The 144179-nt window shown below is 36.4% G+C and overlaps 7 protein-coding genes, 2 long non-coding RNA genes and 3 other non-coding genes across 13 annotated transcripts; 7 read left to right on the top strand and 5 right to left on the bottom strand.

The window, feature by feature from the left end:
* The first annotated feature begins 3514 nt into the window (after positions 1-3514).
* Positions 3515-3622, top strand: LOC112793994 (small nucleolar RNA R71). Its single transcript, XR_003198677.1, has one exon. It is a non-coding gene; the product is annotated as a small nucleolar RNA R71 (small nucleolar RNA).
* A 16781-nt stretch (positions 3623-20403) lies between these two features.
* LOC112774178 (uncharacterized) lies at positions 20404-20799 on the top strand. The gene has a single exon (XM_025818455.1). The coding sequence runs from the start codon at positions 20404-20406 to the stop codon at positions 20797-20799; it is 396 nt and encodes a 131-aa protein (XP_025674240.1).
* A 6390-nt stretch (positions 20800-27189) lies between these two features.
* LOC112793007 (small nucleolar RNA R71) lies at positions 27190-27293 on the bottom strand. The gene has a single exon (XR_003197720.1). It is a non-coding gene; the product is annotated as a small nucleolar RNA R71 (small nucleolar RNA).
* A 10396-nt stretch (positions 27294-37689) lies between these two features.
* Positions 37690-49057, top strand: LOC112789781 (protein ACCELERATED CELL DEATH 6-like). 2 transcript variants are annotated; one of them, XM_072232522.1, is made up of 4 exons: positions 37690-37937; positions 45050-45844; positions 45912-46450; positions 48196-49057. In XM_072232522.1, the coding sequence occupies exons 2-4, from the start codon at positions 45286-45288 to the stop codon at positions 48871-48873; spliced, it is 1776 nt and encodes a 591-aa protein (XP_072088623.1). In that variant the 5' UTR covers positions 37690-37937; positions 45050-45285; the 3' UTR covers positions 48874-49057. The 2 variants fall into 2 exon arrangements, with proteins under 2 accessions (XP_072088623.1, XP_072088624.1); XM_072232523.1 differs by having other exon boundaries at positions 37715-37937; positions 45033-45844.
* A 6751-nt stretch (positions 49058-55808) lies between these two features.
* LOC112789780 (uncharacterized) lies at positions 55809-58852 on the bottom strand. The gene is made up of 4 exons (XR_003196399.3): positions 58678-58852; positions 58510-58582; positions 57949-58099; positions 55809-56211 (listed from the first exon to the last, which is right to left on the bottom strand). It is a non-coding gene; the product is annotated as an uncharacterized lncRNA (long non-coding RNA).
* A 118-nt stretch (positions 58853-58970) lies between these two features.
* Positions 58971-59043, bottom strand: TRNAV-UAC (transfer RNA valine (anticodon UAC)). The gene has a single exon. It is a non-coding gene; the product is annotated as a tRNA-Val (tRNA).
* A 65-nt stretch (positions 59044-59108) lies between these two features.
* On the top strand, positions 59109-62876 carry LOC112789779 (tetraspanin-19). The gene is made up of 6 exons (XM_025831821.3): positions 59109-59577; positions 60070-60169; positions 60867-60947; positions 61065-61169; positions 61596-61748; positions 62462-62876. Exons 1-6 carry the CDS (start codon positions 59408-59410, stop codon positions 62471-62473), a joined length of 621 nt encoding a protein of 206 aa, XP_025687606.1. The 5' UTR covers positions 59109-59407; the 3' UTR covers positions 62474-62876.
* A 21243-nt stretch (positions 62877-84119) lies between these two features.
* Positions 84120-86804, bottom strand: LOC114927510 (uncharacterized). Its single transcript, XR_003818002.2, has 4 exons — positions 86626-86804; positions 86183-86382; positions 85823-86011; positions 84120-84782 (listed from the first exon to the last, which is right to left on the bottom strand). It is a non-coding gene; the product is annotated as an uncharacterized lncRNA (long non-coding RNA).
* A 14221-nt stretch (positions 86805-101025) lies between these two features.
* On the top strand, positions 101026-105342 carry LOC112789778 (expansin-B3). The gene is made up of 4 exons (XM_025831820.3): positions 101026-101352; positions 101697-101997; positions 103037-103166; positions 104639-105342. The coding sequence occupies exons 1-4, from the start codon at positions 101172-101174 to the stop codon at positions 104831-104833; spliced, it is 807 nt and encodes a 268-aa protein (XP_025687605.1). The 5' UTR covers positions 101026-101171; the 3' UTR covers positions 104834-105342.
* An 18348-nt stretch (positions 105343-123690) lies between these two features.
* LOC112789777 (expansin-A20) lies at positions 123691-127466 on the top strand. The gene is made up of 4 exons (XM_025831819.3): positions 123691-124340; positions 124427-124566; positions 126181-126386; positions 126890-127466. The coding sequence occupies exons 1-4, from the start codon at positions 124205-124207 to the stop codon at positions 127197-127199; spliced, it is 792 nt and encodes a 263-aa protein (XP_025687604.1). The 5' UTR covers positions 123691-124204; the 3' UTR covers positions 127200-127466.
* A 3112-nt stretch (positions 127467-130578) lies between these two features.
* On the bottom strand, positions 130579-132943 carry LOC112789776 (pentatricopeptide repeat-containing protein At1g20300, mitochondrial). The gene is made up of 2 exons (XM_025831817.3): positions 132836-132943; positions 130579-132548 (listed from the first exon to the last, which is right to left on the bottom strand). The coding sequence occupies exon 2, from the start codon at positions 132352-132354 to the stop codon at positions 130762-130764; it is 1593 nt and encodes a 530-aa protein (XP_025687602.1). The 5' UTR covers positions 132355-132548; positions 132836-132943; the 3' UTR covers positions 130579-130761.
* Positions 132944-138425: 5482 nt separating this feature from the next.
* LOC140183319 (uncharacterized) lies at positions 138426-138857 on the top strand. The gene has a single exon (XM_072231594.1). The coding sequence runs from the start codon at positions 138426-138428 to the stop codon at positions 138855-138857; it is 432 nt and encodes a 143-aa protein (XP_072087695.1).
* Positions 138858-144179: the final 5322 nt, after the last annotated feature.

The raw sequence follows: 144179 nt of genomic DNA, 5'->3' as shown, positions 1-144179 counted from the left end.
GAACTCAACTCTCCTAGGGAGGTGTTTAATTGCTCCCAATAGTTTTGTGGAGGAAAGTGCATCCCTTGAGGAATCTCAGGGATCTCATGATGAGTGGGATCTCTTGTGTGCTCCATCCTTTTCTTAGTGATGGGCTTGTCCTCCTCAATGGGGGTGTCTCCCTCTATGTCAACTCCAACTGAATAACAGAGGTGACAAATGAGATGAGGAAAGGCTAACCTTGCCAAGGTAGAGGACTTGTCCGCCACCTTATAGAGTTCTTGGGCTATAACCTCATGAACCTCTATTTCTTCTCCAATCATGATGCTATGGATCATGATAGCCCGGTCTATGATAACTTCGGACCGGTTGCTAGTGGGAATGATTGAGCGTTGTATAAACTCTAACCATCCTCTAGCCACGGGCTTGAGGTCATGCCTTCTTAATTGAACCGGCTTTCCTCTTGAATCTCTCTTCCATTGGGCGCCCTCTTCACATATGACTGTGAGGACTTGGTCCAACCTTTGATCAAAGTTGACCCTTCTAGTGTAAGGATGTTCATCTCCTTGCATCATAGGCAAGTTGAACGCCACCCTCACACTCTCCGGACTAAAATCCAAGTATTTCCCCCGAACCATAGTAAGATAATTCTTTGGATTCGGGTTCACACTTTGGTCATGGTTCTTGGTGATCCATGCATTGGCATAGAACTCTTGAACCATCAAGATTCCGATTTGTTGAATGGGGTTGGTAAGAACTTCCCAACCTCTTCTTCGGATCTCATGTCGGATCTCCGGATATTCACCCTTTTTGAGTGAAAAAGGGACCTCGGGGATCACCTTCTTCAAGGCCACGACTTCATAGAAATGGTCTTGATGCACCCTTGAGATGAATCTCTCCATCTCCCATGACTCGGAGGTGGAAGCTTTTGCCTTCCCTTTCCTCTTTCTAGAGGTTTCTCCGGCCTTGGATGCCATAAATGGTTATGGAAAAACAAAAAGCAATGCTTTTACCACACCAAACTTAAAATGTTTGCTCGTCCTCGAGCAAAAGAAGAAAGAAGAGAGTAGAAGAAGAAGAAATGAGGAGAAAGGGAATGGCTTTGTATTCGGCCAAAGGGGAGGGAGATGGTGTTTAAGGTTTGTGAAAAAGAAGGAGTGAAGGAGGGTTTATATAGGAGAGGGGGAAAGGGATGTTCGGCCATTTGAGGGTGGGTTTGGGTGGGAAAGTGGTTTGAATTTGAATGGTGGGGTAGGTGGGGTTTTATGAAGGATGGATGTGAGTGTGGAAAAGAAAGAGGGGATTTGATAGGTGAGGGGTTTTTGGGGAAGAGGTGTTGAGGTGATTGGTGAAGAAGAGAGAGAGTGGTAGGGTAGGTGGGGATCCTGTGGGGTCCACAGATCCTGAGGTGTCAAGGAAAAGTCATCCCTGCACCAAATGGCATGCAAAATCACGTTTTGTGCCTTTTCTGGCGTTAAACGCCGGGCTGGTGCCCATTTCTGGCGTTTAACGCCAGCATCTTGCCCCTTTCTGGCGTTTAACGCCAGTCTGGTGCCCCTTTCTGGCGTTAAACGCCCAGAATGGTGCCAGACTGGGCGTTAAACGCCCACCAGCTAACCTCACTGGCGTTTAAACGCCAGTGGGTGCGTCCTCCAGGGTGTGCTGTTTTTCTTTCTGTTTTTCATTCTGTTTTTGCTTTTTTCATGGATTTTGTGACTTCTTATGATCATCAACCTACAAAAGACATAAAATAACAAAAGAAAATAGTTAATTATAAAACATTGGGTTGCCTCCCAACAAGCGCTTCTTTATTGTCATTAGCTTGACAGAGGACTCTCATGGAGCCTCACAGATTCTCAGAGCCATGTTGGAACCTCCCAACACCAAACTTAAAGTTTGAATGTGGGGGTTCAACACCAAACTTAGAGTTTGGTTGTGGCCTCCCAACACCAAACTTAGAGTTTGACTGTGGGGGCTCTGTTTGGCTCTGTTTTGAGAGATGCTCTTCATGCTTCCTCTCCATGATGACAGAGGGATATCCTTGGGCCTTAAACACCAAGGACTCTTCATTCACTTGAATGATCAACTCTCCTCTATCAACATCAATTACAGCCTTTGCTGTGGCTAGGAAGGGTCTGCCAAGGATGATGGATTCATCCATGCACTTCCCAGTCTCTAGGACTATGAAATCAGTAGGGATGTAATGGTCTTCAACTTTAACCAGAACATCCTCCACAAGTCCATAGGCTTGTTTTCTTGAGCTGTCTGCCATCTCTAGTGAGATTTTTGCAGCTTGCACCTCAAAGATCCCTAACTTCTCCATTACAGAGAGGGGCATGAGGTTTACACTTGACCCTAAGTCACACAAGGCCTTCTTGAAGGTCATGTTGCCTATGGTACAAGGTATTGAAAACTTCCCAGGGTCCTGTCTCTTTTGAGGCAGTTTCTGCCTAGGCAAGTCATCCAGTTCTTTGGTGAGCAAAGGGGTTTCATCCTCCCAAGTCTCATTTCCAAATAACTTGTCATTTAGCTTCATGATTGCTCCAAGGTATTTAGCAACTTGCTCTTCAGTGACATACTCATCCTCTTCAGAGGAAGAATACTCATCAGAACTCATGAATGGCAGAAGTAAGTCCAATGGAATCTCTATGGTCTCATTTTGAGCCGCAGATTCCCATGGTTCCTTATTGGGGAACTCATTGGAGGTCAGTGGACGCCCAGTGAGGTCTTCCTCAGTGGCGTTCACTGCCTCTTCTTCATCCCAGAATTCGGCCATGTTGATGGCCTTGCACTCTCCTTTTGGATTTTCTTCTGTATTGCTTGGGAGAGTACTAGGAGGGAGTTCAGTAATTTTCTTGCTCAGCTGACCCACTTGTCCTTCCAAATTTCTGATGGAGGACCTTGTTTCAGTCATGAAACTTTGAGTGGTTTTGATTAGATCAGAGACCATGGTTGCTAAGTCAGAAGTATTCTGCTTAGAGCTCTCTGTCTGTTGCTGAGAAGATGATGGAAAAAGCTTGCTATTGCTAAACCTGTTTCTTCCACCATTATTGTTATTGAAACCTTGTTGAGGTCTCTGTTGATCCTTCCATGAAAGATTTGGATGATTCCTCCATGAAGGATTGTAGGTGTTTCCATAGGGTTCTCCCATGTAATTCACCTCTTCCATTGAAGGGTTCTCAGGATCATAAGCTTCTTCCTCAGATGAAGCTTCCTTAGTACTGCTTGGTGCATTTTGCATTCTAGACAGACTTTGAGAAATCATATTGACTTGTTGAGTCAATATTTTGTTCTGAGCCAATATGGCATTCAGAGTGTCAATCTCAAGAACTCCTTTCTTCTGACTAGTCCCATTGTTCGCAGGATTTCTTTCAGAAGTGTACATGAATTGGTTATTTGCAACCATTTCAATCAGTTCTTGAGCCTCAGTAGGCGTCTTCTTCAGATGAAGAGATCCTCCAGAAGAGCTATCCAAAGACATCTTGGACAGTTCAGAGAGACCATCATAGAAAATACCTATGATGCTCCATTCAGAAAGCATATCAGTAGGACACTTTCTGATTAATTGTTTGTATCTTTCCCAAGCTTCATAGAGGGATTCTCCTTCCTTCTGTCTGAAGGTTTGGACTTCCACTCTAAGCTTACTCAATTTTTGAGGTGGAAAGAACTTTGCCAAGAAGGCATTGACTAGCTTTTCCCAAGAGTCCAGGCTTTCTTTAGGTTGAGAGTCCAACCATGTTCTAGCTCTGTCTCTTACAGCAAAAGGGAATAGCATTAGTCTGTAGACCTCAGGGTCAACCCCATTAGTCTTGACAGTGTCACAGATTTGCAAGAATTCAGCTAAAAACTGATGAGGATCTTCCAATGGAAGTCCATGGAACTTGCAATTCTGTTGCATTAGAGAAACTAATTGAGGCTTAAGCTCAAAGTTGTTTGCTCCAATGGCAGGGATAGAGATGCTTCTCCCATAGAAGTCGGGAGTAGGTGCAGTAAAGTCACCCAGCACCTTCCTTGCATTGTTGGCATTGTTGTTGTTTTCGGCTGCCATGTGTTCTTCTTCTTTGAAGAATTCGGTTAGGTGCTCTAAAGAGAGTTGTGCTTTGGCTTCTCTGAGCTTTCTCTTCAAGGTCCTTTCAGGTTCAGGATCAGCCTCAACAAGAATGCCTTTGTCTTTGCTCCTGCTCATAAGAAAGAGAAGAGAACAAGAAAATGTGGAATCCTCTATGTCACAGTATAGAGATTCCTTGAAGTGTCAGAGAAAAAGAAGAGTAGAAGACAGAAGTAGAAAATTCGAACTTATCAAAGGAGATGGAGTTCGAATTTTGCATTAAGGGATAGTGTTAGTCCATAAATAGAAGGATGTGAGAAGGAGGGAAGTGATTTTCGAAAATTAAGTAGAAAATTTGAAAACATTTTTTTGAAAAACATTACTTAATTTTCGAAAATGAAAATGGAAAAGAAATCAAGTGATTTTTGAAAAAGATTTTGAAATTAGAAATCAAAAAGATTTGATTGAAAACTATTTTTAAAAAAAATGTGGTTAAGAAGATATGATTAGTTTTAAAAAGATGTGATTGAGAAAATATGATTTGAAAACATTTTAAGAAGATTTGATTTGAAAATTAAAAACTTGACTAACAAGAAAAGATATGATTCAAACATTAAACCTTTCTCAACAGAAAAGGCAACATACTTGAAATGTTGAATCAAATCATTAATTGGTAGCAAGTATCTTTAAAAGTGGAAAGAAATTGGTTTTGAAAAAGATTTGATTGAAAAATTGATTTGAAAAAGATTTGATTTTGAAAAGATTTTGAAAACTTAGAAAAAATTTGATTTGAAAACAAAATCTTCCCTTCTAGCCATCCTGGCGTTAAACGCCCAGAATGGTGCACATTCTGGCGTTTAACGCCTAAAATGCTACCCTTTTGGGCGTTAAACGCCCAACCAGGTACCCTGGCTGGCGTTTAAACGCCAGTCTGTCCTTCTTCACTGGGCGTTTTGAACGCCCAGCTTTTTCTGTGCATTTCCTCTGCTGTATGTTCTGAATCTTCAATTCTCTTTATTATTGACTTGAAAAGACACAAATTAAAAATATTTTTGGATTTTTAATAATAAGGAAAAATCAAAATGCAACAAGAATCAAATAACAATGCATGCAAGACACCAAACTTAGCAGTTTGTATACTACTGACACTAACAAAATGAAAATGCAAATGAGACACACAAGACACTCAAGTCAATAGAATTCAAAGATTAGAGCAAGTAAATCGTCAAGAACATCTTGAAGATCACCAAGATACATGAATGAATGCATGCAATTGACACCAAACTTAAGATGAGACACTAGACTCAAACAAGAAATATTTTTGGATTTTATGATTTTTTTTAATTTTTTTTTGTGTTTTTCGAAAATTAAGTGGAAAAAAAAGATATCAAAATTCTTAATGAGAATTCCAGGAATCAGTGCAATGCTAGTCTAAGACTCCGGTCCAGGAATTAGACATGGCTTCACAGCCAGCCAAGCTTTCAAAGAAAGCTTCGGTCCAAAACACTAGACATGGCCAAAGGCCAGCCAAGCTTTAGCAGATCACTGCTCCAAAAGCAAGATTGATAAAAATCAACAAGCTCTTGTGATGATAAGTTGAAACCTCGGTCCAATGAGATTAGACATGGCTTCTCAGCCAGCCAGACTTCAACAAATCATCATGAAACGCTAGAATTCCTCTTCAAGATTTTCGAAAAAAAAAAAATACCTAATCTAAGCAACAAGATGAACCGTCAGTTGTCCAAACTAGAACAATCCCTGGCAATAACGCCAAAAACTTGGTGTTGTTGCTGGATCTTGGCACTGATGTTACCAAAAGCTTGCTCAAAACTAGAACAATCCCCGGCAACGGCGCCAAAAACTTGGTGTTGTTGCCGGATCTTGGCACTGATGTTACCAAAAGCTTGCTCAAAACTAGAACAATCCCCGGCAACGGCGCCAAAAACTTGGTGCGCGAAATTGTGAACAATACTTTTCACAACTCTCATAATCCCCGGTCATGAACCCCAAAAACTTGGTGTTCAATACCATGGCATTACACAACTTCGCACAACTAACCAGCAAGTGCACTGGGTCGTCCAAGTAATAAACCTTACGCGAGTAAGGGTCGATCCCACGGAGATTGTTAGTATTGAAGCAAGCTATGGTCATCTTGTAAATCTTAGTCAGGCAAACTCAAATAGTAATGGTGATGAACGAAAATAACAAAAAGGTAAAGATATAGATACTTATGTAATTCCTTGGTAGGAACTTCAGATAAGCGCATGAAGATGCCTTCCCTTCCGTCTCTCTGCTTTCCTACTGTCTTCATCCAATCCTTCTTATTCCTTTCCATGGCAAGCTTGTGTAGGGTTTCACCGTTGTCAATGGCTACCTCCCATCCTCTCAGTGAAAACGATTGCATATGCTCTGTCACAGCACGCGGAATTCAGCTGTCGGTTCTCGGTCAGGCCGGAATAGAATCCATCGATTCTTTTGCGTCTGTCACTAACGCCCCGCCTGCTAGGAGTTTGAAGCACGTCACAGTCATTCAATCATTGAATCCTACTCAGAATACCACAGACAAGGTTAGACCTTCCGGATTCTCTTGAATGCCACCATCAGTTCTTGCCTATACCACGAAGACTCTGATCTCACGGAATAATTGGCTCGTTTGTCAGACGAGCACTCGGTTGTCAGGCGATCAACCATGCATCGTGCAATCAGGAATCCAAGAGATATTCACCCAATCGAAGGTAGAACGGAGGTGGTTGTCAGTCACACGTTCATAGGTGAGAATGATGATGAGTGTCACGGATCATCACATTCATCAAGTTGAAGAACAAGTGATATCTTAGAACAAGAACAAGTGGAATTGAATGGAAGAACAATAGTAATTGCATTAATACTCGAGGTACAGCAGAGCTCCACACCTTAATCTATGGTGTGTAGAAACTCCACCGTTGAAAATACATAAGAACAAGGTCTAGGCATGGCCGAATGGCCAGCCTCCCAATAATCTAAGAACTAGATGTCCAAAGATGATCAAAGGATCTAAAATAATCCAAAGATTCGAAAATACAATAGTAAAAGGTCCTACTTATAGAAAACTAGTAGCCTAAGGTTTACAGAAATGAGTAAATGACATAAAAATCCACTTCCGGGCCCACTTGGTGTGTGCTTGGGCTGAGCAATGAAGCATTTTTCGTGCAGAGACTCTTCTTGGAGTTAAACGCCAGCTTTTATGCCAGTTTGGGCGTTTAACTCCTATTTGGGTGCCAGTTCCAGCGTTTAACGCTGGGATTTCTGAGGGTGACTTTGAACGCCGGTTTGGGCCATCAAATCTTGGACAAAGTATGGACTATCATATATTGCTGGAAAGCCCAGGATGTCTACTTTCCAACGCCGTTGAGAGCGCGCCAATTGGGCTTCTGTAGCTCCAGAAAATCTACTTCGAGTGCAGGGAGGTCAGAATCCAACAGCATCTGCAGTCCTTTTTAGTCTCTGAATCAGATTTTTGCTCAGGTCCCTCAATTTCAGCCAGAAAATACCTGAAATCACAGAAAAACACACAAACTCATAGTAAAGTCCAGAAAAGTGAATTTTAACTGAAAACTAATAAAAATATACTAAAAACTAACTAGATCATACTAAAAACATACTAAAAACAATGCCAAAAAGCATACAAATTATCCGCTCATCAGAGGGGGAAGAAGAAGGGTCTGGGGGCATCATGGGAAGACTTGGAAAATGACTCAGACAGTGATGAAGAATCCGAGACCAAGTCACAGCCTTATCTCATGGAAAATCATATAGATCATGTATTCTTTCAAAATCCTGACACTGAAGACCTTCATCTTATGATAGATCACCTTTCTATAAAAATAAGATGTTTTCTACTTGATAATCAAGATCTTGAACAACAAATTATCATTCTTAAAGCTGACAATAATTTTCTCAAAGAAAAGCTAAGGGAGGCCAAAACTGCTTGTGATCTTGTGGAAGAAAATAAGCAGTTGAAAGCTCAACTTAGAAGTTACGAAAGTGATCATTCGGTAGTTGCATATGTAAACTGTTTCAAGGAAAATGAAGAGTTGCTGAAAAAGGTTAAAAGTCTTGAAAATGACTTAGCCAAGTTTACTCAAAGTTCTGAAAATTTAAATCAAATATTGGCTAGTCAAAAACCACTCTTTGATAAAGCTGGTTTGAGATTTTATAAATCTGATAAGAAACCTTCTTTTAAAAATAGAGCTTCTTCCTCTAATGACACAAGGTTTCAAGATCCCACCTACTTTAACAAAACAGCAACTCTAAGGTTTTGTAGGCTATGCAACTGAAACGGTCATTTTCCCATTCAGTACTTTTTTGGTAAAAGAATGATTGGTGATAAAGTTTACAAAGTTGTTTTTTTATTACAATGATATGGGACATAAGAGATGGTTTAACGTGAAAGGATCCAAGAAGATTTGGATACCTAAGGTCACTTGAGCTCATTTTGTAGGTATGCCTAGCATCCAAGAGGAAAGAAAATATGTGGTACATGGACAACGGATGCTCTAGACACATGACCGGAAAGACAACCTTCTTCATAAAGCTTGATGAATATGATGGAGGACTTGTCACTTTCGGTGATGATGGTAAAGGAAAGATAGTGGCCGTTGAAAAAGTTGGTAAAAGCTTTTCATCTTGTATAAATGATGTTCTTCTTGTAAATGGTTTGAAACATAATTTACTTAGTGTAAGCCAATTGTGTGATTTAGGATTTGAAGTTATTTTTAGAAAGGTTATGTGTTTGGTTGTTTGTGAAAAAACTGGGGATATTCTTTTTGAAGCTAAAAGATGCAACAATGTGTATGGATTAACTCTTGAGGACTTGAAAGAACAAAATGTAACATGTTTTACATCTCTTGAATCTGAAAATTGGCTATGGCATAGAAAGTTGGGTCATGCTAGCATGTACCAAATTTCTAAGCTAGTAAAGAAAAATCTGGTTAGAGGAATTCCTAAAATCAAATTTGATAAGGATTTTACTTGTGATGCTTGTCAATTAGGCAAACAAGTTAAATCCTCTTTTAAACCAAAAGATAGAATTTCAACGAAAAGGCCATTAGAGATGTTACACATTGATCTTTTTGGTCCAACAAGAACTCAAAGTCTAGGAGGTAAACACTATAGTTTGGTAGTGGTAGATGATTACTATAGATTTGGTTGGGTACTTTTTCTTGCTCATAAAAATGATGCATTTCATGCCTTCTCAACTCTTTGTAAGAAAATTCAAAATGAAAAAGATTTAAAAGTGGCCCATTTGAGAAGTGATCACGGAAAAGAATTTGAAAACCAAGATTTTGAAAAATTCTGTGATGAATTTGGAATTACTCATAATTTTTCATGCCCTAGAACACCTCAACAAAATGGGGTTGTTGAAAGAAGGAATAGAAGCCTTTAAGAGATGACTAGGGTTATATTATGTGAGAATGAGGTTCCAAAGTTTCTATGGGCTGAAGCTGTAAATACATCATGTTATATTTTGAATAGGACCATTATTAGAAAAGGGTTAAAGAAAACTCCTTATGAGCTATGGAAAGGAACCCCTCCAAATCTTAAGTATTTTCATGTTTTTGGATGCAAGTGTTTTGTGCTTAATAACAAAGAATATCTTGGCAAATTTGATCCAAAATCATATGAGGGCATGTTTGTTGGATATTCCACTACTAGCAAAGCCTATAGAATTTACCTCAAAGATCATAGAACTATAGAGGAATCCATACACGTTACTTTTTGTGATTCTAACTTAATTCCCAGTATTGTGATAGATAATGATTCAGATTGTGAAAACGCTGGAACAAGTAAAGAAAATTCCAAATCTACCCAAAATGAAGAATCTGTCAGTCAAGTTTTGTCTCGTCAGAATGGAGGAGACATTTCCATTTTGTCTCCTGAGCCAGCAAGAGAAACTGAAACAGTGAAACCCACAGAAGATCATCAAACCTCAACACCAATCCAGAAGCCTAGAGAATGGAAGTCCATGAGGGGTTATCCTCATGACTTTATTATTGGAGATCCTTCTCAAGGTGTGACCACAAGATCCTCAACCAAAAGGTAATCTGAACCAAGCAATTTTGCACTCTTGTCATAATTAGAGCCCAACAACGTCAAACAAGCTCTTGAAGATCCATCATGGGTTAAAGCCATGCAAGAGGAGCTTGCTCAATTTGACAAGAATGAGGTTTGGACACTAGTACCTCATCCGGATGGTAAGAAAGTTACGGGTACTAAGTGGGTGTTTAAAAATAAACTTGGTGAGGATGGACAAGTTGTTCGTAACAAGGCTAGATTAGTGGCCCAAGGTTACGATCAAGAAGAGGGTATAGATTTTGATGAATCTTTTGCTCCGGTAGGAAGCGATTAGGTTGCTTCTTGCCTATGCTGCCCATAAGGGCTTTAAAATGTTTCAAATGGATGTTAAATGTGCTTTCCTTAATGGCTTTATTGATAGAGAAGTGTATGTGACTCAACCCCCCGGTTTTGAACATAAGGATTTTCCAAATCATGTTTTCAAACTCTCTAAGGCTCTTTATGGTCTTAGACAAGCCTTCCTATTAGAAAATCAATTTCAAACGGGTGCCACGGACACAACTTTATTCATTAAAGCATCTAATGATGATATCCTCCTAGTTCAAGTTTATGTGGATGACATTGTGTTTGGATCGGCCAATGAGTCCTTGTGTGAAGAGTTTGGAAAACTCATGACTAGTGAGTTTGAGATGAGTTTATTGGGAGAACTTACTTTCTTTCTTGGTCTCCAAATTAAACAAACTCCTAGTGGTACCTTTATTCACCAAGGAAAGTATGCAAAGGAACTTATCAAAAAGTTTGGTCTAGAAAACTCTAAACCAATGGGAATACCAATGCATCCAAACACTAAACTTGAAAAGGATGATGATGGCAAAGATGTAGATGAAACACGGTATAGAGGAATGATTGGTTCACTAATGTATCTTACCTCCTCTAGACTGGATATGGTTCAAAGTGTGGGTGTATGTTCAAGATTTCAATCTCACCCAAAAGAATCTCATCTTACAGCCGTTAAACGCATCATTAGATACATTAAGGGAACTAGTGATTATGGCTTATGGTATCCAAAATCTGATGATTTTTGTGCAGTAGGGTATTGTGATGCAGATTATGCGGGAGATAGAGTGGATAGAAAGAGCACCTCCAGCATGTGTTGCTTCCTTGGAAGCTCACTCAACATGTGGTCAAGCAAGAAACAAGCCACAATAGCTCTATCCACAGCTGAAGCTGAATACATATCCGCATCTGCATGTTGTTCACAATTAGTTTGGTTAAAAACGTAGTTGGAATATTACAAATTAAAGATCAATAGTATACCATTATTTTGTGATAACATGAGTGCTATAAATATTTCAAAAAATCCTGTTTTGCACTCAAGAACAAAGCACATTGAGATCAAATATCATTTTATTAGAGAACATGTGCAAAAGGGTACTATTGATATTCAATTTGTAAAATCTAAAGATCAACTTGCTGACATTTTTACAAAATCCCTCTGTAAAGACAGATTCTGTTCATTAAGAAAAAGCTTGGGAATGATTGATCTTGTTTCTATTTGATAATTTGTGAAATTTTGATTCTGCCCAGTTTTGTCTCGTAGGAATGGACGAGATAAAAATAAAGATGAAGGAAGGGATGTGATCTAGGGGAAGGCTGTGCAGAAATTAATTTTCATGGGCCATACTAAATCTCTTTGACCCCACCATGACCGTTTTGTTAGTTCATCACTTTTTGAAAATTAAAATCTTTTTGTGGTCTTATCAAATCTAGTTGAAAGAGGCATTGTATCAAATCAAATCTTTTCTTTCAACTAATCCCTTGATTTAAGGAAACCACTTTTTCAAATTCTTGGAAACCCCCTGGTTAATAACCGTGCTCTTGATGGTCATTAACTTCCTCCACCATCTCTCTCCAATCCACATTTAATGCTTCCTTATCTTCACTCCTCCCTCACTCCATTCGGTTCCTACTCAACCTCCTCATATTCCACTTCTCTATTTTCACTACCATGAAAAAGAAAACTGCTCCTAGGAAAAGCGAACGGATTCTCCTTTCTCAAAAACCGTCCACACCCCAATCTCATACATATATACACATTTATTCCACAACATCATCTTCTCCCTCACCTCCCTCCAAACACACAGAAACCATGAGAAGAAAAGTCATAGCCAAGAAAACCTCTTCAAGGAGGAAGAAGGGAAAGGATCCTGTGGAAGAAGAGGAATTATAAACATCCTCCATTCCATCACCACCGCATTCATCACCCAAGAAGGCCACTCCAGGAAAGAGTACTCAGAAGACAGACGTTTTTGCGCTGCACAACACCACCGAATCCACAAACTTGGAATCCTTGGAATTCAAGAACAAGTTCAGCAAAACACACTCCCACTATAACCCTGCCATATTCAACTCCTACGCCTCATATGAATTCCACAAAGATGTTCTGGAAAGGCGTCATCTCTATCTGACCTATCTTGTCAACTTTGACAATCTCTCCAACAAAGGAATAAATGTATTTCCTCTGTTTGAACTGCTTCAATGGACTCCATTACTTTACATTCAAAAACCAGTTTACCCTAGCTTAGTCTGAGAATTCTATGCCAACATGAGACTCATTGATGGCACCATCCACTCATATGTGAAAAGGGTTCACATCAATCTTGACACTGGAACCATTGGAATGGCCTTGGGCTACAAAGATGAAGGGCCGAAAGCATACATGGCCGAAAAATGGGATTCTCAAGTCGGCATTACCTATAGGGTTGTTCTTCAACACATCTGTGAAAATGTCTCTGGTTTGGATGGCACTACTCCTACCCATAAAGCCCTCGGTCCCATCAATTCTCTACTACACAGGATTATCATCCACATCTTGACTCCACAAAGCGGCCCTCATAACAGAGTAACATATTCTGACTCTCTCATCCTTTTTGCACTTGTTACCTCTACTCCTATTTCTATTGGTTATCTTATGATCCGCCATATGTGGGACTCGGTAAAGAGCACCAAAAAGGCAAATCTGCCCTATGGTATGTTCTTAACCAGTATCTTTGAATTTTTTAAAGTTGACCTTTTGAATGAGGTAGTAGAAAACAAAGTGTCAATGGTCAAAGGAGGTGGAGCTGTTAAAGGAACCAAGAGCAAGAAATTCATGGCTTCGGAGAGTGACTATGAGAGCAGACCTGAGTCATCCAAAACAACCGAGTCCATCAAAGAAATTCTTACCGAATTTTCAACTATGTCAGAACTCATGGTCCAATCTCACAAAGCGGCACGCAAACTGGCATATGAAAGTGAAAGAGTTTGGATGAGATGCAAGGACAGGGTCAGTTTGATGTTAGAAAATTTGGAGAAGGAACTGGGAGATGCAAGTGAGGACGGGGCTGAGGAATCTGATCTGCCTTTATCTGATGATTAATTCTCTGTTTAAGTTTAGGATATTGGCTTAAGTAAGCTCAATCTATTTTTCTGTTCTGTTGGCTTGAATACTTTGTGATACTCTGTGATACTCTATTTTGCTTAGTTATATCTTGCATGTTATGTTTCCTATGTCAAAATCTTTTTTTTGCAGGTGCCCCTTTGATGACAAAAGGGAAAAAAAGTGCTAAAAATTGAACTGGAAAACAGGGAATGAAATTCTCTGTTGAGATTTCATGACCACCCTTGTTAGAATGATACACTTGATTCTTGATAATGCACACTAATAATGCTTGGTTGATTGTAATGCGATGCATTTGTTTTGACAATATGGCTGCCTGGTTGTTTATATGCATGTGTGGAAGCAATCGTTTTATCTTGATAAATAAGTTTTGGATTAGGAATATACATCTAATTCATCTTGATAAACATGCTTGCTGAAAACTTTATTTTTGGCAGTTCCTTTAAGCATTGGCTATGAAAAATAAATGTTGAAAAATTTGTTATGATCATGTCATGATTAAAAATATTTTCTTTCCATAAGTATGTTGCTCTGATTTGATTGGAAAATATTTTTAAACAGCAATTTATTTTCAAAGATTTTTGGTTGATTAAGTTTGAGCAGAAAATTAATTTATGATAACAAATGAGTTTTGATTATCAATCCAACTCTGCTCATAAATCAAGCATTTAGCATCATGTAATAAATATGCTAAATAATATTGTTACTTGAAGCTTGATTAAAATGTTACAGGTTAGTGCTTCCCTTGGTAAAAATGGCATATATTAAGGGGGAGCCATGTGACGATTTGAAAGGGGGAGAAATTCAAAAATTCAAAGGGAGTATTCTTTACTCAATCTTAAATTTCTTTCCATTTCAATTTTAATAATGTTTGTCATCAAGAGAGAGATTGATGAGTTTGGAAAACTCATATTTATTTTGATGATGAACAAACATTATTGAAATGATTAATTGCAAAATTAATTTTGGATTAAATGTTGATTAAAATAATTTTGCAATGCAGGTTTATATTGGGCCGAAAATTAAATGATATGATGCAAGCCCAAATATGAATTTTACTCAGCATTGATTCAAAGATTATAATTAACAAAGTGAAGCTGAATTATTATTGGGCCAGAATTGATGTTAATTAGCCCAAACTAAGTTTGATGGAAAGATCCATTAACTTGGTCCAAATTGAGAAATAGAGAGAAAGAGCTCCATGCATGTTTCCACGGAAATCAAATTCACTTTTGAATGGATTTCAAATTTTGTTCTATTATACTTAATGCAGACTTTGGAAAATGGAAAGAGAAAGTGGATAAATGATGTGATAGCCTTAAGTGCACTACACGCTTTTAGGCTTGGGTTTCGAATCAAATTAATTTATCTCACTCTCTTTCCTATCTTCACTAAAGAGTAATTTTCTCTCTCTAATCTCTCTTTCTTCCTTCGGTCATATCACAGGAAATTATGGAAGCTAAGTTAAGCTACCAAAAGGAAGAAGAAGCTACATGCAACAAGACCATCAAGCTGATGGCAAGAAAATATAAAAAATGTAGTGGCTGAGATTCTTATCACTTGTGGAAAGATTTTGTGATAGGATCTTAGCTTCTCCATACCAAAAATGGTTGAAGAAGATTTCAGCCAACAAGGAGAAGATCCATGGAGGGATGGCTTGTCTCTGATTCTGCTCAACCATCACAAGAAGTAGCTAGAGTGGCTACATGATGGAAGAGGCAGAGATTGGAGCAGATGAAGCCATCATCATCATGAAGCATCAAGGGCCAAAATTTTATCTTGGAAAGCATACCAAGGATGGAGCGCTCGGATTGATGAAGAGTGATGACCAAGGAAGAACTAGAGGTATTTGCATGTTGGGTTTTGCATGGGTTACCTCTTCTCTCTCTTTGGCCGAACTGGTTATGTGTGAAGGAAAAGAAGTTAAGCTTGGTTTTTCTTTCAACTGTGAAGGCTTCTCCTCTTTATAAAAGGGGTGAACAGTCATGGTTTGATTCAAGGAGTTAGAAGTAAGCAGTGAGAGTGCAAGGCACAGAAGTCTCATAGCTACCTAAGCTTACAGATTTTCTTCTCCTTCAATGTATTCTGATTTGTATTTTTCTGTTTAATTTTGTCATGTCTTGAGTCTCATGGAAAAAGGCAAACAGTGAGGTTTGTATGAAAAAGCCATAGAGCGAAAAAAGGCAGAGAGTACAAAATTAAAAGAAAAAGCCATAGATGTCCTTAGAGTTCCTTTGTACATCTGTGTTGTGTTTCATGATTCTGTGGGAATCCCCTTGTAAGTTTGGTTAGCACTTTACAGTTTGTAATCAGGATGATTATAGTGAAATTCCATCATTATTGTGATGGAGACTAGATGTAGGCTGCACTGCACTTAGTAGCTGAACCAGGATATATCTGGGTGTAATTTTCTCTCTCTTCTACTCCATTTCTGTTTCTACTGCACAGGAGCTAAAACTGAAAAAATATCTCGTGCCAAGTGACGAGACAAATATAAAAGTCTCGTGGCTAGGGACGAGACAAAAAATAAAAAAGTCTCCTCAAAGACTAGAAAGTGTAATTGATAAAAAGGGGGCTAAGATTCAACCCCCCTTCTCTTAGCCACTGAAAACCATCAAACTGTTATCTTCGGAAGCTGGTGCATTCTCTCAAAATCCTGCACTTGTTATTGCCCCAGTTGTTCCAAGGTACGCCCTTGTTATTGTTGTACAAAGTTCTTTTGGAGAAGTGCTTTCTGCTATTTCTGTTGTTAGTATTTCAAATTATATTATATTACTTGCTCAATTTGCAATTCTGATATAGTTAGAATATAAATAATTATGATTGCTAAAATTTAGTGCTCATTTATTTTAATGTCTGTCAAGTTTGTCAATGTTGCTGATTAGTATCTGTCTTTTGCTTCACTCCTTATCATGCTTTCAAATTAAAGAATCAAGTTGCATAGGCTTCTGTTTTATTTTCTCTATTTTTAGTTTCTATTTGGCGCAAAAGTGCATGGTGTTGCTCTGTATTTGTACAATTTTTGTTTCTTACAATTGATTTTACACTGCCAAGTATCTAGAATTTATGACTTTGATTTAAGAACCCTTGTGGTTTGGTACAAAATGGCGCATTTCTTTATGCTAAGTGTCTTTTTATTATTTTCAGATAAATAGCAATGAGTATATTTGGTGAAGGGCTAATGCTAGAGAAACAAAGGAAGAACTAATTGATAGAAGGCCTAAGTTCCTGGACTAGTATATTTCTGTTCATGAAAACCTTTGTTGCCAATTGTTTACAATTATATAAAGAGCAATGTATTATAGACGTGCTAAGGGATAACTCTATTCATTTTGTAGAAGCTAATTTAATTTTACTTTATCTTCTTTTTATTTTAATGTGAGATGTATAAATATTCAAAATTATGATCAAATACTTTTTGTTCATTATAAATATATTTGTTTAAGGATAATTTTTATTATTTGAAGAATATTATATAGTATTATTGTGTACTTATTTTTATTTTATATTATTTGACTAATTTAATTTGAAATTCAAGATCATATATATAATCATATTATTAAATATTAGGTTATAGAAAAAAATTATATATATATATATATATATCCAGAAAATTAAAAAAAAAATAATAAGGGACCTAAGGCTATACTTATATAGAGTAGCTATAGTATACAATGTGGCTACGCTTTACAAGTGATGTAGTAGCGTTGAAAAGCGTAGCCTATTCTGGTAAAAATAAAAGCTGAAAAGCGTAGCCTTTGGTCCTGGACAGCATCACTTGAAAAGCGCACCCTATTCCCAAACGCCAAAAGCGTAGTCCTTGGTGCAGAAAAGTGTAGCCTTTGAGAATAGGCAACGGCCGATAGGAATCACCCCAAAAAGCGTAGCCGTAGCCTAGAAAGCGTAGCCGTAGCCTAAGACATCATTTTTTTCACTTCTGGCTACACTTTTCAAGTGTACTTGAATGGGTGTTTTTCTTGTAGTGAACGCCAGAAACAAATTGCAAGCTGGAGTCAAACGCCAGAAACAAGTTACAAACTGGCGTTTAACTCCAAAGAAGGCCTCTACACGTGAAAGCTTCAATGCTCAGCCCAAGCACATACCAAGTGGGCCCGGAAGTAGATTTTTGCATCATTTACTTGTTTCTGTAACCCTAGCAACTAGTTTAGTATAAATAGAACTTTTTACTATTGTACTAGAGATCTTTTGGACGATCTTTTGGAATATCTTTTGATCATTTTGTCCTTAGACATTGGGGGGGCTGGCCTCACGGCCATGCCTAGACCTTCATCACTTATGTATTTTCAATGGTGGAGTTTCTACACACCATAGATTAAGGTGTGGAGCTCTGCTGTTCCTCGAGTATTAATGCAAAGTACTATTGTTCTTCTATTCAATTCATGCTTATTCTTATTCTAAGATATTCATTCGCACACAAGAACATGATGAATGTGATGATTATGTGACACTCATCACCATTCTCACTTATGAACGCGTGATTGACAACCACTTCCGTTCTACATGAAAACAAGCTTGAATGTATATCTCTTGAGTTTCTAATCAACGATTCACATCGACTCCCCTCTAACAATGGGACATCTGAACTGAGATTAGAATCTTCGTGGTATATGCTAGAATCAATTGGCAGTATTCCTGAGATCCGGAAAGTCTAAACCTTGTCTGTGGAATTCCGAGTAGGATCTGGGAAGGGATGACTGTGACGAGCTTCAAACTCGTGACTGTGGGGCATAGTGACAGACGCAAAAGAATTATTGAATCTTATTCTGACACGATCGAGAACCAACAGCTGATTAGCCATGCGGTAGCTATGCCTGGTATTTTTCATCCGAGATGAGAAATCCGACAGTTGATTAGCCGTACAGAAACTGTAGAGGACCATTTTCACTGATAGGATGGGAGGTAGCCATTGACAACGGTGATCCCCAACATACAGCTTGCCATGGAAAGGAGTATGAAGGATTGGATGAAGGCAATATGAAAGCAGAGATTCAGAAGGAACAACGCATCTCCATACGCTTATCTGAAATTTCCACCAATGAATTATATAAGTATCTCTATCTTTATTTTATGTTTATTTATCTTTTAATTTACAAAACTCCATAACCATTTGAATCCGCCTGACTGAGATTTACAAGATGACCATAGCTTGCTTCAAGCCGACAATCTCCGTGGGATCGACCCTTACTCACGTAAGGTTTATTACTTGGACGACCCAGTGCACTTGCTGGTTAGTTGTGCGAAGTTGTGAAAAAGAGTTGAGATTACAATTGTGCGTACCAAGTTGTTGGCGCCATTGAGCTCACAACTTTGTGCACCACCTGGACGCCAGCCGACATGTCGGGGATAGACCCCCAACTCATGTCACACCGCTTAGCCGTCAAGCTGGAAGCCCGATCAGTGGCTCAAAGGAGAAGGAAGATGTCACAGGAAAGAGCAGATGAGGTGGCCAAGCAGACGGCCAGCCTCCTAGAAGCAGGTTTTATCCGAGAAACAGACTACTCGACCTGGCTGTCAAATGTAGTTCTGGTAAAAAAGCACAATGGGAGATGGAGGATGTGTGTGGATTACTCCGATCTCAACAAAGCATGTCCTAAGGACTGCTACCCCCTTCCCAACATTGATGCACTCATTGATGCGGCGGCGGGGTACCAGTATCTAAGCTTTATGGATGCTTATTCCGGCTACAATCAGATACCGATGCACCGGCCTGACGAGAATAAAACAGCGTTCATAACGTCGGGAGGAATCTATTTCTACAAGGTGATGTCATTTGGCCTGAAAAATGCAGGGGCCACATACCAGAGGCTGATGAACAAGATATTCAGTGATCTCATAGGCAAAACGGTGGAAGTCTATGTAGATGATATCCTTGCAAAGTCCACCCCGTCTGATGACCTCCTAAGCGACCTGGGGAATGTGTTCGCGTCCCTCCGACAACACGGCATGAGGCTCAACCCGCTCAAGTGCGCCTTTGCTATGGAGGCCGGGAAGTTCCTAGGATTCATGATAACCCAAAGGGGGTGGAAGCCAACCCGAAAAAGTGCCAAGCGATACTCCAAATGAAGAGCTCGGGCTGTGTCAAAGACGTCCAGAGGCTGGCAGGAAGGCTCACCGCACTGTCCCGCTTCCTCGGAGCGTCGGCAGCAAAGGCCCTGCCCTTCTTCAATCTGATGAGAAAGGGAATAGCGTTTGAATGGACTCCTTCGTGCGAGGAAGCGTTCAATCACTTCAAAGAGATCCTGGCAGCACCCCCGGAACTCGGGAAGCCCAAGGTCGGAGAACCACTCTACCTATACCTAGCCAAAACGGAGGAAGTGCTTGCAGCGGTTTTGGTGCGGGAAGAAGGAAAGGCTCAGCAGCCAATTTACTTTGTAAATAGAGCGTTGCAAGGAGCAGAAACGAGGTATAGCAAATTGGAGAAACTGGCACTGGCACTTCTGACCTCTTCCCGTAGACTAAGGCAATACTTTCAAGGCCACCAGATCGTCGTAAGAACGGACCAGGGAATCCGTCAAGTGCTCCAAAAACCCAATTTAGCAGGAAGAATGATGACTTGGGCCATTGAGCTCTCCTAGTAAGATTTACGATATGAGCCCCGACATGCGATTAAGGCGCAAGCAATGGCAGAGTTCTTGGTGGAAGTAACAGGGGACCCAACCGAAGAAACGGGCATACGGTGGAGGCTCCATGTAGATGGGGCCTCCAATGTAACCAAACGTTGGGGGGTGCCGGGATCATCTTAGAAAGCCCAGTTGGGCTCATATACAAATAATCGACCAAGTTCGAGTTTCCTGTGTCGAACAACCAAGCAGAGTATGAGGCCCTCTTGGGAGGCCTAACCCTAGCTCGGGAAGTCGGGGCGATGAGGCTAGAGGTGTGTAGCAACTCCCAGGTCGTTACCTCACAAGTAAATGGAAGCTACCAAGCCAGAGACTCGCTGTTGCAAAAGTACTTGGAGAAGGTTAGAGAGTTGAGCAAGCAGTTTGAGGAGGTCACGATCCAACACATTCCAAGGGAAAGGAACACACGGGCAGACCTCCTATCTAAGCTAGCAAGCACGAAACCAGGAGTCGGCAACCGATCTCTCATCCAAGGCATGGTAAAGGAACCAGCGGTTGCCCTCCACTTGACAAAGTTAGGCCCCTCTTGGTTGGACCCCATCATCGATTTCCTGGAAAATGGCAAACTCCCTGACAAGGAGAAGGCAGCTAGAGCGTTGAGAAGGGAGGCAGTCAAATATGCGATCATACAGGGATAACTATTTAAAAAGGGACTCAGTCAACCTCTATTGAAGTGCCTGCATCCCGACCAGACGGACTATGTACTCAGAGAAGTCCACGAAGGGTGCTGCGGCCACCATATCGGGGGCAAAGCCCTAGCGAGAAAGCTCATCCGAGCTGGATACTACTGGCCATCGATGATGGAAGACTCCAAAAAATTCGTGAGGAAATACGTCAAGTGTGAAGAGAATGCCAACTTCCACAGAGCACTAGCTTCTGAACTAAGTCTACTGACATCCTCCCAACCTTTTGCACAATGGGGAGTCGACCTCTTGGGACCTTTCCCGATTGGTCCGGGGCAAGTCAAATATCTCATAGTTGCCATCGACTACTGCACCAAATGGATAGAGGCCAAACCACTGGCCAGCATATCCTCATCCAATTGTATAAAGTTCATGTGGAGGCAGGTGATAACCCGATTCGGCATCCTGAAAATCGTCATCTCAGGCAACGGGACGCAATTCACTGACAAAAAATTTATAGAATTCCTCACGGGTCTGGGTATAAAACAAAAATTCTCTTCGGTAGAGCACCCCCAGACGAATGGGCATGTCGAGTCCGCAAATAAAGTCATCTTGCTGGGCCTCAAGAAGCGGCTGGATAATAAAAAAGTGCATGGGCCGACGAACTCGCCTCGATCCTTTGGTCTTACCGTACAATCGAGCAGTCCTCTACGGGAGAAACCCCCTTCTGCCTGACGTACGGGGTGGACGCGATGATACCCGTGGAGATCGGCGAGCCGAGCCCGCGGTTACTTCTGAAAGAGTAGAAGAAGCAGTAGAGAAGGACCTGGTGGATGAGGCTAGGGAGATGGCCCATTTGACAGAAGTAGCACTGAAGCAAAGAATGGCCTTGCGCTACAACGCCAAAGTGCTCAGGAGGGAATTTGAAGAAAATGACCTCGTCTTGCGACGCAACGACATCGGGCTACCGACCCAAGGGGAAGGAAAACTGGCGGCAAACTGGGAAGGCCCCTACAGGGTCAAAGAAGTGCTCGGCAAAGGCGCCTACAAATTGGAGAAGCTCGACGAAAAGGAAGTCCCGAGAACATGGAATGCAGGTAACTTGAGAAGATTTTATTCCTAGCTCAAGCACGCCGGCTAGGCGGTCTGACGAGCTCAGTGATTTACTATTGTTAAGCACTTATCATGGCTATAGACTTGTTTAACTGTCGATTAATGTTTACTTAACAAATTTTTCCATTTACTCTTCCCCAATTACGCGTCCCACGACAACATGTTCCTCATAACGTATGGTAAATGGGACAACAATACGGCTCCACGGGAGCCAACCAAATTAAAGCCATAACAAACGGCCGCGACAATAGCAAAGCCACGGCTTGGCTTCGCCAAATACCAATATAACGGTAAATAAACACGAGCGATAAGCCTACAGCGACAAAACGGTGACAAAACAAAACAAAAACCCTACCAGACAAGCAGATAAAGACGATAATCACAAGCCGACCAAGCGACTATTAAAGTATAACAAAATAAGTTTCACAAGTCCTACAACAAAACAACAAATCCATACAAAAGCATAAGGTACAGGAGTTCAATTTTTGGGCATATCAACAATCTTGCCATCCTTGATCGTTTTGAAAACCCCAATTGCCGACATGTCAAATTCGGGAGCCACGATCATCACCTGAGCCTTAAGAGCCTCCTCAGTCATGAAGATCGCGCTCTTTCCCTGCTCTATGACCTCCTTATGCTTCTTCTTGAGCCCCTCAATCTCAGCTTGAGCGGCCTTAGCTGACGAGATGGCAACGTCACGTTCCTTCTGTAAAGCTACCAACCGACCTTGCGTGGCATTGAGTTGGCTCTGGAGAGTCATCTCCCGCTCGGTTAAATGGGAAACGGTAGCGTCAGAGATCTTCAATTTTTCCTCAGAGGACGCAGCCTTCTCCTCGGCGGCCTTAAGCTTCTCCCCCGCCTTGGATAGCTGCTCCCGAAGCGTTCCAACTTGAGCCTTACGCTCATTATTGGCCTTAGAAGCAGTGTCGAGCTTCCTACGCAGCGACTGCATCCCCGACAACTCGAACTCTGCCTTTCGAGCTATAGCAGCATTGTGGAGAAGGGTACGGTATATCCACCTAGCCTGCCCGGCAAGGTCGGTTCCAAGAAAATGCTCCTCCGTGCCGAGAAGCAGCTGGGCATCTATGAAAGTCCCGGCATCAAAGTTCCTCTCCATCACGGTGAGAACCCCTTCAGGGCTGGAGGACGACCTTTGCCTCTTAGGGGTAGAGACAATCGTCAAGTCATCATCCTCGCCTTGTTGAGTGGAGGATGAGTACTCGGCGCCGGTCCCCTCCTCGTGAATAGGAGAAACATCCACCCCGTCGGAATTCATCTCTGACATCACGGTGTCACGGGGAGAAGGCATCTGATCTTCCTTGTCTTCAGGAGGGACCTTCGGCTTCCCGTCAGCTTTCTCTTCATCGCTTTCCTCCAAGAAAGTCTTGTATAAACCCTCAAGCCCTGTCACCGAGGCGTACATCTCCACTGTAATAGAGAAACAAGATAAACAAGTTAGTCGTGAAATCGGCATAACGAATCAAAGCAACAGTAATGCAATAAGTACAAGTCAAAGCTACCCACAAATATAATTTCTGGCAACCTCCTGGTCACCCATTAGGAGGTGGAGATTCACATGATTCCGCCCAAAAACGGCTAATGATGAGCGGATAATTTATACGCTTTTTGGCATTGTTTTTAGGTTGTTTTTAGTAAGTTTGAGCTACTTTTAGGGATGTTTTCATTAGTTTTTATGTTAAATTCACATTTCTAGACTTTACTATGAGTTTGTGTGTTTTTCTGTGATTTCAGGTAAATTCTGGCTGAAATTGAGGGACTTGAGCAAAACTCTGAAAAAGGCTGACAAAAGGACTGCTGATGCTGTTGGAATCTGACCTCCCTGCACTCGAAATGGATTTTCTGGAGCTACAGAACTCCAATTGGCGCGCTCTCAACGGCGTTGGAAAGTAGACATCCAGGGCTTTCCAGCAATATATAATACTTTATTCGAAAAATGACGACGAAACTTGGCATTGAACGCCAAGTACATGCTGCTGTCTGGAGTTAAACGCCAGAAAAACGTCATGATCCGGAGTTGAACGCCCAAAACACGTCATAACTCAGAGTTCAACTCCAAGAGAAGCCTCAGCTCGTGGATTCATCAAGCTCAGCCCAAACACACACCAAGTGGGCCCCGGAAGTGGATTTATGCACCATTTACTTACTCATGTAAACCCTAGTAGCTAGTCTAGTATAAATAGGATAAGTTACTATTGTATTAGACATCTTTGGTCTCAGTTTTATTTTATTCTTCATCTTAGGAGACTATTGATCACGTTAGGGGGGGCTGGCCATTCGGCCATGCCTGAACCTCTTTTACTTATGTATTTTCAACGGTGGAGTTTCTGCACACCATAGATTAAGGGTGTGGAGCTCTGCTGTACCTCAAGTATTAATGCAATTCCATTGTCTTTTATTCAATTCTCTTTTATTCTTATTCCAAGATATTCATTCGTACCCAAGAACATGATGAATGTGATGAGTTAGATAACCCTCATTATCATTCTCACTTATGAACGTACGTGATTGACAACCACTTCCGTTCTACATGCAACAGAGCTTGAATGTGTATCTCTTAGATTCTCCAACAGAATCTTCGTGGTATAAGTTAGATAGATGGCGGCATTCATGAGGATCCGGAAGGTCTAAACCTTGTCTGTGGTATTCTGAGTAGGACTCTATGATTGAATGACTGTGACGAGCTTCAAACTCCTGAAGGCTGGGCGTAATGACAAGCGCAAAAGAATCAAGGGATTCTATTCCAACCTGATTGAGAACCGACAGATGATTAGCCGTGCTGTGACAGAGCATAGGAACGTTTTCACTGAGAGGATGGGATGTAGCCACTGACAACGGTGATGCCCTACATACAGCTTGCCATGGAAAGGAGTAAGAAGGATTGAGTTGAAGCAGTGGGAGAGCAGGCGTCCTTGAGCCATACAGTATCTCCATATGCTTATCTGAAATTCCTACCAATGAATCTGCATAAGTATTCTATCCCTTTTATTATTTCTTCTTTAATTTTCGAAAACCCATAAACCAATTTAATCTGCCTAACTGAGATTTACAAGGTAACCATAGCTTGCTTCATACCAACAATCTATGTGGGATCGACCCTTACTCACGTAAGGTTTATTACTTGGACGACCCAGTACACTTGCTGGTTAGTTGAACGGAGTTGTGAATTCAACCAGTGCCATGATAATGACCTCATACAAAATAGTTAGAACATTGATCACAATTTCGTCCACCAAGTTTTTGGCGCCGTTGCCGGGGATTGTTCGAGTATGGACAACTGACGGTTCATCTTGTTGCTCAGATTAGGTAATTTTCTTTTCAAAAATCTTTTTCAAAAATTTTTCTTTTCTTCTTCGTTTTCTTTAAAAATATTTTCGAAAAAATTAATAAAAATACAAAAAAAAATTTAGAAAATCATAAAAATCAAAAATATTTTGTGTTTCTTGTTTGAATCTTGTGTTAATTTTTAAGTTTGGTGTCAATTGCATGCTTTTAAAATTTTTCTTGCATTTTTTTCGAAAATCTCATGCATTCATAATGTTCTTCATGATCTTCAAGTTGTTCTTGACAAGTCTTCTTGTTTGATCTTGATGAATTCTTGTTTTGTGTTGTTTGTTGTTTTTCATGTGCATCTTTGCATTCATATTTTCCATGCATTAAAGATTTCTAAGTTTGGTGTCTTGCATGTTTTCTTTGCATCAAAAATTTTTCAAAATCATGTTCTTGATGTTCATCATGATCTTCAAAGTGTTCTTGGTGTTCATCTTGACATTCATAGCATTCTTGCATGCATCTTGTGTCTTGATCCAAAATTTTCATGTTTTGGGTCATTTTTGTGTTTTTCTTTAAAATTTAAAAAATCAAAAATATCTTTTCCTTATTTCCCTCCAAAATTTCGAAATTTTGGGTTGACTTGGTCCAAAATTTTCAAAAATTAGTTGTTTCTTACAAGTCAAGTCAAAATTTCAATTTTAAAAATCTTATCTTTTTAAAATCTTTTTCAAAAATCATATCTTTTTCATTTTTTTTCTATTTTTCGAAAATTTCAAAAATCTTTTTCAAAATATTTTCAAAATCTTTTTCTTATCTTTATTTGATATTTTCGAAAATTCACTAATAATTAATATGATTGGTTCAAAAATTTGAAGTTTGTTACTTTCTTGTTAAGAAAGGTTCAACCTTTAAGTTCTAGAATCTTATCTTGTAGTTTCTTGTTAGTGAAGTAAATAATTTCAAATTTTTAAAATTAAAATCTTTTTATCTTTTATCTTATCTTTTTTTTCAAAAAAAAATTTATCTTTTTCAAAATTTGATTTCAAAATATCTTATCTAACTTCTTATCTTCTTATCTTTTTAAAATTTGATTTCAAATCTTTTTCAAAACCACCTAATTACTTTTCCCTCTCTAATTTTCGAAAATACCTCTCTCTTTTTCAAAAATTCTTTTTAATTAACTAATTGTTCAAGTTTTAATTTTAATTTTAATCTCATCCTATCTTTGATTTTCGAAAATTACTAACCTCTTTTTCAAAAATTATTTTCGAATTCTTCTCCCTCTCTTCTCTTCTTCTATTTAATTATTTAATTACTAACACTTCTCTTCACCTCTCTTCATCCAAAAATCCGAATCCATCCCTCTTCATTCTTCTACCCCCTTCTTCTTCTACTAACATAAAGGAATCTCTATACTGTGACATAGAGGATTCCTCTTTCTTTTCTTGTTCTCTTCTCCTTCATATGAGCAGGAACAGGGAAAAGGGCACTCTTGTTGAAGTTGATCCAGAACCTGAAAGGACTCTGAAGAGAAAATTAAGAGAAGCTAAATTACAACAATCCAGAAACAACCTTTCAGAAATTTTTGAACAGGAGAAGGACATGGCAGCCGAAAATAATAATAATAATGCAAGGAGAATGCTTGGTGACTTCACAAAGCCAACGTCCAAGTTTGATGGAAGAAGCATCTCCATTCCTGCCATTGGAGCCAATAACTTTGAGCTTAGGCCTCAACTAGTTGCTTTAATGCAACAAAACTGCAAGTTTTATGGACTTCCATCTGAAGATCCTTATCAGTTTTTAACTGAATTCTTGCAGATCTGTGAGACTGTAAAGACGAATGGAGTTGATCCTGAAGTCTACAGACTCATGCTTTTCCCTTTTGCTGTAAGAGACAGAGCTAGAATATGGTTGGATTCACAACCTAAGGATAGCCTGGATTCCTGGGATAAGCTGGTCACTGCCTTCTTAGATAAATTCTTTCCTCCTCAAAAGCTGAGCAAGCTGAGAGTGGATGTTCAAACCTTCAAACAAAAAGATGGTGAATCCCTCTATGAAGCTTGGGAGAGATACAAGCAGCTGACCAAAAGATGTCCATCTGACATGTTTTCAGAATGGACCCATTTAGATATATTCTATTATGGTCTCTCTGAATTTTCGAAAATGTCATTGGACCATTCTGCAGGTGGATCTATTCACCTGAAGAAAACGCCTGAAGAGGCTCAAGAACTCATTGACATGGTTGCAAACAACCAGTTCATGCACACCTCTGAGAGGAATTCCGTGAATAATGGGGTACCTCAGAAGAAAGGAGTTCTTGAAATTGATGCTCTGAATGCCATATTGGCTCAGAACAAAATGTTGACTCAACAGGTCAACATAATCTCTCAAAATCTGAATGGATTGCAACATGCATCCAACAGTACTAGAGAGGCAGCTTCTGAAGAAGCTTATGATCCTGAGAACCCTGCCATGGCAGAGGTTAATTACATGGGTGAACCATATGGAAATACCTATAACCCATCATGGAGAAATCATCCAAATTTCTCCTGGAAGGATCAACAAAAGCCTCAACAAGGCTTTAACAATGGTGGACGCAATAGGCTGAGCAATAGCAAGCGATATCCATCATCTCCTCAGCAACAGACAGAGAATTCTGAACAAAACAATTCTAATTTAGCTAATATAGTCTCTGATCTGTCAAAGGCCACTTTCAGTTTCATAAATGAAACAAGATCCTCCATTAGAAATTTGGAGGCACAAGTGGGCCAGCTGAGCAAGAAAGTCATTGAAACTCCTCCCAGTGTTCTCCCAAGCAATACAGAAGAGAATCCAAAAGGAGAATGCAAGGCCATTGATGTAATCAAAGAGGCCGAATGCACAAGGGAGGAGGAGGACGAAAATCCTAGTGAGGAAGACCTCCTGGGACGTCCCTCAAGTAAGAAGGAGTTTCCTATTAAGGATTCAAAGGAATCTGAGGCTCACATAGAGACCATAGAGATTCCACTAAATCTCCTTCTGCCATTCATGAGCTCTGAAGACTATTCTTCCTCTGAAGCGGATGAAGATGTGACTGGAGAGCAAATTGCTCAATACTTAGGAGCTATCATGAAGCTGAATGCCAAGTTGTTTGGTAATGAGACTTGGGAAAGTGAACCTCCATTGCTCATTAGTGAACTGGACACTTGGATTCAGAAAACTCTACCTCAAAAGAGACAAGATCCTGGCAAGTTCTTAATACCTTGCACCATAGGCACCATGAGCTTTGAAAAAGCTCTATGTGATCTGGGGTCAGGGATAAATCTTATGCCACTCTCTGTAATGGAGAAGCTGGGGATCATTGAGGTACAACCTGCCTTGTTCTCATTACAATTGGCAGATAAGTCAATGAGACAAGCTTATGGAATAGTAGAGGACGTGTTAGTAAAGGTTGAAGGCCTTTACATCCCTGCTGATTTCATAATCCTAGACACTAGGAAGGAAGATGATGAATGCATCATCCTCGGAAGACCTTTCCTAGCCACAGCAGAAGTTGTGATAGATGTCAACAGAGGTGAGTTAGTCCTTCAATTGAATGGGGACTACCTTATGTTTAAGACACATGGCCATCCCTCTGTGACAATAGAGAGTAAGCATGAAGAGCTTCTCTCAGTTCAGAGTCAAGAAGATCCCACACAGTCAAACTCTAAGTTTGGTGTTGTGAGGCCACAACCAAACTCTAAGTTTGGTGTTAAGACCCCATATCCAAACTCTAAGTTTGGTGTTGGCAACTATACAACATTGACCTGATCACCTTGTGGCTCCATGAGAGCCACTGTCAAGCTATTGACATTAAAGAAGCGCTTGTTGGGAGGCAACCCAATTTTATTTATCTAATTTTATTTTATTTTATTTTATTGTTATTTTTGTGTTTAATTAGGTACATGATCATGAGGAGTCACGAAAAAATCAAAAAATTTTAAAAACAGAGTCAAAAACAGAAGAAAAAAATTTTCACCCTGGAGGTAGCGCAGACTGGCGTTCAACGCCAGTAAGGTGCATCTGGCCGGCGTTCAATGCCAGAACAGAGCACCATTCTGGCGCTGAACGCCCAAAACAAGCAACAACCTGGCGTTAAACGCCAGGATGGTGCACAGAGAGGACAAACTGGCGCTGAACGCCAGTAACAAGCATGAAACTGGCGTTCAACGCCAGAAACATGCATTACATGGGCGTTGAACGCCCAGAACGTGCACCAATCGGCGTTTGAACGCCAGAATGATGCATGAAGGCATTTTACATGCCTATATGGTGAAGGAATGGTATTTCTTTTTCACCTCAGGATCTGTGGACCCCACAGGATCCCCACCTCAGGATCTATGGACCCCACAGGATCCCCACCTACCATATTCCCACCTTCCCTCCTAATCCTATTTTTGTGATTTGAATTCCCCATGTCACAATTCCCAATCTTCTTCATCAATCACCTCAATTCCTCTTCCCCATAAACCCCACCTACCCTCATAAAATTCAAATTCAATTTCCCACCCATTCCCACCCAAAATGGCCGAACACTAACCCTCCCCTCTCCCTATAAATACCCTTCCATTCTTCTTCATTTTCACACAACACAAACCCCTTCTTCTCTAACATAGCCGAACCTCCTTCTCCCCCCTCTCTACTATATTCTCTTCTTCTTCTTCTACTCTTCTTTTCTTTTTTTGCTCGAGGACGAGCAAAATTTTAAGTTTGGTGTGGTAAAAGCATAAGCTTTTTGTTTTTCCATTACCATCAATGGCACCAAAGGCCGGAGTATCCTCTAGAAAAGGGAAAGGGAAGACAAAAGCTTCCACCTCCGAGTCATGGGAGAAGGAAAGATTCATCTCCAAAAGCCATCAAGACCACTTCTATGATGTTGTGGCAAAGAAAAAGGTGATCCCCGAGGTCCCTTTCAAGCTCAAAAAGAATGAGTATCCGAAAATCCGACATGAAATCCAAAGAAGAGGTTGGGAAGTCCTAGCCAACCCCATGCAACAAGTCGGAATATTGATGGTTCAAGAGTTCTATGCCAATGCATGGATCACTAGGAACCATGATCAAAGTATGAACCCAAATCCAAAGAACTATCTCACAATGGTTCGGGGGAAATACTTAGATTTTAGTCCGGAAAATGTGAGGTTGGCGTTTCACTTACCCATGATGCAAGGTGATGAACGCCTCTACACAAGAAGGGTCAACTTTAATCAAAGGTTGGACCAAGTCCTAATGGACATATGTATGGAAGGAGCCCAATGGAGAATAGACTCCAAAGGAAAGCCAGTCCAACTAAGAAGACTGGACCTCAAGCCTGTCGCTAGAGGATGGTTGGAGTTCATCCAAAGATCCATCATTCCTACAAGCAACCGATCTGAAGTTACTGTGGATCAGGCCATCATGATCCATAGCATCATGATTGGAGAGGAAGTAGAAGTTCATGAGGTCATCTCCAATGAACTCTACAAAATAGCCGACAAGTCCTCACCCATGGCACGGCTAGCCTTCCCCCACCTTATATGCCATCTATGTTACTTAGCTGGAGTTATCATAGAAGGAGATGTCTCCATTGAAGAAGACAAGCCCATCACCAAGAAGAAGATGGAGCAAGCAAGAGAAGCCCCTCACGGCCCTCAAGAAGTGCATGAGGAAGCTCATCATCAACAAATTCCTGAGATGCCTCAAGGAATGCACTTTCCTCCCAACAACTATTGGGAGCAACTCAATACCTCCTTAGAAGATTTGAGCCATAATGTGGAACAATTAAGGGTGGAACATCATGAGCACTCCATCATTCTCCAAGAAATAAGAGAAGATCAAAGAGCAATGAGGGAGGAGCAACAAAGGCAAGGAAGGGACATAGAAGAGTTAAAGAACATCATTGGTCCTTCAAGAAGAAGACGCCACTAGAGGTGGATTCATTCCTTGTTCTTTATTTCTTTCTGTTTTCGGTTTTAATGTTGTGTTTATGTTTTGTGTCTTTACTTCATGATCATTAGTATGTAACCATGCCTTAAAGATTATGAAAAAATCCATTAGTCTTTCACCTCTCTTAAAAGAAAAATGTTTTAATTCAAAAGAACAAGAAGTACATGAATTTCGAATTTATTATTGAATTTAATTTAATTATATTGATGTGGTGACAATACTTTTTGTTTTCTGAATGAATGATTGAACAGTGCATATGTCTTTTGATATTGTTGTTTATGAGTGTTAAAATTGTTGGTTCTTGAAAGAATGATGAACAAAGAGAAATGTTATTGATGATCTGAAAAAAAATCATGAAATTGATTCTTGAAGCAAGAAAAAGCAGTGAAAAAGGAAGCTTGCGAAAAAAAAATATATATATAGAAAGAAAAAGAAAAAGCAAGCAGAAAAAGCCATGAGCTCTAGGCAAGAGTAAAAAGGATCCAAGGCTTTGAGCATTAATGGATAGGAGGGCCCAAGGAAATAAAATCCAGGCCTAAGCGGCTAAATCAAGCTGTCCCTAACCATGTGCTTGTGTCATGAAGGTCCAAGTAAAGAGCTTGAGGCTGAGTGGTTAAAGTCGTGATCCAAAGCAAAAAAGAGTGTGCTTAAGAGCTCTGGACACCACTAACTGGGGACTCTAGCAAAGCTGAGTCACAATCTGAAAAGGTTCACCCAGTTATGTGTCTGTGGCATTTATGTATCTGGTGGTAATACTGGAAAACAAAATGCTTAGGGCCACGGCCAAGACTCATAAGTAGCTGTGTTCAAGAATCAACATGCTCAAATAGGAAAGTCAATAACACTATCCAAAATTCTAAGTTCCTAAGAGACGCCAATCACTCTAAACTTCAAAGGAAAAAGTGATGAGATGCCAAAACTGTTCAGAAGCAAAAAGCTACAAGTCCCGCTCATCTAATTAAATTAATATTCATTGATATTTTGGACTTTATAGTATATTCTCTTCTTTTTATCCTAATTGATTTTCAGTTGCTTGGGGACAAGCAACAATTTAAGTTTGGTGTTGTGATGAGCGGATAATTTATACGCTTTTTGGCATTGTTTTTAGGTTGTTTTTAGTAAGTTTGAGCTACTTTTAGGGATGTTTTCATTAGTTTTTATGTTAAATTCACATTTCTGGACTTTACTATGAGTTTGTGTGTTTTTCTGTGATTTCAGGTAAATTCTGGCTAAAATTGAGGGACTTGAGCAAAACTCTGAAAAAGGCTGACAAAAGGACTGCTGATGCTGTTGGAATCTGACCTCCCTGCACTCGAAATGGATTTTCTGGAGCTACAGAACTCCAATTGGCGCGATCTCAACGGCGTTGGAAAGTAGACATCCAGGGCTTTCCAGCAATATATAATAGTCTATACTTTATTCGAAAAATGACGATGTAACTTGGCGTTGAACGCCAAGTACATGCTGCTGTCTGGAGTTAAACACCAGAAAAACGTCATGATCCGGAGTTGAACGCCCAAAACACGTCATAACTCAGAGTTCAACTCCAAGAGAAGCCTCAGCTCGTGGATTCATCAAGCTCAGCCCAAACACACACCAAGTGGGCCCCGGAAGTGGATTTATGCACCATTTACTTACTCATGTAAACCCTAGTAGCTAGTCTAGTATAAATAGGATAAGTTACTATTGTATTAGACATCTTTGGTCTCAGTTTTATTTTATTCTTCATCTTAGGAGACTATTGATCACGTTAGGGGGGCTGGCCATTCGGCCATGCCTGAACCTCTTTTACTTATGTATTTTCAACGGTGGAGTTTCTGCACACCATAGATTAAGGGTGTGGAGCTCTGCTGTACCTCAAGTATTAATGCAATTCCATTGTCTTTTATTCAATTCTCTTTTATTCTTATTCCAAGATATTCATTCGTACCCAAGAACATGATGAATGTGATGAGTTAGATAACCCTCATTATCATTCTCACTTATGAACGTACGTGATTGACAACCACTTCCGTTCTACATGCAACAGAGCTTGAATGTGTATCTCTTAGATTCCCCAACAGAATCTTCGTGGTATAAGTTAGATAGATGGCGGCATTCATGAGGATCCGGAAGGTCTAAACCTTGTCTGTGGTATTCTGAGTAGGACTCTATGATTGAATGACTGTGACGAGCTTCAAACTCCTGAAGGCTGGGCGTGATGACAAGCGCAAAAGAATCAAGGGATTCTATTCCAACCTGATTGAGAACCGACAGATGATTAGCCGTGCTGTGACAGAGCATAGGAACGTTTTCACTGAGAGGATGGGATGTAGCCACTGACAACGGTGATGCCCTACATACAGCTTGCCATAGAAAGGAGTAAGAAGGATTGAGTTGAAGCAGTGGGAGAGCAGGCGTCCTTGAGCCATACAGTATCTCCATATGCTTATCTGAAATTCCTACCAATGAATCTGCATAAGTATTCTATCCCTTTTATTATTTCTTCTTTAATTTTCGAAAACCCATAAACCAATTTAATCTGCCTAACTAAGATTTACAAGGTAACCATAGCTTGCTTCATACCAACAATCTCTGTGGGATCGACCCTTACTCACGTAAGGTTTATTACTTGGACGACCCAGTACACTTGCTGGTTAGTTGAACGGAGTTGTGAATTCAACCAGTGCCATGATAATGACCTCATACAAAATAGTTAGAACATTGATCACAATTTCGTCCACCAGCTAACAACATGTCGGCCACCTTTCTGTCCACGACGGACATTCCCATGTAAGTCACCTTGATGAAGGCATTAGACCCTGCCCCGAAACTCCACTACGTCAGGATGAGGCGTTTCCCTTCTAACGACAACCAGAAGGGATGGCGGCCTTTGACTGGATGCACCTTAAAGTACTTATCCTTAAACCCATGATAAGAGTCCTCGAGCAAGCCGAAGATCCTATGACCCTGGGCAGATCGGAAGGACATGAACCCTTTCCTCGCCTTTCCTTCCTTGGAAGGATTCGTGAGGTTGAAGAAATAAAGGAAAACATCAACGGACACCGGCAGCTCCAGATATTCACACACCATCTCGAAACAGCGGATGGAAGCTCAACTGTTCGGATGCAGCTGCGACGGCGCCACGGATATCCGACCAAGGAGCGCCATTTGAAAAGCAAAAAAGGGAATGCGAACCCCCACTTGGGTGAACATGGCCTTGTAAAACCAGATCCAATCAGCAACCTGGGGGAGTGGAAATTAATTTCGTATAGCCGTTCACTGGGGGTAGGGATAAAAACGTCGTAGTTTGCCTCCTCGTCAGTCCCCCCACACAAGTACTTGGCCTGACGAAATTCGGTAAGCTCCTCCTCGCCCATCTGGTTTGGAAAATCCTTCACGTCGGAAACAACCCAAGCATATGGGTCGTAACTCGCGGCGGAGGTGGAAGTTCGTGAGACGATGCGAGGTATACCTACAGTTGGGGTACCACTCGATTAGTCTACGAGGTCGGGAGCTCAAAAAAGCCCAGAATCTTCACTTAGCCTATCCAGTAACTAAGATCAAGCATGGCTAAAACACAATCCAAGTAAAGAAAGCTAATACCCTGGAATGGTAACCCCCCCTAACACACCTACTTAACACTAAGCCATCTAACATACTAATCAAACAAGCAGCAAGCACGTAGAAAAACCAATGATGAAGAAAAAAGGACCTTGAAGCAGAAAGAGAAGGGATTAACATTTACCTGGAATAGTTGTGAAGACCTGAAAGAGAAAGAAACGCACAAGGATGCAGGAATGATGTTTTGGGATACTTGGAAGAGAAGAAGATGAAGATAGGAGAAGCGAAAATGGGAGAGGAAAAGCAAGTGCAAACTGTTTAAAACTGCCACTCAAGAGGTGCAAAAAGACTAGGGGCAAAATGGTCTTTGTGTGCGGGGTTTTTTAACCCATTATGAGCATTTAATGCTTAGCACAAGGAACGAGGTGACGAATGATCACCCTAGCAACAAACAGACACGCGCGCAAGAGGCACGTCCCCCCACGAATGACCGACCTAGCGACAACTGATGCGTGAGCATCTTGTCTATCTTTTCCTAGTGAATTTGCATCTAATTTGTTGAGTTTAATTAAGAATTAATTATATTTTAGCCACTATGGATGCTATTTTGAGTTTTGTGCAATATTATTTATTTTAGGTAGCATTCGGAGGAATTTGATGAAGTTTCTGCAGAGAAGAAGAAGAAACCAAAGAGATGACCAGCGAAGACCGACGCAGACGCATGGCTCACACGACCGCGCAGAATGGAGAAATCGCAATGACGCGATCGCGTGCCTGACGCGAACGCGTGGACTGGAATCTGCACAAATGACGCGAGCGCGTGGACGACGCGGACGCGTCACATGCGCAATCTGCAATAATTCAGAAAATGCTGGGTACGAATTTTGGGCTGTTTTGACCCACTTTCCAGCCCAGAAAACACATATTAGAAGCTGTAGAATGGACAAAGCAAGTGGTCCCCATCCATCAACTGAAAATCTGTTAATTAATTCGAATTTAAATTCAAATCTTATCTTTTAGAAAAAGATATTATTTTTATTTTTAGATAATTAGATTTTAAATTAATTAGAATTAGTTATAAATAGGGGAGACTTCTCTTCTATTCACACATCACATTACAATTACATTAGATTAGGGAGATTACATTAGGGAGATTACATTCCATTAGAGGGATTCCATTAGGGAATTCTATACAAATTTACATTCTACATTCCATGAGCAACTAAACCTCCACTGTTAAGATTAGGAGCTCTGTCTATTTGTATGGATTGATTTTATTACTTTTTCTATTTTAATTTATGGTTTGGATTTATATTTAAGAATTGTTTTCGTTCTTTATCTTATGAATTTGGGTGGAATGGAAGTATGACCCTCTTTCTATTTGAGTTCTTGTATAACTTGGAAAAGCTCTATACTTGAATAACAGCTTGAAAACATATTCTCCTAAATTCTAATTATCTGGATTTAACGGGATACGTGACATATAATCCTTTTATTCTTTGGGTAATTAGAATTTTTGTGGCATGCAAACTGGAATTTGATCATGTACCCTTTAATTGGAATTAATTGACCAAGGAATTGGCAGTTAATGAATTAGAGGAGACTAGAAAGGTCTAAGAAATTAGGGTATAGTCACATATAGTTTGCCATAAATTAAATCCTACATAATTAAAATAGTTAGTAAGAAAAGTTAATCCGGAAAAATAGATAACTCTAAATCCTTAACTGTTTATCCATATTTTATTCCCAATTTATTTAATTGTCTCTACTTTTGATATTTTGAATTCAAACTTAAACCTTTTAAACATTTCAAAACCAATTTCTGCTTGCCTAACTAAGCCAATCAATCAATCATTGTTGCTTGATCCATCAATCCTCGTGGGATCGACCCTTACTCACATAAGGTATTACTTGGTACGACCCGGTGCACTTGCCGGTTAGTTTGTGGGTTGTAAAATACCGCACCAACAACGCGCGAAAGAAGAGACAACACGCCACCAACAGCCCTCACGACTATTACTGGCGCGTTGGGGGCACTGTTACGGCCTGGCCCAAAGGGAACATGAGCCGACCCAACCCACTAACCACCCAACTCGAACGGTCGAGTGTGAGGCATTCATTGTCGACCCGGACATGCGTCCAAGACAGCTCGCCGCTACAGCCGTATAAGGAAGCTTCGAGGAAGGTGGGTTCTGCCCTTATGGGACCCACTTCTGACACGGTATATATGGGAGGGTCCTACCTCTCCCCCACGGTACGACACCTACCACTTTATCCATTTTTCGCCTGCACACTAAACTGACTAGAGCGTCGGAGTGTCTTTGCAGGTGACACCCCCTTCACATCGAGAGCTCGGAACGTCGGCTACCCCAACTTCACCCTCACGACCTGGTTCCAGGCCACACCCCACCTATCAATCCGAGGATTCTCCCGAACCGTCTGGTACCCGTCCTACCGAACAATTTTTATTCAACATGGATCATAATAAATTAAATATTGTTTGAATTACATTATTCAAAATCACTTTTAAATAAAAAATTATAGAAAAAGACATGAATTTAAATAATTATTTTATGTTATTTTATAATTTTATTTTAAATATTTAAATAAATTTTAATATTCTTTTTTTAGTACTCTCAATACTCTTTAATATTTTAATAGGATTAATAAAATCATAATACAAAGTAAAAAAATATTCCATACAAAAAAAAAATAACAATAAAAATTCCTATAAACAAAAAAATAATAGAAGTCTTATAAAAAAAATAATAATATACATGAGAGTATTAAAAAAATATTATAAAAAAATAATAAACAGACATAAAAAAGTGAACATAAAAATTAGAATTAGTAATTTTTGATAACCGTGGGTTAAAGATAAAAATTATTTCTGCATTTAGATAATATAAACGTTGTCAAATATAAATATGAGTGCTTAAAGAATTCAAACGTCCTTGTCTCTTCTCCATGCAAAACCAAACACACCAGTTGTAAAGTAAGAGACAAATGTGGCCATTTAACTCAGTTGACCAAAAAGAATATCAAGTCTTTTCTGCCATAGGTTGCTTCTAGGAAGGTTGGCATCCCTTCCGTCAACCACATATATTGATATTATCATCACCATTTTATTTGACTCGTATTGTTAACCGAAGTTGCTAACTATTCCATAATACAAGTAAAACAGTTGCATTCCTAAATTTCATTTCCTTTCAGTTATGCCTAGTTAGCTGTATTGTTTTGTTGGTTGGTTCAGCGTTGCATACCAGGTAAATACATTATTCCTTCATTAGTCATTTATTTCATTTTAGTTCAAATTTATAGTATTAGAACAACACAAAACCAGAAGCAGCAGAGTAAGGAAAGTTTATATTCATAATAAGAGTAGTCATCAGGAAGCTAAGCTATTAGTAAGTTTCTTATATATTGCTCTTGCCATCCTTGACAACTAGAAAGTAGATTTATGTGTTTGGATTGTGGTTGGTTAAACTGGAGTTTGAACAAAAATGATTTTATAAAATTGATTTTGGGCAGAAGTAAGTTTGTGTCAATATGATTTATGTTTGGCAACTCTATACTAAAATTGATTTTGATAAAATAAATATTGTTTGGATAATATTAGTTAAAATTACTTTTTAGATAGATAATTACTAAAAAAGAACATGACATTAAATTATAATGTTATTTTTTATATATATTTAATTTTTTTATATTTTTTATATATTTTTATATAGTATATTTTTAGTATTTTTAGTAAGCTATAATTTTTTACTATGATTATTAATTATGGTTAATTTTTTTGTTTAATTTATTTTACTTAATGGGATCAATAAATTATATTATAAAAAAATAATAATAAATATAATGCACAAAAATTATCATTATAAAATATATAATGTCAAATAAAAAATTAGTAAAAAATATAAAAAATAAAAAATAAAAAATAAAAAAAGAGCTAATGTAAAGAGAAATAATAAGAATTTTATAAATAATATATATATATATATATATATATATATATATATATATATATAAAGGATAAAGTTAGTAAAAAAATAAAGGTTAAATGTCAATGGCTAAAAGTCAATTAGTGTAACGCAGAAGCTAAAAATTTTTGCTTCTTGTAAACGTGGTTTTGTAACCAGAATCACTTATGCGTTTATAGATAGAAAAATTAGCCAAACCAAAAATGGAAGCGTTCAAGAAGCTGTAACGTGCTTTTCCTCTTTCAACGTGGTTGCCAAACACACATGAAATCATCCAAACATCCTTCGGTTGTAGAACCATAAGCTAGATAGTCACCAATAAAGTCAAATCTAATCAAGTTTAAGCCCAAGTAGATCAAGATCCAAGCAAATAAATTACAAAACTGTGATCAACATGAAAGAGCCTAGCAGCAGAAATGACATAAATGTCCAACACAAGAATAATATGGAAGCACTCACAACACAATATGGCAGCAACTATAACAAGCAAATATAGCAAGTAAAGTAATAACAAGAACACACCAAGATTTTAACGTGGAAAACCCCCTCAATGTGAGAGGTAAAAACCACGGGTGGTCCAGACCAATGAAATAGCTCCACTATAATCAAATGAGGTACAAGAGAGTCTCAAACAAAGCACAAAAATGGGCAAATAACTAGCCAAAACATCAATGCACCAAAGCTTACAAGTAGTAGGCAAGAAGATGAAATATACCCAAAAAAATAGAGCTGATGTCGAAGCCAATTTCTCTCTCTGCAGACCTCCAATTAAAATCTCCACTATTCAGAATGAAGAACAAGATGTGAAGAATCTACAGTTCAAATTTCACATCGATCCAACGGTGAAAGAATGAGAAACTGCTGTTCCAAAATTGCTACTCTGTGTAAAAATGGGAAACCTAATTTCTCTCTTGTAAAACCAATTTCTCCTACTGAAAACCTCCAATCAACATCTCCACCGACCAGAATGAAAAAAAAAGATGAAAGGAACACGCAGTTTAAATTTCAAGCCGATCCAACGGTGAACAATTGAGAAACTACCATTTAAAATTTACTGCTTTGGGCAAAAACGAGAATTCTGTTTTTCCCTCTTCTCTCTCACTTTGTGGCTATTCTCTCTCTCTCAAAAAACCTCAAAAAACTGAATTAGGGTTGTGACACTAGGGTACAAGAATACATCCCCAAAATGTTGGGCTTGGGCCTCACAAAGGAGAGAAAAAAACCCAACAAATCTCCCCCTTCTCGACTAGGTGGAGGCCCTCGCCATTCCGGCGATCAAACAACATGTTTCAAACTTTTCTCTTGACAATGCTTTTGTCATCATATCAGCACCATTGTCATCAGTGTGAACTTTCTCAAGTTCCAACAACTTGGAATCTAACATATCCCGTATCCAGTGATACCTAACATCAATGTGTTTAGATCTTGGATGAAAAGTAGAATTCTTGGCAAGATGAATAGTACTTTGGCTATCACATAACAACACATAACGGTCTTGCTTGAAACCAAGTGCTGCAAGAAACTTCTTCATCCACAACAACTCTTTACATGCTTCAGTTGCTGCAATAAAATCTGCCTCTGTGGTAGAAAGTGTAACACACTTCTGTAACCTTGACTGCCATGAAATAGCTCCCCCTGCAAACTTGACCAAATAACCTGAAGTAGACTTTCGAGAATCAATATCTCCTGCCATGTCTGCATCAGTAAAGCCAACTAGCAAAGGTTTCTCACCACCAAAACTCAAACTCAAGTTAGTTGTACCTTTGAGATATCTCATAATCCATTTAACAGCATTCCAATGTTCTTTACCTTGATTAGAGAGAAAATGACTCACAGTACCAACCGCATGAGCAATGTCTGGTCTAGTACACACCATAGCATACATCAAGCTTCCAACAGCTGAGGCATAAGGAATTTCATCCATTGCTTGTTTCTCCTCATCAGTGGTTGGACACTGCTTGGTACTCAACTTAAAATGAGGAGCAAAAGAACTAGCAACACATTTGGCATCATTCATGCCAAACCTTTGAAGCACCTTCTTTATGTACTTCTCCTGTGACAAATAAAGCTTCTTGGAATCTCTATAACGAGTAATAGTCATGCCCAAAATCTGTTTGGCAGGACCCAAGTCCTTTATAGCAAAGAACCTGCTCAACTGTTTCTTCAACTTATTAATCCTCAAAGCATTTTTGCCCACAATCAAAATATCATCCACATAAAGCAAAAGAATGATAAAATCATCATCAGAAATTTTTTGCACAAATACACAATGATCTGAAGTTGTCTTACGGTAACCATGCTCCCACATAACAGATTCAAACTTCTTGTACCACTGTCTTGGAGCTTGCTTCAACCCATAAAGACTCTTCTTAAGCTTGCACACAAAATCTTCCTTTCCTTTAACAACAAAGCCCTCCGGTTGCTCCATGTAGATCTCCTTATCTAAATCACCATGAAGAAAATATGTCTTCACATCCATTTGCTCAATCTCCAAATCAAGAGATGCTGCTAATCCAAGCACAGCACGAATGGATGACATCCTCACAACAGGAGAAAAGATCTCCTCATAATCAACACCTTTTCTCTGGCTAAAACCTCTAACAACCAATCTAGCCTTATACCGAGGCTTAGAATTGTGTTCTTCATTCTTGATTCTGAATACCCATTTGTTCTTCAAAACTCGCATACCCTTCGGTAGCTTCACCAACTCATAGGTATCATTCTCAAGCAAGGACTTCATTTCTTCTTGCATAGCTTCAAGCCATTGAGCGTTACTTTCATCTTCAACAGCCTCTCCAAAGCATTCAAGTTCTCCCCCATCAGTCAACAAAACAAACTCATGTGGAGAATACCTTGATGAAGGCTTCATCTCTCTTGTAGACCTTCTGAGTGCATTTACAGGAATTTCCAAAGCTGGTTCTTCATCTTGATCATCATCACCAACTTCATCAAGTATCGGATCAATTGTTCCATCTTCACCTGCACTTGTATCATGCTCATTATTTTGAGCTTCAACTCTACCATCTTCTACCATAGGCATAGAGGGAGTAATATCCATCTCAGAAAAATCATCACTAGGCTGAACCATTGGCTTCTCCGTATGATTAACATCCTTCAATATTTGGTCTTCAACAAAGACAACATCTCTACTTCGAATCACCTTCTTGCTAGCAGGATCATAAAACCTGTAACCAAACTCATCCATGCCATAGCCAATAAAAATACACTGCCTAGTCTTTACATCAAGCTTAGATCTCTCATCTTTGGGAATATGAACAAAAGCTTTACATCCAAAGACTCTTAAATGATCATAAGAAACATCATTACCTGACCATACCTTCTCTGGCACTTCAAATTGCAAGGGAACACATGGTGTCTGGTTCAAGACATGAACAACAGTGCTCAAAGCTTCACCCCAAAAGGATTTTGCCAATCCAGATTGTGACAACAAGCACCTAACTCTTTCAACCAGTGTTCTGTTCATCCTTTCAGCCAAGCCATTCAACTGAGGAGTTTTTGGAGGAGTCTTCTGATGTCTTATACCATGCTCTTTACAATAAGCATCAAATTGACCTGAGTACTCACCACCATTGTCAGTACGAATGCATTTCAACTTCTTCCCAGTTTCTCTTTCAACAGAAGCTTGAAATTGCTTGAACACATTCAAAACTTGATCTTTGGTCTTCAAAGTGTAAACACATAATTTTCTAGAATGATCATCAATAAAGGTTACAAAATAGATAGACCCTCCAAGTGTTCTTGTCTTCATCGGCCCACATACATCAGAATGCACCAAAACAAGTATCTTCGGCTTCCTTGAAGGTGGATGGCTCTTGAAAGAAATCCTGTTTTGTTTCCCAGCAAAGCAATGATTGCACTTTTGCAAAGCAACCTTACAACCAGATAAAAGATTCCTCTTGGATAACATATTCATACCTTTCTCACTCATATGACATAATCTCTTATGCCATAAATCAGTTTCATCAACAAACTCAGCAGCATTAACAACATCTTTCATAATCTTTGCTTGAGTTAAATAAAGAGTAGAGTGTCTTGTACCTCTAGCAACAACCATGGAACCCTTGGTGAGCTTCCAGCTATCACGAGAAAATGAGCTATCCAAGTCTTCATCACACAACTTACCAACAGAAAGTAAGTTCAACCGAATATCTGGAACATGCTTCACACGCTTCAAAGTCAACTTGGTACCGTTGGAGGTTTCTAAGCAAACCTGTCCAACACCAGCACATTTTGCAACACCTTGATAAGCCATTTTCACATCACCAAAATCACCAGGAGTATAGGACGTAAACAAATCCCTTCTAGATGTAACATGAATAGAAGCACCGCTATCAACCACCCAACTAGTGCTATTATCAACAAGGTTAACAGATTCAAACTCCTCAACAACAAAAAAATCATCATGAGTTACATTAACCTTGTCTTCCTTGCTACCATCATCTTTATTTGTGTTCTTGTCTTTACTTGCCTTGGCTTTCTCCTTCTTTAGCTGCCAACAAAATCTCTTCACATGTCCCTTTTGACCACAATGATGCACTCAATATTCTTATACTTTTCTCGAGACTTGCTACTGCTTTGATCTCTACCTTTAGGACCTCGACTTTTGCTTCTCCCCCTAGACTCAGAAACAAGAACATCTGAATGTGTAGTCGATGTACCTTGTGACTTTCTTCTCATTTCTTCATTCAAAACACTGTTCTTGGCAAGATCCATAGAGATTACACCATCAGGAGAAGAATTGGACAATGACATTCTGAGAATTTTCCACGAGTATGGTAAGGAGCCAAGAAGTAACAATCCTTGAACCTCTTCATCAAACTTGATACCCATGGAAGATAACTGATTCATAATTCCTTGGAAATTGTTCAAGTGATATGTCATTGATGTCCCATCTGTATACTTCAAAGCCAATAACTGCTTGATCAAAAACATCTTGTTATTTCCAGTTTTCCGAGCATACAACTGTTCAAGCTTAATCCAAAGGGTCCGAGCATGTGTCTCTCCAATAATATGGTTCAACACATTATCGTCAACCCACTGCCTAATATATCCACAGACTTGTCTATGCAACAAAGTCCAATCATCATCAGACTTATCATTAGACTTCTCTGTACCAAAAACTGGTTGATGAAAATTTTTGACATAAATCAAATCTTCCATCTTTGACTTCCACAAATCATAACTAGGACCATTAAGAGTGATCATTCTACTAGTATTAGTATTAGCTTCCATTGTTCACAGAATCACAAGCCCAGAAAAATGCCAACAAGCTCTGATACCAGTATGAAAGAACCTAGCAGCGGAAACGACACAAATGTCCAACACAAGAACAATATGGAAGCACTCACAATACAATATGGCAGCAACTATAACAAGCAAATATAGCAAGTAAAGCAATAACAAGAACACACCAAGATTTTAACGTGAAAAACCCCCTCAATGTGAGAGGTAAAAACCACGGGTCGTCCAGACTAATGAAATAGCTCCACTATAATCAAATGAGGTACAAGAGAGTCTCAAACAAAGCACAAAAATGTGCAAATAACCAGCCAAAACATCAATGCACCAAAGCTTACAAGTAATAGGCAAGAAGATGAAATGTACCCAAAAAAACAGAGCTGATGTCGAAGCCAATTTCTCTCTCTGCAGACCTCCAATTAAAATCTCCACCGTTCAGAATGAAGAAAAAATGTGAAGAATCTACAGTTCAAATTTCACGTTGATCCAACGGTGAAAGAATGAGAAACTGCTGTTCCAAAATTGCTACTCTGTGTAAAAACGGGAAACCTAATTTCTCTCTTGCGAAACTAATTTCTCCTACTGCAAACCTCCAATCAACATCTCCACCGACCAGAATGAAGAACAAGATGATAGGAACACGCAGTTTAAATTTCAAGGCGATCCAACGGTGAACAATTGAGAAACTGCCATTTGAAATTTACTTCTTTGGGCAAAAACGAGAATTCTGTTTTTCCCTCTTCTCTCTCACTTGGTGGCTATTCTCTCTCTCTCTCTCAAAAAAACCTCAAAAAACTGAATTATGGTTGTGACACTAGGGTGTAAGAATACACCCCCAAAATGTTGGACTTGAGCCTCACAAAAGAGAGAAAAAAACCCAACACACCAATAATTAAGCTAATGGCTAAAGCTAAGAAAATACACAGATGAACTAAGATAATTTATTTCCTTTTTTTTTCCCCAAAAGGTTACCTATATAGTAGCATAAATAAAAACCTTTAGAACTTTGGGTGACTCAGGGATTGAAGTATTCTATACTCTAGAAGGCATATGCATCCATTATCTGGGTTTTGAAGTTCAAAATAGGTGGCAATGCCTATTTACAATTGATGTTTGTAGGCTTGAGTTTGATTCAGGTGTAAGCTAATTTGCACAAACAATGGAACATTCTCAACTACATATGGAAGTGGAAGTTGTAGACTGGAGACAAAATTGCCATGAGAGGCTAGAGATCTTGAAGAATAAACAGTTTCCCATTTTTCAAGATGGTTCAGCTTCACAAGATGGAATGACGTTGTAACAAAGGCTTCCCGAAGAAGAAAACTTTTTGAGCTTTGAGTTGTATAAAGCTATTGAAAATGGAAATGCCGACATGTTTATTGATGAATTGGAGAAAGTATCTGCCAAAAAAAAGCTACCTCTGCCAGATATTTTTGAGCAAGTCACATTGGCAGGTGATTCCATGCTTCATGTGGCATCAGATATGGGGAAAGGACGCATTACAGAATTGATTTTACATCACTTCCCTAAGCTTCTTAACAAGAGAAACATCAGAGGCGATACTCCTCTTCATGTTGCTGCTAGATCTAACAAGAATCTTCGTCTAGTCAAAGTGATTCTCACCCAATACGCAAATGATAAGTCTAGATATGAGTTGGAGGATGAACTAACACGATTAACGAATGAATATGGCAACACTGCTTTGCACGAAGCGGTTTATAGCAAGGATCCTGCTGTTGTTACTGAACTTTTGAATGCAGATGAGGCTGTCATCAATCATTCAAACAAGTCAGGCAGATTGCCACTGCACTTGGCAATTGAGATTGGAAATGTAGAAATCTGTCGCCTTCTATTGAAAACTCCATTCCCAGCAAATAATTCTTTTCATCAATGCCATCTCCTTCACACCGTCATAATAAAAGGGAATCTTGGTATGCATTCTTTAGCCCAAACTTGTTTTTTCCACATTATATGTTTCCACTCTAATTTAAAATGCAGCTCTTATAAGGATAATACTAGCAAGCAGACCAGAGCTCATATCTTTAAGAGATGAAGATGGAGAGACTGCACTTCATCTTGCTGCCCATGTTGGTTTTGTTGAATGTGTTCAAATATTGTTGAAATCATCTGCTCTAACCGGTATGGAGCAAAACAAAAAAGGCAATCTTCCTATTCATCTTGCTTGTGAAAAGGGCCGTGTTGAGGTGGTCAAAGAATTGCTTCAACAAGAGTGGCCTAGCCCTAAAGTATGTCTTAATCAGAAAGGTCAAAACATTTTGCACATTGCAGCCAAGAATGGAAAAGCTAATTTGTTAAAGTACTTACTAAGAAACAAGAAGATTGAACCGTTCACTATAAATGAGAAAGACAAGAATGGAAATACCCCATTACATTTGGCTGCAAAAAATTTATTCCCTGAGGTTTTGTTCGTGATGACCGGAGATGAAAGAGTGAAGCTAAACTATGTCAACAATGACGGTCTAACTGCTCTTGATATTGTCTTGTTTCATCTCAGCCTAAGAGAAACACCAAGAGAGGTACTAACTACACTTTATTAATGTCATCAAGTAGGTTGTAGCTAATGTCATGAAGTAGGTCACTCCATCCTATTTAAACCTATGGCCCCGTACTCACAAAAAGTCAAACAAAAAGGAAACCTATGCCAAGCACCGACAAAGTTGCATTATATATTTAATTATTCTAAGTAAATAGTCAAATTAGTCATTGAAAAATCATTTGTTCTCCAAATTAGTTCCCGAAAAATTTTTTAAATTAAATTCATCTTTTAAATATTTGAAATTAGTCATGTTAGTCCTTCTGTCAGTTTGTTTGTTAATAGTGTCGAAATTTGTTAATGTAAAATATTAAGTGACACTCTAACACACATGTAGGAGTTTTTAATTGACTATTAACATAATAAGTTTATGAAATTAGATCAAATCAAAACCAAATTGTGAAGAGAACTTGAGGTATTAGAATCTCTAAATTTGAGGTTGATTTTATCTAATTTTATAAACTAATCATGTTAATAGTCAATTAAGACTTTTAGATGTGTGTTGGAGTGTCACTTAAGGTATTACATTAGTAAATATTGACACCATCAACAAACAAAATGACAGAAGGACTAACATGACTAATCTAAAATCTTTAAAGGACAATTTGATTAAAAAAATCTTTCAGAAACTAATTTAAAGAATGAATGATTTTTTAGAGACTAATTTAATCATTTACTCTTAATTATTTATATCTACCTACCCATTGACCAAGGGATTTTTTTAAAAAAATCAAGACTATTTATATTTTTATACTTTATCATTTATCTCGTCATTATTGCAATCGAGATACAGGAAGAAATGATATTTACACATATTTGCTTATACATCTTTTCAAAAATAAAATTGTTAGTTGTTGCCCCACTGGCCAACTCGCCCCACCTTGTCGAAGCCTACGAATTCGACGGTGTTTGACAGCAAAAATAGGATAGTAGCTAAGGCCTTAGCTTAGGTGGTAAATCATATGCCTCTTGACATTCGAATTTTGGAGAATACCAAACATTGAATAGGGTCGTGTGAGAGCGTGGTGTGGATGTGTTGTGATGTTTTAATGCGTAAAATTATGAGCTGTCTAACTCATCTGATTAAAAAAAATAAGATGATTAGATTTAAAGAATTTAAAAAGCCATATATCATTAGAAAAGGTTTCATGAATGTTTGTTTCAATCGTGTGCATTTATACAAAGATCTAATTGTGGCCTAAATTTATTTACTGACTCATTAGATTCCTATTTACATAATATCTGTAAAATGATTTTCTACAAGAGTTTTACACTTTTTCAAGTCTAGCCTTCTTGGTTGCTTAAATGCTAAAGTGAAATGTTAATTATATTTAAATTGTAGATTTTGTACACTCGTGTGTATGTATATATATAATTTAGGGACCCAACACTTTAAGTTAAAAAGAAAGAAGAGAAAATTGACTGTGTTAAAAAAAAAAAAAAAAAATTTGTCTTATTTAACATTCATTAATTATCACAACAATTAATGAATACTAAATAAAATTAATTATAGAACTAATTTTCTTTAGTTACTAAATATTTTTTTTAATTTAAATATAAAACAAACAAAAAAAAGTGTTGGCTACTTAGACAATTAATTAATCCTACTTCTGTCTACAAAGAAATATAGAAGAATAATTTATTTAGAGTTGGTAATACCACAACACTCCACCTTTTCATTTTTATGGAGTGGCAACTGGATGTTTGACATGTTCAATTTCCATGCAGAAACTCTCATATTGGACATTAGGAAAATCTGGAGCTTCATGTTCAATGAGAGCATATAAATTGTATCGGTCACGTTCAGAATCACCCCAAATAGGCATGAAATATGACCAACAAACGGTCAACATATTTTTGATTGTGAGTACACTATTGGTTACAATTACATTTAGTGCAGCTTTTAGTGTTCCAGGTGGTGTTTATAGTTCTGATGACCCAAACCCACACAATAGAGGAATGGCAGTCCTGGCTGACAAAAAATTGTTCAAGGTGTTCACGATCTTCAACACCATAGCTATGTATTGCTCCGCAATTGGATCTATGATGTTTTTGTGGGAACGACTTGGGGATGACCGTCTTGCAGAGATGGCTATCAATTGCGCAACGCTTTTTATGTGTTTCGGTGTCACGTCGGTTGCTTTGGCATTTGCGTTTGCTGTATGTCTAACCGTCAGTAATGACTCCTTTCTTGCAATTGTTATAACTGTCCTTGCCATTTTCTTCATTTCCATTATCATCTCTATAGGTGTTGTAGCATGTTTCCCATATAGAGGTCGCAACCCTCTTGTGCGTCGAGTTAACAGATTCCTTATTTGGTTTAGCTGTAAATTTTGTCAATACACTGATAGACCTAAAAAGTTAGATGCACGGGAAAGGAACAAGGATGCAGAAAAGAACGAGTGATTGGGAGAGGAAAGAATGCAAGTTCCATTGGGACTATGTGATGGACTCATCTAGGGGTTAATTGTTTGCTTTGTTGCCTGCATGTTGTTATTCTTATCCATGGATCATTATTATTATCGTTTAGACTCGCATTGTTACACAAATGGTATTTTCCTTCTTATATGAGAGCCTTCTTTACTAGCTATCTCTTCTTCAATATACTTGTTTATGTTAGGTTATCTTTTATATCGAACGATACTAGTTATACTAGTACCTTGAGAGCATTGGTCAAGCTATATTTTTATTGATTATTTTTTATATGGTTAATAAATACCAAAAAATAATTATAATTTGATGGTTAAAAAATTCTTGTAATTAAAAGTATAACTTGAATGGTTCATTTTTTATTTCTCCGAATGAACAAAATTCGAATCAAATTTCCCATTTTTTTTATATATAGCTATAGATAGCTAAGAGTAATGTTTAAATTTCTAAAGAAAGTTTTTGCTAAAGACCATGTCAAGGGACCAACATTTAACCAACCCTTACAGGACATCTGCATGATAACTAATGTTTGATAAGAGATTATTAGTTTTCTAATAGTTGCTTGTCTTCGGATGCAGATATATAACTTAGAAATTCTATTAGTTGAACTTTGGGAATTTTTTCTGACATAAAATAAAAACAAAATTATAAAAAAAATTAATCTATCTTTTTCTAGAATCCAATTTTTCACTGCTACCCATTTTTTCACTTTGACAAGTGATAACGTTATTAAAGTCTCCAAAACTAGCACCTTACCATTAAATTGTTGCATTACCGGATGTAGATGAGAGAACTGCTGCAGCCGTATTTGCTCGTTAGTGCTCAAGTATACTCCAATCAGCCCACAAGTCTCCGCCAAACCTGCATCTTCGACTTTGGATAAAATAAAATACTGGTCAAACTACATTATCTGTACATTGATGCCTTCTCACCATGCTAATGCTAACCTCCCAGCCACACCATTAGAATCTACAATATACCATCCACTAAAACCTGCTTCCCTCAACTTCAATTCCACCGATCAAACTTGGTTTTTAGTTTCACAAAAGAAACAGAGCTCGAGAAAGTGGGATCGAGACATCTCTTTTAAAGAATGGACTGTCATGGGTCTTCCCAAACCCTGATAGTTCTATGAGAGTAGCTTCATATCGCCTTGGGTACTATTTGACGGCTGGCACCTTCCACTTGTTCCACAGCAGATTGGTTAACATCCAAGCATATCCTCTTTTGGGCTTCTTCATTCTCTTTCCATTCGCTACGTCTTTTCCTAATACATTGTTGGAATTTGCTACTCAACTGCTCCCTTGCTAATTATTTTAGTCTTGGAATCTTCTTCACCTTGTTTGTCTTGGGATTCTTATCATTCTCCATGACGGTGTTGTTCAGGGGCACATGAGTTTCTTGCAGTACCATTGGTTTTTTTTTTAAATAAAAAGTTTAACATAATAAGGTGGAGTATCAACGTCTCAACAGACAAGTACTAAACAGATAAAATAAATTAATTCCTAATCATCTTCGACAAAAACCATTAACAATCCAAAAGATCAGATATCACTCCACTCTTTGTAACTCTTAATCGACCTGTTAACTACTCCTGCAACACCTGATTCTTGATTCCTGAAAATTCTGTTATTCCTTTTCAACCAAGTGCTCCAAATGATAACAATGAAACCAAACTCACTAATATTCTATTAATTTGACTGCACGATTGATCCCTAAACCACGTTACGATCATTCAACTCTATATCCACCAGTTCGATAAAGCTGTTAACACACTAGTACCTTTTCTTTCTTTCTTTCAACTGCACAACTTCATTGAAGACACCCATGTAGCAAAGAGGAACCTAACGTATTTCCGATAAAAAACTCAACTCTTTCTACACAACAAGTTTCTCTTCCCTTGTATGCGCACCATACACCAAGCAAACAGTACAAATAAAATTATTGTTTGTCAATTTCCCTTCTATACACAACCATCTTTTCCCTTTATAACAATTACTCAACCTACCATTGGTGACATTAAATCTGCAGCAGCAGGTGTCCTTGATTACTTCGAGGTTTCTCTCAAATTCTCTATCATAGGATTAGCATTATCAGTCTTGGTCACCTTTCTTTTACCTCCCTGTTCATTCATATCAAGTTTTGAAAAACTTTCCAACAACCAAGAAGGGGTTGGCTTCTTCTTAGGTTGTGGATCAGTTGCATTAGCTGAACCAGATTTAACAGAAAAAACTGTTCTGTTTCCATTCTATACGACGTCCCACCTGATCCGCTTTTACCCACTCACCGATTTTGTTTTCTTGGATTTGACTTGTCTTTGAGTCCTCCATTCATTGGCGACAATGCTTTATGTCATGACCTAATTTAGCACAATAAGTACATAGCTGTCAATCCTTTCATACTTTAGGTCGATCTCAACCTGTTTTCTGTCTGGTCCAACAATCCTCATACTGTCCAGCACCTCTTTCCCACCACATAGTACGATTCTTTCCTTGAGAATCCTCGACTCCTTCCCTTTCACCTCAAAGAACCCAGCATCATCGACCTTTCCTAGTTTCTCTCCAATCTTTCGGCCATCATCTGATCTAGTGTTTTAAAGCTCTTTGGGAGTCCCCAAAATTGCACCCAAATGTGGAATTCAGTGATATCATGTTCCTTCCACCTTCTTACATGTAGGACGTAATTCTTAAAGAGCCAAGGTGAGCCGTGTTCAATTCTCTGTAATCCATCTTCTCTATCAAAAACGAATTGGAATTGGTTATGACCTACCTCTCTCATCTTAAACCCCTCTAGTTTATTCCATATTGCTCTTAATGCACCATCCATTGTTCCTATTGAGAATGGCTTATCTGCAAACAGCTGTCCACAAAGACTTTTGGTGCAGGCTTGCCGTCCCTCAGATATGTCTTCTTCATAAAGAAAGACCACTCTTCCTTCGTTATTTTTCTCCCTAGGGAAATGAGAATGTAACATGTATTCATGTTAGTTTGGTTATATAGAATGAGAATATTTAACGGGGGATAAATTTGGAATATTAAGAAAAAGAGTGGGAGTAAATTGGGGTGAAAATTTTTAGATATAGATAATTCCAATATGAAATATGATAATATTTCATATTTTGATATTTTACATTACTATGATGGTAGTACTAGTGATGTTTTGTAAAAAAAAAATATTTTTTAATTATCAAAAGACAAAACCTTTTGTAAACACCCACAACAAATATAATATATATAATTTATATTATCTTTAAAGATTTTACTACTTATAATCCAATATAAAAAAATAAATAACCGTAAATTGGAACTACAATTTCTTTTACGAGCTCAGTCCATCTCAGTCCGTCGCATGGTGGAGAGTTTTTGTATCTCTTCTGTGGCAGGAAAGTAGGAAACAGACCTTTTTGTCCCTCTTGTGCAAAATCAAACATCTTTTATCCCTCTATGTCACTGATCCACTTGTTTTCTGGGACTGTGGAACTGGAAGACTAAAGCTGAGTATTGTATTTGTGATCAGAAATTCAAACTAAAATTTTAGTTTTAGAATATAAAATTTTAGTCCCTTTAATATGTTTAGACAATGGGAACTAAAACTTTTAAGAAGGGAGGCTAAAATTTTAATAATATTTCTTTTAAAAAATACTCTCAATTTTTTAAATTTCAAATCTATTCATCAATCTCCATATTTATCTTAAATCAAACACGATGATGGGACATAAACTCAGTCCAATAGATTTTACCCCAAACACAATCTAAAGACTTAATTTAGTTTCTGTCTCTTAATTTTAATTTCCTTTCTAATTACAGTGTCCTATTGTAATAACCAAACAGAGCCTTATTATCAATTTGTTGAAATGATCAAAGTTATTGAGAGTATTAAAATTAAATTAGTTAAATATTGAGTAAATGTGCATTTCAATCCCTAAAATTGAATATCTAGGTCTGTTTAATTTAATCTTTGAAATTTGAAAATTAACAATGGCCTTTTTAGTATATATTAAAAAATTTCAAGAACTAATTCAAACTCATGCTTCATTTATATCAACTTAAACCCTAAACCCTAAACTGGAACTAATGTAGCTTATGTTTGCAACTTCAGAGACTATATATATAATTTTAGAGTGTATGTGTACTGAATATTTCATGAACTAAATATAGCATGTTCTTTTGAATATTGAAGCATGAATAAGGTATATACTTCGTGCTTTCTTCCTTTGTATTTCTGTTAGAAGAATGGAAGTGAAAAGGATTGTTTTAAATGGTTTTATAACAGAATTTTGGTAAGTTTTTTAATCAACATTTTGAATTGTTAGGTGAAGATATAAATGATTCTTTTTATCAGTAAAAACCTAATTACTTTTGGGTTTATTCACCATGTGGAGGGTATGGTTTGGTTTTGTTAGTGAAGGAGCAATGGAGGAAGCAAGGCCACCGCGAGGACACCAGCAGTGAGCCTTTACAAGAAACATGGTTTTCAAGTTGATCGCTTGATTGAAGGTTACTACTCCTTGGAAAGACATGCATATGTAATGTACTTGGAACTTGATTCAAATTGAAGTAGAAAGTGATAAAAGGATCTTGTGTTTGTTTTGTTTCGCCTCAATGTCAAACAAAGATCAATTTGTAACATTATTGATTATATAGGCTTGAAGGTTATGATAAACAAGCAATTCTAATATACTTTATTCTTTTTGGGGTAACATACATTCATATTTCATAGACAAGCATTTGTGCCTACTTTTATATTCTAAGGTAAGGGGGAAATGATTTTTGTGTATTGAGGACCAGCAACCGTCTTTCTATGGATCTTTAAGGTTCAATTATCTCCTCTTATTTTTTTCTTTTGATTATCAACAAACCATGATTACTACAAAACTAGAAAAACTAGTCAAATTTCTGTGATATTCAACTAAAGATGTGTTATTTGAATAAAAATTCGTTATAGTTCCAGATTTTGGCAACTTTTCACTTGTATTGTTGTACATGTAGCTTGACTCTGTTTTTTTTAGTAGGACTACACATGGATCGGATATCCGCATCTGATCCGAATTTTGTAGATATTATTTGATCCACAAAGCCATCGAATCGGATCGGATTGGATCCGCAAATCCGCATATCCGCACATCACATATAAATAGTATAATTTAAAAAAATAAACCCTAATGTTATATGAATTTTATGATATTTTGTTTTTAATTTTTTATATTGTACTTCAACTTAGAATAATTAAACTTAAATCTTGTGTTATTATTTTGTTTTATTATTCAAGAGAACTATTATTAATAATATTTTAGGAATAAATAAACTTAAACAGATAAAAAATGAATTTTCTGGATATTTTTTTTGTAAAAAGAGCCAAATAAAATCTTAAAATAATTTTTTTGAATTATGCGGATATACCCAATATCCGATCCGACCTAAAAAAATGCGGATATCGTATCCGATCCGATCCGATCCGATCCGTGTGCAGCCCTATTTTTGAGTTCATTGGTGTAAATTCCAATATATTCGATACTTGAAAGTCTACCACTAGTTCTACATACATATTGTCTTTTAAAAATAACACACAAAATATGATTTTTAAGTTATCTAAATAACTATCACTTGTTTTTGCATGCATAATATCTTCTCAGAAAACTCCACCGTCTCTTCCAATTATCCATCTTCGAGCCCCAATAGATTTGACCAAATTGTGGATGGCTCTATTGACTTTAGTGAAAAAACTTAGGAGCATTTTCATTTGGTCAACCAAACAGCTTTTTCAATTTTCTCTCATTGCACTCAAGTTCATCAGCAGTCATTGTTAATATTCTGTTACCGCTGTGCTCCAAGAACAATTATAGTCTTCGTGACGAGTTGAGTAAAAAGTTTGGTTTAACATAATAATAAGATGCTTTCTTTAATGAGTGAGTGGGATGGCAAGGTGTATTATTAAATAATGTACGTTATGCTTATGTTATGTATATAAATAAATGTTTTTATGAGTAACCAGCATGAAGTATATGATATTCCTAGAGTGAGAGCAAGGTATAAAGAATAAAGATTTTTTTTTATTTTTTATTTTTGGCAGGTATAAAGATTATGTTTAACAAATGTAAAACCAAGTAAAGAGCGTAGCATTTTTTTTTTTTTGGGTCTAACATTGTAGCATGAAAATTTTCTTTAATGAGTGAGTGGGATGGCAAGGTGTATTATTAAATAATGTACGTTATGCTTATGTTATGTATATAAATAAATATGTTTTTATGAGTAACCAGCATGAAGTATATGATATTCCTAGAGTGAGAGCAAGGTATAAAGAATAAAGATTTTTTTTTATTTTTTATTTTTGGCAGGTATAATTTAACAAATGTAAAACCAAGTAAAGAGCGTAGCATTTTTTTTTTTTTTGGGTCTAACATTGTAGCATGAAAATTTAAAAATGATGGTCCAAGATTGCTAGGCCCACCAGGCCATATTGGGCCAGAGGAGCTTCGGCCTGTGATCCCTCCACTGTTGGGAGAAGGAAGTGGTCGCTGCTCTGTTAAACCAGCCTCACGCATTGCCCTCCATTCTAGGAGCCAAGTAGCTTGGGCCTTCGCCCAGACTACCGGGCCCAACTCTCAACTTGGAGTGGGCAGGCCAACAACTTGCCCTTGCAAGCCCAACCTCGCAGGCCAGAAGCACTTGTTCCATCACCTTAATTGCCCCCACATGGGTCACAAGCTATCGTTACACAGCTCGGCGAACAGAAAACCACAGTCAGAGGCTTATAAGGATTCTCCTTTTCTTATATCTACCCGATGTGAGAGTATAGTGGGTATAAATCTTGGGATTCTCGATTCAAGGAAAACAATTTTGAATCCTTGCAGACCTGAAACTTATACTATAACTCAACTTTAAAATACCAAATAATAGAGACTTAGAGAGACAGATTGTAATATACATATTTTATAATTAATTGCAAGTATAAAATTTACAGTACATTAAAAAGACAGACCAAAAGAAAAAATATAAAGCTTGAAACTATCTACCTGACTAAGATAAGATTAGCATTGTCAATTTTCATTTTCATCCTAAAATAAATGCTGAAATTTATCACTTCCGAATGCCAAAAAACCAATAGAGGCTAGCCATGGCCTCTATAAATGCAAAATGTTTACTCATATTACTGATTATAAATTTACCTTACCCAAGATATCCTTAAATGTAGTATAACTGTGTGTTCCAATGCAAAAACAAGTCCCCAAAGAACTGTAATAAGAGACAGCAGCTTGCTCCTCATTTTCCCTTCATTTCTTCAAAACCACCACCTTCAAATTCAAATTCAAGTAGACTGAACAAGAAAAAAAAAGGATATTTTGAAATGAAGTTTTTAATAGAACTTAATCAAATTGGTATGACCCTATATAAATAAGTTTACTTTTTAAACCTTGTAAATTTACATGCCACTATAGCAAAGCATTAATGTGTTAATGCAGACAAAGGCATTTCAGTTGACACGAACCGAGACAAAGGCATGATTGAAATTTCAGTGTCTTTACTACTGTTTGATATACTAGGGTGTTTCCCGCGGGAATGCAAATCTGTTTTATCTTTTGGTTCCTTAATCTATAGCAAAGGATTTTATATATGAATAGTAAAGTTTTTTGCATGTTACACAGATTGAATAACTAATTTCCTTTTATTATATTGATTTTTTTTAAATTGTTAGTAAAGAGCTCGACCCTATATAAAACTATGACATGATTATCCTCTTCGACAACGCAAGTAATAACACAAAACAATAACCCGAACACAACAAAATAACCGCACTCATCATACATCTCTCTTCATCACCAAATTCTCACCCCACAGCTCATAGGGAAATTATTACGTAAAAGAGAGCAAGATATAGATGATATAGCTACTATTTCTCCTTGTAGTTTTGTAAGTGTTATCATGTCCAAGCCAATGCATTATGCAAGTTCATATTAGCTATCATTCACTTATAAAATACTTTACATAGAAAATTTCTCAAATAAACAGAAAATTATACTACACACATTACACTCGAAAGCATAAAATTATATAGATAGAAGCCAATGTAGAATAATAAGAGAAACTACCATCAACTAACAATTATAAAAGAATAAGACATAACTTCGGGTAGTAAAAAAGGCATATCATCCAGCAGCTCCTTCTATGAATATTGTAGCTATTAGCAAAGAGAATACAAGGAGAACTTGAGATGACATCAAAATGGAGAATCTATTCATTCAATAAAACAATGGCCTTCACATTCAACATGATTCAACAGACTCTGCATGGCTTGTTGTTTAAATGAAATTGATTGAAAATGAAGGGATGAAAATAATCTAGTGCTTTTGGTCTGTACATACATGGATTTATTTGTAGCCATCCCTTCATCATGGAAAACAACAGTCAAAGAATTGTCCTCAACCTTCTATTACTTTTATAAGTCCAATAACATATGTTACATGATTCTTGACCGCAAGCATAATGTACATATTAGTATATCTAAATACCTAAACTTCCAAGTTACCATTTGGTTGTTCATGTCTTCAGGACTAAATTCAGTTTAATTTAGAATGATTCAACTTCAGAATAGTAGTAGTACTACTTAGCACAATCAAGCAATAAAACTCAACACACTTCCAAAGAGCATAAAACTTTTTTAAAGAACCAAGAGTACAATAAATAAACACTTCCATGATGAAGCAAGATAAGCAAAAAGAAAATATATATTTATCTAAGACACTTCAATAAAATGAGGGATAAAAAATAGTTGTGTTGGATAAATTTGAGTATTTTATTTAAAAACCCATAAAGCATTTTATCTGTGATCCTAAGTGTTAATTGTACAGAGTAATCTTTATTTTAACTATCAGCAAAACAACATGAAAAATTGAATTGAAGCCTTAAATATAAAATGCTTGAATGGAAGATCAGCTAGCATATGAGATAATTCTACTAAGCACAAACAAAATAGCTGCAATGCATATTTATTTATTTATCCCAACAATAAGTTTAAATAGAAACTAAGAATCGAACCGAGTGGAGGAACACGTACTCAAGGAGCTTGTTGCAGGTACTGACACTAATTGTGGCTGCAAGATGCCATGCAGCGTGAATGTATGGATTTTTATGAAATAAATCATCCGCTACTAAGAGCATTCTATCCACCAATGACATCTTATGCACCATAGGGGCCATCCTCAAATCTGGATCAACATTTTGGTTTTCCTCGTCAAGAAGACATGCTTAAATATAATTTTTAGCTTACTTTTAAAACAACTAAAACGGTTATTTTGTCAACCTTATCATCTAAATACCACAACAATTATAGCATTAAGAGTTTGCATTAGAAGTTGATCTAAAAAGTGGTCAACTCATAGAAAGCAACACCACATCAGGGAACAAAGAAAAAATGGAAAATTTAAAAAACATGGAGAACGTATGTAGATAGCGCCACTATTGCAAAAATACGGTGAATGCATTATTGATGGTTTAGAATTATATCCCGAATAATTCTGCCAAAATAAAGTAGACTATTAATAAATTAGAGACATGAAAAACAACTGTAATCACAATCCAACACTATGATCAAGAGACAGGAATAGAAAATAGTAACCTTTTCCAACATAGAGAACCCAGATGAAGACGACAGCGGAGATGGCACGGAGAAAAAGCATTCCCCGAGCTTCCTGAAGTGGTCAAAACAGTTCAAAATTAAAAATCGAAAGCATAATGTGATACGTAAATTCTAAAATACACTTGGTGTGAAGATGAAACACTTAACTCTTTAGGGTTTTCTCTCCGGCGGTGACCACGGGGAATAGCAGACGGTTACTCTGTTTCGTGTCTCCCTCTCTACTTTTCTTCTTCCATTTTTTTCCTCTCCCCTCTTTCCAATAAATTTCTTCTTCGGTGGCAATTGCTCTACCTCAAATGGCTAAGAGAGTGTGTGAGTGAATGGTTTGAATTCAAAAAACAAAATATTTTAAGGATGGGCGCGTTTTTTTAGAAAATTGTTATGACCGCTGACACAAATGGACACAGCAGATAAGGAATTTGAGATAAAAACAAAATAATTGTTGTTGCCCAGGATCGAACTGGGGACCTTTAGTGTGTAAGACTAACGTGATAACCACTACACCACAGCAACCTGCATGTCTCCGGGTTTAATAAAACATATATAATAAAGTAATTATCACGTCATAAAAAAAATTCAAGGCCACAAAAATAATCGAAAAATCAGCGAAGGAAAATCCATCAGCCGAAACAAAAACAGAAAAAGAAAAATAGAAGAAAGAAGGAGAGAAAGAAAAGAAACCAACCTGGCTGTTCCATTAGGAAATCTATACGTGCTAGAGCCCTAGAAATTCTAGGGTTCCTTGCATTTTATCGAAAAAGTTTTTTGCATTTGTTAATTTACTCTGTTCAGGGGGTTCAATTGTTTGATTTATTTCATTATTCTCCAGTTTTTTTTTTGTGATTTTGAAAAGAAAATTAAAAAAATAAAAGGGAAAATGGTGAGGGTTCTGAGGAGCTGCATTCAATCGATATTGAAGATGGTCAACTCGTTTATTGGAATGGCTGGAATAGCCATGATTCTCTATTCTGCGTGGATGATCAGGATTTGGCAGAGGGAGATGGGTGAGCTTCCATTTGGTTCGGATTCTAAATATCCACCTCCCTGGTAAATTATAAAATTCCCTTTAAATTTAGATTTTGATTGTCCATTGAAGATAAAATTGTTGGGAAGGGGGCACAGAGGGAAGGAGAGATTGGTTAATGTGATGTTAGTGGATGCTAATTACTTTTATTATTGATTTGTTGGATGGAAGATGAAATTTTTGGAAATCAAGGAATTAAATAGGGTAGGGGAATTGCTTATTATTGGGGATTTTTGTTTTGCATGGGAGAGAAGGCTGTTGAATTCCTAGTAGTTTGGAAATTAAGGGATTTGGTGATTAAAGAGTTTTACATGCAAGCAGGATTTTTTGAGCAGGGATGCTGCATTTTGGAACCTAAAATTTGCATTATTTGATTCCTTGTCTGAACACACGGAGTTTTTTTTATGTTGATTATTTTATTTTATTTTATTTTATTTTGTTTTGTTTTATTTTTTGGTGTTGATTGTTTGTTGGTGATCAAATTGCTTGGTTTTTTTTTTTCCGAACACAATCAGGTTCATTTACACATTTCTTTTCCTTGGAGTTGTGTTCTGTATGATCACCTGTACTGGTCATGTTGCTGCTGAAACTGCCAATGGCTGTTGCTTGTATATGGTATCCTTTTCTTGACTATTGTTAATAATTTCGGTTCATGATGAATGCATATTCATGTTTGCATCAGACACAGCATGAGGTTATAGAAGACAAGGCAGAACCATAGTTACATGCAACGCAATATATTCTGGTATGGGAACGGGTATGCAGTATGTGGAACGCCATATGTAAAATATTTTATGTGGAAAATATACATATGACGTTCCAATACGTAGATGAATTGGTACCCGGTACGCTACCTAATTAGTGAATTCATGTAACTATGGGCAGAACTAAGAAAATTTTAAGGTACTTGAATTCCCAAATCCAATTCATGTTTTCTATTGAAAAGAGTCTTATTTATTTATTGTATGGATAATGGATCATTCATGATCTATATAAAAGGTACTTATCCTAAAGTTAAAAATGTTTTCTATTTTCAGAATTTTATAAAGGAAAAAGGTGAATACAGGACATGAAAATAAAAGAAAAGATTTTGTTATAATCACTGTTCTCACTTTTTTCTTCCCAATATTTAGAAAACAAAAACATTGAGAGTGAAAGCGCACTAAAAGATTTCTTTCTCTCCCCCCTTGAATTGACCTTTCAAACAGCCCTAGACAGCAGCAAGCTAGTAATATTGTGTTTAATTTTAGAAGTATTTCATATTATGATATCATTATGTCATTAAAGCACTGTTGACCTTGACTGCTTACAGTATATGGTGTTCATGGTTATCCTTATAATGCTGGAAGCTTCATTAGCAGTTGATGTGTTTTTACACTCAGACTGGGAGAAGGTATGTATACATGGAAACACTTCGATAATTCAATACACATGTAGTTCTTTCTCGAAGTAACAAATTCAATGGGTTAAGTTATGGTCTGAACCATTTTAACTTGGCAATTGAAATCAGGACTTTCCAATCGACCCCACAGGCAACTTTGATCAGTTCCAGAAATTCGTAAAATCAAACTTTGAGATGTGCAAATGGGTTGGTCTGTCACTTGTTGCTCTGCAGGTAAATTTCCCTCCGTGTGTGTGCGTGTGCGTGCAACGACAACAATTTAAGATGCATTTACCGATGTTTCCTATTTATAAATGTTTGAAAAAGTGCTTTATTCTTTCTTAGAAACATGAATTCAACTTGCTTGTTGAGTTATTTCTTCCTGACAGCAAAACCTGGATACCTATTTTATTTTTAAATGGATCTTTAGGTATCTTCTTTTTTTTTCGTTTTTTAAGATCCTTCAATGGTACCTGATCAGCTGATGGATACTTTTTTCAGTTTTTTGTTGTTCTTGTGCACATTTTTCTGCTGCTAAGTACTAACCTTTTGTTTAAAAAAAAAAAAAAGAGAAAGAAATAAAGCTGATGGTGAAGTAGTGTTCTATTTTGAATCGGTGAATTTTGGTTGATGGATGGCTGCTGTGCCCTTTACTAGCAGGGCCTCTCTTTGCTAATATCAATGATTCTCAAAGGTCTTGGGCCACATCAATCCTATGACAGTGATGATGAGTATGGCCCTGACAGGGTGCCGCTCTTGAAGAATGCTCCGCCTTATGCTAAAAATGAAGCATGGCTTAGGATTAATGACAAGGTAAAACTATTAGAATGCTTTGTCACAGATACCGCTTTACATGTCAGATATATTAATTGAAACTGTAGAGAAAAATCTAATTGAATCCTGAAATAAGCATAACTTGAATAATATTTTAGTATAAAACATCTAAATAGATATAAGATTTGGAAGAATGTGATCGTAGTTTGTCTCATTTGAAGGTAAATAAAATAATCCAACTATAAGAAAAAGTTTAATTTTGATGTATTGGCAGTGTAAAATATTTTATACCGTCGTCTAATTACATTCGTTCTTTTAGATAATCATTCGCCTAAGCAATGTAAAACGTAGTTATTTTTGCTGATGTGGCATTGTGTAATTAGATGTACATATAAAACTGTTTTACACTGATGATACATCAAAATTAAATTCATATATATGTGTGTTAGCATCCTCTATACTTGGGGTTTCAAGATGCTGCTCAGAGCACAAACTTTTGGTGCTGATGTTGTTGTCCATTTTTCATAACTACAATAGAACATTATCTTTTCAGTTCTCGGATACATTAACAGATATCCTGCTTGGTTTTATTTTGTTACTATATATCAGTTATCCCACTCCTACAGTAGGATTAAAGGGGTTTGAAGCTCTACTCGTTATTAAGAAAGTTATCATGCTAAACCTTAATTGTTTTTTTTTTTTTCCGGCTTAACTCTCTATCATTGACAATCCCGCCGTTATCTCTTATTCAGGCAAATAGGTGATCTTTTGCTCCGACATTTTGAGCCATGGAAAGAAATAGGGATGGTCGTTGTTTTAAAATCGAAGTTGACATAGTTAAGAATCTGTCAGCTGGAGACGGATTAGCAATTTTACATGATAGTGATGCAAGATTCTATCAGAAGAAAAATTGATGGCGATGGGAGGAAACAAGTGCTTGCTGACTCTAGCATTTGATACAACAACGCCATGATAGTTATGAGACGATATGTTCGTTCTGTATGACTAATGCTTTTAGAATGTATATGTAATCCAGTCCCTTTTTAATCCCCCCCCCCCCCCTTTTTTTTCTTTTTTTTCCCCATGTATTATGCATATTCTGTTTAAAGTGTCTGTGAAGAAGTTGGACTGGATCAGCAGATATAAATATAATTTTATTTTTCCCTACTTAGAGCATCAGTGAAGCATGCCATGAATCTAAGTTACACCCTAACCTAGAATATCTTTAATCAAGCATCATGAATATGTACCCTAAACTAAATATATTTGCCAAAAAAAAGTATAATTTTTGTTCTGTAATGTCAGTCAATTTTTTTTTCGAATTTAATCTTTATATATATTATTAGGGAATCACCATGTGAGTAGCCCCTTCTGAAATATGCATATCTAGAGTAGCACGTGCTGAAGCTTCAGTGAGAACTAGCACTGAAACTACTATAAGTTTTTCCTCCTAAAAAGAGTTGGCAAAATTATAAGTTGTGGAAGTTTTAGGTCATACCACCTAGTGACTGTTAGTAGATCAATTTTGAAGAAAAATTTGCCCCTACCATGTGGTTTAGTTTGGACAACTCGTGAAGTCTTTTGTTTCCTCATGCAATAACACATGTAGAGGTGTAGAGAAAGAAGAAACAAAACAAAACACTAGTACTCTACTAGGTGAAGCTATAGCACTACCATTTACTAAAGGCTTTTTTCCTCTCCTTTCTCATATAACATTTCTGAACCACTGTTTCTTTAGTTCAGGTACTACATGATTTTATACTACTGAAAAGATTTATTCATCTGCCTATAATATAGTGTGAAAATTTTGAGGATAAAAAATATGGTAAATTAATTTTATTTATTTCAAGCTATATTTTTTTTTCAAAACAGAGGAACAAGACGCATAGAGTATTATTAACAGGTTATAAAATTTACAACACACGGAAATAAGAAAGACTACACGTATAATTCCAGCAGCAGCAGCATTAAGTGTCTTTGTATCCTTCCTATCATGATGGACACAAAATATACTAATTCAGTGTCTCTAGACACATTGTCTCTGTCTATGTCTCTTCTGCCAAACACAATTTTGTGTCTCAGTGTCCCTGTCTCAGTGTCCTGTCTCTATAAACAAACGCAACTATGATAAAGAAAGGTAAAGTTGTGAGAGAATGAGAGTCCGAGAGCGTGTGAGGAAGGAAAACACAGGGGGGGAAAAGATCCTAGGGTTTGGAATCATGCAGAGTATCTGCGTTTGGAGCTTGATTCGTTCTCAGTCTTCGTTGATAATTTGTCGAAAGACATATCAAAAAGAGAACTCTTTCATCTGTTTAAGTGGACAGGAAGAATCATTGATATATACTTGTCGCGGAAGAACAAAAATGGTCAGATCTATCTCTTTGCGTTTGTGAGGCACACTACTAAAGGAGGTGCGTTGAAAGCTGCTGCAGATATGAATGGTATGATGTTGAGAGGTAACAGAGTATTTGTTGGAGAAGCGAAGTACAGAAGGGGAGCGGCGAGCCAGAATGCAAGGGGCAAAGAAGCAAAGGACAACACCAGGGAGATTGATAAAGGATGCAACCCACTGAACAGAAGTGTGAAGGCAGCAGAAGAGAAATTGGTAAGGCAGCAGCATGATGGGAACATCAAAGATCCAAATAAAAATGAATGCACAAAGAAGGTAGAAATCCATATAGTCAATGAGAATGTCGTCTGGCTACAAAGGAGCATCGTGGGAGATACGAAGCTGGCGATCAATTTTAATGTACTGCAGCAAAAGATTCATAATGTATTGCCAGGTGTAACACACGTAAGGGAGTTGGGAGCATATAAAGGAATGATAACGTTCGACTCTGTGCTCAGTGCTGAAGAAGCATACACCTTTAGAATGAACGTTTTATTAAAAATGTTTTATCGGGTATGGAGATGGGATGAAACGGAGAGAAGCGAGTCTAGAAGAGTTTGGTTGGAGTGCTTTGGAGTTCCATTACATGCATGGTCAACGGACACTTTTCGCAGAATTGGAGAACAATGGGGTGATGTGGTGAAGTACGATAAACTGACAGAATCATGTAATTCATTTAGTGTGGGCCGAGTACTGATTGATACGAGTATTTTTTTATCTGATTAGCGAATAGATACACATTACAATAGGAGGAAGTGGTTTTGACGTCCTTGTAAGAGAAGTGGGGGGAGAAGTATATCGAGAGGAATGCTTTGGGAAGAGGGAGGATGAGACAATGGATAGGTGTATAGCAGATGGAGGAGGATTGCAGAAGAACAGCTTGTCGGCATTGTAAACAACGGCCATAAACGACCGGAGGTGGCATGGGACCAAGTGGCTATTCTGATATCGGTGGACAATCATTCTGTTGAAAAAGAAAAGGACAGAATGGTAAATTCAACTGTAATTCTAAATGAATGGAACCAAAAAAAAATTCAAATCTTTAGTATGGAACCGGAAACGAGTTTAATGCGGAATTGAAGGAGGCTAAGGATTCTCAGGGATCCTCTCATATTAACGGTGGGGCGGATTCAGAGGAAACAACATCTTGTGATTTTAATCAGCGTAATGGAAGCCAAAGCTATGTTGGCAATTGTTTTGATCCTGGGCTGGTTGCTACAAGGCCCACTAAGGGAATTACAGGGAACGGACCATATGGAGCTAAGGGGGCATTGTTGGGCCGTTGGAGTAGGGCTAGCAAGGAATCCCCAAATTGGGTAGCAGCTGACCCAGTTTCCTTGCTGACCTGAAACGAGAAGGGGAGCCTAGCGCACGGTCCAGCCATCGCGGCACACCCATCCTCATCTGCAGTTGGCCTTGGATCACGACACCGCAGGGAGGAGAACCATGGACAACCCGATTTGGCAGCAGGGGAATTTGCCACTGTGTTGTCTTGGTTAGGAGTAACAACGCAGATCGGGGGTGTGGTGGGAGAGCAGCCTGGTCGGGTGAGGGCTGACGGGAAGGGATCGCGGCAGTCTGTGGATGAGATCTGTGGTCTGAGACTCGCACTGGAGAAGGCTGCACGGGAGACGGAGATGACGCGGCCTACGGGAGGAACCGGGAGGAATGGTGCAGCCATGAATGATACGGGTGAAGGAGGGCGGTGGCCACAAGGAAGGGAGACGCACACCGGTCCGATCCAGGAAGAACGAACCTGCGAATCACAAGACAGAGTTCGGCTACTTGAGGATGAGGGATATGGCAATGTCAATGGGCTTTTGATGGGTTGCAAGGCAGCAGAGGAGAACCAGCTCTCTGGAGGTGTTACAGGGTCGGGACCAGAGGAGGGAGAAATTGTGATGGAGAGCGAGGAATGGGTGAATGCTAGGGAACAAGAGGAACAGCAGACTATCTGCACACAACTAGGAACAGAGAGGGAAGCTACCATGGATGGTGGCACTGATATGCAGAATAAAAACCAAAGACTAAGTTGGGAAGAGGAGATGACTGAGAATAAAGAGGCATGAAAGCTAGCTGTAGAGTCAGGTGCACAATGCAGTGATGAGGATGATATTATGGCCATTCTGCAGGAGCAGAATGAAGTGCTTGCTCTGAAGAGACGACAAGCAAAGCAAAAGGAAAAAGTTCGACGAAGCAAGCCAAAAAACCAAAAGCAGGTGTGTAATAATGTTGCGAAATGATTTTAAGTTCCTGGAATATTAGGGGGTTGGGAGGTAATGGAAAAGTTAATATGCTTAAGAATTTTATCAGTAAGAGTAGATTGAGTATGCTGGGGTTGATAGAAACAAAGAAAGAGCTTGTGACTAAATTTGATGTTGCTCGTATCTGGGAAAATAACAGTGCTTGTTGGGAGTTTGTGGTTCCTTTGGAACCTCTGGAGGGTTATTGTTAATATGGGACGAGACGGTTTTTAAATTGAATAATTGATATAAAGGTGATAGATGGCTCTGTGTAAAAGGGGTTGTGGTAAGAGATAAGTTTCACTATGCTATATGTCTAGTGTATGGTCCACATGAGAGAGCTGAGAAGACTTCTGTTTGGAAAGAATTGAGCTATATTAAAGGGCTGTGTCAGGTGCAGTTCTGCTGCTTAGGGGATTTTAATGAAATTGTGCATCCTGAAGAAAGAAAAGGTGCGACTAGCTTGTCAGCGTCTGCGGAAGATTTTAAAGTGTGGATAAATGACATGGGATTGATCGACTTGGCACTAAATGATCGGAAGTATACATGGTTTAGAGGGCAGTCATGCAGTCGAATTGATAGGTGCCTAGTGTCTCTGGGGTGGCTTCATGAGTATCCAGGATTGCATCTGAGGGGAGGACTAAGGGGTTTGTTGGATTACTGCCCTTTGATTATGGAAGATAGCAGAAGACTTGATGGATCGAGACCTTTTCGTAGTTTAGACTCCCGGTTCACACATGAAAGATTCTTGAGAACAGTAAGGGAAGAATGGAGGGAGTTGGGGGCTATGCACTTCTTAAAGAAGAGGAAAGCAATGTCAACACCTCTACGCAGCTGGCATAAGCAGCATTTTGGGAATATACCTGAGAAGATTAAGAGGTTTGAGGAAGAAATACAGAAGGTCGACGATATGGTCAGTAGTGGTCGGTCTGATAGTACAATGGAGGCAAGGAGGAAGGCGCTAGTGAGGTGCTGTGAAAAGTGGTATGAGAGACAGGATCTGCACTGGAAGCAAATGTCTAGATCTCGGCATGCTACTGAGATGGATAGAAACACAAGGGATTTCCATAATTTAGCTTTAATGAAAAGAAGAAATAACAGGATTGAGTCGTTGGTTATTCAAGGGAGGATAGTGAGGAACCAACCAAGAATTAAGGCTGCGATTTGGGGTTTTTATAAACGTCTGTACCACCAGGAATATTCTCCAAGGGTGAGCTTTAGGGACGGGCTAGTTAATCGACTAGATAGAGAGGAAGCTGAAGCTCTAGAGGCTTTACCGTCTGTGGAAGAAGTGAAGAAGGCAATGTGGGACTGTGAATCTTCTAAGGCTCCAAGGAGTGACAGGTATAACATGAACTTTATAAAAAAGTGTTGGAATGAGATTGGGACGGAGTTCACTACAGCTGTTATGTGCTTTTTTGAGACAACAACATTACCAGAGGAATCTAATGTTATATGGGTAGCGTTAGCTCCAAATTTTGTTGGTGCTAAGGAGATAAAAGATCTCAGACCTATCAGTATAGTGGGGTGTATATACAAAGCTATTTCTAAATTGTTGACAACAAGAATGAGGAGTGTCATGCCAGGTCTAGTTGGGGAATCGCAGAGTGCCTTTGTGAAGGGGAGGAAGATACATGATGGAGCTTTAATCGCATGTGAAACGGTGCAATAGTTGAAACTGAAAAAGAAGGCTTCAGCAATTATTAAACTGGACTTTCAAAAAGCCTATGATAGAGTTAAATGGTGCTTTATTGATACCGTGCTAGAGAAGATGGGCTTCGGTAGAACATGGAGGTCATGGGTCAAGGAGTGTGTCAGTACGGCTTCTATTTCTATTATGGTCAATGGGTCTCCATCGAAACCCTTCAAAATGGAAAGGGGGCTCCGTCAAGGTGATTCGTTATCACCGTTCTTGTTTGTCTTGGTGGTAGATGTGCTTAGCAGGATGATCGGAGAGGCGGTAAGAAACGGTCGAATCTCTCCACTACTTGTTGGTCGGGATAATATAGAGCTATCACATTTACAATTTGCTGATGACACTATATTATTATGTCCCCCGGATGAGGAGACAGTCAGAAACTATAAGAGGTTGCTGAGGTGTTTTGAAATGATGTCTAGCCTAAGCATTAACTTTGAGAAGTCCAACTTGATACCAGTGAATTGCAGACCGGAGTGGGTTACCCGAATGTGTCAGCTGTTGGGTTGTCAAGAGACAGCCTTGCCGGTGAGGTATCTAGGCATTAGTCTAGGCGCGAACCCGAGGCTGGTAAAAACTTGGAAGCCGATCATAGATAAGGTGGAAGAGAAACTCAGCTTGTGGAAAGCAAAAGTCCTTAGTAAGGCCGGAAAACTGGTACTCATCAAGTCGGTAATCAATATCCTACCAATTTATTACCTGAGTTTGTATAGCTACCAAATGTGGTTGCAAGAAAAATCATCACGTTGCAGAGGAAGTTCTTTTGGGGGAAGGATGATGGGCGACCAGGCATGGCTCTTGTGAAGTGGGAGCTAGTTCAGGCACCGAAGAAGTTAGGAGGGCTGGGGGTGGGTGATGCAGTGGTACACAATGCTGCCCTACTATTCAAATGGTGGTGGTGGTTCTCAAAAGAGGAATGTCCACTATGGAAGAAGATTGTGTGCTCTTGTTATAATTTAAACCCGAACCTCTTGCTGTCAACTCAGAAACTACCCCTAAGAGGTGGACCGTGGAGGAACATATGTCAAGTACCAATCAAGGAGCAACATGTGAGGCAGAAGATGATTGATGGCCTTACTATAGAAGTAGGGGATGGTAGATCCACCAGATTCTGGGAGGATACGTGGCTCCAGGTGGGAAAGTTGAAAAACTCATTTCCCAGACTCTTCTTGATTTCAAACCAAAAAGGATCAGTGATTGGGGACTGTGGGTTCTGGGATGGGATAGAGTGGGTTTGACACTTTCAATGGAGAAGGGAATTACGTGTATGGGAAACAGAGACCTTAGACCAGCTGCTTCATATCTTGCAATCTGTTAGATTGATAGCAGAAGTGCAAGATAGAGTGGTGTGAAAATTTGAAAAGGAAGGTGTTTATTCTACTAACTCATTTGTGCAGGTTATGCAGGAAAAGACTTTGGACGAGGAGTTTCTGAGCTATAAATTTGCAAAGGAAATTTGGAAAGGACTAGTCTCACCTCGAGTAGAGTTGTTCAATTGGTTTGTTCTGGTAGGCCGGGTCAATACAAAGGATCGGCTATGTAGGCTGGGAGTTCTACAACTGAATGATAATATGTGTGTCTTGTGTAATAAAGAAGTAGAAAACTTTTACAACACTTATTTGTTACTTGCGAGTTCTCTTGGCAGGTATGGTGTGCATGGATCTTAGAGTTCGGACAGAAGTGGGCTGCACCGGGTACTTTGAAAGATCACTTTGAGAGTTGGAGATTGACGCCGTTGAGAAAAGACTTGCGCAGGAGTTGGATGGTTGGGTTCTTCTCAATTATATGGAATATCTGGCTACGAAGGAATGATGGTATCTTTCAGAATAAGATAACAGGAGTTGAAGATTGTGTGACTCAGACATTTCTATGTGCTAAGGAATGGTGTAGTAAGTAACTCAGGTTGTTGATGGCTATGGCGAAGATAACTTAGGAGTTACTTCTTTGTTTTCTTCCTTGTATTGTTTGCTCCATTTCGATGTTGAGCTTTTTCTTTCAAAAAAAAAAAAAAAAAAAACAAACGTAGCCTAAAAGTTCGGTGAGTGAAGAGTGCTTTATTATTTATTAATTAAACAAAATTTATTTTTTATTTATTATAAAAAAATTTATAAAAAAACTTTCAAGTGTACCGATACACTGATATTTCAGTGAATTTTAATCGTTGATCTTAATTATTAAAAATATATATATAATATATATAATTAAAATCTACGGTTAAAATTTAGTGAAATATCAGTATACTAGATTACTAGTATACTTAAAAAATTTTCTATTTTATATTAATAACTTAGATTTAAAATTTAAAATTTATATTTTAAAATTCAGAAAACGTTGCACTCCTTATTTTATTTGGAACGTATAAGCGTTCGGCAGCATTAAGAGATCAGTTCAAAGGAAATTATGGTGTCCATGGTTCTCTCACAAACAAACGAACATGCATCATGGTCATGAATAAATTTGAGTGAATTCACATGGAGTCGTAAGGTCTCATCAACGACCACTTAATCATACTTTATTGAGCCTAACCAGAACCACCATTTTAGTTGTATTTAAGTATTTGAGAATTAGATAACTCCTTTAATAGGACATCGTGATTCATGGGCATTTATTATTTTATTCTGCCAAATATGCTTTTGTAAAATTTAAAAGAGTATTGCTGCACTTTGTACGAAGAACCTATAGTGCAACTGAAAGTGAGAAACTTTGAATTTTTTTGTTTTCATCATTGAGCTTGTCTCCTTAGGTAATCCGGGGTGTCATAATTAAAGGCAAAGATGGTCAAAGTTCATGTTTTTTAATTTATTTTAAGAGAAATATTAAGAAATTAATAATTTTAGTGAAAAAAAAAGGAGAGATTTGACTAGTATTGGCTCAAATGTGGGAGAATATAAGAAAGATGATCATCTAATATTTTTTATTATTTAATGTTGGGTTTATATATTGCAAATAGGTTTTTATAATGAGTAATTAAAATATGTCTAAAATTTTAGTCATATTAAATTAAATTATTTGGACTCTCAGTATTATTATTTGATTGGGTTAACATTATGAGTGACTTTATTTATTAATAATAGATAGCTCATATTATTTTAAAAATAATAATAATTTAAAAAATTTAATTTTAATATATTAATAATATAAAATATTTTATTATTTTTTGAACATTTATTTATATAATTAATAAAATAATAATTATTTTTAATAATAAAATATATATAACTAAATATACGTATAAAATTATTTTATGGTTAACTATATTAAAAATTTAAAAAATTAAATTCTAATCTAAACGTGTCTACGTGTCTATGAAAAAGTTTGCAAACGCATCCGAGTCGTACAAAACTAAACTAAAGCTTCTTTAAACCGCATTTCGACCACCAAATCTGTTGGATTTGATGCGTGTCTCGAAGCCTTTTGTAAATCTTACTCTTACACGTGGTTACCTTATTCAATCATTCTCCGATAATCAAGGAAATCTATTGATGATTTAATTTGCCAAACATTGAGATTAGGATATACAACATATCCAAAAATATTATTGTACATAAAAAATAATAATCATATATTTATATATAAATATATATTATTTAATTTATTTTTAATATATATTTTATATTTTAATATACATTTAACATTATAATACATTTTATATTTTATATTTCTACGTTTATGCTATCATCGAAAATGGGCAAAAAGAAAAAAATAAATATTGTCAATCACTCCCACATTTTTCTTTTCTCTCTTTTATCCGTTTTCAGTGTAAATATGTAATTTTCGTTTTTGCTTTTTGTGCTAGCAAAATTTGGCTCATTCTTCAACGCTCCTTGTTAAGTATGGAGTGCTGCATACTTTATGAATTCATTAAATCTAAACTCTTCATTTGTTATATTTTATTTGAATGGTCTGAATTTAAAGAAGTAACCTTTTAATCAGGTTAACCATTTTTTACAAGTTTTAGAATTTTTTTATAAGTCTCAGATATTAGGCTGAAATTCAAAATAAAAAAATAGTATATAAATATTAAAAACAACATATCTGTAAAAAAATTATTAGACTTTAGAATTAAAATAAATAATACGTAAAAAATAAATTAAAAATTCATGTACTAAATCTAAAAAAAAATTTAAATAATATTAAAATTTAAATAAATTTTGTTTTGTGTGAAATAAAATTATAATATTGAATATAAATACAATGATAAAAAATTGTGTTATATATATATTTTATGTATATAATATTAAAATTTAAATAAATTTTGTTTTATGGTTTTATGTGAAATAAAATTATAATATTAAATATAAACACAATGATAAAAATTTTTGTGTTATATATATATATATAAAATTTTATTTTGTGAGAAACAAATTAAAACATTAAATATGAATAGAATAATAAAAGATTTTGTATTATATTAATTTAATTAAAAAAATCATATATATAACATAAAAAAGCAAACAAACATATAATAATTTTATTTTGTGCGAAACAAAAATTCATATAATTTTTTATTAATAATGTTTTTATTGAAATATGTCATTTTACTATATTTATAATATATTATTTGGGATAATTATATTATTTCAGTTAATATATATTATTTAAAAAATATTTAAAATTTATTATTTTGTATTAAGAATATTATTAAAAATATATTGTTAGTTTTTTTTAAAATAATATTTTCTTTTCTTTGGTTCAAATACTATGACAATAAAATTTTTTTACGTAACTGTGTCTACTCAATAAATATTATATTTATTTATTTCTATATAGTATGTAAAATAAATAATTAATGTTTAAAAAAGTTAATAAAAAAAGAAATATTCTTTTTTTTTACCAACTTTTAGGTGAATATAGAGACTATGCCATTTGAATTATAATTCATTGACAAAGAAAGAAATACTCTTAATTATATTTAAATAGAATAATTATTTATTAGGCTCATTCTTATACAAATAAAATATTTTCTTAGTTTTATATCTGTAATATTTTATACCAATTAACTTTAAAATTTAATTATTTTTTGAATAAATTAATAAAAAATAATACAAATAATTGTTAAAATAAAATTATATTTTAATTTTTCATTCTATTACGTACAAGTTGAGGATAATTTGAAATAAAAGATAATGGACTTGTTATAACTATCATGTATTTTGTGCTTTAACTGCGTCATCATCTGAGAATCATGGCGCCTTCATGGAGACCGGTTCTTCTACAGAATCAGTTTGGAGTTAGCCAACTAGCAGCAGCCACAGACAGCGTCTTCCTTTTCTATGGCAGCAATTTTTTCGGCTTTGAAGGTCCATTTATGGTAGAGGTGGAATGGAGTGGGTTCAAAAGCGTCAAAATCTATGGCTAGACAGAACAATAGTAAAAACACCTGCTAGTAAACAAAACAGTGAAAATGTTTGAAGACATCACATCAACAATAACAGAGTAACGGAGGAATTCGATTAAATTTTTCTGAATTTTTTTTGGTGTAAAAATAGCCCTCTGTTAAACGAGCGAATTAGTTTTTTTTGTTAGTGTCGGTTTGTTTGTTCACCCCATAACAAAAAAAATAATAACAATAATAAATAAATTTAATTTACCTGATCACTTTTAATAATAGGTTAACTTTTAAAGAGTGCTGCACTCCCTACTTTACCTGGAGTGCACTAGCTTTCGCCGCAAAATTTTAACTAAATGTTAAAAAAATTCTGTAAATTAATTTATTCGAGTAAATAATTAATGTATTTTATTTAAATAAAAAAACCGCAGTTATGCAGTACTTTATGTTTAAGGTCATATATATGTAAAATTATTCGTATGTAATTAAGTAACTAAAATGGTATAGTTAGAAATGTTCAACTTATAACTCGGCGACCGGATCGAGTATAAATCAGAAATATAATGTTTTATAGCTGCCATTAATTGTGTCATGTGTGTATCTTCCAATCTTGCACACAAGAAAACAAATGTAAAAGAATCTTGTGCAGAAATCACAAAACCCTTTCTCAAAATTTAGCAGTTCGTAGCAATACCAGTGCTTTTTTTTTTCTTTCACTTCCTCCCAATATATATTTATTATTTAATTTTCTAAGTACTACTACGTTGGTAATCAGAATTACAGGTTCCAGAATCATGACCTTGGATCTCTCATAGTGTACTCAGTTGAAGCCACAATAACCGCGAATTTTGTGGTACCCTCGAGCACCTTAATTGGTTAATAATAAATAATGATGTCTAATACAATAAGCTAAGCTAATTGAGCTACTAGCATATATAAGAGGCAGAAAGCATACATTATAATAAGGTACACAACAAATTAAACTTCCTCTTCCCATGTCTTACTTTTAGGCTAAGAAACAATTTATTTGCTTTCATAATGTGTTCCAAGGAGGTGTGACAAATTCCTATAATTGTTTTGCTTTTTGGTGCATAATTTGCTCCTATATATTTTCTATATCCTAAAGAGGATAGCATTTGGTTACTTAATACTTTTATAATTGAAAACAGAAATACTAATAATCATTTGTCTCAGAGAAAAATTTACTCTTAATTTGCTCATATATCTTAAACTTTAAGGCATAGTTGGGTTTCTTCAAAGTAAAAAAACAGGGTAGTCTTTGGACTTTGATTAACGTTATAAGACAGAAGATGTTAGTGACAAAAACATTTGTTTCTGGCATTGAACACTTCATAACTAATATTTCAACTCAAAACATATGTGCTACTCTAATCGACTTATACTTTTTTTCTTTTTTTTTTTAAAGACGAATTTATTGTGGATCTATAATTGGTATTCATGTAGTTCATTAAAATTATTTGTGCTCTACTAGAATTCTAGTGTCCATTAGGATTTTTTTCACTTTCATTCTCAGATCTAAATATCTCTAATCCCTACATTGTGTGACTAGTTGACGCTGGCAATTTAGTATGGATGAAAGATGTGAGAATCACCATGTGTTTGAACAATAACCAGAGGAGCGTGATGAGGAGATTATCTATCCTAAAGAAGAGAATATATTTGAGGGAGTGCAATCTGGTGCCAATAGCTTAAGAGGGAGAGTGTTTACGGACAAATCCTTTCCAATAAGCACCATGAAGAACGCACTAAGGGTCATATGGGAAAAATTGGTTGGGTTTCGTGTGATTGGAATTGGCCATAATCAATTTCAGTCCTTTTTTTATCTGGAAGCCGAATTGGTGGGAATTGAGAAAGCTTCTCCATAGCTATTTAAGAACTATGTTTTATACGTTAAAAGGTGGAGCGATTCAGAGGAATTGGAGGGAGTAGTTATCACAGAACTTTTAGTTTGGACACAATTTTGGAATTGGCCAAAGATATTCAAAACTTTGGAAGTAAAGAGAAAAATTGGTGAAAGTTGAGGAGAGTCTACAACATGGAATTTCTTGAGGTTTGGGGCAAGGAAACAAGGATTCTCAAAGCAAAAATTTTTATTGATGGAGAGGAGATCCAAGAGAGTGTTAAAGTTGCTGGCTCGAATAAGAAACTAACTAAAGTAAGGTTGCAGTATGAACAATTAGGCAATTGTTGCACCTATTGCGCCAGGTTGGGTCAGGAAGCTAAGACATGCCCAATTTTGATCGTGGATTCAACAAATAATCAGATACAGTAGAACAAAATCGGAGATTGGGTAAAAGCAGATTAAGTAGGAAAAAGGATCGAAGAAAAAGAGGATGTTGGACTTAATTATTTAAGTCGGATGAAAGGAAACTTTCACGTCCGATTTTGAAAGGGGGAGATCCCATTGATCCATTGGTTGGATCCTATCCAAATTTTTCGTTTGCTAGACCCGTCGTTAAAAAGCCTACTTTCTTACGATTACGAGGTTTATTCGAATATGAAATCCAATCTTGGAAATATAGCATACCACTTTTTTTTACTATACAGGGTTTCGATACATTTCGAAATAGAGAAATTTCTAGTGGAGCGGGTGCTATTCGAGAACAACTAGGCGATCTGTATTTGACAATTCTTATAAATTCTTCATTAGTAGAGTGAAAAGAATTAGGAGAAGGGGGATCCACGGGCAATGAAAATGAATGGGAGGCTCGAAAAGTTGGAAGAAGAAAAAAAATTTTGGTTCGACGTATAGAATTAGCTAAACATTTTATCCGAACAAATATAAATCCGGAATGGATGGTTTTATGTCTCTTACCAGTTCTTCCCCCCGAATTGAGACCCATTATTCAAATTCAGGTCAGCACATGAGAATGTCCTTCAACTAAAAAAGAAACCCACACCTTCTTGGCTTTTGGAGGGTTTTTCAAAATTAAGTACTGGAGATGAGAGAAATTTCAAAGCAAACGTAATGAGCAAAACAAATTCTAACATAGGAGGTAATAAGGGTGATACTGTCGAAACTAATTTAGCTACTTCAGAAGCTTCTATTCCAACTCTGTTAGATGAGCTTAGATTGCCATTAAAGGAGATTCCCCCCAAAAATACCACTACTCCTATCACTATAAAACAGATCACAGCTCCAAACATGAAACATTTAACGCGACACGAAAGTTCTTCACTCAAGAAGTATGTGGGAGGCAAAAAAATGATGACAAACAAGGAGAATGAAGGTATTCAAAAGAGATTCTGTCCAAATGATAATCATGTTGCTGACTTTGAGGTGGAGGGTGCCAGCCGTCAAATGGCACCCAAGAAGACATGAATCTACTGATACGGAACTGTCGGAATTTAAGGAGACCCCTGATAGTCCATAATCTTAAAGGGATGATATGATCCCACTCCCCGGAGCTCAATTTTTTTTTTTTGCGAGACAAAAACCCAAGCTTACAAGGTAGAAATTGAAATGTGGTCTACGAATTTTAAAAACTAGTTCTTGATAGACACAGATCCAAATTTTACAATCTGACCGGTTTTACATTGCGGCTAGATTAGAGAATCTGATTCTGGCAAAGAGTTGGGGGCTAATAGGAGTTTATTTGAGCACAAATGAGCAGGTTCACTACTCTCAATTCATGCATTTACAAACTATAATTCCGCAATTTTCGATTCTAAAATTTGTGGTTGCGAGTGACTTCAATGCCATTCTTTCCCAAGCTAAAAAATAGGGTGGTAACGATAAATATCAATCTTCTATCAATAATTTTCAAGATTTCATTCATGATACTTCTCTCTTCTATCACTAATCTTAGATTGGATTCTTGCTGGTGCTGATTGGATGAATATCTATCCCTCTTCTGGGATACTTAGATTATCAGAAACTGGTTCGCATCATGCGCCTCTTCTTATAGATTCCAAACCAAGTGTTGAAAGATCTACAAGAAGTTTAAATTCCAAAAAAGATGGTGCTCTGTGCCAGAGGTTAGGAGGATTGTTTGTGATATTTGTGGGGAGAGAATAGAAGGATCAACTATGTTTATTTTGACGTAGAAGATTAAAGAGTGCATACATAAATTAGTACAATGGCAGCAATCACGCAACCAAAACTCAAGAAAGGCAATCGAGCATCTCACTAATCGCATAGAGGAGCTGAGATCAGTTGAGATTTTTTGTGACACTGAACTGACTGAATTCGAGAGAAAACTTGAGGTAGTTTATCATGATGAAGAAATGTAATGGAAAGCCAAATCCAAAGTCAAGTGGCTCAAAGAGGGAGATCAAAACACAAAATTCTTTCATCAAAAGTTTAAAAACAGAATGAGGGGTAATAAAATTTGGAGGCTTGTGAGTCCTAAAGGCGAGGTAGCTACTTTGAATGCGGATATTACAAAAGTGGTTGAAAACTAATTCAGAGAAATTTTCACTTCAACTTGCCAAGCTGATCAATATTTATTTTTTACGGACTTCGAACCTAAGGTTATAGCTTCCATGAACTGATGGTTACGAAGGCCGATCTCTTTTGAGGAAGTGAAGAGGGCTACTTTTAGTGTACATCCTTAAAGTGCTCCAGAAAATGATGGCATGACTGCAAAATTATTTCAACATTTTTTGGATTTGGCTTGCGGAGATGTATTTTGGGCAGTACATAGTTTCTATCCAGGTAGAAGAATACTGAAAAGTTTCAACCATACATATATATGTTTGATTCCAAAGATCTCGGATGCCTCTAATATGACTCAGGTAAGATCCATTATTTTATCTTTTGTCATTTACAAAATTATATCTAAAGTTCTTGTCCAGAGACTTCAAGGGAAGGCTGAAACTCAAACAATATTTTTATAGCTCACAAATATATGCACTACCTCAAGACTAAAAGGCATGGTTGTGAAACTGAAATGACTGTGAAGTTAGACATGAGTAAAGCTTATGACAAAGTAGAACAACATTTTTTGTGGTTTATGGTGCGGTATTTTACAACCCACAAACTAACCGGTAAGTGCACCGGGTCGTACCAAGTAATACCTTACGTGAGTAAGGATCGATCCCACGAGGATTGATGGATTAAGCAACAATAGTGTTTGATAGGCTTAGTTAGGCAAACAGAAAGTAATGTTTGGGCAATATAAAATACATTAAACAATATAAAGAATATTGAAGGAAGGCGAGTAAATAATTTGGGAAGAAAATATGGAGAAAACAGTTAAGGTTTCAGAGTTATCTAATTTTTTCGGATTAACTTTTCTTACTAACTATTTTAATTATGTAGGATTTAATTTATGGCAAACTATATGTGACTAGACCCTAATTCCTTAGACCTTCCTAGTCTCCTCTAAAATTCATCAACAGCCAATTCCTTGGTCAATTAATTCCAATTAGAGGTTGATGATCAAATTCCAGTTTATATGCCACAAAAATTCTAATTACCCAAAAATAAAAGGATTATATGTCACGTATGCTATTAAATCTAGATAATTAAAATTTAGGAGAATATGTTTTCAAGCTGTTGTTCAAGTATAGAGCTTTTCCAAGTTATACAAGAACTCAACTAGAAAGAGAGTCATACTTCCGTTCCACCCAAATTCATAAAATAAAGAGCGAAAATAATTCTTAAATTATAAATCCATGCATAAATTAAAATAGAAAAAGTAATAAAATCAATTCATACAAATGGATAGAGCTCCTAACCTTAACAGTGGAGGTTTAGTTACTCATGGAAAAGAAAGAAAATTAGGATTGTCAGTTATGTTCCCCCTAATGGGATGAGGTAGAATTCTCTCCAATGGAATAGAAGTCTCCCCTTTTTATAACTAATCCTAATTAATTTTAAAATCTAATATCTAAAATTAAGATAATATCTTTTCCTATTTTCAAATTCAAATTTGAATTTAAATCAGAATTAACTAACTACTCCGCGTCTTGTAACGTGGGGACCACTTGGTTTCACTGGATCCGTGCCTAACTTGGGTGCTAAAATGGGGCCCAGAAATCACCCCCCAGCGGTTTTTGCGATTTCTGCACGTGGCGCATGTCACGCGTACACGTCAATCACACGGATGCGTCGCTGGTCTTTTTCGCGAGTCACGCGGACGGGTCGATCACGCGGACGCGTCTCTGAACAAATCTTCAAATCTCGCGTACGCGTCAGGCACGCATGCGCGTCGCTCCTCGCTGCCATCTCCTTGGTTTCTTCTCTTTCTCTCCAGAAACTTCATCAAATCCATCCGAATGCTACCTAAAATAAATAAAATTGCACAAAACTCAAAATAGCATCCATAGTGGCTAAAATATAATTAATTCTTAATTAAACTCAACAAATTAGATGCAAATTCACTAGAAAAAGATAAGAAAGATGCTCACACATCACAACACCAAACTTAAACTGTTGCTTGTCCTTAAGCAACCAAAACTAATATAAGCTTAGGATGTGAATTTTCATGAGAATGAGAGTTCGATTAACCTCATGTCTCTTCTTATAGTGGGGTTTACAACTGTAATCCTGAATATTTTTAGCATTTCACTTTATCCTTTGAAGTTCAGAATGATTGGAATCCATAGAAACTCAGAATTCAGATAGTGTTATTGATTCTCTTAGTTCAGTATGTTGATTCTTGAACATAGCTACTTTATGAGTCTTGGCCGTGACCCTAAGCATTTTGTTTTTCTAATATTACTACCGGATACATAAATGCCACAGACACATAACTGGGTGAACCTTTTCAAATTGTGACTCAGCTTTGCTAGAGTCCCCAATTAGAGGTGTCCAGAGTTCTTAAGCACACTCTTTTTGCTTTGGATCACGACTTTAACCGTTCAGTCTCAAGCTTTTCACTTGACACCTTCACGCCACAAGCACATGATTAAGGACAGCTTAATTTAGCCGCTTAGGCCAGGGGTTTTATTCCTTTGTGCCATCTTATCCATTAATGCTCAAAGTCTTGGATCCTTTTTACCCTTTGCCTTTTAGTTTAAAGGGTTCTTGGCTTTTTCTGCTTGCTTTTTCTTTTTTTTCTTCTCTTTTTTTTCCCGCAAGCTTTGTGTCTTTCACTGCTTTTTCTTGCTTCAAGAATCAATTTTATAATTTTTCTGATTATCAATAGCATTTCTCTTTTTTCATCATTCTTTCAAGAGCCAATGATTTTAACATTCATAAACTTCACTATAAAAAATATGCACTGTTCATGTCATGCATTCAGAATCACAGAAAATATCACCACATTTAAGTAAAAAAGACTATTCTTCAATATAGACCCACTTTTTCATGCAATATATCACTCCTGTATTTTTTTTATTTGGATTCAAGCTCAGTGAGTAATACATGAGACATCTTTTCAGAAATAAAGCAATAGGGAGAATGAAACTAGTCCTAGGATTCTAACCAATAAAGGATTATGCAGCAAACAAAGCAAAATAGCAAAAAACCGAAACATAACATAGTAAAAGCGGGAAGGGATAAAAGAAATGAAAGGAACTCAACCACCTTAGTTATCCGAGCGGTCATTTTATTCTTCAGGTTGTGCTCCTTTGTGAAGATGATTCACCTCCCTTAGTGCCATAAAATTAAACAGAAAACTCTTAAGCGAAGCGTCAACACCAAACTTAAAGGTTTGCTTGTCCTCAAGTAAAGAAAATCTGAAAATAGAAACAAATAACAAGATGGAAGAAGAATAAAAGGATAAAAGAACAAGAGAGAATTAGGAACTAGTGTAGTTGTGTAGCGCAGGCGACGCGTATGCGTGCAGCACGCGTACACGTGGGTCGCGGAAATTTTCTTAATGACACGTTAGCGTCAGGCATGCGTCCGCCTGCCCTGGATTTTGTGCGATTCGCGCGAAGGCAGCCGCGCACACGCACAATTCTCTGCCGAAATATATATTTACACCGTTTTTCTAGGTCACGCATACGCGTCAGTGACGCGTACGCGTGGTGTGCCAAAATCACCAATGACGCGCACGCGTGGGGTACGCGTTTGCGTGAGCTTGTTTGTGGGAAAGGCTTCATTCTGGCGCCACTCCCGCACAACTCTCTGTTCATATTTAATTTTTTTACGCGCACCCATCTGACGCTTACGCGTCAGCAACGCTTGCGCGTCGGGTGCTCTTCTTCTTTTTTTTTTATTTATCCGGTTCCTATTCTAAAATAGCTCCATGATCAAAAAATTAGTAAGAACTCAATAAAAACCAAATAAGTAAGAAAACTACTACTACGAAAAATAACTAAGAATGAAAAAGAACGATCATACCACGGTGTGTTGTCTCCCACCAAGCACTTTTAGTTAAAGTCTTTAAGTTGGACATGTGGTGAGCTACTTGTCATGGTGGCCTGTGCTTGTACTGATCCAGGAATCTCCACCAATGTTTGTAATTTCCATGGCTACCGGGATCCCAAACTAGGCGCATAACGCCTTCGAACAAGTTGAAGCAAGTGACAAGACTCCAAGAGTGTTGATTGTGGGAATGAATTCTAGGGTCCCAAATCTTACTTTTACACCCGTCTTCTTGTGTATCACCATTGTTCTCACCAGGTGGCAAGCGATCTGAATTCTCACAGAGACATCCAAACAACCATCTAGACCCATTTAGATTAGCTCTACACCAATCCTTGCATTTCAATTTGGAGTATGCAACCATATTGAACCTTGCTTGACAACTCTTGCCACTAACCATCTTCCTCTTACTCTTAATGCCACAAAGAGCTCTAAGTTGACCATCCGTCTCCAGTAGCCCATATTCAAGTGGAAAAGTAAAGATTAAGGATAGGAATTTTACCCACTTGAATGTTGTATTGGATGGTGATGACTTTGGAAGAGGTCTTGCAAGCTCCACTCCCTTGTGTTCTTCTTTGAATTCTTCCACCTCTTTGCAAGCTTCCTCATTTCAACTCTTCTCTTGGTACTTTCTTCTAATTCAATCCTTCTTCATTACTTACAAGGATCTTCCTCTTCCATATATGAGGGTGGAAAGTTCTTTAATTCACTGGAGTATAACTCCTTTGATTGGTTTCCTCACTTTCTTCCATAGGATCTTGCATTGTATCTTTTGGAAGGAATTTGCTTGTTCTCTTCTGGTTCTTGATCATTGTCTGCACATACTTTCTTTTTACATCTCTTTATTCATGTATTCTTTAGCGACTAAGGGATTCTTTTCTCTTGCTCTTCTTCCATATATGAGGGGTGGAAAGTTCTTTAATTCACTGGAGTATAACTCCTTTGATTGGTTTCCTCACTTTCTTCCATAGGATCTTGCATTGTATCTTTTGGGAAGGAATTTGCTTGTTCCTCTTCCTGGTTCTTGATCATTGTCTGCACATACTTCTCTACATTTTTGACACTCATCTTTATATCATGTAGGAATTCTTTCATGAGGAGCTTAAGATCTGATGGTATTTGAGATGAATAAGGAGATTGTGGTTCTTGATATGAATAGGGAGATGTTGGCTCTTGGTATGGGTAGAAAGATGATGGTTCTTGACATGGATAGAAAGATGATGGTTATTGATATGAATATTGAGATGTTGGTTCTTGATATGAATATGGAGGTGGTGGCTCTTGATTGTTGGAACATGGAGCATTGAAGTCTCTTTGGTTTTGACCTTGCTAACCAAAATTTGGATAGCTCCTCCATTCACCATAATATGAATCACTACTCGGGTATGAGTAGTAACCTATTTGATCTTTCTCCATTATTTTTCTTTAGCACAAAATACCAAACAGAATTAAACGTACCATGTGGTAAACAGGAAAGTAAAGAAGACAAAACAGAAAAATTTTTTTGAAAAGGAATAAAATAAAGAATAATAAAAATTCAAAAATAAATGAAAAGAAGTGAACTATAAATTCCAAAAATTAAACAAAGAAAGATACTAGGATTTTTAAAAAATATATATATTATTATTTGTTTTTTTAGAAAAATTACTACGGGGACACCAAACTTAATTTCAAAAATTAAGAGAAAAAAATTTAAATAAAATAAATCAAAATAAATATATATATATATTTGAAAAACTTTTAAAAATAGATTTTAATAAAATTAAAAATAAAACGCCTAATCTAAGCAATCAAACAACTGATAGTTGTTAATCACAGTCAATCCTCGGCAACGGCGCCAAAAACTTGGTGCGGTATTTTACAACCCACAAACTAACCGGCAAGTGCACCGGGTCGTACCAAGCAATACCTTACGTGAGTAAGGGTCAATCCCACAAGGATTGATGGATTAAGCAACAATAGTGTTTGATAGGCTTAGTTAGGCAAACAGAAAGTAATGTTTGGGCAATATAAAAGACATTAAACAATATAAATAATATTGAAGGAAGGCGAGTAAATAATTTGGGAAGAAAATATGGAGAAAACAGTTAAGGTTTCAGAGTTATCTAATTTTTTCGGATTAACTTTTCTTACCAACTATTTTAATTATGTAGGATTTAATTTATGGCAAACTATATGTGACTAGACCCTAATTCCTTAGACCTTCCTAATCTCCTCTAAAATTCATCAACAGCCAATTTCTTGGTCAATTAATTCCAATTAGAGGTTGATGATCAAATTCCAGTTTATATGCCACAAAAATAAAAGGATTATATGTCACGTATCCTATTAAATCCAGATAATTAAAATTTAGGAGAATATATTTTCAAACTGTTGTTCAAGTATAGAGCTTTTCCAAGTTATATAAGAACTCAATTAGAAAGAGTGTCATACTTCCGTTCCACCCAAATTCATAAAATAAAGAGCGAAAATAATTCTTAAATTATAAATCCATGCATAAATTAAAATAGAAAAAGCAATAAAATCAATCCATATAAATAGATAGAGCTCCTAACCTTAACAATGGAGGATTAGTTGCTCATGAAAAAGAAAGAAAATTTGGATTGTCAGTTATATTCCCCCTGATGGGATGAGGTAGAATTCTCTCCAATGGAATAGAAGTCTCCCCTTTTTATAATTAATCCTAATTAATTTTAAAATCTAATATCTAAAATTAAGATAATATCTTTTTCTATTTTCAAATTCAAATTCGAATTTAAATCAGAATTAACTAACTACTCCGCGTCTTGTAACGTGGGGACCACTTGGTTTCACTGGATCTGCACCTAACTTGGGTGCTAAAATGGGGCCCAGAACTCACCCCCCAGTGGTTTCTGCGATTTCTGCACGTGGCGCATGTCACGCGTATGCGTCAGTCACGCGGACGCGTCGCTGGTCTTCTTCGTGAGTCACGCGGACGGGTTTCTGAGCAAATCTTCAAATCACGTGTACGCGTCAGTCACGCGTACGCGTCGCCATGGATACTTCCAGATCACGCGCACGCGCCAGGCACGCGTGCGCGTCTCTCCTTGCTGCCATCTCCTTGGTTTCTTCTCTTTCTTTGCAGAAACTTCATCAAATCCATCCGAATACTACCTAAAATAAATAAAATTGCACAAAACTCAAAAAACATCCATAGTGGCTAAAATATAATTAATTTTTAATTAAACTCAACAAATTAGATGTAAATTCACTAGAAAAAGATAGGAAAGATGCTCACACATCAGTTTATCCTAAATAAGCTGGGATTCGATGATGCTTTTGTTGGTTGAATTCGAGAATCGGTCACTACTGTTTCTTATTCTGTCACTGTGTAAGGACAACCCTATGATTTTTTTAAACTACATAGAGGCATCCTATGCTTTTGTGCAGAAGGCTATCCTTCTCGCTACACAAGATAGAACAAAACAGACTAATTCAGGGCATTCAAGTAACAAGGAGATGTCCTAGGGTGAACCATTTATTATTTACAGATGACTCCATTCTTTTTTTTGCAAGGCCTCCTCCGAATCTTGCCAGAGAATTATAGAGTTGTTGGATTCTTACAAGAGTTTTAGTGGGCAGCAGGTAAATTTAAATAAATCGGCTGTGTTTTTCAATAATAATACCCCCGAGCCAATTCGTTTACAATGGACAACATCTCTAATGATTGGTTATATTGGCACGCAAGATAAATATCTTGGCTTACCTTCAACTGTTTCTAAATCTAAAATGGCTACATTTAGAGAAATAAAAGAGAAGGTGCGTAAGAAAGTAAATGGCTAAAAAAGAAATTTTTTGTCGACAAGAGGAAGACAGGTCGTTCTTAAGGCAATAGGAGAAGTTGTTCCAATTTATACTCTCTCTTATTTTAAACTTTTTAATAGCTTATTGTCTGACATTCACAGTATTTTGTCCCAATTTTGGTGAGATAAAAAAGGATCAGAGAGAAAAATGGCTTGGATTGATTGAAACAATATGACCTTACCTAAGAAGAAAAGAGGTTTGGATTAAAGATCCAAGGACTCAAAATCTGGCTCTATTGGGCAAGCAATCTTGGAGACTGGCAACACAATCTAATTTCTTTCTAGCAAGAATTTTTAAAGGCAAATATTTCATATACACTAATGCTCTAAAAGTTGAAGTTGGGAGCTTACCTTCTTGGGACTGGCGCAGCTTATTGGAAGGTCAAACAGTTGTTAAAAAAAGGATTATCCTGCAGTGTTGACATGGCCATTGATATTAGAATTTTTTAGGATCCTTAGCTTCCGCCTCCTTACCCATTCACAGTCCCTTCAATTTCACTGTCCCAAGCTGCTAAGCATTGGTTGTTTTGGGAGAAGGACCTTCTCAATGAAGACAGAAAATGAAATCAATCTCTGGTGTTAGAACACTTTTCCCAGGATATCAGTAATAGAATTTTATCCATTACAATTAGTGATAGTGCTGATAAATTGTAATAGATAAAGAATAAATCACAATTTTATGATGTTACTTATGGTTATCAAGTAGCCTACCACTTTAAGCATGAGCCAATTGAATTGTGCTTCCTACTGTTGCAACAAAAAGAAATATGGAATTGCCTTTGAAAACTCTCAATTCCCCACAAGATCAAAATTTTTTGTGAAAATCTCTCCATGAACGACTCCCAATCCTTCAGTTGTTCCACCAAAGATTCCCACCAACCAGAGACACTTGCCCTTCCTGCCATGAAAATCTAGAGACAATACTTCACTGTTTAATATACTGTAAAATTTCTAAAAAGATTTGGGTGCGTTTTCTCCTGAATGGGTTTTTTCAGCTATGTTTCCAACTTGTTTTCATTAATGGTGGCAAGTGATAGTTGGAAAGCTCAGATTGAACCTAAACAGTGAAGAAGATTTGTTCTCTTGGCAATCCTTCTCTGATATAACTGAAAAGAACGTAACTTCTAGATTTTTGAGAAAATAAGAAGACTCACATCAGAAGTGATTTTCGCCTCCATCATCAAGCTGTTGGTCGAGCTCCAGATGATGCACACTCCATCAAGTCTTTCTTCCCTTTGATTCAAGAATTTTTCTTCTTCTTAAGTTTATTATTATTTTTTTTTTTTTGCGGTAGTGATGTATTTGGGGAGACATCTCTTTTCTTTGTTTGGTTGGTCTATTGTTGGATATCTGTATCTTTTTTATTAATTAATGAAGTACTTTTAACTTTGGGAAAAAATTTTTGTTGTAAATCTAAACTTTATTTAAAAATTTATCATTAGTCAATAAATTACTATATGCACAAGTCGAAATTCGAACGTTTACTTATCGACTTATATTTTACAATTGAATGTGTACATATATTGGTCCACCACTGAGGGATAAGAAATAAGAAATGGAGAATGACAATAGTTGCCTCTTCGGGCCAAAAGGGCAATCAATCTAAGAAAATGTCCGCAAATTTCTCAGCTAGTGAGTAGTGACTACACATATGGACAAGCCATACCTGCAAAAAAAACAACACCGAGCAAAGCAAATCTTTCCCTTCTTTTGTCACCTTATAATAATGCAGCCAAAATTAAATAAAGAGAACTACTATTAGTACTCTACCTTCGTCAAAAAGAAAAGAAGGAAAGTTACAAATATTGCAGGGGCTTAATTGACCTTTATATTTTTTATTATGAAAAGATTGGGTGGAAAATTCTAAAACTGACTGTTAATAGTATATATAATTTATATTTCTCATCAAGACTCATTGGATTTTTTAAAATTCAAATCTTAATTTTGAGGATAAAATGTGTCCAAGACTAAGTTTGTTCTTGTTGAGCTATATATTAGCTCTCTGCATTCTTAAACAATCTATATGGATCTTGAGAGTTAAGCTCATGCAATTCCTTCACTACCGATATCAAGTTTCTTGTTCAAGCAAATAAATAAAACAATCGTTTTCCAGCCACAGAAGGTTGATTGGAAGCTAAAGAGAGACTAATGGTCCAAGTAATATTCAAATAGTTGACACTTGTTTGTGCATCACTCGTAGATGGTTCCTTATAGGGGTGGCAAACGGGCCTAAACCCGCCGGGTCGGCCCGCGTAACCCGTCAAAAAAGGCAGACTGGACTGAAAAATCGGGACCGCTAAATAGCAAAAGCCTGCCTAACCCGCACCGCTTAAACCGCGGGTTTTGGCGGGCTTTGGCGGGGCGGGACGGGGCGGGCTTTTTCGCCGGGCTAAGGTTTTTATTAGTGAGGGGGTATTTTTGCAATTTTTTTGCCAATACCTAACTTCCCCCAACCTAACTTACAAGAGTATGAAGATAAAAATTGAGTGTTTTAAATTATGTTTATGTTATTTTGGAGACAATATTTATAATTATGTTTTGGATTATATTTATTTTGCTTTGGAGAGAATATTTATACTTATATTTTGAATGAAAATTTGGTTTATAATTATATTTATTAGATATTTATAATTATAAAGACTTTAATGTTTGTGAATATAAAAAATATAATTTTTTATGCCATTAGAAATTATAAATTTATTAATATGGTTGTGAAATTATATATATTACTTAATAGTTAATAGTAAAAAAAAAAAGAGGAGCTTTGGCGGGCTTAACCCGCCAGCCCGCAGTTAGGCGGGACGGGCTAGGATTCTAGGACCGCCTCACTAGGCGGGGCGAGGCAGGGCGGGCTTCCCCGCTTGCCACCCCTAGTTCCTTATCAATCCTCATTCTTGGAAATCATAGATATATGAGCAAAATGAATTCAAATAATGCTGTTTAGAAGTGTTTTATCACCTTTTAAGTTGAAAAGTAACTTGAATAAATATAGAGAAAGTAGATTAAAAACTCTTATCAAGATTCTTTCGTATTCCAAATTTCTACTGTTTTAAATTTGTCATTTTTCATAATAAGATATATTTACAAGAATTTTAACACTTAAGTTAGTATAAATTGCAAAAAACATTAAATTAAAAATCAAACATAAATATATGTATTTAAAATAGTTTATATATCATGAGATTATAATATTATGAATTCATCTTTTTTATATGATTTCAAGGTCACAAATTATCTTTTAGATTAGTTGATTCTATGATAGTGAACTACACTTATTCTGTGAGATCCTGAGTTTAATTTTCTTAGGCCTATATATAATAGTATTGTAATTTTTTCTTTAATAGAAAAATGATAGTTACAATATAAGCCATCAAACTCATGAAGTTGGGTTATTAGGTAATAAGTATCAAGTAATAAAGACTTATTGTTATTCTATCTTTAATACTTTGAAGATGTAAAGGTCTTTCTTGAAATCCAACATAACCTCAATCGTCAATTTGAATCTTTGAGATTTTAGATGCACTTGAACTCGATTCTTGGTATTGGACCTAAAGAAGTAGTTTAGAATAGACCCCCAACTCAAACTCAAAGTTAAGACAGCAAGTTCTGAGTTATAGTGAATTGACGAAATCTGATTTTTCTTTGCAAAAACTAATTCAAAATTAAAATTAAAATTTTAATTAAAACTAAATTAAATTAAACTAAAATTAAACAATTAGTAAACAATCGCAGTAACAATTTCTCAACAAAACAGTCATCAATGCAGAAAATAACAAAATTAGAGAATCCCAAACACTTCAACAATTTAAAATCTAACGTATTGAATCTAACCTAAATTAATCAACTTAAATTCACTAAGATTAGAAAACTAAATCCACTATATTTGAAACGAATTCAAAATTAAATTGAAATTCTACTCAAACCTAAACTAAATTAAACTAAAATGAAAGAAATTAAAAAAGAGTTGCTCAAGAACCTGTAATGAAGAACAGAACAAGAAACAAGGGAAGAGATAGGTGTTGCAACCCTAGTCACCAAAGTACCAATGGTGGCAGATGATGGTAATGGCAGATGGTGGATTGACGACGACGGAGAGGTGGTCTTAGTGGCGGTGGCAAATGACGGTGACGGCAGAGAGAGAGAGAGAGAGAGAGAGAGAGAGAGAGAGAGAGAGAGAGAGAGAGAGAGAGAGAGAGAGAGAGAGAGAGAGAGAGAGAGAGAGAGAGAGAGAGAGAGAGAGAGAGAGAGAGAGAGAGAGAGAGAGAGAGAGAGAGAGAGAGAGAGAGAGAGAGATGATGGTAATGGTGGTGAGGGTTCGAATAAGGGGAAAAAGATTCGTGATTTGAATTTACGACCCTTTTACCGTCGAATTTACTATAAAAAAATTACCATTTCCATTGCGGGTCACCAAAACGCATTGTTTCACTAAATTGAGTTACCATCGAATTTTTCCGACGGAAAAAGAACGTGCCAATCTAATTTATTTTTCCTCCAAGTATTATTGACGAATTTATCGTCGAAAAACAGAATCTGCCAGTAATTACTTAACCTTACAAATTTGACGTGGTTATCGCTGGTAAATCTGACGATAAATCTGCCACTAATTTGCAACGATAAATCTGACAGTACTCATTATTTTTCTTATAGTGCAATTCTACACAAGTTTACTTTGATTTATTCTTTCTCATTCTTTAGTTACTAGTTATGGATGCTTGTTACTTTGATATTTAATTTGATGTTAGGGAATAAATTTTTTCTTATTTATCTTGAATCTATGTTTATTTGAATTGTTCTTCCCTTCTTTGTTAATTTGCTTAATTTAAATTTAGATATCATTACTTGTAATGTTAAGTTCTATTCATACATGCCAAATGTTTAATAAAATATTTTTAGCTAATTCAGAATAATTCTTTTGTCTTAGCTTAAGGATAGGATTTATTGGATAAAATAAATTAACTTGTATCTATCTCCATATTAAAATTATCATGAATGATCATGAGAAATAAACATGTTAGCAAATTAGACAAAAGTACAAGAAACTAGAAGACTCCACACATTGTCAAGTTATTTGAAGATTTGAAAATTTATAACTCATATATTGTTTTCTACAAAATCCAAGAAGAATTATAAATTGAAAGTTTTAAGTTGATGACTAAATTTGAAGAATTTGAAGCAAATTTAAATAAGAAAGTTGACTAGTCAAAGTTTCTACTAATTTTTGAAACTATTACAACTAGTGCTTAGTTGTTATAAGAATTATTATTTTATTATGAAGCTTGTCTATAGACTTGAAATCCATGTACTTTAATTATCTCTTCACATGAATGAAAATGTATTGAGTTATTAGAAATTCTCTTATACTTTGTGAGTGTATTTTTGGTGAGTTTAAGAGCCAAAAAAAGATAATAGTGGCATTTATATGAGTAAGTGATTCTGGGACCAATAAATTATGGATATTATACTTACATTTGGTATTAGAGCTGGCTAATCCAACGCCAAATGTTTGAGAGATTGTGAGGTGTGAGAGAGTTCTCACATATTTGTTTGTTCATAGAGTTAGTATAGCAAATATTTTTACTATTGTGTGGTCCGGTCCCAAATTAGATGAAAAATTTGTTTACAGTTATTAGAGGCTTTGATGTCTACCCATTTGAAGATTCAGAACCTATGAAATTTTATTGAACTGAATTTGCAAGAAGAAGCTGATGCTGTCCAATAGAGGAGAGATCAATTGGCGCTATCTCAAATTCATCAAGAAGTAAAGTGTAAAAGAGGCATGAAACACGTTGAAGCTGTCGTACAAAGACACTGATAAAGTCTAGAAAGCAAAGCTATAGTCTTTGCAAAGAGAATATGAAAAGTATGAGATGTATAACTCAGAAACTGTTGAGTAATATTTTACTTGTGTTACAGATCTTGTCAATAAGATGAGAGTCTATGAAGAAGATATGCCCAATAGCAAAGTGGTGAAAAAAATTCTTCGCACCATGCCAATGAAGTATGATCATGTGATGACTACAATACTAGAGTCCCATGATATTGATACCATGATGATTACAAAGTTGCAAGGAACCATGAAAGGTCACATCAGCAGAATATTAGAGAAGTCAGAAAAATCAACCGAAGAAGCCCTGAAAAGCCAGGTGAATTTAAATAATATTGCAGAATTAAGCCATACACAATAAAGACAAAATCGTGGTTTTAATTTTCAAAATAGAAGAAGAGAAAATTTCAGAGAAAGAGGTCGCGAAAATTACAACCAAGGAATGCATATTAACTTTACACAACATAATCAAGAAAGAAGTGAAACAAATTTTAGGCCTATCAATTGAGAAAGAGGTTGAGCCAATTTTTATCAAGAAAGAACAAATTTCAATTTCTTTCCTTGTTGAAAGTATGGACACAAAACAACAGATTACAAATTTAAAATGATAAGTAACAATCAAGCATACGTTGCAGAAAATCAACATCAAAATAATGATGCTAATCTGAGTACACAAACTTTATTTTTTACAAGTAATTCATGTGCTGAAAATGAAAATATATAGTACTTAGATAATGCTTACAGTAATCATATGCCTGGTAAAAAAGAATTATTTTTTCACTAGATGATTCAGTTAAACTACTATTGAATTTTGGAAATAATACAAAGATCCCTATTGAAGAAAAATAGAAAATACAAATTAAATTGAATGATGGTTCTATGAGTTATATTTTTTTTATGTTTTCTATGCTCCTGAACTTGATTACAATTTATTTAGTATATGGCAATTACCTGAAAAGGAATATAAAATAATAACTTATCATGGATATTGCACTATGTTTGACAACAACAAAAGGTTCATAGATAAAAAAAAGATGACTTCAAACATAATGTTTCCATTAAAAATTCAACATGCTAATCCCTTTTGCATGAGTTCTATAATACTTGATGATAGCTGATTGTGGCATATGCGATTTGGATATTTTTATTTTTCTGGTCTAAACTACTTGTCAAGAAAAAGACTTGTTTCTAGTCTACCACGAATTCATATTCCTAATTGTGTTTGTGAGATTTGTCAACTAGAAAAGAAGCACAGAGATCCATTCCCTACAGAAAAGTCATGGAGAGATAGAATATTACTTGAAATTGTGCATTCAGATCTTTGTTCTGTAGAAGTTTCAAGCAATGGTAGTAGTAGGTACTTTATCACTTTTATTGATGATTTTAATAGATATACATGGGTATACTTTCTGAAACAGAAATTAGAAGCATATGATACCTTCAAGACATTCAAGACGTTTGTCAAAAAATAAAGTGGCTGTAATATCAAAATCCTCAAAACAGACAGAAGGACAGAATATCTTCATGTTCAAATTACTTTAAACAACATGGAATTCAACATTAACTAACAACCAGATATACTCCTTAACAAAATGGAATTGCTGAAAGAAAGAACAAAACTATCATGGATATGTTCAGATGCATGCTCAAGTCAAAATAAATATCTAAAGAATTTCGGGAAGAAGCAGTCGCAACAGCAGTTCCTATTTTAAACAGGTATCCAACAAAGAGTGTTCATGATAAAACTCCAGAGAAAGCCTGGAGTGGAAAGCAGCCTTCCATTCATCATTTCAGAGTCTTTGGGTGTATTGCTTATGCTCGTTTACCAGATTAGTTAAGGAAGAAGTTAGATGACAAAAGTGAAAAGTGTATCTATAGCACAGACTCAAAAGCATACAAGCTCTATAATCCAGAATAAAAAAAGGTGATCATTAGTTGGGACGTGACATTTGACGAGAAAGATATGTGAAACTGAAATACAAAAACAAAAACAGCCGATTGTAATTCCAAATTCATGTGATGAAGTAGAAGAAAGGTAACCTGACATAACTGAACAACCAAAATCATCTAGAAGGCCTCAAAGAGAGCAGAGACTACTTGCTAGATTAGCATATTATGAAGTTGGCAATGACAACGCTCCGTCCGACAAAAAAATCATAAATTTTCCTCTATTTTTAGACTGTGAGCCATTGAACTTTGAAAAAGCCTCTAGAGACAACAATTAGAAGAAAGCAATGGATGAGAAAATTCATGCCATTGAGAAGAATGACACATGGGAGCTGACAAATTTACCAATAGATAAGAAGCTGATTGGAGTAAAGTGGATTTACAAAACTAAGTACAAACCCAATTGTGAAGTTGATCGTTTCAAAGCAAGATTGGTTTCTAAGGGATACAAACAAAAACTAGGTATTAACTACTTTGAAGTATTTGTTCTCGTTGCTAGATTAGATACTATTCATATGATTATTTCACTATCGGCTCAAAATAAATAGAAGATACATCAAATGGATGTTAATTCTGTATTTCTAAATGGTACTTTAGAAGAACAAGTGTATGTTGAGTAACATGCAGGATATGAAATTCCTGAGAAAAAAGATAAAATTTACAGATTGAAGAAAGTTTTGTATGGGGTTAAAGTAAGCACCAAGAGCGTGGTACAAGAAGATTGATTCTTATTTCACTCAGAATGGTTTCAAAGGATATTCCTTTGAGCATACCCTTTATATCAAGTTCGTAGAGTCTGGATATATCTTGATCATGTATCTTTATATTAATGATTTTATCTTTACCAGCAACAATTCAATCATAATTGCATAATTCAAGAAGGTTATGATAAAAGACTTTAAAATGACAGGTATGGGCTTGATGTCTTATTTTCTCGGCATCGAAATCATTCAAAAAGATGATAGAATCTTCTTTTCACAGAAGAAATATGCAAATGACATTTTGAAGAAATTTTAGATAGAGCACTCAAAATCAGTTCCTACTTCAGTCGAAGAAAGGTTTAAGTTATTGAGAGAAGATAAAGGAAGAGCAGTAAATCCCATTTATTACAAAGAATTGGAAGCCTAAGGTACTTGACTGCAACTAGACTAGATATTATATTTGGAGTTGGATTGCTTAGCAGATATGGAGGAGTCTTGTACCAACTATTTGCAAGCTGCAAAATGATTTTTTTGATATATCAAAGGTACTTTAAATGACGGTATTTTTATGAAAATACCAATGAAGTAAATCTTATCAGTTACACTGATAATGATTAAGCTGGAGATATTGAAACAAGAAAAAGTATTTCAGGATTTGCATTTCGTCTTGGTTCTGGTACAATTTCATAGTCTTCGAAGAAACAACTAGTAGCACTTTCTACAGCAGAAGCAGAATAAATAATATCAGCAAGTTGTGCAACACAAGCAGTTTAGTTAAGAAGAATTCTTGAGGAATTGAACGAGAAACAAAGTACTCCAACAACGATATTCTGTGATAACAAGTTAGCTATTGTATTTTGCAAAAATTCAGTGTTCCATAGAATATCAAAGCATATTGATATTCGGTTTCACAAAATTAGAGAATTGGTGAATAAGAAAGAAATTTTAATTGAGTACTGTCCTATTGAAGATCAAATTGCAGATATCTTTACAAAGCCGTTGAAGACTAAGTTATTTTATAAGTTGAAGAAGATGTTTGGAATGATAAATTCTATACGTTTGATTTAAGGAAGGCAATGTTGGATAAAATAAATTAACATGTATCCATCTCCATATTAGAATAATCATGAATGATCATGAGAGATAAGCAAGTTGCCAAATTGGATAAAAGTACAAAAAATTAGAAAACTCCACACATTACCGATAGGGGTGGCAACAGGGCGGGTAGGGGCGGGTTTTTGCTCTACCCGACCCCGCGCCGCTCAACAAAAACCCGCATCAAACCCGCCCCACTTCTATCCGCGGGTAGTAAAATGTTAAATCCTAACCCGCCCCTGCGGGTACCCGCCCCGCCCCTACCCGTCCCAATAATTATTAAATCCAAAAAATAAAATAAAATTTTAAAAATTATATAACCATTATTTACATTTATAACATAAATTAAAGTAAAAATTTAAATATGATACAATATTATTAATAATTTTATATATATTACATATATTATATATTAAAATATATATATATATATTATATATACCGGGGCAGGTAGGGGCGGGTTTAACCTAAACCCGCCCAAGAACCCGCCCCGCCCAAGAACCCGCCCCGGTGCGGGTGCGGGTAATTACCCGCCCCGAACAGGTAGGGGTGGGATGGATACCCGCAGGTTCGGGTAGTGTTGTCACCCCTAATTACCAAATTGTTAGAAGATTTAAAAATTTACAATTCATATGATATTTTCTACAAAATCCTAAAAGAATCATGGATTAAAAGTTTTAAGTTGATGACTAACCTTAAAAAATTTAAAGCAAGTTTGAATAAGAAAGTTGACTAGTCAAAGTTTCTACTAGTTTTTTGAACTATTATAATTACTACTTAATTGTTATAAGAATTATTATTTTATTATACAAATTTTTTATATAAAGGCTTGAATTCCGTGTACTTTAATCATCTCTTCATATGAATAAAAATGTATTAGTTATTAGAAATTCTCTTATACTTTGTGAGTGTATTGTTGATGAGTTTGAGAACAAAAAAAAGTTGATAGTATTATTTATACGAGTGAATGATCGTGGAACCAATAAATTGTGGATAATTACTTACAAGATCTAAGATAATTTGGAGTCACATAATTATTCTTAACAAATTATAATTAAAGTGGCTAAATCAATATAATTAATATAATTTTTAATAAATTGCAATTAAGGTCATAATTAAGACAAAACGCGCTCAATTTATTTTTCATATGGAAAGCACCATTCTATTTTTGCTTAATATTGACATTGGGGGTGTTTTGTCGTTTTGTGGATGCAGGTTTCAACAGGTGAGGGGTGCGGTGAATAGGCGTCATCAACGCCATAGCAACACTCTGCCAACACGCGGGGACGTGGTGAGTTGGCGTCGCTAGCGGCGTGGCTAAACCATGGCAATACGCAGGGGTGCGCTACGTCAGAAACCCAGCCAGTTTTGCAGAGATCCTCGCACATTTTCAAAGAGTTGTAGGTGCTGTGCAACACAGGGTGAGCGTTTTGGAGGTGGTCTGCATACAGGGAACAGTTTCTTCCTTCGGAAACTAGCGATGCAGGGTGAAGCTCTTTAGATAGAGCTCAACCCTCCCCCCATTTCATGCTTCGTTAGTGAGTTTGAGAGAGAAGAAATCTAAAGTGAGGAAGAAGAAGAGAGTTAGTAGTGTGGCTCCTTAGTAGTGTGTTTAAAACAAAAAAGAGTAATTATATATAAAAGAATTATTAGTTTGTATTAATAAAAAATAGTACGTAATTATACGACACCCAAAGAATATATTACCAATTATTTGAATTGGTTGATAATTTTTCTATTTTTATAATTTAATTTTTTTAACTTTAATTAATATTAACTTTTTTGTGTTAATATTAGATAATGATATAGATTTTAATATTATTATTTTTGTTTGTATTTAATATTATTATATTACGTAAATTCGTTTATCAAATTTAATAAATAATATAAATTTTAGTATATTATTATTTTATTTTATATTTGTTAATTAATAAACAAAAAAATAATATAAATATAGTCGTATAAATTTTTTGAATTCTTTGTTATAATGTGATTATTCTTTTATAGATTTAATAAATAATTTAAATGTTAATATTAACAAATATTTTTTATTCACGAAAATAAATAAATAATATGAATATCAAAAAAAATTTCGTTCAGGTATTTGTTATGATAATTATCAAGGATAATAATATTATTGTATGTATCTTATTTTTTACTTAAGATCATATTTATATTATTTAAACTAGTAAGTAAATAGTATAATATAATATTTTTTATTTTATTTTTTATTTATGTAAAGTAGTACAATTAAATTACTATTATATTTTATTTTATTTATTTTTTATTAAATAATTATTATCTTCATTCCTTTAAATTAATAGATATATTTAATGAATAAATATATTTTTATTGTACTAACTTAATAGGAATCTTATGGCTTGTAAATTAGATTTGTCGGAAACGTGGAACCTAATGGTAGAAGACGCTTTACAAGCAACAGAGTTCTACCATATCTCTAGAATTGGGGTGACAAGAGGATTTTATACTTTACTATCTATTTTAGTAAAAAGGTGGAGGCTGGAGACTCACAACTTTGTGTTGCTAGTGGGTGAGGTTACCGTGATACTGAAAGATGTCCCTTATATATTTGGCTTACCCATTGATAGACAAGTTGTGAGCGGATGGACAAATAGCAGTGGCGAATTTCTGCAGAGTCAGTGCATTGCGATTTTCGGGCACAAACCCGTTGTGAGTAGTTCCTCCAAATCTTATATAAAGTTAGCATGGGTTCGCCGTATCAGAGACACAGAGCCATTTGGAGACTTTGGAGTCTATTTAGAGATAAGTGAGATGCCAAATTTTCTATTTGCTGGGTTCGACCCTATTTGTGGATAAGTCGACGACATATACCCACGCGAAGTATCTACCGTTGCTTCGCGATTTTGAGCAAATCTACACTTACGGTTGGGGGTCAGCATGTCTCGCACATCTTTACAGGGCACTGTGTCGTGCATCACGGTATGATACTAAGGAGATGGATGGCATTCTTAATCTTTTGTTTGTTTGGACATGTGAGTGAATGTCGTGTATTGCATCCGTATCGAAACAGTACCTTCCAGCGGCTAACGTACCGGTTGCTTAGAGGTAACAGTTCCTATTTTAGTTGTGTATTCTATTGATGATGCATATTTATTTGACAACACATTTTTTAATTTTTTCAATATTACATGTTTTAGGTGGAGTCATTCCGCATGAACCGCAGCATGGTTATCAAAGACAACAGCGTCATTTAGGCAGAAAATATATTACATGGAAGAAGTAAATATTTAGGGTTTGTGTGTGTTAATATCCAACATTAATATTAGGGTTCTAATTTTTTAATAATATGTTGCAGTTTGTGTGACAGCTGTACGAAAGATTGATCATACCCGACGAACTACATCGACACCTTGAGATGTGTGACACCATTGTTCCGTTATTGTCCTTCGAGTGTGTCGAATGGCACCCTGCGAACCGAGTGATGCACAAGTTCGGGTATGCACAATTCGCCTCGAAGGCAGCATGAGTCATTCTACCGAAAGAGCATTGCATGACTCTTCGTGAAGTGCAGTTTTATGACTGAAGAGTTTTACATAGGGGTGGATAGTGGAATGGGCATCCGTCATAACATTCAGCTGCGAGATCGGTACCCCCTTCTAACTTGGAATAATCCTGTGAAATCGTTTTCATTGTGCACATGTGCCTACCGTTGTATTTACGTATCTCCCAACAACTTTTTTTTCGTGTCAAGCTGGCTCGAATAAGCCAGTCGCACCCGCGCCCATACGTGTTGCGTTTTGCATAGAACGTTTATGACTTAGACTTATATACATTGTAGTCGACTCCTCTAGAAATAGTGTAACTTCTAATTGATGCAACAATCCACTTTCTAGAACTATATTCTATTCCGATCATGAACTCTCCATCCTCAGAATTAGCAACACCTACACAAAGCATAAATCATCATTCATTGATCCATCCAAAATATAAATTAAGAAAAACGTATTATTCACTTACCACGTACCTATGTTTACATATTTCAGAAATTCCAGTGCATGTATGCGTCAAGATCCAAGTTACGCATAAAAGGTGGATGTTCATCGATTGACTAACCGCGGGAGGAATCACTACATTCTCCACTGCTGCCTCAACTCCCACATCACCATCCTTGTCTTCATCGCCGACTTCATAAGTAGCTTTGAAGTCCTCTTCGTTGTCATTGTTCATTCCTTTGTACACTTCAGTTCTATCATCCTCTATATCTGAATCATTTTGAATCTCATCTGTCTCTACATTTTCAAACTCAACATACAACTCAACTTTTGGTTGTCACATTTGAGTCTGCCGGTGAATATGGAACATATTCTACATACTCGCTTCGTCAATGATCGGCATAATATCAAACTGTATTAGACCACCAAAAACTATAATGGGATTCTGGTACAGAATACTGCTCACTCTCCTCAACATATCGTTCTCCATGTTTTGACAGAGACCGTTTTGAAGCTCTATGGGCATCATTGTGCATGGAACCACAAACGAAAACGGATTCTCACACACAAACCTCACTCACTCATGAGTATTCCGTATAATCTCACCGTTGCGATGCACTGCAAAATTTGCGGTACCTTCCATCACACCAGAAACACACTCAAACAACTCTTTTCTTCGCAATGAAATGGTACCGAACTTTGCCTTATATAGGGAGAGCACTCAACACGCACACCACATGTTGCATCGCCATCGAATCAGAGAGCGACATGTCATCAACACGCCCCCACATGTTATAGCTACCCTCAAATCAGACATCGACACGTCAGCAAGACGCCCTCCCCATGGTGTCAGCTCGCCTTTCATGTGCTGCATCAGCACGCCTCCACATGTTGAATCTGCCTATCTGACATGTCCATCAATATACAAATACACCAAAAATTTTTATTTCCACTAAAAATACTAATAAACTTTTCATGTTATAAAAAAATAGGCCACAAAACACTCCCAAAAATAAAAAATAAAAAAGTATGAGTTTGATAAAAACAAAAAAGAACCGTGGGGACAATTTGAGTTTGTTAAAAACAATAAAAAAAATGTGAGGAACAATTTATGTTTATCTTAAAAATTAAATAAAAAGATCCAGAAATAATTTATGTACATTACACACTTGTAAAACACCAAATCGTACCAATTTTTAGTTAAATGTAAATATGCAGAAATTATTTTAAGTATGGAAAAAAATAGTGTTTTATTTAAATATGAATGTTCGGAGAGTGTTTTATAGAGTTGTGAAGGTATCAGAAAAGCTGTCCAACACATTATCTGTTTGTTGTAACACGTTACCTTCATATTGAATGAATGTGCACCACGTGACAACACGATACCTACGTATTGCATGCGATTGTACCACGTGTCCAACATGTTAGTTGCGTGTTGACTCAATACCTGAACGTCCACCTACCTATATATATATATACCAAAAATTTTCATTTTCGGGTAAAATTTATATTAAAATTTTTTAGCCCTAGATATGCTGCCATAATAAAAATTATTTCCTCCATTTTAGATGCTACATAAAATGTTAATCGAGAATGTTAAAATGTCAAAAGTCAACGATGAACAAAATCTCATTCACAGTTTCACACTAACTTCACAGTCTTCACATATGGAGCTCTATGCATAGTGAAAGCTCTACCTCTTCTGCAACCGTTTTCGTACGGAATCTCGGGTCAGTAAAATCAAATCGTTTTCCAAGAGCATTTCACCTTCCAACGTTACAAGCCTCGCTTCGCTTTGCTTGCTTTCTTCGTTTCAAACATGAAATGACCAACCTGACCTCCCATTACGCGCGCAAATGCGGAATTAACGCCTTAACTACCGGTGGGACCCACAGTAAGTCACTCAGTGGCACCCTTCCGTAAATAACCGCAAAGAACGCAGGACATAAATGTCAAAACGATGGTGCATTTTTCTTCTATAAGAAACCCAAAAACCCTTTTAACGGTTTCACTCAATAAACCCAAACTCAGTAGTAGTCCCCTCAACTCCCCCTCTCACTCTTTGCGCCACTTAAGTGTCGGCAACGCCCACAACGACACCGTTTTTTTCCCTCCTACTACAAGGGGTGGCGCGCCCACACATTATTCTTACAAACACAATGCCGGACTACCGTAGCTTCGCCTCGTCGAATCCGAGCTTCTTCTTTTTGTTTAGCATTGTGTTGAAGCTCATGGTGCCGTGTGCGGCGGAGATACAACCTCAGCGCCATGCCACCGACCTACATTGGTATCCGGGGACCGCCACGTGGTACGGTGATCCCGAAGGTGACGGCAGCACCGGTAAGTTCCTTCTCTCTGGCATTATTACTTGCATGACTCGCTGAGTTGACTCAACGAGTGTTATCAGTGAACTTTTGCAGGTAATTGTGATTGTGAGTGAAAAATATGAAGGTAGAAGCAATAAAATTATGAACATAATAATGCTAACCACTTTGAAGTCACATGATTTTTACTATTCAATTATCGAATGTCCGCGAATGGACGTTTTCACTTTTTACTGTGTAATTCCGCGTAAATGAGTAAATACCGAACTCGACCCTATGGTTACATGAATTCGTCAGTGATGTAATTTGTTATAAATTGGCGGTTGTTAGTGACATTTTGTGGGTAATTGGGGAATTCAGGTGGAGCATGTGGGTATGGGACCATGGTGGATGTGAAGCCATTGAGGGCGAGGGTGGGGGCAGTGGGTCCCCTATTGTTCATGAATGGTGAAGGGTGCGGCGCGTGTTACAAGGTGAAGTGTGTTGACTCATCTATATGCTCAAGGAGAGCTGTGACGGTTATTATCACCGACGAGTGCCCCGGCTGCCCCTCTGACCAAACACATTTCGACCTCAGTGGTGCCGCCTTTGGCCGCCTTGCTATCGCCGGCGAGAACGGCCAGATCAGGGACCGTGGTCAAATCCCCGTCATTTACCGAAGGTCAGCATTTTCCATCACTTTTCTTTTACGAAGTAATAAATTTTAAGAAGGTTTATTTTATTAATGTCGCAATATTAATTAAAAAGAAATTCTAGAAGATGATAAAAATTTATTATTTTTACAATTATTTTTAATTATTAATTATTAATTTAAGTTATTTAATTTATTAATCTAATAATATACTTTGGTTTATATTTTTAAATATTAATAATTAATTAAAAATAATAAATAATAAAAATTTTGATGATCTTTTATCATTTTTTTAATTAAATATTTATATAAAATTTAACGATCTCCTACCCTTATTGTTTTATAAATAAGAACTCATAAATAAATTTGTTTTTCATTTTTGAAAGGAGAAGAAAAACAAAGAATGTTTTGTATTTCGGTCTTTCCATTTTTGACTGTTGAGTTTTTTCTTCCCTGCAAATTAAATGGAACTGGTTATTTAATACTGGAATTGTTTTCTGATGTTTCCTTTATTTCTTTAGCCATGTTGTCAGGTCACTATTAAAATCACTCACTGCCAGCATTTAGTTATATTGATTCACTTTATCTGTTATTCTGTATTTATTGTATTTGTTATTCTTGTTAAATTTCTAGTTTTATCCCTCGTATAATTTTATATACACTTTACATGACCATGGTGTAAAAACTGGCAAATAAAATAGTTAAATAGACATAAAATTTTATTCAATTAATTTTTTAACAAAGAGTTAAAAATATTAAAGGTTTTTTCTGGGAGTTTGCTCCAGGCCTTTTCCCTGCTTGTGTTGACCCTTTCACTAGTTCTTTTCTTTTCTATAATTTTCCCAAATTTAACTTTTGACTGCTTTTGTTAGTTTAGCTTTTCTTGTAGTATTTACCGAACTTTTCATGTTGTATTTTCACTGTCCTGTGTATTTCTCTATATATTGGAACACTATCATGTTGAATCTTGATTGATGCACCTTATTATTTTGTAGATTAAAGGAAAGGAACATTTTGAAAAAATGTCAATTTGTGTAGTAAACGAATTTTGTTCTTTGATTGTCTGCAGAACACCATGTAAATACCCTGGAAGAAAAATTGCCTTCCATGTCAATGAAGGTTCCACACCTTTTTGGTTATCACTTCTTGTTGAGTTTGAAGATGCAGAGGGAGATTTAGCCTCCATGCATATAAGAGAGGTATGCATTATCTTCCTTTTGCTATTTATATGTTATCTTTCATTCTTTTAATGCTTATTCCTTAATTATCTCAATTTATATTTACATGAACAATAAATGTATTAAAATATGAGGGAGAACGAGTTTAAATAATTGCACAAGAGGTTCAAAGAACAGATGCTACTACAGCTAGCCTCGATTATTTATCCTTTTAAGTACAATAATTTATTGAGACTTAATCATATATTTTATAGGTAGAATCCACACTTGATTTATTTAAGTAATAAAGAGCAATGGGTTGCTAATAGTCTACTACTAATCTGAATCTTTGGAATCCTTGGAACACTGGTTCTTGAAAAGTGTTTCAGATTTGACCAAGGGTAATTGGCCTAAACGTGAAATTAAGCATCGTGGTCACTAGATTTCTTTTTTTCTTTTTTTTTTTCCTGATCAATGTAAAAAGGGAAATGTAGAAGAATAGCATGTTAATATGTTATGTTAGTCCCATGTCCAGAATGGACAATTCACATTTACAAATGCTGCGGACGTGTCTCCTTAATTCATGTGCCTTTTTTTTTTTCTCACCACCTTTTTCAGTTTAGATTAGATTATCTTGGCAAGTTTTGCAATCGCAATTTGCATTACTCTTTTTCTTTCATCTGTATTAAATATGATATCATTATCATAAGGTCATTCCTGATACACATAATCTGGCACATTGGCATGCAATATTCCTTTTGTGGTGCTTTTACTGTATGCTCTTATTTTGGGACCATTGTTGTGTGTTTCATTTCATACCTCTCCCCACTGAGTCTTATCTAGGGACATAAAGTTAATGCATAGGACCATAAAGTTTTTTTAGGTTTTGCAATCTTATTTGCAATTTGACATAATAAATAATACAATTCTCTACATAAGATAATAATAGATATCTCTGCTCAGTGCTCAGTGAGAAATTATTATTGAATAATTCTTATACTGTTCTTTGAGGTAAGTGGGACCAACTCCAACTAATTTTATTTGCAAATATTCACGGTAAATAAGTAATTATGTTTTTAGCATCTGTATCATCCTATGCCACTCTAACATTCACTTTTCATCTTAAGTTGTGTTCAGGAAGTAATTTAAGACAAAAATAGTAAAATACTAGGACAATAGAGACATAAGACAAAATGCTGTGTTTTCCGTCATTATTTTCCTTTTTTCCAGTTTGGGTAAACAATAAAAATTGGACAAATTTCATTCAAAACTAAAATATTTTACCTATTGTCATATGTTTTTTTTTTTCTAAAAGAAAAAACAAATTTGTGTCTTCATCTTTCTATTTTTAGACAATTACTAAATAAGGCTTTAAATTTTAATGTGACTTGGATACCAACGATCAAAATTTTGTTGTTCACCTTTATTTTAGATTTCAAGCTATCACATAGTTTTTAATAGTACTGATGGTGTGTTTTCTTGTTTCATTTGTTGTTGGACTTTGGTATTGGCAGGGAGGGTCAAGTGAGTGGCTGCAGATGAATCATCTATGGGGTGCAAATTGGTGCATTATTGGGGGTCCTTTAAGAGGACCTTTCTCAGTGAAACTAAGCACTTCCTCCGGAAGAACCCTCTCTGCAAGAGATGTTATTCCTACCAATTGGGTTCCAAAGGCCACTTACACTTCTCGCCTAAATTTCTACGCCTAAGGTTCCTTCCCAATCTTGGTATCATCACTTCTTTTTTTAACCTGGTTATAAAACTTGGTCAACTCCCACAACCCAAAAAAATAGTCTTCATGGCCTTCTTACGTGGATTTCCCTTTATATGTTGCCAGTGCTTTGCACAATTTTACTACTACAATAGTTTTTCACTTGTTTCCTTTTTTTTCACCCTTTTCTTTTTTCTTTTCTTTTTTTTTTTATAAGAAAAGTAGCCATTTGGACTTTGGAGTGCATAGGCATAAGCGGCATGTATCCAAAGGATCCTTTCTCCCTTTTCTTATTTATTATTTTTTCTTTTTTTTTTTTTTCTCAGTTGTCTTGATTGATTTTGTATACCTACCTTTCTGGTGTGTGTAATTGTTGGTAGTAAATGTCATATGTAGCCCTCTCCAAAAGAGGAGAGAGAGCGTGTAGTGTGAATTGCGTGTTGTACTGTGTGTGTACTGGGTGGGCCTGTTGGGCTCTTTAATGAATATTTATTTTGTGTTCTTGAATCTTGATTCTTGAGTGTCTAGTTTTTGCCTTGATAATCATGTGTGAAAAACGGAAAAGTGCAGCAAGTGGGGTCTTATAGCTCTGTTATTTTTTTATCCTTTATATTTTTTCCTTGCACTAATTAATTTCCATGTTGACCAAAAGAAAGAATAATGGACACGGATTTATTATTAGTATATATTAAACTAGGAATTTTTGGATCAAAGATTTTTTAAAGTGAAAGAGTTGGTAGAGTAATAAAAGAAAGAATTAATCTTTTTAAAACTAAGAGAATTCGTATATGATAAAAATTACAAATTTATTGATAATTACAAATTCAACTGTGATTAATCTGTTATTCTATCACTTTATTAATTTTCTTACAGGATTTAAATTCCGGATTTTCTACTCTATATTTAATTCATATCATGACCATAAGCAACTTTGTCTTCATGGGAATTTGGTTGATGCTACAAAATATAAATTACGCATTAATTATACTTGCTAAATTTTCATAAACTATTCGCAACTATTTATCATGCGAGGATTCCTTCATGTACTGCATGAATTAACAAAGTGGAAAACACATAAGCATGGGATTCTGTACCATTACCAACAGTTCAACACTCCTCTAAGTTAAGACAAAGCATAGACCAAAAAAGCAAAATTGAACGGTTGACAAAATTTTAATTCATGAATTCTATAACTCTGATGAATTGTCAATTTTAATGGTAAATTAAGGAGCCAGTGTGGTCCTTGAATTCCTTAAGAAGAGGGACTATATATTGATTGGAAAATGTAATTAATGAGTATACCTAATTGATGACCATATATAACCAAATTTAAAAGCGCTGCTTTTATAACGTCTATGCTTAAATAATGCCTAACTTGCTTTTGAAATTGGAAAACTAAATGAAAAAGCGGATAGATATTGGAGGAGAGAGTTTTGCTAGAGTTTCAACTTAAGAAGATCTTGTTCAATAGAGTACTAAAAGATTAAAATTCGAGATAATATTAATCTAAACCAACCGTCTGACAATATAAAAATTTTAAAATCGGGTGATACAAACCCTTTCATAGTCCCTAAAATTTTTTATAAAGAGTCTTTCTTAACCCTTATTGGTCCGAGCCTTGCAGGAGGACCGGAAGACAATAATGACAGCATGGCAGACAATGCTCTAAATCTTGAGGACCGCTGGTATGAAGAGGATAATAATCAAGACAGAGATGACAATCAGTTCAACCCATGTCCTGTGATTCCAGTTTTCAAAGAGGAGTTTGAAGACTGGTGCAGGCCTTGGAAAAACGCCTTCATCATTAAGTTACTAGGCAAACGAGTGAGCCTAGCCTTTATGAAACAACACCTTAAAAGAGACTGGGTAAGAAAAGGTTCAACTAATGTTATTGATATGAACCTTGATTACTTTCTTCTTTATTTTTCAAACGAGAAAGATTATTACCACGCTCTTATGGAGGACCTTGGATGGTTTCAGGGCATTATTTGATAGTTCAAAGGTGGAGACCATTTTTCCTGTTGTCAGAGAATGTGGTACGCAAGATTGCGGCTTGAATTCGTATCCCAAATTTTCCTATTGAGCTCTATAATCAAGACTTCTTATGGAGGGTTGGGTCAGCTATTGGGCATATGCTTAAGATTGATTGCACTACATTTATTCATTCTCAAGAAAAATTTTCTAGAATTTGTGTAGGGATCAACCTTGCTAAAAAATAGGTGCCACATATATCTGGGGAGCAAACTAAACATTGAATATGAATGTCTTCATCAAATTTGCTTCTCTTGTGAAAAATATGGGCACAGATCAGACTTTTGCTATGAAAATTAAGGAGTTCAAGATCAGCAAATTCCTACTTTCGAAAAAAGTAAACTTTCCGGCGATGGTCAAATTCCGATGAGTGAAGGTGATAATAATGAAAATAATGGAGAGCAAAATTCTGCATGTAATTTTTGCATTGTCAAGCTTCCTCGGATGTTAGGCTATAGATATTGGTAAAAAGACCCATAAAGAGAAAGAAGGATTTTTCCTTATTAAAAAAGGTAGCAATTATGGCAAGAATCCATATTCCAATATGGAAAGGAAAGAAAATCACGATAACCATCGAGAAGGAGGATCACGTTATAATATTCTATATGAGGAGGCCAATGATGACATGCACGTGGAGAATCAAAACATGATGGAAAGTGATGAGCCTAAGGAAGGAGAGTTGCAATTAGTCCAGATTGGGTCTCAAAAGGGAGTAGGTAATTTAAAGAAAGTCTCAAAGTACGAAACTTCCAAAAAAATTCTCTTGAAAAGAAAGACCCAAGCCCAAAAATGGGTGGTGCAAAGAATGAGAAGATCAATCAACCCAAACAAAAGAATTATGATAAGCAAGTGGTAGTCCCAATCGAAAATTCCAAAATTCCTTCTTCACCGAAAGCTAAGTGCAAGGACCCTGATGTGGAAGCTATGGATCTAGCTACATTAGATAGTATGAGAAGAATTTCAAAGGAGCAATGGGAGGCTTTCCTTTTCTCAAAAGAGTCTCAACAAGGTATGCAGAAGTAAATGGCTAAGAGTGATGCCATTAAAACATTGGCGACCTCATCCTCACATGGTGGTGGTGGCGATACTGGTCGGAAACTGCTCTTAAATACCTAGCTAAGGAGACCCCCAGATGTTGATATGGTCTCTTCACCAAAGAATAAAAAACACGATAGGATACCTGATGCGTGAGCATCTTTCCTATCTTTTCCTAGTGAATTTGCATCTAATTTGTTGAGTTTAAATCAAGAATTAATTATCTTTTAGCCAATATGGATGCTACTTTGAGTCTTTTGCAATTTTATTTATTTCAGGTAGCATTCGGCTGGATTTGATGGAGTTTCTGCAGCATAAGAACAAAAGGAAATGGCAGCGAGGAGAGACGCGTACGCGTGACTAACGCGTACGCGTGATTTAGAGCTTTCCATGGCGACGCGTGCGCATGACTGACACGTACGCGTGATTTGAAGAATTGCACAGCGACGCGTGCGTGTGACCGACGCATCCGCGTGACTTGCAAAAAAGACCATCGACGCGTACGCGTGACTATGCGTACGCGTGACATGCGCCACGTGCAGAAAACACAGAAACCGCTGGGATGATTTCTGGGCCCCATTTTAGAACCCAAGTTAGGCGCGGATCTAGTGAAGCCAAGTGGTCCCCACGTTACAAGATGCGGAGTAGTTAGTTAATTCTGATTTAAATTCAAATTTGATTTTAAAATAGGAAAAGATATTATCTTAATTTTAAATATTAGATTTTAAATTAATTAGGATTAGTTATAAAAAGAGGAGACTTCTCTTCTATTAGGGACATTACATTAAGGGAATTTCATTAGGAAATTCTATACAAATTTACATTCCGCATTCCATGAGCAACTAATCCTCCACTGTTAAGGTTAGGAGCTCTGTCTATTTGTATGGATTGATTTATTTGATCTTTCTAATTTAATTCATGTTTTGATTTATATTTCAATAATTGTTTTCGTTCTATATTTTATGAACTTGGGTGGAACGGAAGTATGACCCTCTTTCTATTTGAGTTCTTGTATAACTTGGAAAAGCTCTTTACTTGAACAACAACTTGAAAACATATTATCCTGAATTTCTAATTGTTTGTATTTAACGGGATACGTGACATATAATCCCCTTATTTTTGGATAATTAGGATTCTTGTGGCATATAAACTGGAATTTGATCATCACCTTCTAATTGGAATTAATTGACCAAGAAATTGGCAGTTGATGAATTTTAGAGGAGACTAGGAAGGCCTAAGGAATTAGGGTCTAGTCACGTATAGTTTGCCATGAATTAAATCTTGCATGATTAAAATAGTTAGTAAGAAAAATTAATCCGGAAAAATAGATAACTCTGAAGCCTTAACTGCCTTCTCAATATTTTATTCCCAACTTATTTATTTATCTTTCTTTTTGATATTCTGAGTTCGAACTTAAACCTTTTGAATATCTCAAAACCCTTTTCTGCTTGCCTAACTAAGCTAATCAATCAATCATTGTTGCTTGATCTATCAATTCTCGTGGGATCGACCCTTACTCACGTAAGGTATTACATGGTACGACCCGGTGCACTTGTCAGTTAGTTTGTGGGCTGTAAAATACCGCATCAAATTTTTGGCGTCGTTGCCGGGGATTGATAGTGATTAACAACTATTAGTTGTTTGATTGCTTAGATTAGGCGTTTTAGTTTTAATTTTTCAAAAAAAAATATTTTGATTTATTTTATTTAAAATGTTTTTTCCTCTTAATTTTTGAAATTAAGTTTGGTGTCCCCGTAGTAATTTTTCTCTAAAAAAAATTCAAAAAAAAATTTTTTGTTCTGTCTTCTTTGCTTTCCTGTTTACCACATGGTGCGTTTAATTCTGTTTGGTATTTTGTGCTAAGGAAAAATAATGGAGAGAGATCACATGGGTTACTACTCACACCCGAGTAGTGATTCATATTATGGTAAATGGAGGAGCTATCCAAATTTTGGTTGGCAAGGTCAAAACCAAAGGAACTTCAATACTCCATGTTCCAACTATCAAGAGCCACCACCTCCATATTCATATCAAGAACCACCTTCTCCATATTTATATCAAGAACCACCACCTCTCTATCCATATCAAGAACCACCATCTCCATATTCATACCAAGAACCATCCTCTTTCTATACTTATCAAGAACCATCATCTCCTTATTATGCATATCAAGAGCCACCATCTTCTTATTCATCTCAAATACCATCAGATCTTGAGCTCCTCATTAAAGAATTCCTACATGATATAAAGACGAGTGTCAAAAATGTAGAAAAATATGTGCAATTGCTAATCAAGAACCAGGAAGAGAAACAAGCAAATTCCTTCCCAAAAGATACAATGCAAGATCCTATGGAAGAAAGTGAGGAAACCAATCAAAGGAGTTTATACTCCAGTGAACTAGAGAACTTTCCATCCTCACACATGGAAGAAAAGGAAGATGCAAAAATAAAGGAGGAAGATATACCCACAAAAGAGGAAGATGCACAATCTCCCATGCCTTTGATAAGCAATAAAGAAGAGATTGAATTAGAAGACAGCTACCAAGAGGAAGAGGTTGAAATTGAGAAAGCTTACAAAGAGGTAGAAGAATTCAAAGAAGAACACAAGGGAGTGGAGCTTGCAAGACCTCTTCCAAAGCCATCACCATCCAATACAACAAAATTTAAGTGGGTAAAATTTCTATCCTTAACCTGTACTTTCCCACTTGAATATGGGCTACTGGAGACGGATGGCCAACTTAGAGCTCTTTGTGGCATTTAGAGTAAAAGAAAGATGGTTAGTGGTAAGAGTCATCAAGCAAGATTTAATATGGTTGCATTCTTCAAATTGAAGTGCAAGGATTGGTGTAGAGCTCAACTGAATGGGTCTAGAAGGTTGTTTGGTTGTCTCTGTGAGAATTCAGATCGCTTGCCACCCGGTGGAAACAATGGTGATCCACAAGGAGACGAGTATAAAAGCAAGGTTTGGGACCCTGGAATTCATTTCCACAATCAACTCTCTTGGGGCCTTGTCATTTGCTTCAACTTGCTCAAAGGCATTATGCACCTAGTTTGGGATCCCAGTGACCATTGGAATTATAAACATTGGTGGAGATTCCTGGATCAGTAGAAGCACAAGCCACCATGACAAGGAGCTCACCACATGTCCAACTTAAGAACTTTAACTAAAAGTGCTTGATGGGAGACAACCCACCGTGGTATGATCGTTTCTTCTTAGTTATTTTTCGTAGTAGTAGTTTTCTTACTTATTTAATTTTTATTGAGTATCTTACTAATTTTATGATTATGCAGCAATTTTAGAACAGGAATCGGATAAAAAAAAAGAAAAAAGAAGAATAGGAGCACATGACACGCAGGCATCGCTGACGCGTACGCGTCATATGCATGTGCGTGAAAAATAAAATTTGACAGAGAGTTGAGCGGGAGTAGCGCTGGAAGCACAAGCCACATCACGCGTACGTGTAACCCACGCGTGCGCGTCGTTTGCACTTTTCGCCTTTCACGCGTGCGCATCTATGACGTGTACGCATGACCTTGAAAATCGGCGTAAATATGTGTTTAGAGACTTGTACTGGTTTGGGGCTGGAAATGTGCTAGACGCACAAAATTGACCACGCGTACGCATCCCTGACGCGTGCCCGTTATTTGACCAAATGGCCATCCACGCGTGCGCGTACATGATGCAAACGCGTCGTATGCCAATCTTAGTTCCCTAGCCACGCGAACAGAGAGTTGTGCGTGTGCGCGGTTGGCTTCGCGTGAATCGCACAAAACCATGCGTGCCTGATGTTTACGCATCATTAAGAAAATTCCACGACCCACGCGTATGCATGCCGCACGCGTACGCGTTGCTTGCGCCGCACAACTCCGCTAGTTTGCCGCCCAATTTTAATTTTCTTTCTCTCTCTCCCAATCCCTAATTCTCTCTTGTTCTTTTATCCTTTTATTTCCATCTTATTATTTGTTTTTGTTTTCAGTTCTTTTTTGCTTGAGGACAAGCAAACCTTTAAGTTTGGTGTTGACGCTTCGCTTAAGGGTTTTCTGTTTATTCCTAGAGCACCAAAAGGGAGGCGAATCATCTTCACTGAGGAACACAACTTGAAGAATAAAACGACCACTAGGATAACTAAGGTGGTTGAGTTCCATTTATTTTTTATTTCTCCCCTCTTTTTCTATGTTATGTTCCGATTTTCTGCTATTTTGCTTTATTTGTTGCATGATCCTTTATTAGTTAGAATCCTAGGACTAGTTTAGTTCTCCCTATAGCTTTAATTCTGAAAAGATATCTCATGTATTACTTACTGAGTTGGAATCTAAATAAAAAAAAATACAGGAGTGTTATACTGCATGAGAAAGTGGGTCTACATTGAAGAATAATCTTATTTACTTAAATGTGGTGGTATTTTCTGTGATTCTTAATGCATTACATGAACAGTGCATATTTTTTATAGTGAAGTTTATGAATGTTAAAATTGTTGGCTCTTGAAAGAATGATGAAAAAAGAGAAATGTTATTGATAATCTAAAAAATCATAAAATTGATTCTTGAAGTAAGAAAAAACAGTGAAAAACACAAAGCTTGCGAAACGAAAAAAAAAAGGAAAAAAAATGGATCCAAAGTAAAAAGAGTGTGCTTAAGAACTCTGGGCACCGCTAACTGAGGACTCTAGCAAAGATGAGTCACAATCTGAAAATGTTCACCCAGTTATGTGTCTGTGACATTTATGTATCCAGTGGTAATACTGGAAAACAAAATGCTTAGGATCACAGCCAAGACTCATAAAGTAGTTGTGTTCAAAAATCAACATACTGAACTAGGAGAATCAATAACACTATCTGAATTCTGAGTTCCTATAGATTCCAATCATTCTGAACTTCAAAAGATAAAGTGAAATTCTAAAACTATTCAGATTGCAGTTGTAAATCCCACTATAAGAAGAGACATGAGCTTAATCAAACTCTCATCCTCATGCAAATTCAAATCCTAAGCCTATATTAATTTTGGTTGCTTGAGGACAAGCAACAATTCAAGTTTGGTGTTGTGATGGGTGAGCATCTTTCCTATCTTTTTCTAGTGAATTTGCATCTAATTTGTTGAGTTTAAATCAAGAATTAATTATCTTTTAGTCAATATGGATGCTACTTTGAGTCTTTTGCAATTTTATTTATTTTAGGTAGCATTCGGCTGGATTTGATGGAGTTTCTGCAGCACAAGAACAAAAGGAGATGGCAGCGAGGAGCGACGCGTACGCGTGATTTGGAGCTTTCTATGCCGATGCATGCGCGTGACTGACGCGTACGCATGATTTGAAGAATTGCACAGTAACGCGTGCACGTGACCGACGCGTTCGTGTGACTTGCAAAAAAGACCATCGACGCGTACGCGTGACTGACGCATATACGTGACATGCCCCACGTGCAGAAAACACAGAAACCGCTGGGGATGATTTCTGGGCCCCATTTTAGCACCCAAGTTAGGTGCGGATCCAGTGAAGCCAAGTGGTTTTCACGTTACAAGACGCGGAGTAGTTAGTTAATTCTAATTTAAATTCAAATTTGATTTTAAAATAGGAAAAGATATTATCTTAATTTTAAATATTAGATTTTAAATTAATTATGATTAGTTCTAAAAAGGGGAGACTTCTCTTCTATTAGGGACATTACATTAGGGGGATTCCATTAGGGAATTCTATACAAATTTACATTCCGCATTCCATGAGCAACTAATCCTCCACTGTTAAGGTTAGGAGCTCTGTCTCTTTGTATGGATTGATTCATTTGATCTTTCTAATTTAATTCATGTTTTGATTTTTATTTGAATAATTATTTTCATTCTTTATTTTATGAATTTGGGTGGAACGGAAGTATGACGCTCTTTCTATTTGAGTTCTTGTATAACTTGGAAAAGCTCTTTACTTGAACAACAGCTTGAAAACATATTATCCTGAATTTCTAATTGTTTGTATTTAACGGGATACATGACATATAATCCCCTTATTTTTGGATAATTAGGATTCTTGTGGCATATAAACTGGAATGTGATCATCACCTTCTAATTGGAATTAATTGACTAAGGAATTGGCAGTTAATGAATTTTAGAAGAGACTAGGAAGGTCTAAGGAATTAGGGTCTAGTCACATATAGTTTGCCATGAATTAAATCTTGCATGATTAAAATAGTTAGTAAGAAAAATCAATTCGGAAAAATAGATAACTCTGAAGTCTTAACTTCCTTCTCAATATTTTATTCCCAACTTATTTATTTATCTTTTCTTTTGATATTCCGAGTTCAAACTTAAACCTTTTGAATATCTCAAAACCCTTTTCTGCTTGCCTAACTAAGCCAATCAATCAATCATTGTTGCTTGATCTATCAATCCTCGTGGGATCGACCCTTACTCACGTAAGGTATTACTTGGTACGACTCAGTGCACTTGCCGGTTAGTTTGTGGGTTGTAAAATACCGCACCAATACCTCTCCGCATCTGCTTTGGTTCGAAGCAGAGGGTGTATGTCCAAATCTAAGGTGCCGGTTCTCTGTAACCATATTTTTCTTTTGTTTCCTTATAAATATTATTAGTTGGAATTGTAGAGGAGTTGGTGGCAAGGTGTTTCGTTCTCTTATTAAGGATTTAAGGTGCGAGTTCGATGCCAATTTTCTTCTTCTTTACCAAACACACATTAGTGGTGATGGGGAGAAGTAGTCAGAAATAATTTGGGTTTGGATGGAAAGTTGTGGAGGAAGCTATTGGACACTCTGGTGGCATCTAGGTGCTTTGGGACTCTAGGGTTTGGAAAGTTGATATCCTGATAAACAACTTGTTCATATGTTGGTCTCCTGCAATAATACCTCTCCTTGGCTTCTTACAAATGTGTATGGTAGTCCTCAAAAGGTTAACCGTAATATTTTTTGGAATAGCCTGAGGCAGATTTCTGATAATATCAATCATCCTTGGTGTGTAATGGACGATTTCAATGCCACCCTCAATGATCATGACATAAGAGGAGGTGCTCTTAGGTCCAATTATGGTTCCTGTTTAGATTTTCAGTCATGCATTTCGAATTGTGGTTTAATTGATCTGGGTTTCAATGGTTGGCTCTTTATGTGGAGACGAAGAAATTTAGTGGTCAGATTGGATCGTGCTCTTGGCAACTTGGATTGGCAGATGAAATTTTCTGAGGCATATGTAAAACACCTCCCTATGTTAAAATCTGATCATGCCTTGCTGCGCTTTCAACTTTTGTCTATGTCGACTACTAATAGAGGTAAAAGACCTTTCTGTTTTGTAGCTGTTTAGCTGACTCATCCTGACTTTGATAACATGGTTGGGAATTCTCGAAAAGTTAAAATTTTTTTACCGATGCTATTAACAATTTCAGAGAGTCTTTAAAGGAATGGAACCTTTTGATTTTTAGGGATATATTTAAGAGAAAGAGGATAATTTTGCACAAACTTCAAGGTATTACTAAGGTTCTTGCTAAAGCCTGTAATAGTTATCTTGAGGATTTGCAGTTTCAGTTGTGTAGGAATTTTGAGAAAATCTTAGCGCAAGAGGAACTTTTGTGGTTTTAAAAGTCTAGGGCTAAGTGGATTGAATTTGGGGATATAAATACTAGATTCTTTCATGGCTCCACCATGGTGAGGAGAAGGAGAAATAAGGTGCTGTCTTTTCAGAATGATGCGGGTGATTAGATTTCTGATAAAAATGATTTAGAACAGCTCACCTTTTCCTTCTTTGCTAATCTCTACTAGGATAGTTTTGAGGTCTCCCCTTTTGCTCTAAATCATGCCTTTTCGCCCCTTTGTGATGCTGATATTAATATCATCGGGAAGATGGTGATCCCGATAAAGATTAAGGATGCTATTTTTGAAATTGGAAGTTTTAAAGCTCCAGAAAGATATGGGATTCAGGCCATCTTCTATTAACATCAGTGGGATAGAATTGGTGTCGATTTTTGCAATTTGGTGCAACATATTTTTCTCAATCCCACCTGTGTTAGTGACATCAATGAGATGTTCATTACTCTTATTCCTAGAGTCGAACATGTTTCTAACATCAAACAAATGCGGCCGATTAGCTTATGCAATGTCTCATATAAAGTGATCACAAAAGTTATTGCTAGCCGAATGAGAAGGATTATGGATAAGTTAATCAGTCCCACCCATTATGATTTTGTTCTTGGGCGGCACAGTTCTGATAACATTATTATTACTCAAGAAGTCATTCACTTTATGGAGAATAAGAAGGGGCAGAAAGGATGGATGACTATCAAGATTGACCTAGAAAAAGCTTATGATAGATTGAAGTGGTCTTTTGTAAAGGATATATTAATTGATGTTGGGCTTCCCTCCCATATCATTGAGTTGATGTATTCCTGTTCTCCACACTAGAATGAAAGTCCTTTGGAATGGCAAAGAACCTGATGAGTTTGCTCCGTCCAGGGGTATTCGGCAAGGTGATCCCGTCTCGTCTTACATTTTTGTTCTCTATATTGAGAATGCTTGAAATGCCTTCACGTCAGCTCCAAGACGGCAGTTAGAGATACTTGGAAGAGAAAAAATATTTTATAAAAATACTTGTATTTAAATAACATGTGAAAAAATAGAATTAAAATGAATACATTTAAAGGTATTGAGAATTTTGAATTTATAGAAAAAAAAAAGAGAAAAAAACTAGTGAAACGACTAGTTTGGTGCACGACATTCAATTTCAAAGACTAAAATGAATCACTTAATGCAAAGTGAGGAACTAATTTGGTGCATCTACAATGATGACATAACGGATTACACATGGACGGATACTATTGCGACACGTCACACAAACTAACACATGACCAAATAACATTGTGACACGTGGTACAACCATCTACGTCAGTATATTACATGTCACTGGTCAACACATCATCATACCATTACACGTGGCCAAACTATGGAGTGACACATATCACTAATAGTCCACGTCATCAAGCCATGTCATCACACCGTTAACAAAAAATGGGTCAGGGACTAATAAAAAATTGGTGCAATTAGAATCTCAGTGACAATTTTAGTGTACGATACTAATCTTAAAAAACTATTTGAGTTTAACTCACTTACCAGTCATTCAAAATTACATATAAAAAACATTAATAATTAATTAAATTTCTATTTTTTATACTGTCATCGATTTTTATATTATATTTTGTATGGATTTATAAAAAATGAGTGGCATTATTAAAAGAAAAACGATGTTATTATCTCAGAAATTATTTTTCACATGGAATATACATTGGTATTTTTGCTCAATATTGAAAAAGGAGATGTTTTGCACCGTTGTGGGTGTCAGGTTCAACACGCCGGGGGACGTAGTGATAGGTCTGTTAGAGGCGTGACAATTTTCTAGCAACACGCAGGAGGCGTGGTGACGTGGTGCGTGTTGCCTCTGAATCCTGAAAGTGTTATAGGTCTTCGCTCGTTTTCGAGGAACCTGCAGCAACACGGAGAGCGTGTTGCAGGTGATCTACATGCAGGAGACACTCCCTACCCCGGTAACCACCGACTCTCATTGAAGCTCTATAAACTGAGCTTGTTGGTGGAATGCATCATGTGTATGTTATACGATGCAAAGTGTGTGTTACACTAAGAAAGAAGAAGAAGATAAGCTGAAGAAGAGAGATAAAATAAAAAGTTAACCGTATGTTGTGATGTAAAAAGTGTGTGTTAATGAGAGTTAGGATTTAGGTGTGTTTAAAGAAAAAAAATTATATAAAAAAATTATGATTAAAAATGGTATGTAATTATATGACACTTGAACAACATATCATTAATTATTTGGATCATCCAATTTATGTAAGTTGATAAATTTTATTATTTTATATATTTAAACTACAATTTTTTTAATTTTTGTTGTTGTCAGTTTATACGAAAATATAATATTATTATTTTATTATTATTTTTTTGTATCTTATTAATATTTTTGAATAATAAAAAAATTTATCCAATATAATTATATTTTATTTTATATAAATGTAAATATTATTTATATTTATTTATTTTTGAAAATAAATATTATTTAAATTTTTTTATTTTAAAATATAAATATTATTAAATATTTTATTTATTTTTAAAAACAAATATTATTTTTATTTATTTATTTATTTTCAAATATAAATATTAAATGTATTTATTTATAACATTTAAATAAGTAAATTTTTTTATTTAATTAGAAAAAACAATATTTTATATTTATGTAAATTATTATTATAAATATTTATTTTTAATAATTTTTATTTATTTAAACTAACGTTTAGTGAATAAATATATTTCTGTTGAACTAGCTAAATAGGAATTTGATGGTTCATATATTGGATCCGACGCAGATGTGGAATCCGATGGTTGAAAATTACTTATGCTCAATGGGATTCTAGCATGTCTCTAGGATTGGGTTCATAAAAGGATTTTACCCCTTATTAGCTGCTTTGGTGGAAAGGTGGGTGAGGTTACTGTGACACTAGAAGATGTTACTCATATATTTAGCCTATCTATTGATGGAAAGCCTGTGATTAGCTAGATAGATAGTAGTAGCGACTTCCTACAGAGTCAGAGCATAGCTATATTCGGTCGCGAACTGGTTGTTAATTAGTAGTTCTTCAAAATCTTATATAAAGTTGGGTTGGGTTCGGGGTATCAGAGACGCAAAGACATTGGACATTGAAGAATCTATTAAGAGATACGTCAGATGCCAGTTTTTTGTTTGTTGGGTTCAACCCTATTCACGGATAAGTCGACCATATATGCCCACACGAAGTATCTACAGTTGCTTCGCGATTTCGAGCGGATCAGTATGTCTTGCGCATCTTTATAGGGCATTATGTCGTGCATCATAGTATGATACTAAGGAGATGAACCATTATGGCGTTAAGATTGAAATTACGCATAAAAGGTGGGACGTTCATCGGTTGACTAACTGCGGGATGAACCACTACATTCTCCGCTGCTGCCTCGACTCCCATATCACCATCCTCGTCTTCGTTGCTGGCTTTATAAGTGGTTTTGAAATCTTTTTCGCTATCACTGTTCATTCCTTCGTACACTGCAACTCTATCATCCTCTATATCTAAATCATTTTGAATCACATTTGCCTTTACGTCTTCAAACTCCACATACAACTCAATCTGTGGCTATCGCATCTAAGTCTGCTGGTGAATTTGAAATGTATTTTGCATACTCGCTTCGTCAATGATCGGCATAATATCAAACTGTATTAGACCACAAAAAATTATAACTAGATTCCGGTACAAAATACTACTCACTCTCCTCAACATACCGTTCTCCATGCTTTGATAGAGACCGTTCTAAAGCTCCATCAATGTCATGGTACATGAAACCAGAAACGAAAACAGATTCTGACACACAAACCTCACTTCTTCATGAATATTCTATTGGGAATAAGGAGTATGACCACAATCCAATCAATCATGTGACAAATAATTTGTTATTGTTATTATATTAAAATATTAATATAATAAGGTCCTTGATTAAATTTAGAAATTTATCATTGTGATAGTGATCATAATATTAAGAGATAAATCTGTTATAATTTAATCTAAATTGTTCTTGGTTATAAGATTATTAAAAAGGACATTAATAATCCGAAAAGATCAATATATATAGAGATATGACCATTGGATGAAAATTAATATATCTCATTTATTAAATTATATATATATATATATATATATATATATATATATATATATATATATATATATATATATATATAGATGGTACATATAGAGATATGACCATTGAACTGACCCACTCTGAGAATTCCTAATAGTTATAATTACCGTATATTTGTCAATAGGATATTCTCAAGATGAATATAGTAATAGAGTTTCCTTTGACCTGCGACTGTCATAGTAATTAACAATGTATTTATTATACTTTGATTCCGGACACCTAATACCCTAGGGTGCTAGTTGAATGGGTATTGGGTACAATTTAAATACTTGTAGAATTAATGATTAGTCAATAAGGAATCCGTCAACTCTCGGTAAAGAGTTTGAGCTCTATGATTATAACGACTGAGATGAATAAAACCTTGGCCAAGGAAATTGAATGAATGAAGAAATGAGTTTCTTAAGTCATTTACAATTCATTATAATAATGGTAACAAGTTACAGTTTGACAATTAAACCATACTCTAAAGGTTAACCAAGAGCTGGAAAGATGGAATGAATTATACTTTGTTCTTCTGAGCTGGAAAGATGGAAGGAATTATACTTTGTTCTTCTGAGGTTCTTAGTAAAAATAGATCTTTAAGGATTACTTTCTTTTATTTCGCTGCGTGTTATGAACACATGGTAATCCTTCATATTTCGTATAATCTTACCGTTGCGATACACTACCAAGTTTGTGATACCCTCCATTACACTAGCAACACAATCAAAGAACACTCTTCGGTTTGGTTTGGTAAAACTTTTCGAAGAGGTGCTTGTGCCTTTTAAAAGCTCAAGCTCCTCATTTTATATTTGGTAAATCAAAAAGATCATGTGCTTGTACTTGCAGCTTTTAAAAGATCGACGTACTTTTAAAAGCACCCAAGGTAGAGCTTTTCAAAGTTGGCTTATGCTTTTCAAAATTTAAAAATATAATATAACTTTATATGTTAACTAATTTTCAAATTTAATGCTTACATTTATGTCTATTATAGTATTTTTAAATTTTAAAAGCTATTTTACCAATCGCAATTATTGTTGCTTGTGTTTATTTAAAGCTATTTTTAATTTGATTTACTAAATATAAATACTACAACTTTTAAAAAATCATCTTTTAAAAATTATTTTTTATAAACTACTTTTAAAAAGTAAAAACTTTACTAATCTAATAGACGCCCTCCATGTACTACAGTTCTATGCAACTAGACTTCACCACGTAGCAATCACGCCCTCTATCCCCACTTGCAACATTCAACACGCTCCCCACATGTTGTGACTTTCATGTGACAAGTCCATCAATTGATAAATACACTCATTACACTTATTTCTAACTAAAACACCGATAATAAACGCATAACCAAATTTTTTAGTCTTCTTATCTCTTATAAATAAACTATTTTTTTATTTTTCTTTTTTATAAACTGCTGTGATTTGTAGCGTGATTCTCTCCTCATAAACTGCTATGACTAATAGTGCAGTTTATGTCATGTCATTTTCTCTTCATAAATCACTATAACTTATAGTAATTTATGCTTTATATGCAAAAAAGGTAAAATACTACAACTCATGCGATTTATATAGAAAAAAAAATGTGTATACATACTTAAGCAAATCTCACTTATTTTAATTGTATAATTTTAAATCTCAATTAATTTAATAATATAATTCGTCCTAAATTAATAGTGAAGATTAAAATATATATTTTTTAATTTTATAAAAATTTAAACTAAACAAAAGTTATATGGATCAAATAAAAAATAAATATTTTATAAAAATGAAAAACTTATTTAATCCTTAAATTTTTAACATAAATTAATTAATAGTGCTCAAACTTCAAACTTCAAAGTTAAAAATACAGCTACCTCCGATTGAATGTAAAATTGTAAACCGCAACCGAAACTTTAAAATACTGGGGGAAAAAAAACTCAGTTGTCGAGGCTAATCCATGCTTTTCCTTCTGCGTTGGTAATACTTTATTTTGGATAAGAATAATCTATATAAAAATACGCATTATTTGTGATACTAAATTACTAATACAGTATGAAATATGAAATGAGTTTTATTCGTACAGTGATTTAATTTTTGTACCAACAATAAAATAGCTCACGAGAAATGGCATACGTGGTTATTATGCCGGAAGCCCGGAACCAATTTGCACACGCGAAAGTGGTCTAAAACATTTATATTCTAATATGCTATAAAAAAAAAGTACTATCATGAATATTTTATAATTATTTTTATAAAAAATATATTTTTTTATTATGAGATAATAAATTATAAAATATAATTTAATATGTTATAAAAATATTATTTTTTTTAAATATGACTAAATAAATAAAACACATTTTTAACACAAATGTTTTTATAAAAAAATATTTTTAATATTTTCATTTGAGTAAATACCTACAAAAATTTATCAAAAATAACATACTATAAAAAAGCAATTACCAAATATATTCATAAAATAATCTTCCTGCAATATGCTATACTTATATGTCTACACAACACACACAATTATATACAGAAAAAGTCTAAAAAAATAATTTTTAATTGAACAATTTTAATAAATAAAATTATAATTTAAAAATTAAAATAAATAAAATAATTTTAAAAAATTAACTAATATTAACAGAAAAAAAAAACTATCTAACATTCCTCTTACATAAATCACTAGTCAAGTGTTGAAGAAGTTACTTTTTCAGTGAGATATTAAATTACACTACCTAGTGTAACGAGTGATTTAAGATATTCAGCGGTAAAGTTCACGTAGTCGTTACAACTTACAACCATGATTGTTACTTTGCTACACTTTATGTCGATATTGTATCAAAATTTGTTGGATTAAATATTTACTGCTAGGCCACAAACTACGGGTGATATTATCACTTCCAAAATTGGTAATATCATGTTTTGGAATATTTTAAAAATCATCCTTTATCATCATTAATTATTTTTCAAAAATTTTTATTAATAACATAAATAAAAAATTATTTTCGATTAAAATGTGACAACTTTATCTCTCAGAAGACCATAGTTATTGATAAAGGTACAGTGGAATTTATAGTAACGCTAATTAACAGTTTCCATCTTCTAGGATCAGTTGGAAACTCGAACACAAACTTATTTTCATACCACATATAACTACTAATAAGAACACTACGTTAATTAAGGTCTTCAATTCTAAGGCTAGAGTCAGAAGTAAGTTAAGTTGGGTTATACTAGAAAGATCTTGTTCAGTTCTTAAAAATTGAGTTTGATTTACGATTGGACTCATTTACAATCGAGTTTATTTTTTAAGTCCAAGCTTAGTCAGCGAAAGCTCACAAATTGACTTTAGTTTACGAATTAACTCAAATAATAAGAATATAATCTATAATTTTATATCAATAAATTATAATTTATATATTTTAAAAATAAAAAAGAATCAATTTTATATCATCAATAAATTATAAATTTTTTATTTATATCTTATATCAAAATTATATATAAAAAATAAATATAAAATTTTTAATAATTAAGATCATTAATATATATATATAATTATATATTACTATTTCATATGTATATTTATAATATTAAAATATAAATTAAATGTATATAGAATATGTGTATTAATATATATATATATATATATATATATATATATATATATATATATATATATATATATATATAATCGAGCCAACTTACGAGCTAATGAGTTAAATTTATTCAAACTTAAACTCGACTCATTTAATTTATAAACTTAATTCTAGGCTCAAACTTGACTCACCAGTTCACGAATTTAATTTATCAAGCTATTAACAAATTAAATTCAAACTGGCTCATGAATTGAGTTGAGTCGCTCCCAACCCATCTAAGGCTAACATTAATAAAATAAAAGCAACACAATTGTTTATATCTTACACTACATAGGTCTATCATTACAATGGCTACTGGTGAAGCATACACTGTTCAACATAATAAAAATTCAATGGAGAATCAAAATAAAGAGAAGAAAACATATTAAATCAGCTAATCAATCCGCTTGAAACAAAATGATTAATAAACTAATAAAGTAAGAACTCGGGGGCAAGTCAAAGTTTCCACACTGAAGTGAAGTGTTTTTCAGCCTTTAGGTCTTTACCGCTTTGTGGTGTCTGCCACAAACACAAAGCCTTAAACCCTTTCTCTCTACTCTCTCCATAGCCTCTTCAATTCAATGCATCCAAAACTTGCAGGCTCCAAACACCGAACCCCAACTTTGAGTCTCCATTTCTCACCTCAAAAGAAGAGACAACAATAGAAAAAAGCAAACACATTCCTTGGAATATGTAACAAAATTTACCTAATATCTCGGCATTGCTTAGCTTAATGTCCCCACATTTGGAAATTGAGATTTTTATAGAATTATTGTTGTTCTCAAAGCTTCAAATTTTCCATACCCCATCTTTAGCAAGGAAGGATCTTCATCATTTGCAGTTAGAAAGAAAACCCCTTTTCACTTTGTTTACTCATATTGTTAGACCCCACTTATGCCCAAAAAGAGAAAACAGCATAATACAATTTATTAGAAGTAATTAGAAGTAATTACTAGTTTGTACATTTCTAATCACTATTATCTCAGATGGGTGTTCTTCACTTTACACTCCTCTGCTTCATTTTACTACATTCATGGAAGATTGCAGCTTATAATGATGAAGATTGGAAGAAAGCCACTGCAACATTCACCAAAGACACTGATGAAGGATCTCTCGTTACTGGTACTACATTTTCATTTTGATAAATGACAATGTCTTAGCATAAAAAACTACAGTAACTGAAAAATGTGGATTTGCATGTGTTGCAGAAGGAGCTTGTGGCTATGGAGATATTCACAAGGCAAGTTATGGAAAACACAGTGCTGGATTGAGCAGCATTTTGTTCAACAGAGGGAGTGCTTGTGGGGCTTGCTATGAAATCAGGTGTGTTGACCACATCTTGTGGTGTGTTTGTTAGGATTTGGTTGAATTAGTCCCACATTGCTTAGGATAGCAAATGGAGTGGGTGGCCTAGGCTATAAATATGAGGCTAAGTTCTCCATTTGTTTTTGCACCAGTCAGAAACACTTTAAGCTTGTATCTGATTTTTCTTTTCCTCTGTACTCTTTGATTAGAGAGTGTTGTGAGGTGTAGTTAGATATTTGCTTTGAAAGAGTGTGGGTGTACTGGGGTGCCGGTGAGAGAAAGAAGTCTATGTGTTGTAACAATTTTCACATAGTGATATTCTCTGGTTGTCATTTGACAACGGCCGTGGTTTTTTCTCCGGTAATTGGAGTTTCCACGTTAAATTCTTGTGTTGTGATTGTGTCTATTTTATTTCTCTGTCAAAGGTGTTTTCTCAAGGGGGAATTGTGTCTTATTCCCAACAAGTGGTATCAGAGCTTCGGTTCGGTGGGATTTATTCTTAGTATGCTCTGTGGTTGCAGCCTAGTCTAATCTCTTTGGTTGCTGTTGTTGTTGCTGGAAGGCAGTGTGACACTGTGAGAGTGCAGTTTGGAAAAGGTTCTGGCTAAGGAAAGACTTGGTATTTAAGTGTGTCCATTGTGACCCACCTCTCTTTCCTGGGGACCCTTCCTAGTGCACGGTCTACAGTTGAGTTATACTATTCCAGTATACGGTTGCAACAATGTCTGGATATTCAAGTGCTGTGAAGCTTGAAATAGAGAAATTTGATGGAAGAATCAATTTTGGCTTGTGGCAAGTACAAGTCAAGGATGTGTTGATACAATCAGGTTTGCACAAGGCGTTGAAGGAGAAGATCTCTGGTTGCTCTCTCTATGAGAGAAGATGATGTTCTCTAGAAGACAAGAAGTATCCTCATGGTATTACCGCACTGCCATGGATAAGGATAAGTTGTGGCAATCGGGTCCACAATTGCACACGGGCATTGGTTGGCGTTGAGATGCAAGGTGTGTGGCGGAGTTAGGTCGATGGCTGAAGAACTTCCAGGAAAAGCCAATTTGGAAGTTGCACCATGAATTTTCAGCAAGGTTTCGATCTGTACCAAGGCGAAATTCTTGGAGTGGTCTAATTCCAAGTGAGTATACTTTCATGGTGGAGTATGATAGTTCTCTGAACTATGATTGTCGGTATAGACAATGGCAGCAAAGAATTGTCGGTGTTGACAATGGAAGCTGAAGATGTGTGACTATTTCAATCAAGGTGGAGATTGTTAGGATTTGGTTGAATTAGTCCCACATTGCTTAGGATAGCAAATGGAGTGGGTGGCCTAGGCTATAAATATGAGGCTAAGTTCTCCATTTGTTTTTGCACCAGTCAGAAACACTTTAAGCTTGTATCTGATTTTTCTTTTCCTCTGTACTCTTTGATTAGAGAGTGTTGTGAGGTGTAGTTAGATATTTGCTTTGAAAGAGTGTGGGTGTACTGGGGTGCCGGTGAGAGAAAGAAGTCTATGTGTTGTAACAATTTTCACATAGTGATATTCTCTGGTTGTCATTTGACAACGGCCGTGGTTTTTTCTCCGGTAATTGGAGTTTCCACGTTAAATTCTTGTGTTGTGATTGTGTCTATTTTATTTCTCTGTCAAAGGTGTTTTCTCAAGGGGGAATTGTGTCTTATTCCCAACAGTGTTATGGGAAGCCCTTCTATTGTTGTCACTGCTACAGATTTCTGTGCTCCAAATTATGGCCTCTCAGTTGATTATGGTGGATGGTGCAACTTTCCAAGAGAGCATTTTGAGATGTCACATGCCGCATTTGCCCAAATTGCAAAGAGTAAAGCTGATATTGTTCCAGTTCAGTATAGAAGGTAAAAAGGATCTTTCACTGATGAAAGATATAGAATGTGTTTAGTAAGTATAGATTAAATTACTCTACCAATCGTTTTACCAAATTTGTAATTAAGTCCCTATAGTTTTAAAAACCAATTTGGTCCTTGCATCATTTTAAACTTTGTAATTAGGTCCTTATCGTGCCAACAATATTAGAGTTATCAGAATATTCTGAAAATGAGAGGACATTCAGGTTTACAAATTTACCTTTAAGCGTGGTATCTTCGATTTGGGGAAGGATATTCTGCTAACTTTAATGTTTTTAACATGCGAAGGACCTGAATACCAGAAGGACCTGAATACCAAATCTAAAACGTGTAGGGACTCAATTGGAAGCTCTTAAACTATAGGAATTAGCAAAGTAATTTAACCGTAAGTATATTATGACAGAATACAGAGATATTGAAACATAGACAAGATATTAAAGTTGTGACAATAACATCCCTTGGAGTGAAGTGTAACATGCTTATATACTTTGCAGAGTGAAGTGTCAAAGAAGTGGTGGCCTAAAATACACAATGAGTGGAAATTCTCACTTCTATCAAGTTCTGGTAACCAATGTAGGACTTGATGGTGAGGTGGTTGCTATGAAAGTGAAGGGATCTAGAACAGGGTGGATCCCAATGGCAAGGAACTGGGGACAAAACTGGCATTGCAATGTCAATCTTCAGCGACAACCTTTGTCATTCGAGGTAACTGTCAGCAGTGGAAAAACATTAACATCTTACAATGTTGCCCCTGCGAATTGGCAATTTTTGCAGACATTTGAAGGAAAACAGTTTTCAGAATGATTAGAATCAGAATTTCATCAGAAATGCTGAGTTTTGCAAACTTTGCTTTATGAATCCAATGACAGAGCACAAGCTTGATTGTGCGAATTTTGCTCATAATTCATGATCTAGATTGGTTCAAGTCTGTGGTTAAAATGGTTAGAAAGAAAGTTTAGTAAGCAAATGGGTCATGTATGATTCTAATCCTTACAATTTCATCAATCAAAAGGCAGCCATTGATGGAATATATAGTCAGTCAAAAAGTAACAGTTATATGAAGCAAACAAATCAGTCTTTTTTCTATCTAGCAAGTTATTTTGTTGCTTGAGCTTTTTCTAATCCCTTAAGGGTATTTTTAATTGTGGGGTAAAAACGAAGTCAAAATTTTCATAGATAAACTTAATGCTTAAAATATACAGTATTCTCCACCCAATTTTACCCCCAACCAAGCATACCCTAAATATGAATATATCTTAGATCTTCCCCACAGGAAACCAGAGTTTGATTTTGAATTTCTAAGTTCAATTTATCAAACTTCAACATTTACACCAATGACACTTTGGTCAAATATTTTTTCTATATTACAGAGTGATACTTCTAAATAAATATCTTCAAAAAACTTTGGTTGAAATTGTCAGAGCTTATTGAATATAAGTTGGAGTGTATACTATGGAATCCTTGTGCTTCAACACTAACTAACAACCATAGAGGATGAACTAAACTGCCTATGACACGTCTAAAAAAAGTGTTACAAAGATTTTAGAAACTAATTCAAGGAATTCTATTTTGACTACAAATGTAAAAGCAAGATTAGAGCAAAATCTATCTGCATCTAAGCCTACAAATCTCAATCAATAGTTAGGACTAATGCTCTCCGCAAACCATGCTACAAAACCTGAAGGATTGGTAATTTGATATGTCAATTCTCCTCCTAAGCACTAACTTTAGCAAATTCAAAAGAACACAACTCATGTACACATTGGAAATAATTATTGACAAAAACGATATAGTCTTGATTGTTATGCAGCTGCTAGCATCGAATGAGCAGCACAACCACTCTCAACTTCATGTGTTTAAATTTGTTTGCATTAGCTTGCTTGAATTGTAACAAGTTCAAGAATTTTGTTTCTTTGAAAGTTGTATGTCCAGCTCCTAATATTCTTCTTCAACGTCCACTGCACCATCAAATGATTTGTTGTTATTATCACTAAATCTTTAATGTTTTCAATTTCAGCTTCTACTCAGTTTCCTTTATTAATAATATCAGACAAGAAGCACACTAATATATTTTTAGCATTTATAAAAAAATCTCCTACTCGTGTTACATTTTTATCATTGATGAATTCTGCATATAACACCATTAAATTCTATTTTCTTTTCTCCCTTGACCCCGTCTTCCATCTTCTGGCTTTTCTTACAATTTTCTTGACTCCTACACTTGCCTGTTTGCACCTCTTCCATTTCTTCCCATTTCTTCCCAAACTTCATTATCCTGTATTTGTTTATCTTCAAACAGTTTTTGGTTCCTGATTCTCCAAGTAACCCAGATAATAGTAAATCATAGATTAATCCACCGTCTTTTTTCGCATCTAACAACAATTTGGTGGCACCATGCCTCAAAAACATCTATAATTTTATCAGATTTTACCCAACAAATTTCTCCTGGTTGTAACGTTTTAACCCACGGAGATTTCACATATGCACAGTGTATAAATAAATGGTTCTCATCTTTTGTAATTTCAATGCCATAATTTATGACTTCAGGTTGTGGATGCGTCAAATGTGATTTTGCAAATCATATAGCCAAGGAGAGTAGTAATAGATAATACCAAATCTTTACATATGATTGCATATTCTTATCTAATATTTTGGTTCTGTGATTATGTTTACTCAAATAAGTGACAAACTTTATGGTGTGGATGTGATAGTATTTGATGGAGAAATAAACTCTCAATATTAAATCTTTTTAATTGTTTGTTATTATTTTTAGTCATAAATTATGCTTTATTATAGTAGTTATTTTTATCTTTGTTGAATGCATTTTTAATTAGGGCCAATGGAAATAATTCACAAAATTTTTTGTTGGAAAAACACTTAAAAGATGATATTAAAAAATTATTTACAGATTAAATATACAATTCGTGCTTAGGCATAGACTTCGGTTAAATATACATATAATTTTGTAAACAAATTATAACAAAGTAGATTAAATACATGATCTGTGATTAACCATATACTAGGATCTAGTTATTATAACTAAATGTCACTTAGTTAGTATTCATTGTTTGTGTAACTATATTTAAACAAAAAAACATAATAGTTTTTACATTTAAGTGGAATATATTCATATCGATAAAATTATTTGACTTCTGAAAAAGAGATGATGTAACAATCTTATACATTGTACAATAAATTTTTAACAAGAGTAGTTTTTTAAATTAAAAGTAATAATTATTAGTATAAATAGACATATTCAACAAATTTTTACAATAGATCAATATTTGGCCCGCGCGTAACGCGAATTTTATACTAGTTTAATTTATAAATTAAAACTAATATGATTAACATTTAAGGGCGTCATTTACTATCCTCTGTCCTGCCTTATAGATAACAGATGCTGCATATACCCAATAGATAAATCCAACATATCAGAATAAGAAAAATGTATGGAGACCTAATTTTGGAATTAGTAGTTCACATTCTTGGTATTTCACTTATTTCAGCACACCATAGGTTGGAATTGGAGGGATAACTCGAGATCTCTCTTATTTTTTAAAACAAAAATAGAACCAAAAATTAAGCAAATTGCAGACTTAACCGTCAGCGAAAATAAGGAAAACATAAATAGCACAACAAAGCTTTTGTTAAACAAAACAGATATTTATTAGGACACTTTACAAAGTAAGTGCTTAACTGAATACACTGCCCAACAAAGACACCGCTTTATCGGTTAGGCTGCATTTATTTCTGAAACCAGAATACACTAAAAATAAGACATAAAACACAGAGATACAAAATTTAATGTTCTTATATTCTGTTTAGTAATAAAATAGAATAAATTATAAAAATCTAATTTATTTTTTTTATTTAAAAAATTTAAAAAATATATAATAATAAAAATTTTATAAGAATAATAAAAAAATAAAAATAAATTATATTATTTATTAGTATCAGTGTCTTTTCTATCATAATGAACACAAAATACATTAATTTAATATCTCTAGATACAATGTCTCTATTCCTATCTCATCTATCAAATACGATTTTGATCCATATTTCATCTATTAAATACGATTTTGTATTTTTATATTCCTGTCTCAGTATTCCATCCCTATAAACAAATACAGCCTTACATGCTAAATGCCTAGCTTCAAACAACGTTTCCACCGAGTTATTCAAGTACTACAAAACTTCGGCCATAAATAAAAGAAATAATAGATGATGTCTATGAATTTAACAAGTTCACAAAAATAAAATAAAGAACTCTCCAACTATTTCTTAACCAACTAAACTATGAGTTAAGCAGGTAATACAAGTAGTTTATAGTTTTATATAAACTAAGATGTGACAAGTGAAGCTACTTCTACAAAGGGCGAGAGACAAATCCCATGGCAACCATCTTTTCCACCAAATCCTCATGCAGTTTAAGCTGCCCTGCTTTCCTCAACAGCTCTAGAACCATTTCATAAACAGATTGATTAGGTTTCAGTCCTTTTTCTTCAACCATCTCCTTCATAAACTTGTAGCAATTGTTCCAGTGCCCCTTTTCACAATACATTGAAATCAAAATTCGATAAGTATTCACATTGGGCTCAACTTGATTCTCATCCATCTCCTTCTTCAATTTCAAAACCATATCAATTGATTTTGAGTCCGCGAACATTCTCATCAATATATTGTAAGTTAATGTATTAGCCTGGCACTTCAGCTCCTTCATTCTAGCATACATCCTATGAGCAGCATTAACATCATGTAACTGAGCTATGCATCCAAAAATTGAATTGAAACTTGACGCGTTAGGAGAAACCCCTTTCTTAACCATTGAGTTGAGAACCTTCACAGCTTCTTCAAGATTCTCATCCCTGCAATGACTCTCAATTAGGAAATTATAAGTAATCGTATCAGCAGGACAATCCAGCCTCTTCATCTGATTGTAAACTTGCAAGACCTTTTCAGTCCTTCCAGCCTTCACATGAACTCGCATGAGACTATTGAAAGTAACCGCATTAGGATCGCAGCCGGCATCAATCATCTCTGAGAAAACATCATGAGCACGAGAAATCTGACCACACCGGCACAGTGAGTCAATCACAATGCTGTAAGTGTATGTGTTAGGCTTGATTCCAGCCAGTTTCATATCCCTGAAAACCTCCTCGGCTTTTGCTATATTCCCAGCCCTGCACCAACCATGAACTAAACTAGTGTACACTATAACATCAGGCTCAAACCTATCCTTAAGACTATCAAAAAATGATTGAGCTTCAATTGCTCTTCTCTTCCTGCATAAGCTACTAATCACAATTGAAAATGCAACAATATCAGGGAAGCAACCAAAGTCTTCCATGCGGTTAAAGGCGTGAACCGCCTCCGCAGCCAATCCGGCCCTCACGTATCGTCGGACAAGGACAGAAAACGTGTCGATGGTTATTTTGACTCTGCGAACTTTCATCAAATTGATCAAATGCCATGCTAAATCGAAATGCCTCAGCTTTCCGGCAAGGTCGATCATCTCGTTGTAGGGCTCAGGGGATGAAGGGAAGCCCTCGAGGGAGGTGGTCCAGTTGAAGAACGCGAGAGACTGGAGCAAGGGGATGCCATGGCGGACACCCCCGCATTTCTCGATAACCTTGCGGGTGACGGCGGGGGAAACAGTTTCTGTGGCGGAGATTTTGGAAAAACTGATGTTGAGATCGGGTATGGTGAAATTGGGGGTCGGTGGGGTGGCGTTGGGATTAGGGTTCTTGCGGTAGTGGTCTTTAATGAGAGAGTGAAATTTTTCTGCTATAAGGGTCTCTTGGGGTGACAGGTTAGTGGTTTGGGCAGTTTCTGTGGTTTCGTCTGTGTCATGAGCTTTTGAAATCAAAGCTTCGGAAGAAGAAGAATAGAGTTTGAAAGTGCAGAGTAAGAGTGGGGAAAGAGAGCTGTATAAGCTAACCCTTTGTTTGATGAAGGCCATGAAGAGGGATGGCACGCACTGCCACTGAGCAATTTAACTGAATATTGCACTTCAAGGTGACAGAAACTTCTCCGATGACTTTTGAAATTGGGAAGTGATGATGATAACTGAGAGCGGCTCCCTGGTTGAGTTATTGGCGGCGCTTTAGAATGGCAACGCCCTCGGCATCAATAGTTCTCACAAACCTCCTCATTCTGCATAAGCTAGACAGGGGTAAATTAGGTGCATAAAATATTTGACAAAGTATAAACTAAAGAGCTTATGTAAATGTTAATAAGATTTTTAAATCAATATAGAAGAGCCAGACAGGAAAAAACAACAGAGATCAGTTCATGAGACAAAACAGATAACTCTAATGCACATCTTTAAATCTTTATTCCATTGCTTTAACCTATGTCTGTAGTCATTCACGGTACTACCAGACTTCACTTAAACTGTAACACAGTTAAGTTGAGGATTTGATCAAAGGTTGAGAGAGTACCTTATCATCCTCATAAACCACAGTAGAAGGAATTTTTTATTGATGATCTTGTCAAATTTGTCCAACACGGAATAAAAGAGTAAGGATTTAAACAGTTAGAAATTAAACCTCAAGCACAAAAACGGATTGATACAACGACATAATATCTTAAAATAACAGGAAAAATGGTATACAAGGCTCAAGAAAGGAAAAAGAACAAAGAGAACAACAAATTAAATCAATTAGTTTTACATGCAAATACAATTCATCTAAACCTAACACAAATTAAATCAATCAGTTTTACATACAAATACAATTAGCATCAATACATTGAAAGAGCAAAAAGCCAGTATAAAAAATTAATAAGAAATACTATATAAAAAAGAAAAAAATAAATCTCACCTACAACAGAAGCAGAAACTCAGAAACAGTCAGGGACGTTTTTGATATGACCAGTAAACATCAGTTACACGTTATAGCTCGGCTACACATTAGGCCCAATCATAACCGACGATTTCATCATGAATGACCTTAAATCAATAACGTCGGATTCACCATTTATGCTCTTCCCAGACGTTACATCTGAAGGATAACGGCCAAACTTCTCCTGCTAATATAAAGCAGACAAAAGACCAAAAGAAGGTACGCAACTTTTTCAAGATTAAGAACTATCAACCCTACAATACTAACTTGAGCGTCGGAGTGCCTTTGCAGGTACCTACCCTCGCCGTTCATTCGTCGCCGACGTATACCTCGGTTCACTCTAGGAGTCCGCCGATCTTACCAGAGGACGAGCTATACCTCGGAATTACCAAGTAAGAACATTTGGCGCCCACCGTGGGGCCGAGCAACTCGAAAAACCATTTGCAAAGGTCCCAAAATACCCTTGAAACACTACCATGGCTGACGTCCCTCCCCCGACCCCATCTGAGCTCCTTCGGATGGTGACCGAACTTCAGCAAGCAAACCAACAAATGGCGGAGGAAAACTGAAGAATGCAGAAACAAATTGCGCAATTGGTTACTAATCGGCTGGAACACAATGATGATCTTCATAATCGAGAGGAAAATCATGAACGTCGGTCAATACCGACTCATGTTTCAGAAACGCCTCAGCAGGAAGAAGAAGAAGCTCAGCATACAGAAAGATCCCAACCAGGTGATGAGGAAGATGAGCGCGACAATTCTGCTGGACCATTCACGGCCGACATTATGAATTTTCAGCTGCCTCGACAGTTCACCCTGCCGAACACTCTGACCCCTTATGATGGATTGGGAGATCCAAAGCAGCATATCAAGAAATTCTGATCTATTATGATCGTTAATGGTGCATCTGACCCTATTTTATGCCGTTGTTTTCCATCTTTTTTAGACGGTCCTGCACTTGACTGATTTTGTTCTTTGCCTGCAGATTCAATATCACGTTTTCAAGAGCTGGCAAAGCAGTTCGAAGACCACTTTGCAGCATCTGCGATATACCTACATGATTCTGACTACCTGACGACGATCAAACAAGGACCACAAGAGAGCCTCAAGGATTATATCACTCGTTTTACAAAAGTCGCAATGAGGATCCCCGACCTTCATCCTGAAGTCCATCTCCATGCAATCAAGAGCGGCCTCCGTCCGGGCAAGTTTCAGGAGACGATAGCTGTGAGTAAACCAAAAACCTTGGCCGAATTCCGCGAAAAAGCCAAGGGACAGATAGATGTCGAAGAACTTCGACAAGCCCGCAAAACCGAAAAGTCAACCGCGGCCAAGGACGACGATAAGCCCCGCGACAGTAAGAAAGCATTCAAGCCGGTTCCCCGTTATGAGTCGTACACCCAATTCAACACAAAGAGAGATGACATTATTAAAGAAATACTCAACTCCAAATTGATCAAGCCTCCTCGTAAAGCCGGCGCTTATCCGGAGTCTAAGACCGTTGATAAATCCAAATACTGCACCTTTCATCAGAAACATGGTCACACAACGGATGAATGTGTGATCGCTAAAGATCTCCTAGAGCGCCTCGCAAGACAGGGACACCTGGACAAGTTCATTGCCGGGCGTATGCAGAAGAATACAACCTCGGCCTCCGACCTTGTGACAGCAAGTCCCTCATCAAAAGAAAAAGACAAAACACCAGCCCAACCCAGAGGAATCATAAATTGTATTTCAGGAGGATATGCAGGAGGCGGACATACCAGCTCGGCGCGGAAGAGAACTTATCGGGCCATGTTGGCCGTTACAGATGCCCCTAAAGTACCCCAGCCGGTCCAAGATCTGCCAGAGATGACTTTCGGATCAACCGACTTTAATCATACTGATGCTAATTACGACGATCCTGTAGTGATTTCTATCCAGTTGGGGGATCTAATAGTCCGTAAAGTGCTTCTCGACCCCGGAAGTAGTGCAGACGTCCTATTCTTTACAACCTTCGAAAAGATGAAACTAAGTAGCAAAATTTTGCAGCCATATCATGGAGACTTGGTCGGATTTTCCGGGGAACGAGTCCCTGTTTTGGGTTCCGTGTGGTTACAAACCACACTCGGTGAGCAACCATTATTTAAGACACAAGACATTCAATATCTTGTTGTCGACTGTTTTAGCCCTTATAATCTAATATTAGGTAGACCATTTTTGAATAAATTTACAGCAATTGTATCTACAGTTCATCTGTGTGTTAAGTTCCCTGTGCAGGATAATTTAGTGGCAACAATACATGGTGACCTCCATGAAGCTCGGCAATGCTATAATACAAGCCTGAAGCCGATCAAAAGGAACAACGTGGTTCAGATCAACTCCATCCAACCTGACCAACCAAGTTTAACGGAAATAGATCCCAGAGCCGACTTTGAAGATCGGCCCATGCCGAATGAAGATTTAGCAAAGGTGACCCTGACCGAGGACCCCGCCAAATACACATTCATGGGGACATCTATCAGTAAAGAGGAGAAGGAATCACTCACAACGTTTTTACGACAAAATGCCGACTTGTTTGCCTGGACATCTGCCGATATGCCCGGAATAGATCCATCTGTTATCACCCACAGGTTGGCAATTAATCCTGAAGTTCGCCCAGTCTCTCAAAAGAAAAGAAACCTCGGAGCAGAAAAACGCCTCGCGTCCCTGGCCGAGGTAAAAAAGCTCATTGCCGCGAATTTCATCAGAGAAATCAGGTTCACAACATGGCTCGCCAATGTTGTTATGGTAAAAAAGAGTAACGGTAAGTGGCGCATGTGCGTCGATTTTACTGACCTAAATAGGGCATGCCCCAAAGATGCTTATCCTTTACCATGTATTGACACTTTAGTTGACAATTCCTGTGGTTACGATTCGCTGAGTTTTATGGACGCATACTCTGGTTATAACCAGATCCTCATGCATCCATCAGACAAAGACAAAACTGCCTTTATAACTGAATATGGTAACTACTGCTATAATGTCATGCCTTTTGGTCTAAAGAATGCAGGTGCAACATATCAGCGATTAATGAATAAAGTCTTCGAGCACCAAATAGGTCGGAATATCGAAGTCTATGTGGACGACATGGTGGCAAAGACCATGGTCGGCAACTCTCACATACAGGACCTAGCTGAGATCTTCGGGCAGATCCGACGATATAACATGAGACTGAATCCCGAAAAGTGTGCGTTCGGAGTACGCAGGGGAAAATTCCTCGGATTCATTCTTACCAGCCGAGGAATTGAGGCAAACCCTGAAAAATGTCAGGCGATCCTTGATATGCAAAGCCCAAAAATGGTAAAGGAGGTGCAACGACTAACAGGACGCCTCGCCGCCTTATCCAGATTTCTACCCTGTTTGGCAGCAAAGTCTTTTACCTTTTTCCAATGTTTAAAAAAGAAAACAAAAAATTTTGAATGGACCGCAGACTGTGAATCAGCGTTTCAAAATTTAAAACAATTTCTTTCAAAACCACCAGTTTTACAAAAGCCAAAACCTAATGAGCCATTATATGTATACTTGTCTATTACTGATACAGCAATTAGTTCTGTCCTTGTAACAGAAACGCAGAAAGTTCAGCAACCGATCTATTTTGTGAGTAAATCACTGCAGGGTGCCGAGCTTCGTTACCCAAAATTGGAAAAGCTGGCGTTGGCCTTAGTCTTCTCCTCGAGACGACTCCGACCATATTTCCAAGGACACACTATCATCGTCAGAACCGAACAACCTCTTCGGCACGTCCTCTCAAAGCCGGAATTGGCAGGCAGACTTATCAAATGGGCAATCGAACTTTCTGAATTCGATATCCAATACCAGCCAAGAGGATCCGTCAAATCCCAATACCTAGCAGATTTTGTCGCAGAGCTTACCCAACCAAATATGGACGAGCAGAACTCGGCCTGGAGCCTGTTTGTAGATGGAGCTTCAAATCCACAAGGGTCAGGTGCAGGGGTATTACTCGAAAGTCCTGAAGGTATCATCCTCGAACATTCCCTCCGATTCTCCTTCAAGGCCAGTAATAACCAAGCCGAGTATGAAGCCCTCCTCGCTGGGCTCAGGTTAGCAATTGATTTACACATTACCTCCCTAAAGGTTTACTGCGATTCTCTATTAATAGTGCAACAGGTTAATCAAGTTTTTCAAACTAAAGATCAGCTTTTATTGAAATACTTAGAGCTTGTACAGCAATTGGTAAATGGCTTTCGAAAAATTGAAATTTGCCACATTCCTAGAGAACAAAATCATAGGGCTGATATTCTATCAAAACTAGCTACTACACAGTCACACACAGCAACATTATTACAGTCAACCTTAGACAAGCCGAGCATACATGTCATGAGCACTTTAAACATTTCCAATGAAACAAGTTGGCAACTACCTTACATACAGTATTTAAAAGAGGGTTCTCTTCCCAAAGAAATCTCAGATAAGAAAAGATTTCGACGACAAGCTTCTTTCTTTACTTTAATAAATAACACTCTGTATAGGCGGGGATACTCCCGACCTCTTTTGAAATGTCTGGACAGGAATGATGCTGATCTTGTGTTAGCCGAAGCCCATGAAGGAATATGTGGCATACATTCAGGGGCAAGAAGCCTCGCACAGAAAATACTTCGAGCCGGTTTTTACTGGCCGAGTTTATGGGAGGATAGCAGAAAGAAGGTCAGAACTTGTGACCAGTGTCAAAAACACGCACCGATCATTAACATCCCAGCGGAGCAGCTTCACCAGTCTATAATAAGCTGGCCGTTCAACCAGTGGGGAATCGACATCCTCGGCCCCTTTCCTACCGCACCAGGACAACTGAAATATTTGGTTGTGGCTATTGACTACTTCAGCAAATGGATTGAAGCACAACCCTTGGCAAGAATCACATCCTCCCAGATGATATCATTCGTTTGGAAACAAATCATATGCAGATTCGGAATTCCCCGGCATATTGTCACCGACAATGGTCGGCAGTTTACCGATCATAGTTTTAAAGACTTCCTACAGAAGCTGAAGATAAACCACCACTTTTCATCGGTGAACACCCACAATCTAATGGCTTAGCAGAAGCCGCCAACAAGGTCGTCCTACACGCTTTAAGGAAAAAGCTCGATAACGCCAAGGGACTCTGGGCCGAGCTAATCCCAGAGGTATTATGGTCGTACAATACCACCATGCATACATCAACAAAGGAAACACCTTTTAGGTTGGTCTATGGATCCGAGGCTATGATTCCCTTAGAAGTTTCACAACAATCATTAAGAGCCTTAGCAGAGAATCATGATCAAGCTCGCCGAGCAGAACTTGACTTGATAGAGGAAATCAGAAATACAGCAGCCGTCCGTCACCAGGCCCTTCAGCAACAACTAAATCAAAGACATGCCAAACGAGTAAAACCAAGGTCTTTCAACATCGGAGATCTGGTCCTAAGGAAAACCGAAGCGGCTCGGCGACCACCCTCCCACGGAAAGCTCGCAGCAACATGGGACGGACCCTACCGTATACTTGAAGTCCTCGGCAGAGGGGCTTACAGACTAGAACATTTGGATGGGACCAAGATTCCGAGTTCATGGAATGTCAATTCTTTAAAGCAATATTTCAGTTAAAACAAAAGCAGAGTGCTGGTACTCTTTTTTCTCACTTGAGATTTTTCCCAAAAAAGGGTTTTGCTCAAGGAGGTTTTAACGAGGCCAGCCTACCCGAGTTAAAATTGTAAGGTACTGCTTTACCCAAAGTTTGAATGCATTTATATACTTTTAACAGATTCTATCCGACCGAATTTATCTTATCATCAACAATCATAAGGGGTTTGTTACCTAATAAATCCCTTCGCAGACAAACAAATCATCAAAACATCATTTCAGCCCCACTAACGGGTATCAGACAACACAATTAGGAAAATCCAAAGCCTAATTACGCAGATTGTTAAAACAAAAAATAGTCACGAACATCAGTTCTACAAAACAAGAGCAAAACTGCTAACATACTACGCTGAACTATTACTTAACTAGGTTATCACCACCTTCCTCAATTACTTCCTCGTCATCTACAAGCTGGCCGTCCCGAATCACCTTGCCCGGATCCATCTCCCCAAAATCACCATCAGGCATCAGAAACTTCGCCTGCGTCACAGCACGGTAAAAACCTTCAGCAAAGGCATCAAGAATGTCACCTTCTCTACTAGCCTTGAATTCCTTCATCTGTGCAGTAAGGTCAGCAACTCGCTTATTCATATTCTCAACATCACTATTTTTCTTTTTTAATAGTTCGGCATCATTTTCACGATTCTCTTTTTCAACTTTTAACTCCTTTTCCAAATCAGAAAATTTCTTCTGCAATTCTGTTAAGGCTAATTCTCTAGCCGACAACTGTTCCTTTAGGACACCGACCTCTTCAACCTCAGTAGCCATCTTCTTATGCCTTTTTTCCTGGCTACGGCCAACACAAGCCAATCGAAAACCCAACACCTGAGGTTTAAATATTCCACCATTAAAAAACTTACAGACATAAGTTGTTAAGCGAAACCAATACTTAAAATAAATATACCTGCAGAAACTGATCAACTCCAACATCCCCTACCTCCTCCACCCGAGCTATATCAGCAACGCCCTGCACAACTTCGTCTGCAATAACATTAAACGGAAAACCTCGGTCCCAAAGAGATGAACCATCCCCATTGTTGTCAAAAGCGTGAAGCTTCTCCTGCTTCACACTAAAACTAGACAAGTCATCAAGCTGAATAACGGTTTCCTTATTCCCGGAAGTAGCACCACCCTCCGTCTTTCTTTTCTTAAAAACGATTCCTTTCTTTCTTGGGAGAGGCTGATCGACCTCTCCCCCAACCTCCACCTTCTCCGCATTCGATGAGGATCCTTCAAAGTTTTTAGACTTGAACCGAGCCCTAAGAGTCGAAGCAGTAACTCCAGGAAATTTCCCACCTGCCATAGAAACAACAAGAACACCATCAGCATAATAAAATTCTCATTTAATTGAAAAACACAAACAAAAGCATACCCTGATAACCTCACCAAAGTAATCAATAACAGCCGACTTATTAACCTCCCAAGGAAGCAACTCCGACACAGACACCAATCCCCCCTTGGATACCATCTCAATCAAAAAGGATATGATACACTCGTTCCTTTCAGATATCATTTCGGGACCCAAAATTTGTTGAGGTTGACAACACCAGTATAAGGGAAACTTTTCCCCAAGGTTTTCGTCCATATAAAAAGGAAAGTCCTCATCCACAGCCTTAACTTTCAGAAACATTTCTTTAAAATTTTTAAAGGAAGATTTGTACAATTTGAAAATCGCAAAACCAGGTGTGCTATTCAAGTTCACCCATAACCCTTTCCATACCCCTTTTGCCTGAAATAAGGAAAAGAAGAGCTCCAAATCTGGTTTAACCTCCAGAAATTCCATTAAAATCTGAAAACATCTTATGAAAGCCCAACAGTTAGGATGAACTTGTGAAGGAGCACAGTTCAATTGTTTCAGAATATCACATTCAAGCTGGCTAAAAGGAAGTCGAACCCTCAATTCCTCTAACACACAACTATACATATAAAAACTTTCAAAATCCTCTCTCCTATGAAAAACCCGATCTGACCGGTTGCATGGAAGTAACTCCAAGCAACAACCGGGTTTCACTATACCAGCAACACTAACCTGCCTAACACTATCCATATCCAGAAAAAGCGAAGCCCTTATTTTCACATCGCTGTCAACCCAGTCGTACGAACCACCATCATCAAAATGGGGCAAAGATTTACCCTTCTTTTCACTCATGGCTTTTGACGAAATCAGAGAGGGAGGAAGAAAAGATTCAAACGAAAAGAAGGGATTTTGTTACTAACCTTTACTGCCCATGGTGTTTAAAACCTTCTGAAACTAAAAAACTCCAAAAGAAAAAGAAAGGGGTAAAAGTATCAAACCGTTCATTTACTTAAAGCCTCTAAAATTAATGATGGAAATTAAAAACATTAAATGAGGCACCATGACCAACCGTTCCAAGTAAACATTGGAACTCGCACATATCTAGGAAAAGTAATAAAATAATAATTAAAGCATTTTACAACAATAACAACTTGAAGAATAATTATTAAACTCTTCAGTAACCCAACATTAACTTTCAAAGATGCTACGTTGACCTGGGGGCTGGGCACCGTGTACCGAGCTATTACTCATTCATTATAAAAGCTCAACCTATCTCTTTAAAAGTCAGGTCAAGCTTGGGGGCTGTGATATGACCAATAAACATCAGTTACACGTTATAGCTCGGCTACACATTAGGCCCAATCATAACCGACGATTTCATCATGAATGACCTTAAATCAATAACGTCGGATTCACCATTTATGCTCTTCCCAGACGTTACATCTGAAGGATAACGGCCAAACTTCTCCTGCTAATATAAAGCAGACAAAAGACCAAAAGAAGGTACGCAACTTTTTCAAGATTAAGAACTATCAACCCTACAATACTAACTTGAGCGTCGGAGTGCCTTTGCAGGTACCTACCCTCGCCGTTCATTCGTCGCCGACGTATACCTCGGTTCACTCTAGGAGTCCGCCGATCTTACCAGAGGACGAGCTATACCTCGGAATTACCAAGTAAGAACAGTTTTCAACTTGGGGTCGTTGCGGCATTGCACCGTTGCAAAGCAAGTCGCCAGCGAGAGAGCAGAGCTTCGGCGAACGCAGAGCAGAGCCTGCAGAGGAGCCAATACGATGGCAAACTGGTTTTAATATTTAAATCCGGTTTTATATATAAACCGGTTTTAAATCCAGTTTCCTAATATCCAAATTTAAAATTCAGTTTTAAATCTGGTTTTTTAATATCTAAATTTAAAGTCCGGTTTTTTGTTTTAAAATAAAATTTTAAAATCAGATTTTTTAACCAAAAATCCAGTTTTAAAACTAGTTTTTAGAAATTCATTTCCAAACCAAATTTTTTAACCAAAAATCTAATTTTAAAACCAGTTTTTAAAAAATCCGATTTTCAAACCATAATTTTTTTAAAAGTAAAATTAATACTAAAGCCTTTTTAAACTATATAGGTTCATTACAACTAGGATTTGGTTCTTTATAAATCTAATGACAATTGCTAATCTAAATAACATTTAATCATTCTCAAAACATCAAAATGATACCACTAAAAATTCTCTCTAAAACAACAACCATAAAATATTAAAAGATGCCAACAAAATCATCAAACAACTACAACTTTTGAAGAAAATATATCTACAAATAACAAAATATATCTGCATCAAAAAACCACAACCTAATATTTCTCAAACGCTAGCATCAGGTGTTTCAATATAATTTCTAATCGTGGTGCCAACTCTTCTGCAGCCTCCTGTTTGAAGTAAACCAAATGTGGGCCATAAATAAAATTAAGTAAATTGGATATAACTGAATATGATTCATTAAGCGAAAACAAACAGATATTGTAGTCAGAACCTCTTCAAGTGTTGCAAAAGCTGAACAAGCAGCTTCTTGCACCTGCTTAACAACAGCCAAAGAAACATACTACAATCTTTACAATAGCATGTTGAGTACCCAGAAACTAAAATGGATTGGAACTCAGCTAAACCCCATTCAATATGCTAAGAGAACATGATAAAGGTTACATAGAAAATTAGAAATTGAAACACCCTTAATGCTTCCCATTTTTTTATAAGGTATAAAAAGATATAAAAGAGAATGGGAATAGAATCTGATAAAAAATCAGATGAAAAAAATCTGAGAGTTTGTAGCAGTAGAAAACTGGCTTGAGTAGATTAGAATGGTCAATTCTATTAATAATTCTTGCAACATTTGCTGGGTTTAGTGTGGTGATGAGTGGAAGTTCAATTATTGGTGAGATTCTTAGATGGAGGAGAACTTGGCAGCAACAACAAGTCAACAACAACAAAGTGGAGGAGTTCAATTAATCAAAATGCAATTCAAACACAAGAATCCCAGCAGCAATATCTCAACAATATCTCAGCAATCTAAACAAATTGCAATTCAAACTCAAGAATAGTATGATAGCATGATGAAAATAATGCAAAACAGCAATTCGTACGCACAATCCAATTGATTCGGTAAGCATATGGCAGCAAAATCAGATACGACATAGTGCATTAATAGGATTAAACAATCTCAATAGTTTCAGCAACAATTTCAGCAATTTTGCAATAAAGTAATAGGATTAAACAATCTCAATAGTTTCAGCAACAATTTCAGCAATTTTGCATTAAAGTAGTAAATTTCCACACAAGCAAACTGTTGGGTTTTTTCTCTCCTTTGTGAGGCTCAAGTCCAAAATTTTGGGGGTGTATTCTTGCACCCTAGTGTCACAACCCTAATTCAGTTTTTGAGGTTTTTTGAGAGAGAGAGAATAGCCACCAAGTGAGAGAGAAGAGGGAAAAACAGAATTTCTGTTTTTGCCCAAAGCAGTAAATTTCAAATGGCAGTTTCTCAGTTGTTCACCGTTGGATCGGCTTGAAATTTAAACTGCATATTTTTATCATCTTGTTCTTTATTCTGGTCTGTGGAGATGTTGATTGGAGGTTTGCAGTAGGAGAAATTGGTTTCGCAAGAGAGAAATTAGGTTTCCCGTTTTTACACAGAGCAACAATCTTGGAACGGCAGTTTCTCATTATTTCACCGTTGGATCGACGAGAAATTTGAATTGTAGATTCTTCACATCTTGTTCTTGATTCTGAACGGTGGAGATTTTAATTGGAGGTCTGCAAAGAGAAAAATTGGCTTCGACATTAGCTCTATTTTTTGGGTATATTTCATCTTCTTGCCTATTACTTGTAAGCTTTGGTGCATTGATGTTTTGACTGGTTATTTGCACATTTTTGTGCTTTGTTTGAGACTCTCTTGTACCTCATTTGATTATAGTGGAGCTATTTCATTGGTCTGGATGACCCG

This window comes from Arachis hypogaea, chromosome 3 (assembly GCF_003086295.3).
Source record: "Arachis hypogaea cultivar Tifrunner chromosome 3, arahy.Tifrunner.gnm2.J5K5, whole genome shotgun sequence".
Lineage (NCBI taxonomy): Eukaryota > Viridiplantae > Streptophyta > Magnoliopsida > Fabales > Fabaceae > Arachis > Arachis hypogaea.
This window is presented reverse-complemented; position numbering and strand designations above follow the sequence as displayed.

Coding starts and splice junctions, on each gene's coding strand:
- LOC140183319 (XM_072231594.1), top strand. CDS start 138,426: ATGCATACATCAACAAAGGAAACACCTTTTAGGTTGGTCTATGGATCC.
- LOC112789778 (XM_025831820.3), top strand. CDS start 101,172: ATGCCGGACTACCGTAGCTTCGCCTCGTCGAATCCGAGCTTCTTCTTT. Junction 101,353..101,696: donor CGAAGGTGACGGCAGCACCG/GTAAGTTCCTTC, acceptor TGGGGAATTCAG/GTGGAGCATGTGGGTATGGG. Junction 101,998..103,036: donor ATCCCCGTCATTTACCGAAG/GTCAGCATTTTC, acceptor GATTGTCTGCAG/AACACCATGTAAATACCCTG.
- LOC112789777 (XM_025831819.3), top strand. CDS start 124,205: ATGGGTGTTCTTCACTTTACACTCCTCTGCTTCATTTTACTACATTCA. Junction 124,341..124,426: donor TGAAGGATCTCTCGTTACTG/GTACTACATTTT, acceptor CATGTGTTGCAG/AAGGAGCTTGTGGCTATGGA. Junction 126,387..126,889: donor GTTCCAGTTCAGTATAGAAG/GTAAAAAGGATC, acceptor TATACTTTGCAG/AGTGAAGTGTCAAAGAAGTG.
- LOC112789781 (XM_072232522.1), top strand. CDS start 45,286: ATGTTTATTGATGAATTGGAGAAAGTATCTGCCAAAAAAAAGCTACCT. Junction 45,845..45,911: donor CATAATAAAAGGGAATCTTG/GTATGCATTCTT, acceptor TTTAAAATGCAG/CTCTTATAAGGATAATACTA. Junction 46,451..48,195: donor TAAGAGAAACACCAAGAGAG/GTACTAACTACA, acceptor ATTTCCATGCAG/AAACTCTCATATTGGACATT.
- LOC112789779 (XM_025831821.3), top strand. CDS start 59,408: ATGGTGAGGGTTCTGAGGAGCTGCATTCAATCGATATTGAAGATGGTC. Junction 60,170..60,866: donor ATGGCTGTTGCTTGTATATG/GTATCCTTTTCT, acceptor GACTGCTTACAG/TATATGGTGTTCATGGTTAT. Junction 60,948..61,064: donor TACACTCAGACTGGGAGAAG/GTATGTATACAT, acceptor AATTGAAATCAG/GACTTTCCAATCGACCCCAC.
- LOC112774178 (XM_025818455.1), top strand. CDS start 20,404: ATGAGGCTAGAGGTGTGTAGCAACTCCCAGGTCGTTACCTCACAAGTA.
- LOC112789776 (XM_025831817.3), bottom strand. CDS start 132,354: ATGGCCTTCATCAAACAAAGGGTTAGCTTATACAGCTCTCTTTCCCCA.